This window comes from Nomascus leucogenys, chromosome 19 (assembly GCF_006542625.1).
Source record: "Nomascus leucogenys isolate Asia chromosome 19, Asia_NLE_v1, whole genome shotgun sequence".
NCBI classification, from domain to species: Eukaryota; Metazoa; Chordata; class Mammalia; order Primates; family Hylobatidae; genus Nomascus; species Nomascus leucogenys.
Genome location: NC_044399.1, coordinates 7,432,040 through 7,576,218, shown reverse-complemented (window position 1 = coordinate 7,576,218; position 144,179 = coordinate 7,432,040). Strand labels below are relative to the sequence as shown.

The 144,179-nt window shown below is 43.8% G+C and overlaps 1 long non-coding RNA gene across 1 annotated transcript; it reads left to right on the top strand.

The window, feature by feature from the left end:
* The first annotated feature begins 53,017 nt into the window (after positions 1-53,017).
* Positions 53,018-107,782, top strand: LOC115831520. The gene is made up of 3 exons (XR_004027014.1): positions 53,018-53,122; positions 61,522-61,655; positions 105,863-107,782. It is a non-coding gene; the product is annotated as an uncharacterized LOC115831520 (long non-coding RNA).
* The last annotated feature ends 36,397 nt before the right edge of the window (positions 107,783-144,179 follow it).

Sequence of the window (144,179 nt, the reverse complement as noted above, 5' to 3'; positions counted from 1 at the left end):
GAGGCTTCGGGCTGATCAAGCCAGTGGTTCACGTTAGCATTCTGACAGAATTCCGTATCCTCAGTGTGTCCTCATGACTCCCCTCAGAGACAGATGAGGGGTGTCTTTAAGAACTCAGACCTTCTTGTCAGCCTTAGACTTGCCACCTGGGTCCCCAGAGAGTAGAGATGGTTATTGTTCCTGATTTGAATAAGGATGCTGAGATTCAGGCAGGTTAAGCAAAATCTCCAAATTCAAGCACCCTGTTAGCACTGGGGCTGGAAACTGTAAATGTTTAGGGCTTTATGGAATAGGCCATGCTGCCTCTACCCAGAGCCAATCCTCTGAATGTAGAATATTCTTTTAAGGTACTTAAACCCTTTTCATTCACAATAAAAGGGGTTTGGATGTGAGAGTTAGGGAAGAGGTGCCAGTCTGAATCAGTAAGAAGTTTTTATCACAAAACACTTCCTAATTGACAAAATACAACTGTATAGCACTTAGGCAGGTAGATAGGATATTGAGAAATTAGCAACAAAGAACTATATGTTCCAAACTGATATGAGACAGCAATGACCACATAATAAATGAGTTCACACGCAAATAGGTGCTTCTGCAGGGCCTGAGCCACTGAGACATTTGCCAGTTTAATCCACACAGAAACTACACTTGGTTATGCTTTTAGCTTTCTTGTGACAGGCTAGGAGCAAAGTAGATTCTTCATAAATAATCACTGGGTGGACATGATTAAGAATGATCATCTCCAGACATCTCTGACCTGGACAGGTTCTGCCTTTAGTTCCTCCAGTGACAACTGGCTACCCCCAGGCTAATCCCCCAAAGCTTTATTTACAGTGAGATTCAAGCCTCTTGCAAAGCAGCCACAGATGCCTTTTCCAGCCTCTTCTTCCTGTTCTCGAGGATCCTCATCCTATTGTCTAGCCACGCTCACAGCTGCTCCTCACCCTGGGCCACGCCTTCTCTGCTGCTGTGGCTCGGACCACGTCACAGCTCCTTTTGCCTTGCTTGACCTTGGCCAGGGAGGCAGGGAAGGGCAGTGAAGCCCCCAAAGTTAAGTCTCTTCAGAGGAAGAGCTGGGGCCATGGGCTGCTCCAGCACCCTTGTGAAGGGTCGAGGGGAACAGGTGATCCTGGGTCTATGAGGCAGTTTTCAAGGGAAGTGGCCCAGTTCCAGCCTTTTAGCGCAGGGTTCACCCTCAGGCCATCAGAGTGATTAAATCCAAAAGGCTGTGAGGTGGGGCCGAAGTCACCGAGCAGGCTCCTAGCCAGCTGGAGGGATGAGTCTCTTCCCCGAGCTCTGCATATCAGAGGGGGCAGCTGGGACAGGCCAGGGGGAGCCAGGGCTGTGCTGTCTGGGGTTCAGTGGCTTCTGGCTTAGTGGCTCTCTGCTGTGTCGTGACCGAGTCACGTGGAGTCCATGTTTCTTGGATCCACCTGAGCTCAGATTCTCATGGGTAGGAACCAGGCTTAGGATTTGTCTGTGAGACAGGAGACCCTGGAGGCGGTAGAGGAAACCAAAGTCCTGCTCACTGCCCGGTCTCAGCCCTCCCTCTGTCCCCTGGAGCCAGCTCCTGCAGCTGTGGCAGAGAAGCTGGACCTCAATGTGCCTCCCTGGGTTTTGGCTCCAGCAATAATCAGGGACAAGCCCGGCCAGCCCAGAGTGTGACGGTGTGGCTGGGGGACCCAGCCCAGAGTGTGACAGCGCCCAGAGTGTGACGGCACAGCCGGGGGACCCAGCCCAGAGTGTGACAGCGCCCGGAGTGTGACGGCGCAGCCGGGGGACCCAGCCCAGAGTGTGATGGTGCAGCTGGGTAATCCCACTAGAGTGTGACGGTGCAGCCAGGGGACCCAGTCCAGAGTATGATGATGCCGCTGGGGGACCCAGCCCAGAGTGTGATGGCACAGCCAGGGACCCAGCCCAGAGTGTGATGGCGTAGCCAGGGGACCCAGCCCAGAGTGTGATGGCGCAGCCGGGGGACCCGGCTAGAGTGTGATGGTGCCACTGGGGGACCCGGCTAGAGTGTGATGGCGCCGCCAGGGAACCCAGCGGGCAGGAGGAATCCTAGACTTCCTGTCAATCTCAGCACAGGAGCACTGGAGAGCCACAACTGGGGACACATTTCCAGATCATAAAGTGGGACACCCAGTTACATCCATACCATTTCTTGATACGTGGGCAGTAGTTATCTCAGGCTGTCTAACCTATTACCCTAGCACCCAGTGCCTGAAAGCATCGAACACTTGTTGCCTCGCAGTTTGTGTGGCCAGGGGTTGGGGAGACTCGAGCTTTGGTTCAGGCTGTGGAGGACCAGGTGCACCCTCGTGGTTGACAGGCCTCGGGTCCTCAGGGATGTTGTCAGAGGCGGCGGTTCAGTGTTACATGGGTGTCTCCGGAGGGCTGCTCACAACGTGGCAGTTTGCTTCTCCTGGAGGGAGGTTTGAGGGGGAAGGAGAGAGACAGAATGAGAGTGCCACTTCCAAGCAGAGTCATAATCTGCTTATAACCTTATCTTTGAAGTGACGTCCCATCACTTTGCCATGGTGATAGTCACCAGAAGCTGGTCATGAAGCTCTCCTAGACTCAAGGGGAGCAGGTCATGGGAAGGCATGAAAGCAGGAGGTGGGCATCGCGGGGGCTTCTGCAACAGCAAGCATTGACTGAGCAGGGATCCTGCTCCAGGGAGGACATCTATTTCTGAGGATAAGACATGAAAAGGCCTCGTCTCTGCTGACAAGGGGTGCTCAGTGTGGACAGGAAAGAGGTGTGAACACACTCTCAGGGTATGCCAAGGCTGGCTTTGATGAGGGCCTGTCTTGAGTACAATGAAGGCAACAGAAGCATTTGGGTCTGCACTGGTGGAGGGTAAGGGCTGGACTCCAGAGAAAGCAGCCCCTAAGAGGAGGCTTGGCGACCCCACGACTTTAACCCAGTGGATTACTGAAGCATCTGGGTCTGCACTGGTGGATGGTCAGGGATGGACTCTGGAGAAAGCAGCCGCTAAGAGGAGCCTTGGCCTCCACACAACCTTAACCCAGTGGATTACTGTTGCCTGGAAGAATAGATGAAGATACACAGCTCCACTTTTCACCAGCCTCCACCTGAAAAGCTTTACCTGAAATACTCTGCCTTTGGAACAAAGGGGTGATGATTCACGGGGAGGGTCTCTAGAATTGAATAGTCTCTGATTTGTGGCTGGAAGAGGGACCCACAGTAGCACAGACCACCTTGGCTATGGCTCCCCAAGGCCATGTGTGTCCCCCACGGTGTACTCTAGGGGTTCTGATCCCACTCTATCTTCACAGCTGCCTCCAACTCCAAAGCAGTGGGTTTACAAACACAGCAAACTGCACACATGGCTGGTCTGTGCTTGGCTGAGAGCTGACACTTGAAGTCCTGGTCTTCTTAGTAACTGCTTCCATCTGGGCTCACTTTCCATCCTCACCCTGCATGCAGAGCTGTGCATTCCAGGGTACCTAGAGAGGAGGGCCTTGGCGAAGGTGTCCAGCACACGTGGTGAAACTCCTTGGACTCACAGTGACTATTCCGCTCATCATTGCCAGGGGGCGAATCTCAGGTGCAGTTCTCTGGAGGCAGTTGAAAGTTACGGGAAATTGCAAAGTGGCTCAAAATAGAATTGGGGATGTAGATGGTGAGAGCGTGGGGTGTGGTTTCCAAGTGGGGCCGGATTGTAACCCTGCTCCACCACAAGCTAGCCTTGTGCCCACCCTCTGCTCCTCCATGTGCTGTGTAAGGGCAGGATCAGGAAGCTCCACAGACCTGCTGTGGAAGCAGCTGAGGCCACGTGCGCTGATGACCAGGATGTAGCTGATGCTTTAATAACATTATTCCTCCCACCTGGAAGACAGGATTGGTTTTAAATCTGCATTTTGATTCTACTCTTACTTGCAGATCCCTTCCAGGTATCAGAACACAGCTGGGCAAAGGGAGGTCTTCAGTCTGCCATCACCACACTGCCCAAATTTCCTGAAAGTTCCAAATAGTGTGTGGTTTGCTCATTGCACCAAAAGCTAGAGGGGTAAACAAATTTTTATCTTCATAGTTCTAGATTTGCAAAGTTGTTTTTTTCTTTTTCTTTTTTTTTTTTTTTTAAAGAAACATTTATTCTAACAACGAACTCTCCTTGGAGGCCATTCTGTCAGATAATTCTCCCTCCACTCATTATAAAATATATGTTCAGTGAAATTCTAAAATTGTACCTATTATCATGGTTTATTTGGGGGGAGTATTCTGTTTGTTTTAGCGTCAGCTGACATGCAGCTTTCTTAATTGTGGCTCATATGTATATTATTGAGAAAACCACCACAGGCATTTCTGTCTGGTCTAACTTTTGCAAAATCATGGTACACAGGACATCACTATCCTCCTTTACTTGGACAAGGACTCTTTTGATCTGGAAGATCTTGTTTTAAGTTGTATTAAGTATGCAACAAAAATGGTCATGAATCCATTGATATTAATATAATCATGGATAATCAACTCAGATGACTTCAGAGCACAGACAGTGGCAGGATTGCAGGAAGTTGCTGCAGGTAGCATGGTGGGGACAGGAACCACAGAGTGCAAATCCTACCTAGAAACATCCAGGTTTGCATGAAAATAAAATACGACACTGGTGAAAACATCTGCAAGCCAGGAGACGGAGGCTTCCGGTTTGTAAAAATTGGTTGGAATGTATCACATGGGGGAGGCTGTTTCTTGCCTTGTGTTACTGCCGATTTGGAGTGACCCAAATCCACAGACAAGGATACCTCTGCAGACCTGCACACATGCATCTAGGTAATGGATCTGACCTTAGAGGCACAGCCATGCAGCCAGTTATGAAACCTCAATGAAGTACCTGAAAGGCTACAACGGAGGGCTCCTTTCAAAGCCTCGAGAACAAACTGAGTAGCATGCAGAGTGTTTATGAAGGTTGGAGTTGGACTCTGGAACAAATTAGGTCTCATTTCTGTGCCTCTGTTAACTGGGACCCCAGTGAAATTTCTGAATCTTGGGTAGCCTCAGCTCCCTCACTGGAAAGCAGGGATACCATCAGTAGCTCCCTGGGGGACTTGTCGAGGGGGTTCAGCTGGGTGATGCAGCCCGTGGTCAGCGCTCAGCAAAAGGACGCCTCTGTGACTGGGGTTCTTCCTTCTGTGCTTCCAGGAGACCTGAGAGGCCAGTGGAGAGTGGAGGTGGTGGGAAGGCATGGAGAGGATACCCAGGGTTTCACTGGACATCAAAGGGCGTCCACTATTCTCTAGATGGCTCAAACCCTCTTCCTGGCTGCCTGGGTTTTCTTTCTCGGGGTTGCCCAACCCCTTTGCCTCTCTGCTGTGTCACTCATTGTTGGTTTCCTGGCTCTGGTCCTCACCCACATTAGCTGCACCCAGCATGGGACTGGCATGGTATTTGCTGGATGATTCCATGAGCCAAATACAGTCTTCCTGGGGGCCCTTTCTCTCTGCAGTTGCCCAAGATGTGACATTTCTCCCCGTCTTGTGAGGCACTCTCAGCCTGGGTGCTGTGTCCTTCCTGCTTTTCCCTGGTGTCCTGAACCTCAGACTTCAGGCAGCTTTGGGCTTACATTGCCAGTGCCTCTATTTACCCCTCTGTGCCTGACCGTCACCTCCCATAACTTCTGAATTTAAGTGGCTCAACCAAGTCACATGCATCTGTCCTCACTTCCACTCAGCCCTTCATTCTGTCTCTGGGAGACACACTGCCCAACCTGTCCTCACTCCTCAAGGTCATCTGGTCACCCTCTCTGAGCTTTCCTCAAGTGTCAACACTTGCTACCATTGCCCTTTATTTCCAGAGCCATCTGGTGACCCTCTCTGAGCTTTCCAGGCTACCTGAACCGGGACCTCTGCATATGGCCATTCTGCCCCAAACTCTCCCAGCCAACTGGCCTCATTGCTTCCCACCCCACCTGCACCCCTATCTCATCTGCATCCCCTCTCAACTGTCCACAGTCTGCCTCTCACCAGGGAGCTGCACGCGCACTGTCCCTGCAAGACCCTTGCAATTACAGAAAACACGCTGCGTGACTTCATAGAGAGTCAAATTTACTTTAATTTGGGGGAAATGCAATGCCACTAATTTTAAATTAAGATATATATACATATATCTTAATTATATATATATACACACACACACACACACACACACACACCCCTACCCACACACGTATATATAGAATACACCGATCTAGACTTTTTTTTAAATAAGAAAAGATTTGAAGTAATGTCATGCTTGTAGTTTCCAGTTTAGGCTGTGCACCCCGATTCTTAGAGCTGGACATTTACTCTGCTATGCTGCTGGCGGGGAGCTTCAGATGCACAAAGTATGGGGTGACTCATCTTGAAAACTAATGTCAAAAATCAAAATAGTGATTTCCTGCCTGTGAGGGAGCTTCCCCATCACCTCTAAGGAACTTCCTGCCTTGTGGTTCACTCTCCCACATGCAAGCCCCTTGGACACACTTCCTCTTTTCTGTCCCTAATGTATGACAAAGTTAACTATGAGCTATCACCTCATAGCTCGAGGATTTGACTACTTATTTTTCACTTCCCAAACTGCCTAAGTTCAGGCCCTTAGAATCTCACTGTGTTAGTCTGTTTTCATCTGCTGATAAAGACATACCTGAGACTGGGCAATTTACAAATGAAAGAGATTTATTGGACTCAGAGTTCCAAGTGGCTGGGGAGGTCTCACAATCATGGTGGAAGGTGAAAGGCATGTCTCACATGGCAGCAGACCAGGGAAGAGGGCTTGTTCAGGGAAACTCCCCTTTTTAAAACCATCAGATCTCGTGAGGCTTATTCCCTATCATGAGAACAGCAGAGGAGAGACCTGCCCCCATGATTCAGTTACCTCCCACTGGGTCTCTCTTACAACACGCGGGAATTGAAGATGAGATTTGGGTGGGGACACAGCCAAACCATATCATGCACGCACGGGTCTCTTCAGCTTCATACTTGCCAGTGTCTCTGCTCCTTCTCAATTCATGTCACCCTAAAGCTTGTTTTATGTTCTGTTCTAGGTTGAAACCAAAAGACATAAAACAAGCAGATATGTGTATTTTTAGATTTCTTGAGGAAAGGGTTAATGAGTTCCCTAACCCCCACCAAGGTTTTACAATCATACAGATGAAGCTCAGCTTCTAATATAACAAGATTGTAGATTGTAGCAAAGCTGAGAATATTCTGCTCTCCCAGAGCTTCTGATCAAATTCTAGGCTCCCAACAGAGGAGGAGAGCTAACTGGAATTTGTGTAAGGGCTGAGAAAGCAATGGTGGTTAAGGTAATTCCTGTCTTCGTGAAGCATCTATGGTTATTATCTTCTCTCTCTCAATGACACTCTATGATAACTGATGTCTGATACCATCCAAAAACTGAGGCCCAGAGAGCTTGAGTCACGTGTCCCTGGTCACAAAAACTGTTCAAGCTCCAAGCCCATTATCTTTCCTTGGAATCATGCCCTCTCTCCTGTGTGACTAGGATAGTTGCCTTAGCACCTAGTCCAGTGTCTATCCCATGTGAGTTGCCAATATTTGTTTACTGAGTGGATAATTTAGTTCACATAAAGTCCTACATGCACATGGGTATGTATACTGACATATTTCAATCTTTTAAGAATTTTTCTTAACAGACTTGGAAAATTAAGTCAGTTCAAAACTATGGTAACTTGAGAAGCCTAAATGTTTTTCTTTGTTTCATTTTCCTGTAACTGGAAGGATATGAACATGACCATAGGAACACATTTTTTATAGAATTGTTCATGTTATTCTTTGCTTTGACATTTGCCAAATACTTAAAAAAAATCTAAGGTTATTATGCGTGTGGACCATTCTGTCTTAATCAAGATCTGCTCATCACTGTTGTGATGGAAAAGAAAATCCAGCCAAAGAAAAGATTACTGAGTTTTGATAAATGGCTTGTGACTGTCAGCAACATTGATTCCAACAGATCTCAGACAATAATTTGAGGGTGTTTTATCTTTGTTGGGTATTGGAAACTTTTTAAAATTATTTGACCAGGACACTTACATGGCACACCCTACTGGATTTAATATATCTCTAATTTGGCAGGAAGTAGTCAAGTTTCCAAAACTTTGGAAAGTAAAATCTGTGCTACGAAATGTATATTTCACTTAATCTGCAATTTTTGGAGGTCTTTGGGGCTGAGAAAGCACTCATGAAGCACATACTGTCAAGACAGACAGGACCTCACCTTTCTGGGTCACTGCTTTGCTAAGGAGACGCTCCCCAATGTCTTGCAGGTGGATTGTGGGGTGAACAGGCAGAGGCTGCCTGGGTTACACATGTTTCTAATACTAAGTTCTATCCCTGACTTTAAACTGGTTCCCACATTTTAAAATCACAAGCAGGTTTAGCAGACATGTTCCTACAGTAGGGAGAAAAAAATTAGTTTTCTCCCTACTGCAGACGTTATGGTGGCTCACCTGGCTCCATATTCATTTTTTTCAGAGAGCAGTGAATTGATAAAGTGTGATGAGTTTTTCTTGGGCAACCGCATGGCAAGGTCCGAGCCATCCTGAATCTCCGAAATGTAGCCCAGATGATGCCCAGGAGCACCAGTGTGGTCTTCTTGTCTCCTTGTTCCTCACTCAGCAGTGTATCCAAATGTTGCTGAGTTTCAAACGCATGGGCAGGTGCATAAGTGCCCCTCTCCATGGAGTTATGGTGACTTCCACGCTGCATTAAGATCCTCCTGACAGCCTCTCAGGCTCCCTCGTTCCTTCAGCTCTTATTTCACTTTCTTGTCTCAGCTTCTGCTCTTTGGTGCTGCCTGGTTTGAAGGGTACATTCCTTTGGCCCAGGTAAGACAGTCCCCTATTCTGGGCCCTGTGTTTTAGAGAATCCCACTCCAGCTTCTCCTGCTATGCCCCTCTTCACCTGATAAGGCAAACATGTGAGCCTGGGCCCACTGGGAGCCCACTCCATCTTCTCCACTTTCTAGACAACGCTCTGAGTCCCCGTGACTCCAGAATTCCCTAACCAACCAGCCCTAAGTCTCCTCTGAGGCGTGCATCAGCTCATCCCAAGGAGGAGCCATGGCACTGGTGTCACCCCACGGTAGTGTCTTTCTAAAATTCTACATGCCAGGCTGCACACCCCTCATCACAGGGCAGGGGTGGCCGCAGGGGTGGTTATCAGGAAGGGGAGGCTGCAGCTTGACTCTCAGGCTGTGGGCTCCCCACTCAGTCTCAGGGGGGCCCCTGCACTGTGGAAATGAGCAGAAGCTGGTGGGGAGAAGGCGTACGTCCGGGGGCTGAGAGCCTCCAGTTCTCCTCTGGTCCCACAGTGTCAGAGCTGGGCCTGGGCTGGAGAACTCCTGGAGGCCTCAGCATCCTCACAGGTCACATCTTCAGCCCCTGGTGCTTCCCTCCTGGCAGATGAGAAGCGCCTGGCCCTCTGGTCTTTGTGCCAGTCACACCCGAGGAGTTCCCCCATGGCCTGGCCCCTCCCTACAAGGGCACCAGAAAAGTGGAGCCTCTGGGCAAGGTCTTCCCTCTGGGATCAAGGCCACGCTAACTCAGGATTCTCCCATAGTCTCAGACTGTGCTGCAGTGGGTAGTGTGATATCCCATTCTTCTTCCATACGTGGCTTATCACTGAGGAACATCTGCCGAGGGCTGGCAATAAGGTCACTCCTGGCATCTCCCCACTCCGTAACCACGTCTCCCTTCATTCCACACTCCCATTGATTCCACAGGGATGACATAGTTGAGAAAGCTGGGCCATGCTCCTGACTGGCCAGGCCCCTATCAGCAGAGAACGGGCAGGACAGAGAAGAAGGACGTAAGGAGGCTTGCTAAGCACCGGGAGCCCTCTGCAGACATTGCTGCACTCGCTCTGCACAGCACTTGCAGGGCAGGGCTTTCCTGCCATTTTACATGTAGGTAAGTGAAGGCCCAGGTAGCTGTCCAGACTTCTCTAGGGACCCGCTGCTTGGGAGCAGTTGGGATTGAAGGCAGCTCTGTTTTGTTCCATATCTCTGTTCTTCCTATTGTTTCAAACATCTGCACGTGACATTGTCTTTCTAAAATTCTACGTGTCCCAGGAGACAGACACTCATCTTTCTTTCTTTAGACCCCGCCATGGGCCACACAAACATTGGGTTGGGTGGCCCACTCATAGGATAAAGCAATTTAAGCGAAACAACAGTATATTGTGTTTATGGGGTAAGGCACAATAACGCAGAGATGGCACACAGCATGGGCATATACACATGTACACACAAACATGCACTTACACACATGCACACACATACACACATATACACACATGCACATACACATACACCCTCACGCACATACAGGCACACACACACACTCACAAACCTGCTTGATTGGCAGTGTGGTTATTGGCTCTGAGGTCAGAAATGTTGGTGTATATTTGTCCTAATCAACCAATTTGCAGAAATCCCAGATTTTCTGACCAAACGAGGCAGTAAGATCAGGTTTCACCAAATTTTTACTGGATTCCACTTATTAAGATCCAGAATGGATCTTTGATGTTTCCAGAAAGAATCAGGGTTAAGATGTTAGCCTTCTCTGCCCATGTTCTGGCATTTTCCAGCCACATAGGAGCCAGTGTGCTCCATTGATGTGACCACGATTTTAGAGAATATTGAACACATTACCGAGCTACATCACCATGGGTGAATGTATGGCACGCATTTGGGTGGCCCTATTGGAACACAATTGGAGTCCTCCACTCCCGCCAAGGCAGGTTCCACCCATCCCTGTGGCCTGGTTCTAAATTGCATTCCTGAAGCTATAATCATCTTACGCTTGTCAGGACATATGGCGGCTGCCCTTGACTTCCATTTGGGATTTCTGAAAGGTCACCATTGTGAGGAGCCATCAGGAATGTGGTTCCTCTCTCTAGCCACACTTCTCCCAAGCCCTGGGGTTTGAGCTGCATGCCCTCAGCCTCCTTTATGTCCTGCCTTAGCAAAGTCCTTTTTCTTCTCCCACAGATCTTTTGAGTTCAACAAAGTGGAAATTCAAATTCTTCTCTCTCCACTTTTCAATTGCCAATTCCCAAGCCAACTCTTACCTCATTTGAATAACAGAGTCCTTGGAACCTCTACTTACTCCTCAGTCAGACTTCAGTGCCTCCTTCCTCAAGCAGTGTCTCAATTGCAGGGTGGCACCCTTTGGCCCTAAACTCCTCTCCCAAGTCCAACCCTCTTCCTGGGAGGTGCACACAAGCTGAATAAACTTCAAATAATAAATTATTATATTTGGTAGGGATCTTATTGACAATCTAAACAACTCTTCCCTTTTTACCCTTGGTGAAACTGGGTTCATGGGAGATGAGATAATCAGTTCAATGCTGCAGGCATCCGGTCACTCAACTGGGAAGAGGACAAAAGTGTCTTGGCACCCCATGCTCTCCTTCTCATGCCCTATTTTTGGGTTCCAGTTGCATTTAGAAGACTCATTAATGCTTTTTTATCTTCAAATCTTGCTGGCCTACATGATATATTCCTGCCTTGCTTTGTTCCAAAAATTTTTTGATGCAGCTTGTGAGACTATAATACAATAAAATAGCAATATGTAGATGGATGTTTTAAGTCAATATGCAAGAAAATATAGATAAAATGGTATGATAAAACCAGAGGGAATTTATAGTAATTTATTCCATAAGGTGTTACTTGCTTAGTGAAGTTGAATTGGAAATCACAGCTTGGGCTCCCTGGCAACCAAAGCAAAAAGGGAAAGCCTACAGTTGAAGATTCACACTGTCCATAAAAGAAATATCAATTACTCAGAAGCTTTTCCTGGCCACATTTTGTCTTATTTCTGGCTCTTATTCTTTTGTCTGAGGACATACATGTCATATCTGTCATTCAACAAAAGGTACATTTATTTTCCTTCCATTCACTCCATCCAGGCTGCTGAACCATTCCCTGGCATTATTCCAAACCGAGGTCACTCTCCATGGGACAATGGCTGGCAGCTCCTCTTTGGTAACACAGCCTCCTGAGCTTTCCTTGCTGTTCTCCCTCCTTGTTTCTGCCCAGGGTTGTGTTCCTTCCTCAGAGACTGGCCAAGGGTGAACTGAGGGATGGCAGCTGCCACATGACATGTTTGCTGTGGTGCATTTACGTTTGCCTTGATGCCTGAACAGCAGGACACACAGGCAAGAAACTCCCTTTACTTGTGTTCATATGCCGTTCCCTGCTCCCTGGCAGCTGCAGAGGAAGACAAGGCAGGGAATCAAGGGCTCCTGTCATATTCAACCCCTGCCGCCATCACTGTCTGCAGACAAGGCAGCAGGAAAGCCCTGTCTCCCTGTCCGTCACCAGGAGCCAAGAAAAAACACTCCAGGTGCAAGTGGCAGCTCAGGGGACTTGAGGCAGGGTGCATCCTGTCCCCTGCAGAAACCAGCTGTTTCTTCCCAGTTTTTATATAGCATCTATTTTTATTATCTTTCTATCTCTTTGCCTGTTTGTCATCCATCCATCCATTCATCCATCCCTTGCCTGTTTCCATAAATTACTTGAAGTGACATAGAATTTCAGATAACACAAAAGGATAGAGTAAGGCAGTCAGGGCCAAGCCTACTTGCCTGTAACCAGGGCCTAGTGGGTAGGATAACAGAGCCTTTGAATGCCATTACCCTCTAATGATGAGAAGCTACTGTTCTTTCTCTAACGACTTCAACTTTGAACTTCCTTTTCTCTTGGGCATCTTGTAGATTGACAAGCCATCTCTTAGGACTATCCAGGTTCCTATTAACATGCTCAGCCAGCACAAGCCAGATGATTGTCCAATAATAGTACAACATTTGTGTAATGCTTTACAACAGTCACTAATTGATTCTCAGGAGGAAAGGATTCCTACTGTGCTTAGGGATTTTGGTGTTCTGTTTTGTTTTCAGACTTCTGCTGAAGTCACTCAGGAAGAGCTAAAGGACTTCAAAGGTCAAACATCACAGGTCACAGCTCTGCCCTTTTCTCAGACCTTCTCATAGCTTGATCAAGGATGGAGTGGGTGGGAGTAATGTTTTAGAAACACAGTTGAGGCAGGTGGAGGGAGAGACTGTAGTACTGGGGAAAGAACACAGAGCTGGAGGTGGGCTTAGACGTGAATCCTTGCTCAGCAACTGGCTTGCTGGGTGATCACAGGTAGGCCTCTTTGCCTCTCTGCACCTCTGTTTCACCAGCTGAGAAGGATGGCATTGAATTAAGTGAATCTCAGACGTTTCTTTAAGGGAAGCATTGGGAGTCTGTGCACTTGCTAACAAAGGCTTTTCCTGAAGAAACAGCGCGTGGTGCCCAGCTTGTAAATCTCAGGACTCTGCCACATGTCAGGTTCTCAGTTCCCCTCTGCCTCACACTCCTTTATAGCCCATTACAAAAGCTAAAAGGACAAAAATGAAGATAATGAAACACAATGCAAAGAGCAAATCAGTCACTAAATCCCTCACTCCACACACAGAAAATTATCACCAGCTGTTGCCCAATTAAATGCAACAATCCAGTAGTGCACAAGCAGTTCACAGGAGATTTCAGTGCATGCTGTGTGCCCAGCCGAAACACTTCCACGAAAACCCGGAGGATTTCAACATAAAAGCACATTTTTCCATAAACTACATTTGTGTTTTCACTAGAAGCATTCCAACACAAAGACTTGGTGAACAGCAGTGGACTCTGTTAGCAAACTTTGCTCTGGATTTTTGTACACATTCTGCCTTTTGCATCATGTAGAAGGGAGTCTGAAAGGAGAACTTCTCATTATAAGTGCAGGAAGACTATCTTAAACTCTTAGTAATGCCCTGTAAGATGAGCAGATAAATGCAACGTCATCACTAGGTGCACTCTTGCATTTAACAACTCATCATCCATTTATTGTGCATCCTCCGGGTGGCAGGCAGTTTGCTAAGTTTCAGAGGATAAAGACCAATAAGATAGAGTTTCTGCTATGAGGAAACTCAAAGTTCAGTGTAATCGACAGGTGTGAAAATTATAAGACAACGTTACAACGTTATAAGGGTGGTATTAGGATCTTGGATCAAAACAGCAAGCATTAAGATACTCAGAGGAGTCAGAGGAAGCTTTAGAAGGAGCTGTGTTAGAGATGGGACAAAGCATGGCTAGCTCCTAAATTTAATATAAGCCATTTTTTCCCTATAATATAGGGGTTGTTTAAGAAATGGTTTTCTGTTGGCGTGGATGTGGTGAAAAGGGAACACTTTTACACTGCTGGTGGGATCGTAAACTAGCACAAACACTATGAAAAGCAGTGTGGAGATTACTTAAAGAACTAAAAGTAGATCTACTGTTGGATCCAGCAATCCCATTACTGAGTATCTACCCAGAAGAAAAGAAGTCATTATACAAAAAAGACACACGCATGTTTACAGCAGCACAAATCACAATTGCAAAAATATAAAACCATCCCAAATGCCCATCAATCAATGAGTGGATAAAAAAATTGTGATATATATGTCATATAAAAATATATATGCATATATTATATGTAATATATATGATCTATAAATGATATATGATTTATATGATATATGATATATATGATATATACTTATAAATGAGGGCTAAGTTATATTTTTATATCATATATGTTTGTATATACAATGTATAATGTATAATATAGAGATATTCATATATCATATATATGAGAGATATTACATACATATATTTATATTACATATATCATATATGATATATTATGTATATTATATATAAGATATATATTATATATGATATACATATATGCATGTGTGTGTGTGTGTGTGTGTGTGTACACATCATGGAACACTACTCAGCCATACAAAGGAATGAAATAATGCTATTTGCAGCAATCTGGATGGAATTGGAGGCCATTATTCTGAGTGAAGTAACTCAGGAAAAGAAAACAAAACATTACATGTTCTCACTCATAAGTGGGAGCTAAGCTATGATATTTTTCTTTTTAAACATATATATTTAGAAAAGATCCCACAAATTCTTATATGTATTTTTTAACATTTCATTTAAAAATATTTTCTAATTTCCATTATGAGTTATGATTTCTCCATAGGCTCATGGATTATTTATAAATGGAATTCTTAATTTTAAAACATATATGTATTTTATAATTATCTTTTCTTTGTTCATTTTGACTTCTATCATAATTGCATTGCCATCAGAGGGCACACTCACTATAAATTCACTCTTTTAAAAACTGGTCATTATTTGTTTATGATCCAGTATATAGTTAATTTTTGTTACTGTCTTTGGTGTGCTTTAAAAGTCTCTGTATTCTGTAGTTTGGGAGATAACATTCTATGTACTTGTAAGTCAAGTTTATTGATCAAGTTCTTTAAATCTCTATATTCCACTTCGTTTGTTTGTTGTTGTTGTTTTGGTCTGCTTGAATCAATCAATAATGAGAGAGTTGTGCCAAAAGTTTTAATATGATGGTGAATTTTTCTATTTTTCCTTGTAGTGGTAGCCATTTTTGTCTTACGTATTTTGTGACTATATTATTGACTGCATATAAATTTAGAATAGCTTTTTATCTTCTGGGTGAGTTTAATGTTCCATTGTTGTGATTTGATCCTCCTTATGAGTGAGTTTTGCTCAAAATGTATTATATCTAATATACTAGGTTTCTTTTGGTTAATGTTTGCATGGTCTGTGCTTTTCTTTCTTTTTACTTTTGACAGTTCTGTACATTTTGTTTAAGATATGGTTTATATGTATAGATTATATTTGATTTTTTTTTCACTCGGTGGCATTTTTTATCTTTCTGCTGGGTCATTTAGTTCATTTATATTAAATGAAATTACAGATATATTTATATTATTTTGTGCTTTCTATCTATCTATGTTTCTTTTCCCTTTCTTTCCTGCATTCGTTTAGTGGCTACCCTAAGAATTATAACACTACTACTTAATTGATCTATATTAACAAATGTTTTTCTCCTCCTCTTGAACAATGCAATATCACATAAACTAACTCCATCTCTTTGCCTCCTGACTCACTGGCTGCCCATCTCTCTTGCCCTCGGGAATGTCAGGTTCAGCATCTCCACAGCTAACTGTGGGACAGGGTCCCTGGATGCCACTCTGCCAATCATTACGATCATTGCACCTACCTTCCTTTTAATGATCAAGCATTGCCACCTGGCTTTTGATTTTGGGGAATCCTATTGTGTTATGGATATCAGGGGACACAGTTCTGTATCAGCATTCCCTACTGTCAGTCTTGACTTGTAGAAAGCAGCTGCACTGAGCTTTCCTGTGAAACTGATGCTCTATTCAACAGGACATTCCTTCTTGCTTTGGAAAACAGCCTCCAGCCCCTCTTGTGATGCTTAATTGGCTGGTATTCCACTCCTCCCTGTTAAAATCAAGTGGTCTTCTATAGCACATTCAAGCCAGAAACCCCATTTCTCTGAGACTTGATTTCTTTTTTCATGTCTGAGCTGTTCGGAGATTTCTGCCTCACTTAGTATAGGCTGGTGCTTTCTCCTGGCTTCCCAGTGCCTCCACAGTGTGTAGCATCCTCCCCCATGGCCCTAGCCTGTGTGCTCAACCCTTGATCATTGGAGATTTTGCCCTTGTCCTCCTACGTCTCACCTTCACCTTGATCCCAGGCCTTCAGGCTCCACTCTCCCAGCTCCTGCTGATACATGTTGGTAAGGGCCTGCAGCTCTTTTGGGCAACAGTCCTTCTCCTTTTCAGCAGGCCCAATGTGTTCCCAACCGTATTGTGCTGAGACTTAAGTATTGACCTGGTAGCTAGGAGAGCTGGTGGGATAGGTCTTAAGCAGGGGTGAGGGATAGGGAGGAAGTGGTTCTGGCTCTCATTGTCTTGTAAGGCAGTGGTCACCTGATCTTAGCAGGGAGGAATGGGTTACTTCTGCTCACCCAGAGGTTTGGACAGATGAAGGGGCTTGAAATTTTCAAAAGCATTGATGTCCACGCTCCAGCCCCAAATCCAAGCACCCAACTTCCCAAATAGGGATCTAACCTTGGCGTGGTAGTTACTTTGCTGAAGTTGAGATTCTACTTCCACTGGAGCTCTGCCACACTGACAATGAACTTCTGGACCTAAATCTCAAATTTTCTGCCCCAAAGTATCAATAACATTCAGCAATGGTCACGGAGTCTCACGTCCTCAGAATTATCCTATCCCTTGAATTTCTCAAGTGTGTGGGGTCTGGTGCCCTGTGCATGCCCTGCTGTGTGTCCCTTCCTAGTTCATGACTGTGAAACAGACAATTGCGGTGCAGCATGCTGGGGCTCTTCATGCTTCTGTCCCTGGCTCCCAGTGATGGGGTCTTCACTGCCTGTTGGCCAGAAGGCTGCTCAGTTCCAGAATTCCATTTTAGAGTCAAATTCCTGAGACCAGGCCTGGCAGCAGCTGCTCTAAGTCAGGTTCCTCAGGCAGCAGATACAGATACAAATCTGAGTCAGGAAGTTGATGGCAGTGGGCCTCTATGGAGGAGTGAAACGAGGACAATTGAACAAATGAAAGAGTTTAACTGAAATGTAGTTAATGCAAAAGCCTCACAGATCCCACAGGGAGTTCTGAACTCAGTGTTGTTCTGTCTGGAGGCCAGGAGGCCAGACCTTTCCGCTCTCTGCACAGGATGGAGGCTGTCCCTGGGGAAGGGGAAAGGGTCTCCTGCAGAGGCAGCTATGTTGCATTGCAGGCAATTGGGATAATTCCTGGAGAATAAGTTAGCCCTGAGCTGTCAGTGTTGGTGGAGCTCCTCTGGGGAGGACCATGGAGTGACTTTCCAAAACGTCGTGCTTGCCACTGGCTTTCTTAGTTTGAGGGGCTTGGGCTGCTTGAGGGCAGGTTCAGAAGAGTTATTATGGACTAATTTGTTTTTAAACTGGTGAGGGCATTTGATCTGCATGGACCAGGAGGTTCCACATTCCAGAGATTCTGCTAGAGAGATGTACACCAAACAGGTTGAGACTTTAAATAAGAAAGAGTCTCTCTGTTCTCCCTCATATACTCATTATTCTTGTGAATGATCAGGATGAAAAAAGCGGGCATTGAATTTCCATCGAAGAGAAACCAAGCTCATATCCAAGAATATCATCCAAGTATATTCTTACGGGGAATGTGAAAAATCAGAGAAGCTCCCCAAAGAAATTCTGAGTCTTGAGTTCTGAAAAATGCGGCCAGGGTGGCGGAGGGTGAGCAAATGTGCCAGGCGGTTCTTCTGTGTCTCAAGGGCGGTGATTTCACGAAACATTGTTTCACGTTTGCTTATTTATAAATCAGCAAGATTGTGGAGGGCAGAAAAGATGACTAACATGACACTGTGGACTGAATTGTGTCCCTCCAAATTCGGATGCTGAAGCCCAAATCCCCAACACGACAGTTTTTAGAGATGGTTCCTGTAATGAGATCACAAAGGTGGGACTTTAACCCCACTAGTGTCCTTATGGGAAGGGGAAGGAACAGGGATGCAGGTGCACAGAGAAAAGGACATGCAAGGACACAGCCAGAAGGTGCCATATAACAGCCAAGGAGAAAAGACTCAGGAATCCAACCTTGTGGGTACCTCGATCTCAGCCTTCCAGCCTCCAGAGCTGTGAGAAAATAACATCTCTTGTTGACATTCCCAGTCCATGGCACTTTGTTATGGAGCCCTTGGCTGACTAAGGCGCTTGGCAGCTTGTAAGGCATTCCAGGCACACCAGTGCGCCTCAGGACAGTGGTTAGAAAGCTCTCCAATACAGAAATATGGAAATATAGCTTAGGAGCACATGCATGTGTAGGAAAAGTCGAGGAAACAAATAAGAAAAGAAACAAAGAAAACCATGGAAATGATAAAAATCCAGTTCAAGCCAGTGGTCACCTCTGGGAGCTTATCCCTGGGGAAGGTGGAAGAGAGAGGTGAGGGAAGAATTGGTTGAAAGTGGGCTTCGACTATGTTTGCAATATTTTGTTTCTTCAGCTGGTTTTAGGTGCATTGTTATTGTTTATATTTTTCTTTATTTCTTTATATCATTTTGTATGCATTTTCTCATTCGTATAATATTAGAAAAAAAGAATAGTAAAATATTTCCAAGAGACACTGATTAATTTAATGAATATTTACTTAACCTGCTTTTCATGGTACTGATAGAATAGACAGAAAGAAGTAATCCAACGCATGCTTGGCTTTATTTTTCAATGAAACTGTGTTGCCATTGACCAAGCCATCCTTTCTGGTCTGGTTCTGGACCCAACTTACAATTGGATTTTTGCTTTTGCAAGGTGAACGGAGTTATGGCTGCAGGGCTTGCATATTTAAGAATCATACCTCCACCGTGTGATGTCTTTAGTTAAAAGATGCACATTTAACATGAAGGTTTGATTTCTGCCATGAGGCCAGCCATCACTAAGATTTGCTGCAGGTTCCATTCGGTTGGGCTTGCAGAAGTTTTTATGCCCCATCATGTTCAAAATAACGTGAATTGCTATGGTCTGAATAAAAGAGGCTCAGCGAGATCCCTCACCCCTTCTACCATACGAGATCACATCAAGAAAGTACCATCTAAGGATCCGAAAGCAGGCCCTCACTAGACACTGAATCACAAAGCACCTTGATTTTGGGCCTCCCAGCCTTTAGAAGTGTAGGAAATAAATTTCTGTTATTTATCAGCCACTCAGTCTATGCTATTTTGTATAGCAGCTCGAATGGTCTAAGACACTAATTATACCTGACATTTGTTATTTACTTCACCAGTATCAAAGTGCTCCCAAAGACCTTAATATAATAACTCACTAGACCCTACTATTATGAGACGGAGACTATTCCATCCATCAAAGTTCTCCTGAAGGCAGGGCAGGCTGCGTGGGCTGCCTGCTGGCCTGGGAAAAGCCCCAGCCTGAAGAATTGGACATCACTGCCTAGAAGACTCGACTGCAGGAAGACTTAGAGGAAAGGGGTGCAATTAACCAAATAGCAGAGACTATATGATATAGGATGTGATGCTTCCAAACAGCACCCACACCTTTAGTAAAATTATGAGGCTGAAATGCCAAAGGTCGTTAGATTAAAAGATGCAGCTGAATAGAATGAATGAGCAAAGAACTGGGGGCAGAGGCTTCGAGGTGGGGGCACTTGCAGAAATCATGGAAATGGCGTGAAGCTCTCACTCCAGATTCTAACCCGATTTCACAAGCGGAGAAAGTCCCATCCAACATCTGATTCCACAAACAACACAGATGGGAGTTTAAGTATGGCAGATGCTGGGACTGTCCCATTGCTGGGGTGCAGAGGCAGAAACCAGAGCCCACGGAGGTGAAGGAACAGATGGTGCCAGCAAGTGGCAATGCCAGAGGTTAAGACTAAGTCTTCTCTCTCCATATCGTTTCTCTTCATGAACCCAAGCTGCCCCCAAACCCCAGGGACCAAGCATGGCCTGTGAGCGTTGTCCTCCAGGGTACAGGTACCATTCTGTCACCAGCAAGGAGGGCTGACAGGAAGGAGGTGAGAGCCATAGATCAGGAGGACGTTTCGGTGGTATCACAGGGTATAAGCGGATGGTGCTACAAGGTAGGTTTCCGCTCCCATTCTGTGGGTGTCAGTGACATTTCCTGAGGCTTTACATTATTTCTGACAATCAGTCCTAATGACAGCCTTTGTGATGGGTGGCCTGGCCAGGCCTGACTCAGCTCCAGCCCTGCGCTGAGGCAGCAGGAAGTGATCTCATCAACTCTGTGGGAAGTTCCTACATTATACTGGAGAGAACAGAATCCAAATAAATTAGATAGAAAAGAAAGCCCTCATCAGCAAGAATGGGAGTTTGAAACATGAGAAATAACTACGGTAGGATGTTGGGGGCATTTTAAATGGGAAATATTATTAACTTTGATTTAGGAGCAGATAACTTGGTGTAAAACAAAATAAAGACAGGCAGTCAGTTCAAAGTCTCTTATTTTGCTCCACTTGCTATGTATATTACTCAAAACTTATAAAATAATATAATTTTCTCTCAAATAAGGTTTAAAAACTCTCTGATTAAGGAAGGTGTAAATGCTCCTTAATGAAATAGGTAACTACCAGGCCTGGATTTGATTTTTTTTTTTTTTTTTGTCTTCTCTTTAGCTTCCTGTTTCCAAGGGGATTTTTTCCCAAGGAAATATATTGCTTATTGGATGTTGCCTCTCTAATTTTGGAGACCATATATTCTAGGTATTCCGGGAAAAATCTGCATTTCAAATCCTGGATCCATTGTTCCCAAAAGCCATGTAAGAATCCCAACAGAGATAGGTCCCTTTCATGGATATGTCCTATGTCCCAGGGACACCGCTCAAAGCATTTTGTGGCTGAAGACATTTAATCTTTCATAGAAACTCCTGAAGATGTTATTGTTATTATAATAATATATATTTGGAAATGAAGACTTTGAAAGTTTCTAACTTATTCAACATTTCTCAACCAGCACGTGGCAAAGTTCTGAAAGTCTGTTATTCTAACCAACTTCCTACCTTGAGGAGCAATGATGTTCACCTGTCTGGTTGCCACAACTCGCATCCTTCTGTGGGCAGCAGAGTTCCAAGACGTTCCCCAAGACCTCATTTTCTGGAGGTGCATACCTCCCATGACCCCCTCTTTGGATTGCCCACAGAGCCTGTGAAGATGGTGTTATCACTGCTGTGATAACTCTACTGATCAGGTGACTTTGAGTCAATCAAAAGGCAGATTATCCAGTGTGCCTGATTTGATCAGGTGGTCCCTTAAGGAGGCTTAAAATGACCCTTTCAGAAGTAGAGTAATTGGAAAAGTAAGAGAGTCTACGTGTGGGGTCACCTGGCAAGGACCTGAACTCAGCCTCCATGAGCTCTGGCGACCAGCTGACCTTTAGCAAATCTTTCCTTGGTCAGTCTCCACAACAGGATGAAGCTGGCTGAGCCCTTGCCTTTGGCCCTGTGAGACGCTGACCCGAGTATCCAGCGAATACGTGCCAGAGTCCTGACCCATGGAAACTGAGATGATGAGTCTGTGTTGCTTTAAGCCACTGTGTCTACAGTAATTGGTTAGAGAGAAATAGGAAACTAATAAACCTCCCTCTTTTTCATTTACCATCTTTCTTTCCTTCTGTCCACAAATATTATTGAGCATTTATTCACATATTGGAACATGTGCTAGCTACAATGGCCAGCAAAGCCAGATAAGGTCTCTGCCCTCACGTAGTTTATAATATGACGAGGGAGACAGACATAAATCAAATAACATGGATACATGAAAAGCTGCACCTTAGATGACTGAGGAGACCCCATAGCACCATGACCAAGTATAGTAGTTGCCTTGGTCTAGCCAGAGAGCATAGGAAACATGTTCCTCATGGCATTAGCAATTAAGCAAGAACTGACAGATGAGCAGTAATTGCCAAGGCCAAATTGAAAGGAAGGACAATGCAGGCAGAGGGAACAGCATGAACAAAATCTCTGTGGAGGCAAAATCATACAAGTGCAAGGGACAAAAAGAAGGTCCTCTGAATGCAGCTTGGCCATTGGGACAGGAGATGAGGCTGGGCTGGTGCATACAAAGCCTAAAAGCCATATGAAGTGCATTTCCCTTGTAGGAAGAACAATGATGTCTTAGTCAGTTTGGGCTGCTATAATGAATTACCATAGATTGGGTGGCTTGAATGACAGACATTGATTTCTCACAGCTTTGGAGGCTGGGAAGGCTAAGATCAAAGTCCTCAAAGATTCAACGTGTGGTGGGTCTGCTTCCTGGTTTGAAGATGGCCTTCTTTTCTTTGTATCCTCACATGGTAGAGGCAGTAAAGAGAAAGGAAGCAAGCTCTCTCCTGTCTCTCCTTATGAGGGCACACATCCACCACGAGGTCCCCAACCTCAGAACCCATCGCTTCTCAGTGCCCCCACCTTCTAATACCATCCCATTAGAGCTTAGGGTTTTGACATATGAATTTGTGGGGGACACACACATATGCCATCCCTAACAAATGGAAAGTCAATTACAGGAGAATATCAAGCAAAAGGAACGCAGAAAGGCAGGAAATGGGCAGAACAGGTGTAGTATGGACCCCAGGAGAACAGTGAGCCTCCACCTGAGTGATGGCACAGGGAAGGAGAAAGGTGGGCCAGGGGACAGAGAGGAGGCAGAGTGTGTGGTTTCTAAACTGATTAGATGAGTGGAGCAAGAGAGAAGAGTAGCCAGCTTTGGCTTTGCTGTCCTTAGAGAATTCAGAGGAGGAGAAGGAGGGGGAGGAGAGGGAAGAGGAAAAGAAGGATGCGGGAGAAGACAGGAGGACAAGGGGAAGCAGGAGGAGGAGGAGAGGAAGGAGTGAGGGTCATTGGAAGGAAGGGGCAGAACCTGGTTTGTCCCTCCTGGGGTGAAGGGTGGAACTGTCACACATATCTACAGCCAAAGGCGCAATCAGGAACATTTACTAGATAGCAGAGGCGGCTGAAATGATGACAGTGAATGGAATCTTGGATGATGCGAAAGCAGAGAAAAAAGGCTGAGGACGGAACCATCTGGACAGCCTCCATATCTTTCTCACCTCTTCGGGTGACTCAAATTTTCTGTTTCATAAATAAAGGAAAAGTGGGTAGCATGCACTTCCTTTCGTTAAGTATCCAATCAATAAAAAAATTTGAATAATAAATAATTATAATATATGTATAGACTATAAAATAATAAAATTTAAATAATTTGAATTTTAGAGACTCTGATGTAATATAATAAGAAATGAGGCTGTATTATAATGACCTTGAGATAAAAGAAAGACTCAGATATATTATTACAGATTTAAATTGGGTGCTTTTATGAAGTTTAAGTCAATGATGTAGCCAGCTGTGGTCAGAGGACCTATGACTGTACTGAATCTATGAGATACTATTGATTTTGTTTGTTTTTAGCTGAGATTCAACGTATTGTTAATTTTTCATTCAAGCAAATCTGGCAGACATAGTTTTATTTTTGATCTGAAAATGAATGGAAATATTTTATAATTTATGGACTCATCAAATTAAATGAGAAAGCTTACATTTAGAAATACAGGGTGTGTTGGCTTACACCTGTAATCCCAGCATTTTGGGAGGCTGAGACAGGAGGATCACTTGAGGCCAGGAGTTGAAGACCAGCCTGGGCAACATAGCGAGATCTTGTCTCCACACACACACATGCACACACAATTAAAAAAAAAAAAAAAGTTTTAAAAGGCACAGTGGCTCACACTTGCAATCCCAGCTACTGGGTAGGCTGAGCTGGGAGGACTGTTTGAGCCCAGGAGTTGGAGGCTGCAGTGAGCTATGATTGTACCACTGCACTCCTAGGAAACAGAACAACAAGCAACAACCTGTCTCAAAAAAAAAAAAAAAAAAAAAAAAGAAAGAAAAGAAAAGAAAAGAAAAGAATGCATTTTCATCCAGAAGATGGCGTGGTCAGTATCACTGGAGCCTCTCATTCCACGCAGATCCTTTCCCCAGCATATATTAGATTTCCACTTGGATTCAGGCAAAATGAGTTCAAATCCCAGCTCTGTACGGACCATCTCTGTGACTCTGTGGAAATTGTTTATTCTATAATATACTTAACTTCTTGGGCTGCTTGTGAAAATTAGAGGGGATAAAGTAAGCGAAGTGTCTGGAAAGTGGTGGTTAATTGGTCAGTAGTAATTGCCTTCCCTGGTTGTCAGCGGTCATCCTTTTTTTTTAATCTAAAGGGGATGATCTAGACTCCAGTTCTGGGTCTATTTTCCCCCCAAATAAAATCCTATCCTCTCAAGAAGTAAAGTAAGAGAACAGTGAAAGTGTCGATGTCTATAATATTACCTAAATGTCTCCTGGGATACTGTGAATGGAGTGAGGGAGTTCATAAAAAATTCTAGCATTTCATTCATTTTCAGCCGCTGTCTCTGATACATAGAAGGCTGTAATTTCACAAGGAAGTGAAACCTTACCTCCTACCAGGTGTCAGTATATTTTAAGCAAAGAGATATTACAACTCGGGAATTATTGAAAACCTATGTTCTTTCCCTGCAATTGCTCGAGGCAGATTTTGAAAGCCACATTTTGAAATCAGCCTATGACGTCATCAGAACTAGCTGTAATCGAGGTGACATAGTTGATGACTCTCTGGGTAGGGCTGATGTGGGAGATAGTGATAAACATTTGGCCTGAAGAAAGCTGGAGGACAGATCTATTTTTAGATTTTTATTATGCAGTTTTATCTTGAGTCTCTTTAAAATTGTGCAACTCTCAACTCTCTAAACAAATGAACATTTCATTGCTCTGTATTCTAAAACAATTTCTTAAAAATTTGCTTTCTGTCTATTTCTCAGCTCTCCATCTCTCAAAAGGTTAAAAATCGGAAGGTAAATTGCTTGTGTCCTTTCCATGCACCCAATTTCAGCTCATTTTAAGTGTTTGATTTACTTAAATAGCCTTCAATTCATCTTGGAACTATTTCGACTTAGCAAGAAAATATAAGAACATATACGATTTACTGCCATAATAGCGTCTTGGAGAGGTCTGTAGTGTGTGTGTGCACGTGTGTGTGTGTGTGAGTGTGTGTTTGTCTTCCCCAAGGAGCAGCAGCAGTGCCTGGTATTCACTCTGTTCCTATTTTTGTCTTTTGTCATCACTGCTGTAACGGAGCCCACTGTCATCTGGTAGGAATATTTACCCGCTGGATCTGACTTGGCCGGGTAGCAGTGAACACACATCTGGAGTCTAGACTTGGCGGCTCTGTGGGCAGGCTCGCAGCCCAGGGCTCTATCAGCCCCAGGGCTCCAACACTCCGGCGCCCTGCTCTGTTGACATAGCTGGTGGGCTGCCTCATCAGTTTCAGCTGCCTGACCCCCTGGTCCCCCCAGCCTCCCCCATCCCTGCCATATCCCAGCTCTGTGCACTTTGGAGAGCCACCAGAGGAGTCCCTCTTGTGCTTCCTTCAGCGAGCCCCCTCTACTCAGGATGCTTTGCTGGAGAAGAAGGGAAGGAGGAATCCATGTTAATGTGAAACCTGCAGACAACGATTCTGCTTCAGAGATGAGGGGTTGCTTTGAATTGGAGAGAAGAGCTCTGATAAAAGCACTAAGCATAAGAGAGAAAAGATCTGATGGGGTAAAACAGATATGTACCTTGGAAGATATGATTTGGGTTTAAATCTTACACCCAGCTGTTACACCAGATGTGTGGCCTGGAGAGTCTTTGAGGCTCAAATTCATTATCTATAAATTCAGGGGAAGAGTGATGACCGCATTAAGTTGTTGGGCAGGATACAAACCTGAATAAAGACAAAAGGTCTAGTTCAATGTCTGCCTTAAAGCGACAAATAAAAATCAGTTCCCTTTTTCCTAGTCTATGTTTCATTTACGCAAGTCAGAGTGGTTCTTTGACCCAAGGCAAGCGAAACATGCTTGAGATTTGCTGAAAATAGAGGGTGCTTGTGGGGAAACCTTCATGTGAGATGAGAAGGTTTTGAAAAAGGTCCCACAGCAGTACCTGCCTTTAGATAGAAGGTAATAGAGACAGAGGCGACCACATTCTTGTGGCGGCAACATTTCCCATGTGGGATCTTGTTTTCTCTTGTCTATTTGTATCAAATGATACTAGCGTGAGGCTTTGATAATGGGTTGGTGACTTCTACAGAATGAGGCTGAGCCCCCCCAGGAGTTGAGGCTCCCCTGAAATGTCAAGTTTGAGATTTGAGAGATTCTTAATACACATGCATTGGTCTATGCTTTAACAGCAATGGGTTCTTAGTATTTCCCTCACAAGGAGGCTAAAACACACTGTTTATGGTTATTTGCATATGTGTCTAATCAGTTATATCTGCAATAAAATGATACCTAAATCAATTTCTTGCAAAAAGAATAATTTGGATGTCTACCCAGCAAACAAAAGTGTTTGAGAAATTATAAGTTTCTTTTGGAAAGTCTATTTTATTATATTGTGGTTGGTAAACCACGGCCTGCAGCCCACAGACAGAAACTGTGGATCTGCATCCAAGCCTGAAATATGTAATCTCTGGTTCTTTACATAAATGTTTGTTGATGCTTGTAATTGTATAAATATATAAATTAAAAAGTGTAGTTTTCTCTTTTAAAATTGGGAATACCTGTTGGTACTGTGTGACCATGATATTTTCTGGTTTACAATCCATCCTGCATGTTCATTAACTACAGTGTTGTGAGTGTGTGGGGGCTGCTGTGACAGAACACCAATGGACTGCCTGATGGCTTAAACAGCAAACATGTATTTCTCACAGTTCTGGAGGCTGGAAAGTCCAAGTTCAAGGCCAATTTGACTCCTGGTGAGGGCCTTCTTCCTGGCTTACAGATGGCTGCCTTCTCATGGTGTCCTCACATAGAGAGAGGAAGGACCTCTGGTCTCTGTTTCTTTTCTTTTTTCTCTTTTTGAAATAGAGTTTCACTTTTGTTGCCTAGGCTGGAGTGCAATGGAATGATCTCGGCTCACTGCAACCTCCACCTCCCAGGTTCAAGCGATTCTCCTGCCTCAGCCTGCAGAGTAGCTGAGATTACAGGCACTCCCCACCATACCTGGCTAATTTTTGTATCTTCAGTAGAGATGGGGTTTCACCTTGTTGACCAGGCTGGTCTTGAACTCTTGACCTCAGGTGTTCGCCTGCCTCAGCCTCCCAAAGTGTTGGGATTACAGGCGTGAGCACCGCACATGGCCTGTTTTTCTTATAGATCCTAATCTCATCAAGGAGCCTCGCCCTCATGACCTCCTCTGAATCTCATTTCCTCCCAAGGGCCCTGTCTTCAAATCCCATCACATTGGAGGTTAGGGCTTCAACATATACATTTTAGGAAGAAGGGGAATACAAACATTCAGGCTGTAACAATTACACAGTAAGTTATTTACCATGGTGTAGAAAGCCCTTCCTTTTCTGATCTTAACATAGCAACTTCATTCCACGGCACTCACTTCTACCTGCTTTACGTTCCAGACAAATGATGAGTACTCACAATAGTCTATGGGAACATAAATGGGGAAACAGATAATTCTGTCTGAGGCCACCAGAGACATTTAAGTGAAAAAGAGTATATATGACTTGGGCTTTGAAGAATAGCAGATAAGTAGGCCATGGGTGTTCTAACCAGTGAAAGCAGCACAGCCCAGGCCTGGCTAGAGGCATGAAATGCTATGATGTGCTCCAGGGAACCGAGTCATGCCCAAGAACAAGAGATGGGGCATGTGAGGCAAAGCTGGATTCACAGATCCACTCTATTACTGACCAGACTAGTGTCTTTGGGAAAGTACTTAGGTTCCTAGGTTTCAATATTTTCACCTGTGAAATGGGAACAATAACGGCATCTGCCTTCTATAGGCTTCTGTCTGCCTTCTAAGGCTGCTGTCCTTGTCATTACTGATGGTATCTCCACCATGATCCTCCCTCATTTAAGCAAACTCAACTCAGAGAAACATAAACCAAACAAGTCACCAACCCAAACAGAAAGCCATCTCCATGCTTGTTGCCGCCTGCTGGTCAAGGCCAAACTCAAGGAGGTCTCCTTGCACTTTGGAATCCTGTTGATAATACTGCGTAGTGCAGTTTGTCGTAAAAGAATTATGCCACCTAAAGTGCCTGAAATCACGGTCAGCAAGCTCTCTGCCTGCTGCTTCAATACAGATGTATGCTTGTTGCTATAAGGAGACATTTGACCTTCAACGGTGACCAGGAATCAAAGAGTTTTGATTTATGTTTGGTTTGGGTTTGGTTTAACCACCTATCATGTTCCAGTTTGTTGACTAGTAGCAAAAATCTAGCAGGTTAACCAGACTAGCATTTCAGTTTTAGCAACATGAAAGTATATGAAAATATAATCATTTAAAGGGCTAACTTAGTCTTTATTATGTTTTAACATCATTGACTTGTACAATTAGTTGTATAAATAGATTTTAAAAATCAGGTGCCTTCAATATGAGCCCATCAATCTTTAGGATTCGATTTTAGATTTATAATATTTTAGCTCTGGGGACAAATATATTCTTTAACATTTAAAGTGAAAATTTCTAGCACCAAGATATGTACTTATTTTTGTTTTTTCTGTTTCATATAAGTGAAAAATTGAGCCCGAATAAAGAATAAGTTACCTAGTAGATCTTCTTTGTGTAGTCACCAGTCACCAGAATTCATCAATGTATAAGTCAAAGACTGTAGGATGAAGGACTTGGTGTGTCATCAATCAGTCCAGAGACAATAGCTAGCATTGTTCAGTGAGTGTGGGCGTATGTGTGTGTATGCATGAGTGTGTGTATATGTGTGCACATGCCTGAGTGTGTGTGTGCATGCATGAGTGTGTGTATGCATGCATGAACATGTGTGCGTGCAGGAGTGTGTGCATGTGTTTACATGTCTGAGCATGTGTGTGCTTGCATGAACATGCACAAGCCAATAGGCTTAAGCATGATATAAGCATGATGTTTGCAGATGAGGAAACATTTGTGCCTTAAATAATAGGCAGCATTGGCGCCACTGAAAATTTCTCAAGGGATAGAAATCATGTGGAAATCTTTTCCCTATTGACTAAGACAAGCTCCAGGGTCCCCTAATGACACTCTTGCCTTTGGATGGAGGTCTTGCTGCATTAGCAGCAGGACGTGATTTTGAGTCATGAGCTGCGCTCTCCAGTAGCTGGGCTCCTTCTGAGCCGATGGGCAGGAGCCAGAAGTCTATGGAGAAGCTGGCTCACACCACGCTCTATCTGTGACAAGCTGGTTTGGCACATGAAGTGGGAACATCTTCATTGTCACCAGCAGGACCAGTGGCAGAAGCAGATTCTGCTTTCCTGTGGCATGCCCCTCCCTGCATTGGGTTTTTTGTTGTTGTTTTTGTTTTTTCTCCTTTTTTCTTTCAAGGAGCTGAAAACCAAACCCCTCTTTTCAGGAGCTAGTTTCAGAGAAGGTCAGCCCCGGGGGTGGGGGGGGGGGTCTTTTTTTTTTTTTTAGGATTATTGTAGTTTTTTTTTCTTCTTTTTCTTTTATTATACTTTAAGTTCTGGGATACATGTGCAGAATGTGCAGGTTTGTTACATACGTATACATGTGCCATGTTGGTGTGCTGCACCCATTAACTCGTCATTTACGTTAGGTATATCTCCTAATGCTATCCATTGGGGGGGTCTTAAAGTGAGTTTATCAGGTCTCATTGTTTTATAAATGAAGGATTCAAGGCCCAGAAAAGGGTCTTTCCCAATACCAACCAGGCCACATCGTCACTGATACAGCCAGAAACAGAAATGGCATCTCCAGACTTCCATCCATCCACGGTTCTTTCTACCACCAAATTCTTTCTTGTCTTTTTACACTTCAATGGTCTAGAGAAAGCATCAAGAGGGAGGGAACTGTTCATGCTATTTTTCTGTAAGAAGAGATCATTTTGTTATTACACTGAACACGTTTCCCTGGCACATGGTACTCAATGAATTCTAGCTAAAGACCTCATTATTGAGATAGGCTCTCTTGTTCTTTTCTGGGGCAGTGCTGTTCTGCCTATATCTAGCTTTGCTGCTGATATTAGACTAAGAAGATTCTGAATGAATTCAGTAAAATAATCCAGTTGAAATAAGCCCTAGAATTCTTCCCAAGGTAGACACTCAGCTTCTGAAGCTTTAGAGAAGGTTCAGCATCCTGCACATAGCCGTGGGCTCTGCCCTTTACAAGGGTGGGTGAACTCTCTGGGTTCCACTGTACCATCACCTACAAAGGACCTGAAGACATCTGCTGCTAGTAAGGCCAATGCCACTGAAGACCCACTGGTATTGGGGAGGTGCTCTCATCAGAAGGTTTCAGCCCTGACATCTCTTCTTTGCCATTGCCATCGGCAAACTGCTTCCATCCTGGAGAATTTGACCAATTGTATTTCAGTTAGTAAAATCCTAAAATCTCCATGCAGATTTAGAAAATACTTAATGGATTTCCAGAGCCTACATTTGTGTAATAATATGTAAAAATAATGGAAGTGAATAGGTGACTTTCTCTATAGTTAAAAAAATGCTTTTATGCATATCATCTCCTTGATTCTTCACAAATCTTAAGAGATATAACAATCTCATTGTACAAATTAAACACTGAGTCTCCAAGAGGTTGTGTGTAGCCAAGAGTAGAACCCAGGCAATTTGGCTTTGTTTGTTTTTGATTCTTATTTAGTACATTGTCACAGTGAGCTTGGTTTCCAATCACGCACAGGCCATTGCTGGATGAGATCTGGGCTAATGGTACCCAGGGAACCATGGTGTTATTTCCCCAGACCCCCACTGTTTCACACACAGCTACCCTCTGCTACATGAATCGCAATACGGGCTTTGTCCATTCACATCGTCTTTGGTTAAAATGAGGAAGAAAATGGCAGCTTTTGGAGAATATAGATGAAAGAGAAAATATTTATTTTTTTTTTATTTTTTGAGATGGTGTCTCGCTCTGTCGCCCAGGCTGAAGTGCAGTGGCACGATCTCGGCTCACTGCAAGCTCCACCTCCCGGGTTCATGCCATTCTCCTGCCTCAGCCTCCCAAGTAGCTGGGACTACAGGTGCACACCACTGCGCCCAGCTAATTTTTGTATTTTTAGTAGAGGTGGGGTTTCCCGGGTTAGCCAGGATGGTCTGGATATCCTGACCTTGTGATCCACCCACCTCAGCCTCCCAAAGTGCTGAGATTACAGGCATGAGCCACCACACCCAGCTGAAAGAAAAAATATTAATCATATATATTCAGAATAGTTGGTAGACAAAAAGTCGACCCTAACCCCAGCTCTGTCAGTTTATGAAGTGTGCACAAGGTGCATCCATTTCTAGAGGAGTCTTCTCATCTACACCTTGCAGAAATTGTACTTTATAATCACTCAGGTTAGTTAGCTCTAAAAGCCCATCTTTACAGATGCTGCCCCTTCTATAAAGAATTGGGTCCTATTAAAGTCTTTCTACAGTAATCTCAGGTTATGCCTTCACATCTTCTATCTAGTTTGGGTCTCTCAAAAGCCAAACTATGAGAATCAGCATTTCTAAAAAGTCTGTATTGGCACTTCCTTCCATAAAAGTGAATGAATGTATACAGCGAGACCAGGTGGCACGTGGTGGCCTGGGTTTCAGTTCCAGCTCCACCACTCTTTAGCTGTGTGGCTTTGGACACATTGTCTAACCTATCTCTGTTTCCTGATCCCTGAATTGGGGATTAAAATAAAATAACACTTCAGAGAGATGTTGAATGAATTAAAAAACTGGTAAATGCAAATGTTTGTAATTACTTCTAACTTGTAATAAGTACCATATGCACTTTAATTGGAACTTTTCCTCCTCTGCGTGGTATATTATCATTTTCCTGCCAGACGGTCACTCACTCCTTAGCCCAGGGGATGAGTTATGGTTGGACTAAGGCAGTCCTGGCTGTCTTACTCTTTCCCATCCATTCTCATGGTGTGATGGGATTTGGGCCCATGGGATGTGAGAAGAGCTCTTCTTAGGGACTTTGGGGAAAGATTTTGCTCCCTGATAACTGAGGGAGGCACTGGAGGAGAAGGCGCTATGGCTGCAGCCCTTCTGCATCTCACTTGGAGCTGCTCAGTGAGAATAAGGTATTAGAAGCTGCAACAGCTGTGACTTTGAGAGGAGACATTCCTGACAGTACTGGGACAAAGGAGCAGGAAGGAGAAACAACCTGGGTCAAGTCTGTTGAGCTTCGGAACCAACTCTGCTACCAACTCTACCCGGTCCTTATTTCCCATGAAATAATCAAATGTCTTTGTGCTTAAGTCACAGCTGGTCAGTTATTTTGTTATATGCTTCCCAAAGCATTCTTAAGATGGTCTAAACATGCAGTAACCTTGTCCCTTAATCAAATCAGACCATAGCAAGGAGGAAAGACACAACGAATACTAAATGGTCCTAGCATAGTTGCTGCAAACAAACATGAGATTTAGTTCTGGGCTTCCTGGCTGCCAGGGAGAAACACACACACACACACACACACACGCACACACACACATACACAATTTTGCATGGCATGCAAGATCAGAAAAAAGAAAACAACCAACCTGAGTAGCCAAAATTGTTTTGGCAATACATTTGAAAAGCCGTTTCTCACATTCAGCATCATAGAAGTGAAACTGAAAGGCTGAATGTGCACCTTCTTGACAATTTTACATCAAACTGCATTTGTTTTTATAAATGGCTGGTTTTTTTTTTGTAAGGAATCCGTCACTTAAAGCACAAACAAAGCAAGGACAGCATGCTAAAGTGAAACCCTTGCTGTTTTCTGTGTGGCTTCCTGCTCTTTTTCTTTTTTCTAATTTTCTACCCCTACTTCATTAAAACTTTGTCTCCACCTGACTTTGTTCCTTTGATGAAATTGCTTCACATCCTTTCAGGACCAGAGAGAAAATTTATTTAGTGGTATGAAAACATCCTAAGTTGAATTACATGGATTCATGCCAGCATGTGTAGTTGTCAATGTGTATCATGATCTTCTAAGATCTGGACAAAAATAAAGTGAGACCTGCCCTCAACCAGGTCCCCTCCCTGCTGACAGCAGGAGCTCGGACAGGGGTTTGGCAGCATCCGTGGGGCTGTCCTGGGTAAAGGCAGCCTCAGTAAGCTCCAGGATAAAGGCAGTGGAAGGGGGTGGGTTGCCAGCATGGATAGAGCACGCATCCTAGGAATCACATTCTGTCCTGAGAGGAGGGTATTGGCAGGAAATGCATATTGATTATTGATGACCAGTTGCTTGAGTAGTGATTGCCTGGTACCATTATGCTTATGCTTTCTTTTCAAATAATCTCCAGCTTCTAGCTGAGACTAATTAGTGTCTGTTACACATGCAGCAACAATCTCTGTTCCTGCCTGGATAAGATTAGAAATGACCAAGGCACAGGAGGGATTTCAATGTTTCTGAACTTTAGCTTTTCTAGTACCTGCTGGGGGAAAAGTGTAACTTTTATCCCAGAACACGTGAACATTTTCAGAGAGATTAGGAGACAGAGACAAGATGTTACTTGTAAAATAGGCCCCAGGACTTGGAGCGAGAAAACAAACTCTGAGGAAAAGGGACCTTTGGGCACTGTGGCCTTGGTGTTACAGAACCGGGGCAGGCAGGGGCAGGCCCATTGCTGACAGGAGGACTCTTAGGATTTTGGTGAGTTTGGAAGGGAATAAGAGGCCTCCACTGGATTTTGAATTAGAAAATGCTTCAAAATAATCAGCCAGATGAAAGAGCTGAGGAAGTGGATGTTTGCAGGCCTGAAGCAGACAGATGGTCAGCCCCCACAAGGCTGCGTGTGTTAGGATGTGCACTGGCCAGGACAAGCTTGGGGGCTGCTGTGGGAGAGACCTGCTGCCCGGGCAACCCCAGGGGTCATTCCATGAGGTAGATCACAGGGAAGGTGGAAGAAGGCACACTCATTCTGGAAAAACCTTGCTCGTCCAAAAGAAACCAACATCTGGCTCAATCGTGTTCTGCACGATTAAAAAGCGGCATATAAATTCTTGCTGTTGTTTATTCAACTGCAGTTAGGACTTAAAGTATCATGAGAAAATGGGAATGAGGATAAACTCTGGGAGAGGGGGTAGAGGTGGTATCTGACAACATCTGACTAAGAGGGAATGTGGAGGGGTCCCAGGGAAGGCGTGTGACTGTCCCCCAAAGGTTACCTGTGGAAACTGCTGCTGTGTCTCTGTGCTACCAGTGAGAAATGCTTTGCTGGCAGAAAGCTGACCCTCACACCCTAGCAGGGTGTCCTTGACTAGAAGCTCCCCTGTCTGAATCCCTTTCTCTCCATTGCTGAGGTCAGGATAACCACAGTCGCCCAGCTGAGCTGTGGGGAGGATTAGCAATAGTTCCTGTGTAATCACAGCACGGTGCCTATGCATACAAAGTTCCCAGGAAAGGAGCACAGATGCGTGACGGCTGTGGCTGAAGTCTCTGCGGTTGGCACATGGCCAAGCAGATAAGTGCTCTGTCCCAGGTGGCATGGCTCTGCCAGGGCGGGACGGGGCTGAGATATCTGTATTGTGGCCTGTCCTGGGTTCCTCTCCATGCTTCATGCATCAGGTCAGCCTGGACAGGGCCAGCACAGCTTTAAAGCTGATGCCCTGTGGTTCAGTAGAAAATAAGTATTTGGTTTTTTTCCCTGGTTCCTGACACAGAGGTCCTAAAATCCTTGGAATTTACTGTCTTGGAGATTCTGGTGAGAGGTCTTTTAGAGAAATAAAAGGGGGTCAGATAGCTTCAGGATGAGAAATTGAATTCAGTCACCAGTGGCAATGGAACCTTCATAAAACCCCTAAACAACAGGCTTCAGGGACCTTCCAGATTGGGGAGCACACTGAGGTACCAGGCAGGTGGCACCCCTGCAGAGAACTGGAAACTCTGTGCCCTCTGCCAACCTTGTCCTGTGAGGCTCTTCTGCCTGGCTGTTTGTCTCTGGGTGGTATCCTTTACAATCAACCGATAAACATAAGTAAAGCTATTTTTCTGAGTTCTGCAAGTCATTCTAGAAAGTTATCAAACCTAAAGAGGGGGTTATGGGCAACCCTGAATTTGTAGTTGGCCGGCAGAGGGTGGGTGACCTGGACATCCCATTTGTGGCTGGTGTCTCTCGTGAGGGCAGTCTCGTGGAACTCGGAGCCTAACTTTGGGTATTTAGTATCAGGATGGAATTGAACTGTAGGATACCCAGTTAGTCAGTGAGTTGGTTGGCACTGGAAGGAGAAGCTGCACAAGTGCCCATGATAGAAGGAGCCCCTCGTTATCCAGGGCAGAAGACCTGGGAGTGAGATGAAGTCAGGGAAGGCAAGGATTAAATGGCTGTTTGTTTAATCTCCTATGCCTAATGGATTTTTGTAACACAATCTTCACTTGGGTGAAAGCAGAATGTCCCTTGGGCACTAGCATTGGATCATTTAGAGTTTATAATAACTCCCTAGCCATAAAGTCTGAAGTTAATATGAAGCATTTTAATCTCAAAAAAGTAAATCCACATTGTTTGTTTTAATAAAGAAAACAAAAATCACAGACAACATTTATTGGGCACTTTCTAAGTTTTGGGTACAATTCAAAGAGTTTCACATGGATAAACTCAAGTTGTACTCCCAAAAATCACCATGGGGGAGCTACTATTATTGTTTCCATCTTACAGTTGATGGAACAGAAGTTTAAGGAGATGAAGTGACATGGCTCCATCACAAGGCCAGGAAGGGGTGGTTAGAATTGGAGCCAGGAAGAAGGACTTCTGTGACTCACCAACAGTATCCTCACTGAGAACTGCTGAATATCGAAACGATGAAAGAATATGCAAAATGTGGAAAAACATATATATAGGGAGTAAAAGCAATTCTTCAGCTTTCGGTGTGTTTTAGCTTGTTTCACTTGGGATCTGGGATATGTAATATTTCAATATCATAAATACCCAATGAGAAAAGAATTAATGCAACTAAAGTGACTAACGTGAGCAGCACGGAGATTCCAAAGGTCTATGGTTTATTAAATGTAATTTTCAGGAACATGAAAAGAAGCCAGAGGCAGGAATCCAGTGATCTGGTTTTAGCATTGACATAAACTGAGCCTAAGAAAACTGAACATGCAGCTAATTAGTTATCTGAGCATCCTGCCCATCACCATATCACTATAGAGACATTTGGGAAATCTGGTTTCAGGATGTTAGTTTGCTGGGTTGATATGATTTCAGTGAGTCTATGCCTTTTATCTTGCCTTTCATGCCTTTATTCACTTGTACATCCTGTCAACTCATGTTTGTCCAGGGAGTCTCAGTCCAAGTCTGGCCACCTTCATGTATTACTTCTTGACACCTCTGAGCACATTAGCTGTGTTCCAGTAACCCTGTTAAGTACTTCCATCAGTGGAGTGACATATTGCATTGCAATCATTAGTTACAAGCCATGTCCGCTGGGTCTTCCTTGAGGGTTCTATCTTTGCATCTCTGGTACCTGGCACGCTGTGCAAATTTTAGCAATTGCTTAGTAAATATTCGTGGAAAGAATGAGTGACTTTAATTCTCAAAATGTGGAGAGCATACAATAAGAAGCATGACAATTAGGAATATAATGTCTTGGACACATTTCTTGGCTTCTGTTGTGTATTTCAAAACCCAGTACATAGAAGACCCTTCTTCCATGCACTGGGTTTTGTATTTATGTTTTTTAAATTTTTAGTATTTTGAGTCTAATGCTGCAAATATGGCAAACTCTGGAACACACATGAGATCATCAACTTGAGAGAACGATCATTTATTAGCTACAGGAATGTATTTTGAGTGAATTGGATCTCGACGAAGAAAAGAAAGAACATTTCTCCTCCTCATCTCTTACCCAGCTCAACAAAGAAATGAGACCATCCCACAGGTGCATGTCAAATGATAAAAGGAACCACAAAATCCTTAGTAACTGGGTAAGAGAATATGAAGAAAAAGGCAAAATAATAAAATCAGAAAGTTGCACATCCAAGAACACAGAGTTGGTGGTGAACACTGTTTTACTAGCTTATTTGCAAAAATGAACTTGACTGCAGGGAGCAGGTGGAAATTCGTAGAACATGCAGGCATTACCAGGTCTGAAAGGTAGAGTGGGAAAAGACTGGGGATGAGTGACTAACTCCAAATGTGCCTAACACATAAACATTGAAGTAGGTGCTCTTGATTGGTTTGGATAAACATAGGATTTTCTGTGGCTGGGATAAAGGGAGAAGAAAACCAAGAGTGATAGGATAAAATCTGAGGAATCATTAACTGAGAATTTTGTGGGAAAGTGAGCTTGGGGAGAATGACAAAATCTATCTCATTCAAATGGAAGTGAAGGGGACTGAAGGCAATGCTGAAATACCTTCAAAGGAAAGGAAAGCATGAGCTTTTGGAAGCAGTGAATGGAAGACCCTATATTTATTCCTATAAAGATCTGAGAGGGGAGGATGGGAGGGACACAATCCCCCTGCCTATCTTTCCAAATAACTGTTGGAAACCCTCTCCTTCTGTATGTGAAGAAGATGCTATATCCTTTTACATAAAAGATTCAAGAAATGGACACAAACTTATTGGTGAGAATAAAAGTACTGCTGGAGTTGAAGAAATATGTACATAAACATGGCAGCCAAAGCCAAGAGAATAGTAAGAGTCCATATTTACTATGAAATTAGTTGAGTTGGGCCGGGCACGGTGGCTCACGCTTGTAATCCCAGCACTTTGGGAGGCCAAGACGGGCGGATCACGAGGTCAGGAGATCGAGACCATGGTGAAACCCCGTCTCTACTAAAAAATACAAAAAATTAGCCAGGCTTGGTGGCAGATGCCTGTAATCCTATCTACTCGGAGAGGCTGAGGCAGGAGAATGGCATGAACCCAGGAGGCGGAGCTTGCAGTGAGCCAAGATTGCGCCACTGCACTCCAGCCTGGGTGACAGAGCGAGACTCCGTCTCAAAAAAAAAAAAAAAAAAAAAAATTAGTTGAGTTGGAGAGAAATTATTATCTTGATTTACCAGCTTCCTACTCTTAAGGATTATATTACATGTTCTGAAAGGTCTAAGAAATGTAAGTTGGATGCAAAGGGATTTGAAGAAATGGAGTAGATCTCCTCTAACTTTTCCATTAGAGTTATAAAAAAATTTAATCCAAACAAGAATTGGTACATGCTTGCTTGTGCAAATTAATGAAAACTTCTCCAGCTCAGACGTTTTGGTGTACTAGCTGAAGGGTTTTCCAATTTTAGGTTAGGGAAAACTGTATGTCATACAAATTATATGTTCAAAGTTTTGGTTGCATGGGAGAAAGCTCATTTAACAGATAAATATTATTAATTGTTCCATGTGTTTTTGCTTAGGGCTTAAAACCAAATAAAATTATTAAGAGTTAAACAGTCTTTGAAAAAGAAATAACAGCAAAGAGCTGCTTGTAATTATTCTATTCTGTTAAGGAGAACTTTCTTTAGCAACTAAATACAAACCATCCCAATTTTAGGTAATCTTCAGCTTTTTACTGCAATCCACAGAAACTACAACCAATTTTTAAAACCCAATCACCGAGTAGATACAGAGAACATAGGCTAGTAATACATGACACATGGTTTGGCCACTTCGATGTCTGAATTCTTCATAATTTTGTATTTGAAATACTACCAGGTATTTCTGAAGCAGAAACAGAATGTACTGAACTTGCCATGGCTCTTCTTAGTTGCAATTAGAGCTGAACCAGATAAGCAATCTGTTGGAGGACAAAAAATGAAGCATTTACATATTAGAGTTTCTGGGTCAAAGCCCCAGGAAGTGAACTGCAGAGAAATATGGAGAGGGATGGCGCGAGTCACCAGCAGACATCTTTGGGAAGACGATCCCATACTGGGGAGTAGAGCACAGGAAACCAGAGCTGAAGCTGCCTCGTACACCATCCAGGTGGCTTTCACCTTTGATAGATGGAGAGATGGGCCCACAAAGGTTGAATGATTCTCCCCAAATACACAGGAAGTTGATGGCAGGCCCAGCCATAGACCCAGAATCTTCCCTCATCGCTCCTCTTCTTTCCCTCCACAATTAATGGGAATATTTTCATTGTTCACTCTGTAACATAGACTTGCACACCTGAAAGTTGTGCTGTTCTCTCAAGCATCTCATAGGAGGTGAAGAGGTGGACTTGAGAACACTGGACGTTCTTCACATCTGCCTTGAAGGGGGGCGAAGTAGAAGGGGCCCCTCTGAAACTGGGAGAGGTAAGCTTTTCCTCCTGGCTTCTGAAACTGCAAGCCCTGGAGCCTTCCATGCCCTCAGAGCAGGCCTGCCTTTCTTGGGAGGAGCAGATCACACTCTCACAACTGTGGATGCCCTCTGCTCAGGGCTCTGGGACGGGGTAAGCCCTGCAGTGAGCCAGGGTGGCATCTGTCCAAGAGTAACCTCTACTCTCAGGTAGCTGCTTGAGACTCTGGGAAGAAAACCTGCCCAGCTCTGCCTGGACAGGCCAGTTGCCTCCCAAGTCCCAGAGCTCTACTCGGCCCCTGGCATCTGGCATCGCTTGTCCCTTAGGCATTTACCAGACACCTGCCACATGTCAGATGTTCTACAGGACTCACATTCTGGGCCTCCGATGGATACAGCACCAGCTCTTGGGAGGCTCCCCATCCAAGGAGACTGTGACCCATGACAGCACGCTGTGTAACACGTGCCCTGCTGAGGCCTTGACTGCTGACACCGTGGTGGCTCTTGATGTTTTCTGGTCCCCGTTTCTTGGCTGATATAGCATCTCAGAAAGAAACAAAACAAAACAAAACAAATCCCTTTTGTTCCCTAGGTTGAGACAACACCTATCTCGAGGAGGGAAGCCAGAGAGAAGAGCTGGTCTGCGGACTCCTGCAGCGCGCTTCTCCCATTTTCTATCCCCCACCCCACACACAAGCCAGCTATGTTTTATATGAGTGGAAATGGGAACTAAATGCCATTATTGACAAAGACAATAAAGTGCATTTGAGCTGGAAATGACCCAGAGACGTCAGTAGCACATCCTCTTTATTAAAAAGTAACACATACGCAAAACATGTTCATGATAAAACATTCAGACAGCAGAAAGGGTTCCACATTGAGGGCCCCTAATGCCTGCTGGACATTCTGGAAGCATGGACACAGATGAGTTTAGAGGTGAGGAAGCACAGGTCATCTGAGGCTGTGAATTAGTGGGACCACCCTGAGGCCTGTTCGCAGATGCCCTACACTCAGGTCAACTCTTGTGATAATATTGGGCTCAGTTGCATCTCATGTCCTTATAGAAACCTTTTGCTTTCATTAGGTTGGTACAAAAGTAATTGTGATTTTTGCCATTTACTTTTGTACCAGCCTACTTTTTGTCATCATGTTTGCCTGAGCACAATTATACCTTTAGTGGGATATCATATGCCATGTATCCCTCCAAGGGGCCTTCCGACTCCTTCTCCAGAAACTGTCCTACCTGCTATTTTAATTTTAATCCATTCAATCCTCATAACAATTCCGTACTACACTGTTGTTATTGTTATTATTATCGATATCTTGATTGTATGGATTTGAAAACTGAGGCTCAGAAAGTTAAGTAAATTGCCCCAGGTTAAAGAGGTAGTAAAGAATAAAGCTGTTTGTTCCTCCCATAATTATAAGCTCTTTTACTGGTAGAATGATGGTTTCAATCTTTTCTTGGGGACCATAGTCACTGGCACATAGAAAATGCTCAATTAATGTTCACTGATTGAATTAATAAATTCCTAAGGAGAGGAGGTCTTTCTATATTATTCTAGTGCTTTGTCACATACTGTTTGCTAGAAGTGACTCATTCATTAAATTGACTGAATGCTCCACAGTCCCCAGTTTCTGCAGATCCAGGATGAAGAGCAGGCAGTCCCAGACTTGATTTCTCTGTGTTTGTTCTCCTGTTGCCAAGATGCGTGGGAGATAGGATTTAAGAAAGGAACACCACTTTCACCTTGGAGGAAAATATTAGTTCAGTAATTTTCTGATTATTGTACCTCAGAAATAAGAGCTATGGGAATCAGCTGGGAATGGGAAAAAAGATTTCAGAAAAAAATACTCATTTCCAATTTCCTGGCATAGGAAAGTTGGCCACAGGCTTTGAAATTAGGTAGGGATCAGGGATATAGGAACACCCTCTTTCTCACCTTCTGTCTTCCAACCATTTCAAAGCCCCTCACCAACCTGAGCATTCCAAGTGTGCAGCAACCTTGTGCCAAGGCAAATATAGGCTTTGGATTAGCATTTGAACTCATGGGCACTCCTCTGGCCAGTGTTGATAAGGTTATACAGCTGTGTTCTCCCAGCACAATGGGCCCCATGGTGAATGAGGCCATGAATTGGTATTTAGACAAATTGGGCAGTATTTTCTAAACTTTCTGTGCCATATGTCCATTCAAGAATGGGATAATGAGTGCATGTGCAGAGGCAGCAGCACTAGACTTCAACAAAAATAACATTTCCAAACCAGCAAAACTGCAAACACATGAAAGGCAAACGTTTCTAAACCAAATCTTATCCCCCAAATCAGTTGAACTATAATAATAAGAACAACCATTATTCTCATTATTACATAGATTTCTCATTTGTCTTTCATTACTGAGAAACAAGGAAGCCCTTATAAAGTACTTTTTCTGATAAATGAGGCTTTCCATTCCAAATGTCAATGAAGATCGTTATAAATAACCTACTGTCTTCTCTGCCTTCTTAAACAAAGTCTCTGAAGAAGAAAAGCTAGTGGAGCTCACCAACACCACTGCGCGGACTAATGTCTCCCAAAATGCATGTTCACTGGTGTATTTTTCACGGTTCTCTAGAGGGACTGAATAGGATAGATGTATATAGAAAGGGGAGTTTATTAAGGAGTATTGACTCATCCGATCACAAGGTGAGGTCCCACAATAAGCCATCTGCAAGCTGAGGAGCAAGGAAGCCAGTCTGAGTCCCAAAGCTGAAGAACCTGGAGTCCAATGTTCTAGGGCAGCAAGCATCCAGCATGGGAGAAAGATGTATTTTGGGAGGCTAAGCCAGTCTAGCCTTTTCACATTCTTCTGCCTGCTTTTATTCTGGCCATGCTAGCAATTGATTAGATGGTGCCCACCTAGACTGAGGGTAAGTCTGCCTTTCAGTCTGCTGAGTCAAACGTTAACCTCCTTTGGCAACACCCTCACAGACACACCCAGGAACAATACTTTGCATCCTTCAGTCCAATCAAGTTGACACTCAGTATTAACTATGACAACTGGGAATCTCAGAATGTGATTGTATTAGTTTGTTCTGGCTGCATAACAAAATGCCACAAACTAGGTGACTTAAACAACAGATACTTACTTCTCATAGTTCTGGATACTGGAAGTACAGTACCAGGCTTGGGTTCTGGTGAAGGCTCTCTCCTAGGGCTGCAGATGGCCGCCTTCTTGCTGTGTCCTCACATGGCAGAGAGAAAGAGCTCTGGCATTTCTTTTTCTTCTAAGGGCACCAGCACTACAGGGTCAAAGCTCCATGTTTACAATCTCATTAAATCTTAATAACCTCCTTGGGCCTTGTCTCTAAATACAGTCACAACAGGGTTAGGGATGACTTTTGGGAGGACACAATTCAGTCCATAGCAGTGATCTTATTTGGAAGTACAGTAGTGATTTTGCAGATGTGTTTAGTTAAGGTGAAGTCATATTGGATTAGGGTGGGTCCTAATCTAATCACCTGTGTCCTTATAAGAAGTGAAAACAGAGACAGGCAGAGAGAGTGAGAATACCAAGTGAAGATAGAGGCAGAGACTGAGCTGATGCCACTACATGCCAAGGCATGCCAAGAATTGCTGGCAACCACTGGAAGCCAGAAGAGATGAGGAACGGATTCTCCCCCAAGTTCTTAGCCAACACCCTGATTTCAGACTTCTGGCCTCCAGAACTGTGAGAGAATGCATTTCTGTTGTTTTGAGCCACTAGTTTGTGATAATTTGTTATGGCAGCTCCAGGAATCTAATCCACTGCTGTTCCATTACCATAATGACCATCACTGATCTTCAACATGGCGACTTAGCGAGGTGTCTGCTGGGCTGTTTTTGTATTGGCTTCCTGCCATGCAAGTGTGGGTCTATGAAAACTTGAGCTCTTCCCATCAGTTTTCTTCCTCCACACTGCTGTAGACATGAAGACACCTCATTAGCCTGGGGTGGTTGGAAGGAAGAGGAGGCTGGAGGAGGCACATGCTAAGTGTTAGCTATTATTCCATAGAGTGGGAGCTGCTGATATTGTTTTCTCTTTTTATTTCTCTAACCAATATATATCTATCTTTTTAAAGCATTTTGAAATTTATAATGCTTTCTCACATTATCTCAATAGATCCCCCTTGCATCACTAAGAGGTAGACAGGGTGAGTATTATTACCCCCATTTTACAGACAAAGAAACAGAGGCTTAAGAAGTTATTTAATTAAAGTCACTTGGCTTGAATATGATGCTGCTGAGACTCAATCCGAGATGACAGGCTCCTTTCTTTCACCCAAACTTACAAGACTATTGAATGAGGAGTCTGAAGAGAAGGGCTCTGATTCTAGCTCCATCCCAAATTCCCTGGGGTTGCTGGTGGTGTACCTTCAAGTTAGATAGCACATCGCATTTTTATGAATGGTATTATGCATTTAAAATCCATTTGTTCCTACAGGTAGATGTAGTACGCTGATGGTGAGAAAGCCACAGAGCCTTGTCTCATGGAGTTTTTGGGTCTGTGGGGAAGACAAGCAACCAAACAAGCAATGGCCATCATACGAGGCAGATGCTGTGACAGAGAAGATCCACAGTGTCTCACCTCACTAGAGGAGGGGACAGGGAAGGCTCCCCAGAGAAGGACACCTCGAGTCCAGAGCTTGGAAGCTGCATCTCAGCTGGCTAGGTCTTTAGGAGGCATGGCTAATCCAGGCTGAAGGAAAAGGCAAGAGACACATTCTGCTCTGACAAAAATTGAAGGAAGGAAGGATGAAGGAAGAGAGAGGAAGGGAGGGAATGAAGAGAAGGAGAAAGGGAGAAAAGAAGGAAGGAAGCTCATTCTGGCTAACACTCAGAGGGTGGGGTAGTGTGCAGCGAGAGACGAAGTTTGCAAGGGAGGTAGAGGCTAGGTGAGAAAGAACCTGGGGGCCCTTCTCATGGATGCAACATGACCTAAGAGCAAGGGGAAGCCGCTAAACAGTTTCCTGCAGGGGCAGTGTGTCCAGATGTGTTTTACAAGGCTCGCTTATGCTGCTACAGGGAGTCTGGATTGGAGTGGAAGCAGAGTCTATCAACTGGCTACACGGGAATTCAAGTGGGGATTGGGGTAGTGACAGCAGAGAGAAGTGGACTCTTGTAGAGGAGTACAATCGACAGGTCTGGTATTTAATTCAAAGTAGAATGAAGGGGAAGGAATGTCAAAGACAACTTCTCTTTCTGGCTCAGGAAGCAGCCCCAAGATACACTTTACAATAAATCATGTCTCTTAGTAACAACAGGAGCAAAGTGAAAATGAGTTAGTTTAGAAGTGAGAATGATGTTCTGTTGGGTTTTAAGTGAAGTAGTGTTTATATTTGAATCATATTTTCCATTTTAATTTTTTCACTTGTTTCATTCACACAATGCATTTCTAATGGTTCTGAATGGGCTTTTTAGTTGGGATGTTGATTTGAGATTATGATGAAAATAATTCTCTTACATATAATAATTGGTTATATAATACCTTATTCAATGAATTTTCTCAGATGCATGTAGCATGCTGAGGGCTGATGTAAATACATCTGAATGAAAAGTATATTAAAGACAGGCAAGATGGTGCCCAATAATTTACTGGGAAAAGAACAGTGTCCCTGGGAAGAATCTTGACTACTTCACAGTGTCTACTAGAGCTAACTGAAAATATTCATTAGGAAATACATGAGGGGGAAAAAAAAGGAAAACATGATGTTAGCATGTGTGTGCATGAGGGACAGAAGAGTGATGAATTTAAGTGGGAAGAACTCCTTTTGTTCTGTTTTTCAGTTTTATTGAGGTTTAATTGGCAATTAAAATTGTATATATTTAAGGTGTACAGTGTGATGTTTTGATATAAGTATATGTTGTGAAATGATTGCCAAAATCTAGCTAATAAACATATGTATAACCTCCCATAGTTACCATTTGTTTGCAGTGAGAATACTTGAAATCTACTCTGTTAACAAATTTCAAGTACATAACACATTATTATTTACTGTAGTTACCTGCTGTACATTAGAACTCTAGGTAATGCTAATCTTTTATTTATTTATTTATTTATTTTGAGACAAGGTTTCTCTCTATTGACCAGGCTGGAGTGCAGTGGCATGATCGCAGCACACTGCAGACTCAAACTCCTGAACTGAAGTGATCCTCCTCCCTCAGCCTCCAGAGCAGCTGAGACTATAGGTGCATACCACCATGACCAGCTAATTAAAAAAAAAACTTGTAGAGATGGGATCTCACTATGTTGCCCAGGCTTGTCTTGAACTCCTGGACTCAAGAGGTCCTCTCATATCAGCTTCCCAAAGTGTTGGGATTACAGGCAGGCATTGCCATGCCCGACCCTTATTCATCTTATAACATAAAGTGTGTGCCCTTTTGATAAATATCTCCCCATTTCTCCTGTCCCCTAACCCCTGGTAACCATCCTACTTTCTGTTTCCAAGAAGTCAAGTTGTTCAGGTTCCACATAGAAGTGATATGATGCAGTATTTGTCTTTCTGTGTCTGGCTTATTTCACTTAGTACAACATCTTCCAGGTTCAACAGTGTTGTTGCAAAACGTCAGGATTTCCTTCTTTTCTAAGGTTCAATAATATTCCATGACATACATGTATGTGTGTGTGTGTGTGTGTATCACATTTTTAATCTATTCATCTGTTCACAGATACTTAGATTTTCTCCATATTTTGGCTATTGTCAATCATGCTGTAATGAACATGGAGCTGCAGACATCTTCTCTAGCTACTGATTTCATTTCCTTTGAATGCATACTCAAAAGTGGAATTGATGGATCATGGGGTAGTCCTATTTTTAATTTTTTGAGGAATGTCCATACTGTTTTCCATAATGTCTGTATCAATTTACATTCTTACAAACAATATATAAGGGTTCCTATGACTCCACACCCTCTCTAACATTTATTACCTTTTCATTTTTTGATAACACCCATCCCAACAGGTGTGAGGTGACACATCACTGTGGCTTTGATTTACATTTCCTGGTGAATAGTGGTATGGAGTACCTTTCCATATAACTGCTGGCCATTTGTATGTATTGTGTGGAAAAAGGTGTATTCGTGTCCTTTGCCTATGTTTTAATCAGGTTGTTTTTCTTGCTGTTGAGTTGTATGAGTTCCTTACATATTTTGAATATTAACGCCTTGTTAGATATATTGCTTGCAAATATTTTCTCCCATTCTGTGGGTTGCCTTTCCATTTCGCTGATTGTTTCCTTGGCTGTGCAGAAACTTTTTAGTTTGATGGAGTCCCACTTGTTTATTTTTGCTATTGTTACTTGTGCTTTTGGTGCCATATACAAAAAGTCACTGCCAAGACCACTGTCAGGAAGCTTTTTCCTTATTTTTTCTTCTAAAAATTTTGCAATTTCAGATCTTACATACGACTCTTTCTTTTTCCTTTCAGTACCAATCAGCCTTTTTTCATTGTATTTTCCCAGGGAAAGGAAAAGGGAAGAGAAAAGAGTCAGCATGCCTTACAAAATGATTAGAAAATGGGAAAGGAGTTTCCAGGTACAGCAAAATCAACCATCAAATAAACACACCCAGTGATGAGGTCACAAAAGCATGGAGGGGCTCAGTTTCCTTCAGTTCAGGAATGAGGGGAGGGTATCAGGAAAAGAAAAGACAGGTAAGTTTTTAACTCATTTTATGTTTATTTTTGTGTATGGTATGAAAATGCAACTTTATTCTTTTTCATGTGGATATCTAGCTTCCCAACATTATTTGCTGAAAGATGATCCTTTCTCTATTGTTTATTCTTGGTGTCTTTGTGGAAGATTGGTGCATGGATTTATTTCTGAGCTTTCTATTCTGTTCCATTAGTCTATGTGCCTGTCATTATGCAAATACCACACTGTTTGATTACAATAGCTTTGTAATATAATTTGAAAGCAGAAAGTGTGATACCTTCAGCTTTGTTCTTCCTTCTCAAGATTGTTTTACCTACTTGGGGTCTTTTGTGGTTCCATATTAATTTTAGGATTATTTTTTTCCATTTAAAAATGCCATTGAAATTTTGATAGAGATTATTTATGTATAGATTCCATTGCATAGTATGGATATTTTTACAATATTGATTCTTCTGATCCATGAATACAGAATATCTTTCCATTTATTCATTTTTTTCAATTTATTTTATTGTTTTATAGCTTTCAGTGCACAGATGTTTCACCGTCTTGGTTAAATGTATTCCTAAGTACTTTATTATTATTTTTTTGATGCTATCTTCAATGGGCTTGTTTTCTTAATTTATTTTTTGGATAGTTTGTTTTAGTGTGTATAGGACTAATTGATTTTTGTATGGTGATTCTGTATGCTGAAACTACTGAATTCATTTATTAACTCTAACAGTTTTTTGGTGTATTCATTAAAAGGACATGGGGTATGAAGTAGAAATGTTTCGGTTTTATCTTTGCCTCAATTATGGTATGATCTAACATGTTATAAAATTTATCTGAATCTCAGTTCCTACATCTATAAAATAGAGATAATAACGTTAGAGTTAAAATATTTTAATTATGTATGACCTGGTGCCTGGCATACAATAAACTATTCAGTGCCTAATAAATAACTCTCATTATGATTCATTTCTCTAAATTTTTGGATGCCAGCGGCATCTCCAATTTGAGGCAATGGAATCCCCCGTGTAATGGCTTTTACCAAATGCCTTCTAACATTCACCAAGCAAAGAAACAAATCAAAACTCTTCCTAAGGGGTGGAAACTTCTCAAACGTAACCCAAGCCAAGAACATTGACTTATTTTGGAAAGTTTCTTTAAAAATTCATCAGGCTATTGTTTCTGGGTTTGAGTTTGATTTGGTTTGAATTATGTTAGTACAAAATAAATATTGTAAATAAATAACAGAGATACCCTTTAATTTCAGAGCTGAGGAAGAAAAGTACACTTTGTGCTGAATTTGCAGCCAGCCAGTTTCCAGACAGAGTTTCTGAAAATCAGGCCTCTTCCAATAGTCTGATTGTGTGTCAACCAGCCAGCATAGGAATATCTCTATAGCCAGCACCTGGCCAAGCAGTGGTCAAAGAACAAATCATTGCAAGTCTCCATGTGGAGAAGTCATAGTGTCACAAACCTCTTAAGGAATTTTACAAGTCATCACCAATGTGCATTTGGGTCCATCAGCTGATAAAACTGTAAGAAATGGGCTTAGTAACCGTCAGATATGGACCTCTCATTGATATTGAAACAGTGAAAGTTCCCTTGTCCCCCAGGCAGGGTGTGTGACAGGGGGAGTGGCTAGCTTCCTCAGTGCCTCACTGCACAAACCTCTACGGGAGCACACAGATGGGCAGGCTGTGGGGCTGACCCCACAGCAGTGTCTAGTGATGAATGTTTCCATCTCCTGAACCCCCAGTGGGTGTGTGTGTGTTACAGGGTGCTCTTTCAGCTTAGTCATCCGCAGGTGGCTTGTGTTTAACCGTTCAATCCCAAGGACAGGGGGCTTTCTGTATCCCGGGGTTTCTTGCCTTGGTGTACCAGAAGAATTGGATCATACATGGGCTTGGAGAATGAGTGCAAGGTTTCATTGAATGGAAGTAGCTCTCAGCAGATGGGGGAGCCAGAAGGGAGATGGCGTGGGAAGGTGAAGGTGGTTTTCCCCTGGAGTCAGCTGCTCAGCTGCCCAGGTTTTCCCCCGCCTGCCCCGGCCAAACTCCACGTTGTTCTACCAGTCAATGGCCTGCCGGCGTCTGTCGGTGTGCTCTTCCACTGGTGTCCTTGTGATGTCCAGCCACTTGCGTCTCTGCCTGCTAGGGTCTTGGGGTTTTTTTAGGCACAGGATGGGGGTGTGGCGGGCCACGGTGGTCTTGGGAAATGTGACATTTGCGCTCGAAAACAGGAGTGCCTGTCCTCACCTAGCTCAATGGGCATAGGCCCAGGGGTGGAGCCCTAGCCAGGGACCATGCCCTGCCCTTACCAGCACTTCCCTGCCCCACTTCCGTATCAATACCGTAAGGTATCAAATGACTTAGCAGAGTTGTCACGCTGCCTGTTGCTTGTATAGCACTTTGCAGTGTGTAAAAGTTTCCCACTTACAGGATCTCGCTTGAACTTCAGAGAGATTAAGTCACCTGCTCACATGAAATAGGCTCTCATTGTCCAACCAAATTTAGCTTATATATTTTTTGAACACTGATATGGTTTAGATTTGTGACCCCACCCAAATCTCATGTCGAATTACAATCATCAGTGTTGGAGGAGGGGCCTGGTGGGAAGCCACTGGATCACAGGGGCAGATTTCCCCCTTGCTGTTCTCATGATAGTGAGTGAGTTCTCATGAGCTCTGCCTGTTTGAAAGTGTGTCGCACCTCCCCCTGCTCTCTCTTCCTCACCTCCCCCTGCTCTCTCTTCCTCACCTCCCCTGTTCTCTCTTCCTCTCTCTTCCTCCTGCTCCAGCGGGTAGGACGTGCTTGCCTTCCCTTTGCCTTCTTCCATGATTGTCACTTTCCTGAGGCCTCCACAGCCAGGCCTTTTCTAGAGCTTGGGGAACCATGAGCCAATTAAACTTTTTTCGTTACAGATTATCTAGTCTCAGGTAGTTCTTTATAGTAATGCAAGAATGGATTAATACAAACACTTTCTATGTGCCAGGCATGTAATAACCATGCTCATATATGTGCCCTCATTTGATCTATTTGACCATTCCTATTTTACAGACAAGAAAATGGAGGCAGAGAACATTGGAGTCACTTGCCGGCTACACACGCTGAGGCGATTACCAAGGCAAGACTTGAACACCACACTCTTTCTGATTGCAAACCTGGTTTTTTTCTTATTATAATGTTATAGTAAATAGCAACTGTCGCAAATTGTTATTTACTTACTTTCATGCTGCTCCCACTGGGCAAAAAGAACAAAGGAGAAATAAAAGGAGGAGGAGAGCAAGAGATAGAGGCAAGGAACTGTACTGGAAATCTACAATAACTCATGGAGGGAGGAAACGTCTTATAGAAGAGGCATTAGATTGAACATCCGGTGGTGTTTTCTCCCCTTCAGTTTCTGGAAAACCATATACTTTCATTTATTAACTCTATGCCCAGATCCCAAAGTAGGAATCAGCAGCTGCTTTGAGGACATGCAACCCTTCTCAGAAGTGACTCACATAACAGGATGAGGTAAGATGAAGGCGGCACTGCGGGTCCAGCCCTGGCTGAGGATCAGGGTCTGGCACCCTTTGATTTCTCCAGCGAAGATTCAGGTAGGATAGGGGAGGAAGAGGGGGACGAGGTGCTCTCTGCTACCTGGGAGACCCACTGCTTGGTCAAGCCTGCCTGGGCCCTACCTGAAGTCAGCCACAGCCCAGCAACACAGAGATCCTGGAGAACTGAGGATGCCTGGCTTGATTGACAGGAAGGTGGTGGGCTCTAGTAACATTACTGAGGAGCCCAAAGGCAAGACTTGGGGCACCACAGTATCCTGGCTCATCAAGGAGCATCTGGCCAGAACCCAGATCAAGGTAGCCAGGGAGCTGCACTTCCTGTGCCTTGAGGGTCTTTTGATAACCAGCCTTTTGTGTGAAGCTGGTTTCTCTAAAGGAACTGAAAGCATGTGAGTATGGTGAGCTGCAGTATGGAAGGAAACATCTTGTTTACAAATGTCAGGCGGTAATTAGCCTATTTTAAAGAGAGGAGCCACCACTGATGGCTTTTGTTAGCTGAAAACCTCAGTGCTTTCTTGTGGCTGTGCTTGAAGAGGCCGGGTAGACACGGAGACTCTGAACTCAGTTCATAAATAGTTGATTTCATATTCTAAAATCTTGCACTAAAACTGTCACCCCCTCTCGTGGATCACAGATGGTGAAGAACTAATTTGTTACTGTTTGATAACTGCTTTTATGTATCAAAGCTCTTATTTACTACTCTGTGGGGGAAATGACAGACTAAGAGCAATTGTGTGTTTTCTTTCCGTTTTTCTTGAACCACTAGGCTTCTTGTTTTTGCCCTGACGTGTTTCTTCTTTGAAAGATAAAATGGTGAAGCTTTTGCATATGCCAATGTGGCTGAACTCAGTTTTGTGGGGATTGGAAGCTGCCTCTCCCAGCACAGACCAGCAGCCTTTATTTTTTGGATCCTTTTTAATGTCCCCATGCCCCATAATAACATTCAGGCCAGCCTCTCTTCCCTCTTAAGTCACAAAATGTTTCTAATTATCTAGGCAAAGTGAGGCTTTTCTTGTAAAAACTGTCCGGCAAATGTAAGTGCAAGAAGATGGGTAAGGTGATTCCAGTTCATCTGATCCTAGGACGCAGGCAGACTTTCTTTCCTGTAACCACTCACTTCATTCATTCATTCAGTTCATATTTGATTCACTTTTGCATTCAATTAGCCAGTTGTTAATTCTTTCGGACTTTTTGGCTAGATCAGAGCTTAGATTGCGGGCACAGTGGAAGCTGGCACTAGTATGTACTCACCCCTACCACTCCTACCTATGTCCTTGGCGTGTCTTGGACATAACATGAAATGCCTAGAGAAAAAAATCCAACAATTAGTTAGCTCAGTTTAGCAAACTATAGACTGTGAGCTAAGAATAATTTTTATATTTTCAAATGGTTGGGAAAAGTCAAGAGAAGAACAGTAATTCTTGACATGTGAAAATTATCAGAAATTCAAGGTTCAGCTTTTTGGAACACTGCCCCACCCACCTGTTGATGTATCATTTGTGGTTGCTTCATGCTACAATGGCAGAGTTGAATAGTTGTGACCGGGACCATTGTCTGCAAAACCTAAAATATGTATTACCTGGCCATGTGCAGAAAAACCTTACCAATCCTTGAGCTAGCTCATTCCCTGCTTTCTTTAACGCAGCAGGAATGTACTTGAACCATGCCCATGGTTGTGATTCAGGCATATGCAGCCTCGTCATTTGCTACTTACCCTTTGTTCACTGTGCCCCAGTCATCCTGCCCAAGGTCACCTCCTGCCCTGCATCTTTGTACCTCCTATTCTGCTTGCATGCAGAGCTATTCATATTCTTTCTCCACATCAACTTTATTAGTTCTTTTATTTCTGATTTTATATCAAATACAACTTCATCAGAGAAGACTTCATAACTCCCCAGACCAAATTAGCTCTTTGTCATCTGTTCCTTTATGGACCCCCATTTTTTCTTTTTTCCTTCGATAAGAGTATTTGTGAAAGTTTTCACTTATATTTTTCTTAGTGCCATTATTTAATTAATATCCTTACACTAGCCTTTAAGATTTCTGACAGCAAAAGCAATGACTGTTCATTTTGTCATTGCACCGAGGTGCTCAAAAAGGGCCGGTGTGCAGCAGTGAGTGCCAGTTTGAATGAAGGAAGCATGCGTGGCCTGAAGCCTCACCGTGTTCCAGGCATCCAGTTAAGTGCTCTGCACATAATACGCCCATTGCGCTCCACGATAAGGTATTCATCTCATTTTACAGATGGAGAAAATAAGGATACTTTCTAGAATTTGGCAGAGTTCTGTCTGGCAGATAGAAACTAGTTCTATTTGACTCCAAATCTCTCATCTCATTCTTATGACTATTTTACAGATAAGGAAATTGTGTGTAAGGCATCATGATTCAAATCAATTCTCACTGGGAAAGAAAAATGCCATAGAAAACATTTTATTCTATACACAAAAAGGTTTTCTCAGCATGTTTTATCAACATAATCATCGTCACATTATCATCATTAAGACATGAAAGAGGAGCGTACAATGGAGAGGCTCTCCTTCCCTCCTCAGTCACTCAAGAACGTGATGGTAAATGGGGTTTTAAGCTGTGTTTTGCTCTACGTTTAATCGTGTTTCCTTTCTTGAATAATCACAAGATGCTAGAGTGTTAGAAAGAATATTAGAGATAATCTAGCTCAGCCAGTTTCCTCGTCACACCCAGAAGTCTGAGATCACTTCCCTTGGTCGTAAAGTGTGGGTTGACATAGATTCCCGGCACAGACCTCCTCCTGCAGTGTTTGTTCCCAGGACCTCCACTCCACTATTCTAAAAGCACAAAAGAAAATCTCTCCAACGCTTTCTATAATTGAGAATAAATTGCCCATTTACAACTTCGTCATGTCGTATTTTGAGATTTGAGATTGTAAATGCACTTTCATGCATGTTTGTTCAATGATGCCCCCACACTTACCCTGTTGCCATGTTAGATTTTGGAGCGCTGAACATATAAAATCAAGAAAACAAATTTTCCCATGTCACTCTTTGGAAAATGTTCATGCCTCATAAATATTGGAATGTGGATTTCATCATAAGTCAGTCTATGTTGGGTGCCCACTCTTTTCTGAACTCACACCTCCCTGTTACCCTTTGTTCAAGTGAAGTTAAAAGGGTTAAATGTTATATTATCAACAATTTGATGACATTAAAAATGAATTTGAACAGAGATCAATAATTCAGCATGTAGTTTCAGAGTGTCCCTTAGCTTTCGTTAGAGTAGAAGCTGATAATGATGACAGTTATGATGACTAAAACAATAGACGTTTAGGAGCTATTTTACATTTGGCAAAGCCCCTTCATCATGAATTTTCTCATGAAATATTCACAACTTTTCTTGTTAGTATCATTCAGTATTATTACTGCCTTATGCAATGAAGAAATAGAGCTACAGAAAGTTTATAGGAATTTCCACAAATCATATAATAAATACATGATAGAGCTAGGGAAATTATTCTTTTGTCTTCTAAGGAGTAGAGGGAATTTCTATGTCACCAAAGATATCTTTTCATCTTTTCTCTAATTCCTAAAATTGCAGTAATATGAAGAAAATCTATACAAGAAAAATTCCAGTGAAAGATTAAAATACTGGAGTCAACTCATGTTGGAGCAAAAATCAGTGGCTGCGTATTTGCCTGATAAGGTCCAGCTCCTGCTGCGGTCTCACGTCATAGTTCATCACGCCTCCCTTGCTGTCCCTAGAAGGTCCCAGTTTGGACAACAATCGTGTACTCATGTGATCACCCCAGAGACAAAGGACTGAGCAGGCTTGCATAGGGGTCAAGGAAGGAAAGGACAGGAGAGGAGACCAAGAGCAGAGGCCCAGGGTCACCTTCTCCCCAAAAGCTGGCTCTGAAGTGGTGAAGGCACAAGATGCATTCCGCAGCAGCTACTGACTTGATGATGTGTATCTTGACAGGACTTGGGGTTTACACAGCATCCAGGAGCTCCCCATCTAAGCCCCCTTTCACAGCCTCCATGTGAGAGTCTCCCATCTCCCCAGTACCCTGCCAGCCCCTCCACACTGCCCTGTCCATCTCTAGCCATTCTCGGCTTTGCTAATATTTCATGAAAAAAACACCTTCTTTCTCTTTGTGCCATGGTCTTTTTCCTTAATTATACCAGAACACCTCTCAGGTCAACTAGTCTAAGCATGTCCTACAGACATCCCAGCCTTCTTTCAGCATCACTTGTGGAGAATCTGCAGCCAAAGTCAGTGTCCAGCAGAGGCCCCTATGTCTGGCCCTGTCAAGCAAGATCACATTCCTTCCCGACTCTCAGGAAAGGCCCACATGGATCCTACAGAATCCCCAGCCCTCATTTCCTGGATTCCAAAGACCCACCATCCCAATCTCCCAAACTTTTCTCTGCAGCTTTGCGCATGCAGCTCAGGTGTGTGTTTCTGTGTGTGTGTGTGTGTATGCATGCATGCCCGTGCACGTGTGTATAGGAGTTGGGGAATAAAATAGAAACCTCAGATAACACATTCTGAAGTCATCCCTTCACCATCATCTCTCATATGTTTTTGTTTTTCGGCTAAAAGTGACAACATGTTTACTATTACTCTGAGCCCCAAATGGCAAGAGAAAGGCTCATTTCATACATTCCTCCTTGCACATTCTTCTTAGGAAACACTAATGTGCGTACTTTTCACCAAAAAAGAATCAACTGTGCCTTCCTAAAGTACACTTGGTGCCTGCAACTGAATGCATTCAAATCTTAAATACATGGAAGTGTAGAAAAGGATTTCTGTATACTTCTAGAATATGTTTATATTCTAACATGGGAAACAGATGTGAATATAAAGAGAGGGGATGTGTTTCCACAAAGCCAAAAGTATGTGAGAAATGTTTAAAATGGTCACAAAACTGCTCGTATAATCCCCGACAGAGGAGTTCAGGCCGGCACTTCTCTTTGGCCCACTTTCTGTATTACTCTGGCGGCGGTATTGATTTGATTTTTCGAGTCTTCATGCCCTGACCAAGGTCCTGCCTTCTGAATGGGCATCATTAGGGCTTCTTGGTTTGTTTCTCTTGAGGCAGAGGTTTTATGACCTTGAAGGTATCAGTTTTCATTTAAGTGGAAGATTTAGAGATGCCAGGCTAAGGCATTATTTGCCTGAATTTTAACTTAATACACAAATAAGTTCTGAATTTCTGCTTGGAAACAGGAAAAGGGTCATTTAAACAATTTAAATATTATTAACTTGCTTAGGAAAAGGAGAAAAAAACCCCTCAAGCTATAATGGCATCTACAGCTGACAGGATAGATTTATGGAAGTTTTTATTCCATGGTAGAAATATATCTACAGATGCCCCATGGTAAAATTAGGTAGGCTTATGGCACTTAGAAAACTGAAATCTAGAAACACATGGAATGAGTAAGATGATATTTCCAGCAATCAATGCATTCTATAAAGTGATTGGAGAGAGCTTCCTCTACACAACAATTTTGGACTTGAGGTTCCAATTCAGTGTTTCTTGCCCTAAATTATAGTAAAGGCTAAATCTCATTATAACAAACCGTAATAGATAATCAAAATTCTTGAGTTAGACCTAGAAATCTGTTGTGTTATGCGCCTTGATCTAAATGTGACTGGGACTTGGAAACCTTGTTATACTGAAAAGTCTGGCTATACAGATATTTGGCTGATGTATTCAGTGATTCTCATTCCTAGAACAGGAACGGGAATGAAGTATAAAAGTTTCAGATTGTTTGGTGAGCTGGATCAGATCACAAAGTTGGTCATGAGTCCAGGATGGGAGCACTGGCAGCTTCTAGGAAGCTGCTGTAACACCTGTTTACTGCTCATCTAGCAAGCAAACAAGCTTCGAGAACTCTTAGAACTCCCTGGGTGGATTTGGTCCCTGAGTCTGGCTTTGTTTCTCATGGAAGTGGGATCAGGACTGGATGATCTCAGCCTAGCCTGAGCAGAGCATAGATCCTGCTAGGTTGCCAGAACTGTGGACTGACAAACTTCCCCCAGGCGGGGCAGGTGCAGGTGTCCATTCAGCACCCGGCCGGCCACTCCTTGTCATACAAAAGAGTTCTTCATGCATGGCCATTATATAGGTCTACTTAAGATTTCAGTGCAGGAGGACTATCTACAAATGAAACTGCTAAAATAGTCTCCTGAAATAAAAGATTATGCTGATACCTGATGTATTAGTCTGTTTTCTCACTGCTGGAAAGAACTACCTGAGACTGGATAATTTATAAAGGAAAGGTTTAATTGACTCACAGTTCCACATGGCTGGGGAGGCCTCAGGAAACTTACAATTATGGCAGAAGGTGAAGGGGAAGCAAGACATGTCCTATATGGTGGCAGGAGACAGAGAAAGCAAGCGGGGGATGTGCCACACTTTTAAACCATCTTGTGAGAACTCACTCACTATCACGAGAACAGCAAGGGGGAAATCTGCCCCCAAGATTCAATCTCCTTCCACCAGGTTCCTCCCCTGACACATGGGGATTACAATTCAACATGAGATTTGGATGAGGACACACAGCCAAACCATATCACCTGTGTTTGAGAAAACACTCTCCTCTGAAGGGTAAGATAGTAAAACAACTTTATTTAACAAAATAAAAAAAGAAACAGAAGCTAGCATTTTAGAACCCAATACTTTCTTCCTTTATGATGATAGACTGCCAAATTCCTTTGGGCAAGCTCAGAAAGAGAAAACAAAAATATATGAATAGGGCAATTTCCTCTAGATGTGTAGCTTAGCGTACTCATCTTATATGGAAAAAATATCAGCGTTACTCTTCATCCACTAGAGAACTAGCAAAAGAATGCATTCCTATGGGAGTTTGTACTCTAAGAAGTCTTTCCATATGCGACAGAAGGGGAAGAAATATCCTTTCACACACGTGCCACTGAGCAGTCTGTTCTTTTAATTTGGCCAAATGTTGTCTAGGCTCTTCTTGGAGTCTCATTCACTGAGACATTTATTCCCTCATCTTACCCTTATTTTAAGGTATATTGAGAAATTAATAGGATCCATGAACTGTCTTTTGTAGTTCATGTTAATATAGTTCTGCCTGAGAATCCTAAGAGGAGCTGTCTGAGAACTTTCTAATATCAGAAAAGTTATCTGAAGTTAGGAAATAGGCAAAGAAGATTAGTAAGTATTTTCCCAGTGCAGAGCTGGTTTTGCGTCTTTGATTGACTTTTTGTTGACTGAGCTATTTTACAGCTTCGTTAGGGGCAAAGTTACAGATTTTCATCTGGTAGAGATGCAAATAATTACCATCCACTGGGGAAAACCTCCTCCCAAATACGGTTTATGACCTCACAAAATATCAATCAATTGTGTCTCTCACTTAAGCAATCTTTTCCTAATATCCTCATATTAAACTGTCCATAAATATCCAGCTCCTCAAATTCTCCTTTGAACCCCTATTAACATCTTAGTGGCTTCCTCACTAATTCATGAGCTGAATAGAACTTGGACATTATGTTCATATTTGTGTGAGAGTTGTGTTTTTGAACCTTTTGAAAATTAGACAATAGCTCTAGGAAATAACACGGTCCGGGGCCTGGAAATTTTCTTTGAACATTTTACATACTTCTCTGACTAGCATTCCATTTTTGTACCTATTCTCTACCCATGGAGCTTTTCTGAGAAGGATTCAATAACTATCACTCTTCCCAAGAAAAATGTACAACTCTATCTGCACATGCCAGTGCCATCTGGAAGGATATCAGACTCCACAGCAAACAGGATGAGGCAAAGGAAGTCCAGTGGATATTCCTTCGTTTAGAAACTCTGACAGCAGGATGTGGAGGTGCCAATCAGAGTCAGATGCTGCTCATGACTGTGCTAACAGCTGCCACTCAGAAGTCTTGCGCCCCACCCTGTGGTCCTCTCAGTCCCTCTAATCAGATCCATCTGCCTAGAATGACTTGTGTCTGCTTCATTCACAGGGGCAAGTAAAGTCTCTGCTGAGGTTTTACCTACCTGCCCCTTTCGCACTGGGAGCTTTGCCCTCCCTGTCCAGGTGCTGTCTTGGCTCCAGCCTCGTATCTGTCCCCAAGAGACCTGCTTTGTCTCAGAATGCCACAGGGCTATTAGCACAACTCTTTCTGATGGTTATTCATGGCAATTTGTACCTCTGGCTTCACCACTATCTACAAAAATGCTCTTGATGACTCATTATCTGTTCCTGTCTTCTCTGGTTTTCCTTTTCCGGGCATTGTACTCCCTCTTTGGGTACCAAGACTACTTGGAATCCTCTCTTTTTGTATTGTTGAGTAATTCATCCTTTCTTTTCCAGTGCAAGTCTTGGGGATTTCAACTTAGAAAATAGGCCACTAAGGTATTTTGCTAAGCAAAAGAATTATAGACTCCAAGAAATACCAGTTCTCTAGGAATTCGAAATAGCCATAATCAGTGTTTCTATCAGTCTGAAAAGCGTGATTTTTAATGTTCACCCTACACCAGCAAAGGAGGCTGGATGGGAGGTGGCACCAGCCACTGAGGAAGTATCCTGGAGAAAAAATGGGTTTAGAGGGACAGTGGGAAATTTGGTTTTGAAACAGTTCCAAGGGAATTTCCCACGGAACATCCATGGTATCATGTGATGACTTCCAAAGCTTGGAGAAGTTTGCTTCCACGCTGAAACTTTCTGTCCTTCTGCAGAGGTGAGGAAAGCCTTTTCCTCATTTTGACTGTTAGTCACTGGGAAGCACTTGTTTCCTTCTCTCCGATCCCCTCCCATGAGGCTCCACCATTCTGAATTACAGAGAGGTAGCTCCTTTTGATGCTCAGGGTCCTGTAAAACAAGCAGAAGTTACAGACTTGGAGTGTGACCCATGCAGCAGAGCCTGGCCCCCACCCACAGCAGCCCTCCCCAGGTTTGCACATATGCCCGTCCCAGTTCTGTGTGGGCTTGGCTGCAGTGGCCGAACATAAAGCCCCAGCTGCTGTTTCACAGCTTGGATTTTAAAGAGCTCATAAGGAGAGATTGAAAGCTGAGTATCTAATGCTGTCTTCAGATGCAACATCTATCACCCAGTCTGTGTACAGCATTAGTTGCTAGAAAACTGTCCCACACATGCTTTTTATATCTCACCCTCAACCAAAATGAACCCCTAAAATGTACTAATCAACCAACCGGAGTGTCCAGATCTCTGTTAGGCCAGAGAAAAGCAAAATTGTTCAAGTTCTAAACTTACATGTATGGGAAGTGAAATTAACCTAAACTCTTACCTTTTGTCTTATAAAAACAATGTCCTGGAGGACCTTAGAAATTTCCTGGGAAATATTTAATTACCTCTTGTAAGTCTGATAGTTAAATGTAGCTGTTATGGAACACACTTGATACCATTTTGACCAGCCATAGTCCAACCTGCCCAGGAATCTATATTGTGCCAGGAATCTTTCAGAGGTAATTTAGAGAGTGTACATTTTTGTGAAAAACTAATTAGTAGAAAGATAACTGGATGGAAAGCTGGAGATTTAGGTTCTAATTTGGGTTTGCCTCCTAACCAGCCATGCATCCCTGGAAATACAACCCTAGCCTTTCAAGGCGCCGGTTTGATCTGTAAGGCCAAGTAGTTGGATAAAATACTTTCCAAGTGTTTTAGAAAGGTTCTTATAATAAATACTTTCTAAAGGTTCATCAACAACCTTTGCTTACTTCTATGTGCATTTCTAGTTAAGTTCCTTTTAAAGAAAAGGAGAAAGATAGAGCCTCCTACATTCTCCCTGTTCACTTTTTTCCCCCAATCTAAGGGATTATGGAGGTCTTGTCATCAGGCAGACACTGGCCTAGGCTATTGCTAAGAGCTTCCTCCAAACTTCCTGCTTTTTCAACAAGGTATTTATCATAATGAATCCATCTCATATTTTTGGCTGCCAGCACCTGAGCATATCTTCTCTGTTTCAAGATCTTTGCTACTTTTACGGGGGCCCTGGGAGCCTTGATGCGACAGAGAAGCCACCTCCCATCACTGAAATTTCAAATGCCAGGTACTTGGCTTTGACAACCTCCCATGCACCTTGGATACAGACTTGGAACTCACCACCAGACAAATATGCCATGGGCTGTAAGTCCTCAGTGGGGCAAGGACCACAGAGATTCCGTGGTGTGGCCATCGTGTGGCTGTGGTGGTTGTAGCCCAGTTGCTTACTTGGGCAGTGGTGCTGGTGCCAGCATACAGGGACCAGGTAAGTGGAATTGAGGTGCAAGATGCAGCCTGCTGCTGGGTCACAGGGCTGTCTTCAGCAGACCAGTTCTGTGGCCTGATTTAGGGGAACTGTTCCCAGTGAACCACCTGTAAATCTGCTGCTCAAACCCTCTCAGTGATTTTGCAAGCTAATCTGCAACATTTTAATACGATCCCTTTGTGTCTAACTCAGCCACACTCAGTTCATTTGTCTTGCAACTGAGTACTCTGACTTACATAATTGGACAAAAAATGGAGGTTTTCTTATTTCAACTGTTTCCAGAGACCAAAGCTAGATAAAATCATAAATCTAAATTTCTGTCTCCTCCACTAATCTGTTGGTTCTTTGAGATCAGGGATGGTGCCTTGTTTATTTCTACTGCTTTAGAACTCAATGCCCTATGACATCTTTCACAGAACAAGTTCTCACATGGGAACCTGAGCAAACTGTAATGGATGTTCCTAAGATCTGCCTATGGGATTCAAGAAAAGCATATGAGAGGAGTAACATTTGGGCTGGAAGCGAAAATACAAGTAAACATGTCAAATAGGTAAGTATGGATGTGCATTCCAATAGAAAAAAATAAATGTAAAAATACAGAGTAAGCCATTTAGAGCATAGCAATTAATTTGGTGCTTGAGGACTACAGCAAGGTGTTTCTTTCCCCACCCAAAAGTCTAGCAGTGGAATTACAGTCATGAGTCACTTAATGACAGGGATACATTCTGAAAAATGCCTCTCTATGATTTTATCGTAGCGTGCACTTACATAAACTTAAATGGTATAGCCTAGTATATACCTAGGCTGTGTGGCATAGCTCCTGGGCTATAAACCTGGGCTATAAACCTGTTGCTCCTGGGCTATAAACCTGTTCAGCATGTTACTGTACTGAATACTGTCAGCAATTATAGCACAATGGAAAGTATTTGTGTATCTAAACGTAGAAAAGGTATGGTAAAGGTGCAGCACTATGGACCACTGTCCCATAAGATTATATGTGATGCATTATTGACCAAAGCGTGATACGTGTGGTGCGTGACTCTGTGGTACTGTCTCATGAAATCAACACAGGTCAGGAGCAGCAGACAGTCAAGAGCACGTTCACAGATCAGAATAGCTCCCGCTTTGCCAATCTTAGCTTGAACTTCAGTGAATTCATTAATTGACTGCATTAACATATCCAGAGGCAGAATTGGCACATAAAAGGTGGGTGGATCAGCCATGGATTGGCATCTAGTTTATAAATCAGTCTTGCTTGCTTGGTTAATGTGAGACTGTCACGAAAGATACAACCTTTCTATTTTGATGATGATAAATTAAGGTTTCAAACCGGTAAGGAGCAAACTAAGGGTAGAGGATAATTTACAAAGAAAATGCCACCTTGTAAGAAATGACCAGCTAGCTATTCCCTTATGCCATGGTTTGGCTATTTGCAAAATATCCATTTACTTTGAGTTTTTCTATTTGGTGTGTCTAAAAAGTAGGATTTCTTGCATGTGGGCATGGCATGTATGAATAGTAGGGCCAGAAGAAGAGTGTGGAAGCTAGATGTTTGAGGAAAAGCAGCCCCAATTTTGCATGCTTTATATACTGGGCAGGAGTAAAGCTTCCACGCCGTGAGTGGGGATGAAAGACAAATTAGAAAAATCACTTTTCTTCAAAAACGTTATTTGAGTGGACTATGGAGAAGTGGGCTTAGCAAGATGACAACAGCTTTACCATGTTCTCCAGGAGGTCACTATATAGTGGGAAACAGATGAGGGTCCCAGAATTGCCGGACAAGTCCAACAACAGGTACCAGCATGAGACATGGCAATCTGACTGATCATCCACATAAGAAGAGATTGGGAGGCCAACTGAACCCACTCTGACAGCTTCTCCCTGGCAGGCTGGGTGAGGAAGTGGGCTCTGTAGTTAATATCCAGTTCCACTTCTCATGCCCCTCTTGGTCCTGTGGACCCTCAGCCCAGCACCTCCAAGAGGATGTTCTGGGAGGATGAGGTTGCATCCCACCATCTCCCTGTGGGTATTCTCCACATCAGTTTCCTCTGATGGTTCAATTGTCAACGGGTGTCCAGCCGTGTCATCTTTCAGAAGTTGACTGAAGTTCTACACTGGCTGACAGTCAATCCCTCCTCCTTCCCTTTTGGGACAATTTTGGTTTATGGATTTTTTTTGAGTGTGAGTTCAATAGTTCTTAAGGCAGAGGAGAGGTAACAGGGTTTGTCCAGTCTGTCATATTTTGGCATTGCTCATTTCACCCTCACTCCATCCTGGAAAGGCAGGTAATATTATTAATCTAATTTAAAAGATAAGTGTGCCTCTGTGAGTTAGGAAGCTTGCCAAGGCGGCACAGCTATAAAAGGCAGAGCCAGGCTGGATCCCCCAGCAGCCCCCACTGTGCTTCCTTGTGCAAAGTGGGCTAAGGCCAGGGGGTGTGCAGCAGGGTGCAGCCAGTGTGAGCTCAAGAAGGTTGGTGTGGTTGGTGGACTACTAGAAGAACTTTGCAGGGTGAAGGTGTGTCTGTGTCTTAAAGCAGTGGTTCCCATACTTTGCTGAATATTAGAGCTTTTAAAAATCCCCATGCATAGCCACATGCCAGGCCAATTAAATGCGGATTTCTGGCAGTGGGATTCAGACATCCAAAATTTCTAAAGCTCCCCAGGCGATTCCAGTGCAGCCAGGGTAAAATGCAGATTCAGATTCAGTAGTTGTGAGCTGGGACCTGAGAGTCCACATTTCTTTCTCTCCTGTTTTCTTTTTTTCCCTGAGACAAAGACTGGCTCTGTCACCCAGGCTAGAGTACAGTGGTGCGATCTCGGCTCACCGCAACCTCCACCTCCTGGGTTGAAGCGTTTCTCCTGCCTCAGCCTCCTGAGTAGCTGGGATTACAGGCTCCTGCCACCACATCTAGCAAATTTTTGTATTTTTAGTGGAGACAGCGTCTTGCCATGTTGGCCAGGCTGGTCTCGAAATCCTGACCTGAGATAATCCAATCTCCTTGGCCTCCCAAAGTGCTGAGATTACAGGCGTGAGCCGCCGTGCCCGGTGGAGTCTACATTTGTAACGAGCTGCAGTGGATGTGGATGCAGCCGGCCCCCAGCCCACTCCCCTGCTGGGGAGTAAAACCTTAGACATGTGCAAGACCCTTTATTTCAGAGTTAATTTTCGGAAAAACAAGCCTGGTTTCCTTGGAGAAGTCCTTGCTGGGAACGAGTCCGTCCTCAGGTGATGCTGCCTTGCCAGGCCACATCCCTGGTGTCACAGCCACTCGGCCAGATCGGTGGCAGTTGGAGCAGCACCTTCTTCCTGCCCCACCGTTGCTGCCAGGCTCAGCTGAAGTTTTGCCCTACAGTTGGGGGAAGTATCAGATGTGTGTGCGGTAAGGAAAAATCATTTTATGGGGAAATCTACTTTGACTGAGAGTTAACAAAATCAAGTTGGAAGAGAGGCATTTCAGTTGGAAACTAGGGAACATTTTTCCCCGTGGCACTTTATTAGACAGCGGAATGAGTTTCCCGGGCAGTAGCGGCCACTTGTTTCATTTAAAAAGACCAATATACAAGAGGTGCTGGCAGAGGGATAGATGAAGTGACCTAAGAGGGTTTCTATTGCTCCAGCTTCTGTCGCCAAATGAAACTCAAACAGCTTTTTCATATCTTAAACAGACCTACATAGAGCAACTACGAAAATTCCATCCATTATAAATACCTCTTTTAGCAGCAGTTTAGAAATATGCCTCTTGGGTCCCATTCATCCTCAGTAGATGGGATTTGGATGATCAGGTGGGAGAGGACTCGTGGCTGGGGAGAAGGAAGGTAAGGTCTCCCTGCCGCATCTCCAGATCCCAGCCCAAGGAAGTGGGCCTGGAGCAGCAGAGGTAGGGCGGGCAATCACTCCTTCATCTTTTCTTACAGCGTTTTACAAAATGACGCTGCCCAAGTAAACAATGCAAAGCAGGTGACCATTTGCAAACAGGTTTTCCAGGGGCAGCTGAATTCCTCACAAGGCTTCGAGTTGATCACATCCATTTTGTGTCTGGTGACCCCTGGCCACGCGGGAGGAGCAGGCAGGTGTTCTCTCTCTGGCTAATCCATGGAACAGGCCGCTTGGAGACAGGCATGTGTGAAATTGCTTTTCACACTGTTAGGGAGATGGGATGAACTCTCAACAGTGTAACTGCGTGTGAACACTGGCTGGAATATTTTCATTTTAGAAAGGATCTGAGCAAAGTTCTCATTTTTCATCAGAGATACACTGGAGTAGGCAGAAGTCTTTCTGTTCCCTTTAACAAGGTGAGGGAAGAATGCAGGAACAGTGCAAGAAACAGATTAGACTTAAGAAGTAAAGCAACTTCCCTGACCGACTCAGATTTATGGCTTTAATTAGGAAGGCCAACCAGGGCCATAGGAAAAGCAGAGGAATGACAGACCTGGGTTCAAATCTCATTTCTACAGCTTGTTAATTGTGAGATTTGGGGCAAGAACCTTGAACAGACTTCGTTTCCAGTGGGAACAGTCATACCATCAAAACCAGTTGGAGTTCATTGTAGCAGAACTTGTAATGAAGCCTGTTTACTCTGTACAAATGATTCATTATTCCTCACTGACATGGCCTGGATCTTGTCCCTGCCCAAATCTCGTGTGGAATTGTAATCCCCATTGTTAAAGTTGGGGCCTGGTGGGAGGCGAGTAGATCATGCGGGTGGATTTTCCTCTCGGTGCTGTTCCGGTCATAGTGAGTTCTCATGAGATCTGGGTGTTTAAAAGCTTGTGGCCCCTCCCTGCTCTCTCTTGCTCCTGCTTCTCCATGTAAGACACCTGCTCCTGCTTTGCCTTCCAGCACAATTGGAAGCTCCCTGAGGCCACCCCAGAAGCAGAAGCCTCTATGCTTCCTGTACAGCCTGCAGAACCATGAGCCAATTAAACTTCTTTATAAATTACCCAGTCTCAGGTATGTCTTTATAGCAGTGTGAGAATGGATTAATACATTCACTAAATATCCTTTCTTAGCTGAATTCCTAGGGAAAACACCACTGATGAATTATAAAGCTTACCACAAGTTTTGATTCCGTGATTAATGCTCATTCTATAATAGCTAGAGAAATAGTTTAAGATACCGACAAGGCACCCCAAGGTGCCATCAAATTAAGCCTCAGTGAAAATAGTTAAGATGAAGAATAAGAAATATTAGTTATTATCATTTAATGACTTACTATGTAACATAAGTTCTGAATTAAAGGGTTCTTGGTGGATGTGTTTGTGAAGACAAAGCTGCTTTGATTCTGTGGGAGTTTTAATATTTACATCCATTTCATTACGTAAGATAAAAATCACTTTAAATTATTACCAAGAAAAATAAATTATGAAGTAATGTATGCAGCAGAAATCCTCACCTCGTCCTTGACCTTTAACCTCTGGTTAATGGGGTGAGGGTGGGCCTTTAGGAATGGCCAAGAATGACATGATAATGAGAGACTGGGGCAGGAAACAATTTAAAAACAATTGAATTTACATATAGTTAATGAGTATACCTTTTAGAATATCCAAGGAACATCTGTTACTATACTCATGGTATATATACACTGGAAAATTAATTTAAAAATAAATCGGAATGGTTTGTTTCTGGATTTAAAACAGATAAACTTGTCCCAATGCCCACCGTGTTAAACATCCAACAGTCTTTTGGGATGCCATGTGATCTCAGCAGGACCACAGAGATGATTCACACATGAAGTCTACCTTCAGCTCCTTCCAGACCACTGAGGTTGAGACAATGGGAGTGTGAGTCCACTGTGATGTTAGACACGCAGTGACCAGGGCCACAGACAGGCTGAGCCCATTTCTGTGGAAGGGAAGCACAGAACGGCCCATTTAGAACTGCAGAGGAAAGCTAAGGTTCAAGGAGAAGAGGCATTTGAACTGTGTCTTCATCTTTTATTAGGATTCAGATCCAGAATGAAAAGAAAGGAAATGGTTAGCCTGAGCTAAGGACTGGGGCAAGAGTGTAAGCTGCCAGAAGGGGAAATAAGAGGAGCTTTAGATAGGATGAGTTGTGAACAGGTGTTGGCTTTCAATGCCTAGCTGGAGAGCTAGGCTGTTACTTCCTGGGTCCTGGGGAGCAGGTGAACTACACGAGGGTAAAGATGGTGTTGACAGAAATCTGAGTTCGTTAGCATTTAGTGGGGCACAATGGAGCATCCCGCAGCAGGGAGGCTGGGAGAAGTATTGTGACTGTCCCCATGGAGTAACAGCTCTCTACCCTGACTCAGACAACAGATGCTGAATGACAAGGGTAATGGGTGGGCTTCTTCCACAGAAGTGGAGGAGACCTTCTAGAACCAGATCCTGTTATTGGTGTGGGTCATTCAGCACATGCAGAGCCAATCCTAGAAAGGGCCTCAGACAGTTCTCCACATTGAAAGGGACACATTTTACCCCCTGAAACTGAACAGGCCATGCTTTCTGTAATAGCGTCATCAAAAAGATATTCGATAAAAAATGTGCTCATCAGGTTTAGGTGAATTTGTCAATTCTGGAGTTTTTCAGGCGCAACACAATCTAAGAATAAAAGCACCATCAATAAATCCAGTAAGAATGCTTCTTTAAGGTCTCAGGAGGTGAATGATGAGACTAGGTTTGAGTCTTCAGGAAATTCAGAAAACATGAGAAAGAAGGAGACTAGTGATTATCAATCTACCTACACATCAATGCATTGAATATATTATCTCTAATTTTCATAAAAATGCAAAATCAGTTATGACTCATTCTACGGTTGTGGAAACTGTAATTTAGAGTAAACAATTAGTCAAAGGCCACAGGACTCACAAATGTTGAAACTGAAGCTTGACTTTTGGTCAGACTGACTCTTAAGATCTCTCCACTAGAACCCCTTATTTCAAGAAGATTAGAATGTTCCTCAACTTCTATTTATGGAGATCATTAGAACACGCAAAAATATAAAATTCATGACAGTGCAGTCTCCACAAGAGCATCGGGGGTAGTATTCGAAATAAAATTCTGCGATTTTAAAATTCCTTCTTTCCATGTTTCTCCCCTGCTCCTACTAGCAGTGTTCTTATTAGAGAAAGTCAGAGAGAAAAGCATTAGTCATAGCTTAGTTTTGCATTTCAAAATTTAGCTGTGATTATCAGGAGCCAAAATCTGGAGAAATTAGCATCCAGTCTATCTCCAAATTATAGGACTTCATAGACCGTGAGCCGAACTGGTCCCCTTTGTCTTCTATATACCAATTCTATCCCAGGGAAGGGAAATCAAAAGTCTTCACGGATTAGTTGTACATGTAAGATTTGTTCCAAAGAGTTGGAGAGAAGCAAGTGTTAGACGTGGGTGTGGGTTTCCTGATCCCCATGCTAACTTCCAACTCCTCCTAGAAAGGGAGAAGTTGGAGAAGTTAGGGATAGAAACTTCCTTAATGTGAAGGAGTCCAAGAGCAGGAGAACTTATGCTAGCTTTTTAAGCACCTAGCCTAGGGATTATCAGGGACTACTTGAAATCTTGTTGAGATTAACATCTGCCTTCCCTTTCTCTTAATGCTAGGAGAAATATTTTGATTTCACAGATTCAACCTCTAAATGGATACAATGAGAAATAAGAGAATAGGGCTGGGGGTTTCATGTAGCTCTTTACAAAGTCTAATTGTTGGTTAGGTACATTTTCTGGGAGGAAGAAACATTTGCATGTGTTATAAAGAAAATTGTCCTAGCCGACTTGGGTTATTGGATTTCTTTTTTTGTTTCCTTTTTTTTTCTTTTTAAATTGAGATAGAATCTCACACTGTCGCCCTGGCTGGAGTGCAGTGGTGTGATCTCGGCTCACTGCATCCTCCACCTCCCGGGTTCAAAGGATTCTCCTGCCTCAGCCTCCCAAGTAGCTGGGATTACAGGCACCTGCCACCATACCTAGTTAATTATTTTTGTATTTTTAGTAGAGACGGGGTTTCCCCACATTGGCCAGGCTGGTCTCGAACTCCTGACCTCGTGATTTGCCTGCCTCGGCCTCTCAAAGTGCTGGGATTACAGGCATGAGCCACTGCTCCTGGCCAGTTATTAGATTTCTTAGACAAACAATCTTGACTTCTCTGGGTCTCAGGTGACTTACCTATGTGCTGCTGGGCAGCTATGTGAAGATAGGAGTCTTGTTCCAAGTTTTGTCTGAAGTTATTTCCCTATCTAGGATCCTGTGAGAAGGGTCTAAAAGAAATATGAATATGTACCAGAGTGGAGAGTGAGTATCCCTCTATTATGGTTTTTTTTTTTCAGTTTACCTGAAAGGAGAATGGTAAGGTCAATCAAGGGATGATCGAAGGAAAACCTGCACGGTAGTTCCCTAAAAAACTCCACATCCTTCAGTAGCATCCTCCCTCACCTGGGGCAGTGGGCTGTAACCATGGACCTTAACAGATCCACCTTGAACCTCAGGCCTGTGTTCTCACGCCTTGAGTCTCTCCCCTGCTTTAAATGGCCTCCATGTCCATCTCTTTTCTGCCCCAAGGCCTCCCCCGGCTGCTTTCTTTCCTCCTTCCCCTGGGGCTGACACATTGCTGGAAGGTCACTTCCCAGTGTGTCCAAGGTCCCAGCTCTGGTCATCCTTGTTCAGCCTTCACAGTGAGGCCTCAGGCCTGGTTCTGACCAAAGTGGCAGGTTCTCATGGCGTCAGAAATTTAGCTCCAAAGGATAGAGACGAAATTTGGATTTCTATAGTCCAGATATTAGAATGACTTTGTGATTACCTCAGGGAGGTTGTTGGACCTGACCGGAAACAGTCATTTCTCACCTCACCGTGAGCTACTCCGCTTGCTAAGCCCTCAATGGCAGACCCTCTTCTGGTTCAGTCCCAGGCTGCGTGCCCTGCGTGTGGGCTGTCATGCTGCCTGACACTTAACGTTCTGCCCGACCTGCTGTTCCTTGTGAGGTCTAGCTTGATTATTTCAGTGCAGGCAGTGCTGAAATTCCTCTTTGAAATTCCTGATCCTCGTCACATGATCACTGAATGCAGAGCTCCTGTGAGTCTACCCAGAGAGGACAAGCCAGGAAAGGACAAACCAGCACCTACTCCTGTGCGAGACAGCACTGACCTCTGATGGGTGGGGGGAGAAGGAGGGCGGGTGAGCAAACGTGCACAGCAGAGCTCCAGGATCCTTTGAGAAAGCAGGAACTGAAAGCCCAACCTTACTCCCAAGGCTCGGTTACTAAAACTTACTGATTGTCTTAGCATGGTGCTTGGTGCAGTGAAAGTCAGCCCAGGGTGGCTCTGACCAAGGCTTCCTGGAAGAAGAGTCTGATGAGCCTCCTGAAATAAAAGCATCATGGGATATAGAGAGACAACCAGTGGGCCAATCCCATGGAGAATCTGCCATTACAAGGACAATATAGATTGCCATCTAGGAGGAGGTAAGTGCCCAAACCTTCTCAGAAGCAGCTCTCCTGGGAGCCCAGGCTGATGTCGGTGTGGTATGCATGTGGAGGTAGCTTCTGTGGGCAAGATTGTTCTCTGTCTCTAATTGAAGAGAACCACAGTGTCTGGTCCAATAAAGTATGGCTTAGAGCAGGAGTTTGGGGTTCAGATGCATCCCCCCGGGATGCCTTGGAAGGAACTGGCTTTGGAGGTCATGACGATTCCTCTACTGCAAGGTGTATTTCTGGTTTCCAGCCCCAACAATGAGATGGGAGCTTCCAGAGCGAACTTTGAACACTAAAAATCACCCACGAGCTTCTGGAGATTTTGCTAGGCAAGGTGGCCCTGCAGAAGCAGGGTGTCCTAGAGTCTCAGGTTATTTAATAAGAATGTTCAAAGTGGCTGTGATTTATTTCCATGCTGGTTTAGAGCCAGCAGGACACATTGTTTACACGCATGTTGTTCTTGAGCTTCTGAAGTATCTTCGGGGACAGCCTCATTGCCCTCCCGTGAAGAGGAGGCCTGCAAACACGGGGACTAAGCCATTATCATTTTCCCACCTCCGCATTCTAGAACATATCTGATGATCAGAAACACAAATTTCATCCTGCTTGCTCCATAAACCCCTGCCTGTTATCTTTTTCCTTCTGGCATCTTTGGAAAAAGCTCATCTGAGATCATCTACACTTTGCCCCTTGATGTCCCAGGCTTTCAGAGACCACCCGGATTTTCTGTATATCATGTTCTATTCACATGATTATCAGTGTACATCTCAGATAATCTGCCTTAATTTTCATTTTCACACCCCACAACTTTCTGTGTACAATCTGTAATCAATGTGGCACCTCCCCAAGACCTTTGTGCTAAAGTACATTTGCAGGTGTTACTCGATCAAGAGGTTATATACATTTACATGATATATTTTACTGTACATGTTCACATATATATTTTTTTTTATTGTAAAGATTTCAAACATGCCCATTAAACATAGTCACCATAGATCTTCATTTCAGAAATATCATCTCTGGCCTAAAAGTAAAAATTTAAGGTATACTGATTTAAAGAACATAGTTCTTTTTATATATAGTGGCTTTGAACCTACCGTATTTAGTGAATTGCGTGATGATCAAATTTTTTAAATAGGGAAACTGAGGCCTAAAGCAATGAAGTGACTGGGTCAAGGTCATACCCCTAATGCAGTACAGAGCCTGAATTTGAACGCAGCTCTCAGGTTTCTTCATTAGACTATTTCCAAGAAATAACACTTATAACCTAATAAGTGAACATTTAGGTGGTAGGCAGCACTTCCCAGTTTACTTGACATTTCTGAAATCCTCCTTTAAGCTTAACAACAAAGTGAACAGCGCTGTTCTTAATCCTGACCAGGAGGAAACTTTTGCTGAAGGCCACACAACCAGGAACCAGGACAGCCAAGACTAGCATCCATTTATTTTGACCATATGCACTTTGGTTTGGTTTTATGTTTGTTTATTGCTTCGTCTTTATTATTTTCCTCACGGTCTCTCTCTTCCCTCCTCACGCCCTTCCTCTCTCGGACGTCACTTGTTTACCTCATCCCAGCATCCTCCAGAAAATGAGGAGGAGATACACATCTTCAACTCCATGTTCACAGGGGCATCTTTCCCGATAGCATAACAATTATGCCTTAATTCTTTCTTTCCTCATTGTAAAAGTAATATGTGCTCATTTTGTAGGAAATTTAGAAAATACCAAAAACTCTAAAGAAGAAAATACAAATCCCATTATCTCATCATCCCCAAATAACTACTAGTAATCTCTATACATTCACTTATTTATATATGTCTGTGTCTCTTGTCATCTATGTTTCTATCTATCTAGCCATCCTGTCCTCTATTTATGTATCTTTTATTCATGTTTCTATATCTCTATAATTGTTTTTACAAATTTCAGATCATAATAAATATGTGTTTTATTCATAAATGTGTAATGAATAGTGGTCTGTGTAAAAAATCGTTTTCAGAATAGCTACTGACATGATTTACTTAATCAGTTCTTTCGTTGGCTGTGTCGGTTGTGTCCATTTTTTTTCTTCTGTGATAAATGACATTGCAGTGAACAACCTTACAAGATGCCCTTTCTACTCGCTCAAGACTCAGGTGTCTTCTCAGCTGGCTTATGAGTTAGTTTTTCTTTCTAACACAGGGGAAGTGTGGGTGGTACTGGGGCTTTGGTGAGTGCTTCAAGGACAGTGTTGGCAGCAGAGAGACCATTGGATGCCCTGCGGCCCACAGCTTTGCTGGTTTCGATGAGCTCTTGCCCCCGTCAACTTCCTAAAAGCAGTTACCAAAGTCCCTGTTAGAATACCAAATGGTCAAGGGCTTGGAATTACGGAATGAGTTCCTCTGCTTTTGACTCCGGTTAGATAAAAGGGTAGGTCCTGATTCCTCCAGGGCCATAAGCGTCAGAAGCTGAAAGCTGGAGACCAGAATCCAGAGCCTTTCGGACAGTATCGATTCACCCTTGGGAAGGCAATATAACTGACACTTCAAGTTTCTTTGTTGTGTGCTTACCCTCGTGTGATAAGTCTTGTTTCCTCATTTGACAAATATTTCCAAGTACCTGCCCCTGCGAGGCATGCAGTCGGTTGCCTGGCAGTATACTAAGCCCTCCTTGACTTTCATTATGTCCTCTATCCTTCACAGCAATTCTGAGAGGGAAGTTCTCTAACACTCAGTGTTTTCAGGGTAAGAAAACGGAGGCTTAGCAATGTCAAGGAATGTGCTCCCCTGATGACACAGCTCATAAGGAGTAAAGCTGGGATATGAACCAGGCTTATCTTCCTAGGGGCTTCTCAAGTTAGCACTGTTCATTTTGGGCTGGATGATTCTTTGGGGGGTGTGTGCGCGTGCATGCGTGTGTGTGTGTGTGAGAGAGAGAGAGATAAAAAGAGAGGGAGCTGCTCTGTGTCTTGTAGGGTATGTAACAGTCTTCTTGGACTCTATTCACTGGATATCTGCAGGAGCTTGTCCCCATCCCCAGTTGTGCCAGTTGTGACAACCAAAAACATCCCTGGGGGCTGAACCACCTCAGTTGAGAACCACAGGTCCAACTCTTTATCCCTGCTTTAACCACCATGCAATGTTTCATCTCATGGGAAAACAAATTTTATCTAATAAATGCAGTTTGGTAGAAGATAGTTTCTCGTTGTCTTCTGGGAGGAGGAGCAGCAGAAGGTGAAAACACGTTTACTGGCCTACCTCACCCACAGCAGGGAAGGCAGTTTTTCTTCTCATTGTGGTAATTTTATTCCATTTTTCAGAGAAAGAACTTTTTTTTTTCTCCCATCAAGTAACATGCTCGTCAAAATAAGAATCTTTTTATTAACATTCTGATCATCAGATAATTGTATGTGTGCCCACCTCTATGCAACAGATTGCCCCCTTTTCCTTTCCCAAGCTGCCTCCGTGTTTCCCAATCACTTCCTACCTGGCACTAGGGGAAGACAGCAGTGTGTGAAAATGCCGATTCTTGCTTCCAAGTTAGTGTAAAGAAGAAGGAAAGTTTACAAGAGTTGAAAAAGTCAATCCCTGAAATTAAATGGCAATTGCTTCTCCTTAGTTGTCCAGAGAAGAACCAGAAGTTGCCAAGATTTCTGTCCAAATTGGTCATTAAGGAGGTCTGATGCCACTCGAATATTACCACCAGCAACTGCAAATTTCATTGCTACGTGGGCCTGAAAGCCCCTGTTCTGCATTCAAATATAGCTGCAAGCAGCTGTGATAGAAAATTGGTCATTTACCAGTGCTTAATGACTAATGCCCTACCCAATCTGAATTAGCAAGATTTATGACAGAATTGCATTGTGCATCTGAACTCTCTGCTGTTCTCAAAGAAATCATAAGCATCTGACATGAGGGAGAGAGATAGTGTTGTCTGTGCCTGTTGGTCGAGGACAAGCATTTATTCTCTACCTTACAGGGACAGGGCCTGGGCAACCTTCCATCTCCTGACCCGTTTTAGAATCAAGCTGCACATCTCCAGCATTGACCCAAGCAATCATTCCTGAGGGTCATCCTGAACAATCCTGGTTGAAAGGGATCTGTGGTCAACTCCAACTTGAGCTTGCCAAGTCAAAGAGATTCACTTTCCTTATTTAGGCCAGATTCCAGCTCCTTTCCAGCCACCATCATCATCAGCATCTTCATCTTCCATAAATGAAAGATGTATTTTTAAAGGATAATAGTCTTTTAAACATGTAGACCTGAATGTTTTATTGATTCACTTGTATGTTTCTTTGTCTACTCTTTTAATCATCCATTGACATAGTCACTTAGTCTTTATTCCTTATTTGTCAATGAATATGTACCCCACACTGAATTAGGCTCTGCAGAAACAGAGATAAGAAAGAGACATTGCCTTCGCGTCGCTCAGGGACTGGTGGGAAAATCAGCCTGAGCCAGGTGGGCTGCAGTGCATTGTGTGAGGAGCCGATGTGAAGGCGTGTGTGGCCCTCCCTGAACAGTCAGTTTGGGAGGGTGGCAGTGCTTTATGGCAACACTGGCGGAAACACTCTTTGGCACCAGAAAATTAAGCTATGTTATTTAACCCATAGTAACACACCTGTGAAGTACATTTTATTATCTCAATTTTACTGAGGAGGAAGGTGAGGCTCAAAGTCTACATGCCACCTACTAGTGGTAGAGCTATGGTCAAACCTAGACTTGGCTCCAAGCCAAGGACAGTCCAGCTCACTGTAACTCTGGATGAATGGGGAGGAGTAGAAATTCAACACAGAGTTCCCCAAATCAGAGACTCATATTCCCTTTGCTTCGTAATCTCATTTTAATGAGCCAAGCATCCATGCCATCATCTAGTAATAATTTTCAATATGCACATTATATTATACTGGAAACAAAGAATACAGATTGTGTAGGGAAGAGCGTAGAGGACCACCATCAGCAACCCTCTTGATTCCCTTCTCTACCAAGGATCGACCTCTGCTCGCAGTGCATTCTGTGTTCTTTTAGGTCTTTTTTGTGCACTTACAAAACAGACATGAATATACTTATATATACACACTTCATCTATGTCTTCTTTAATCACACAATAGACCTTTGAGGGCTTATAAATGGACAGACAAAGCAATGTTTCTCTCCATTTTTTAAACCAACTTAACTTTCCCACATAGCCAAAAATTATTTCTATATTTCTAGGGCAAAAGCTTCCTCCATCAAAAGAGCAGGAGACTATCCTAACCCGAGGATCCATGGCCAGGGTTAGCTGTGAGTGAGGGGAGGCCACATTGTTGCCCCATGAGACAGGTTCATCCATCTTGAGCTCACATCTCCTGGGAGCAAAGGATGCTCCCTGTGCAAGTGTCTGCTCTTGTGGAATCGGTGAATAATGAATGCATTGCTTCTTTTTGATGCCATAAACCCCAGAGCCAGGTGGCAAGCTCATGACAGGCAGTTTTTTGCTCCTGGAATGCTTTGGTCCCAAGCCACAGGAGGTGCTCCACTGGGGGACCTACACTTGTCAGATTGCAGGCATTGTCATTGATTAGACCACTCCTCCAGGCTGGCTGGAGCCATACGTGCATCTCAGAGAGGAACGGACAAAGGCTTCCCGGAACAGATGTTGCTGCTGGAAGCAAGGAAATTTCCCTCACTGCCTAGCGCTGCTGGGACCCAGCTGGGCATAAGAGCCAGGCTTCAGCCACACACACACCCTGAGCTCCAGGCCCCTTGCAGGTAGCCAGACGTGCAGAGGCTGACAGATGAAAGGCTGCTCTCCAGATGTCCCCTGCCGAGGGTGAGGTGGCCTGTCCAGAAATGTCATGTTTGGCAGCTGCTGAAAGCCCCCTCTCCCTGCTGTTGGCTCATGGCTCCTGCAGGGATAGGAGACAGGGTAGCATTAAAGTCTAAAGAGACAGTGTTAAAGAGAATTTAAAGGGAATTTTTGCCCTCACTCATATCAACACAAAGCTGACAATGGGTTGCACCTTCTTGGCATCTCATTAATGACGTTTTGTAACATAATGAGAGCCACAGGATTCTGCTAACATGTACCTCTGATAATGCCACCCATCCACGGCTTCTCAGTGATGCCAAGACAGAATTCAACTTGTTCAGATGGCTTCAGCTTCAAGATGGACAATTCCACACACCCTCAGCTCACATGTGTAGATAGAACGTGGTTTTTTGATTTTCTGTTGCTTCCATAACCTACTTTATGAGTGCTCACCCTTCTGGGCAGCAGAAAAATGTGGAGTTCCCAGATGAGGAGTTTGTAGCCTCTTTTAGTTTGAATGCATACTTTTACCTCGAATATTGACTATGAACAAAATTCAACTCTTTCTCATTATTTCAGTGGCTGCTTTTGGCTATTGTAATATCTTGTAAATGCTAAGTGACTGTGCATCCCTGGGGTCACCCACCCACACCGTGCTGGCGTTGTCTGTGTAACATCCCTATTGGCTGCATGGATAACTTAGCTTGTTGCTTCTGCATTGCCACGTCTGGGATGTGGTGACCTGGGAAGAGATGGATAAATAAACAAAAGAAGAAATGAAAGTGCTGTTGTGAGCCAGGGATATGTGGCAGCGAGGGGTCGCTGGGCTGTGTGAGTGGCTTGACTTCAGTGGAGATTCATCAGGAGCCTGGAGGGGCGCCGAGGAAATGAGGATCCCAGGCTCTCGCTGGGGTTACAGCCTGAAGACCTTGAACAACTGCATTCTCGGCGTTTTGATATCATTTTGTCCTTCTTGTTTTCTTTTTTACCCCCCATTTTTTGTTTGTTTCTAGAAATGTGGCCAGGAAGTATGCAGTCACTGTTGGCCACCTCACCCCGCCTGGGCTGAGCCTCACAGGGCACTCAGCCACGGCAGTGGAGGCTCCTCTGAGAAGCCTGCACAGGGCTGAAATCTGGCGGGGAGCAGGGAAGGGGTGGGAGGTACAAGCCGATGTCGTGATTTCGCAGTGCACGGAGTTGGAAAGTTCAGGACTCTTATCTCCTGTTTTGTGAATCCACACAGCCGGCTTTGACCAAGGTCCACCTAGACAATTGTTTCTGCAAAATGTAATTTGGAATAATAAGATCGGTGTCCACTATTTCCATAGCAATGGGCAACAGGAAGGAGGCTGGGCTGCCTTCTCCTTACTACATTATCCCATGTTGTCATAATGCTTTTCTTAATAAAATGCGCTCATATCAACTTGATAAGAAAGAAAAACCTCAATCCAGGGTTATTTCTCCCTGCAGTTTTCTCTGAAATTAAATAAATAAACATACTAATAGCCAACATTCGCTTTATGTTATTCGCTCTCCTAAGTACCTTACATTCATTCATTTGCTTAATTTCCATAACAACCCTATGAGACAGATCTTATTATGCCATTTACAGAGGAGGACACAGAGGCACAGAGAGGTTAAGCTACTTCCCTGAGGTCACACAGCTAGTAAATGGCAAAATCATGCTTCCAACCTGTTGTTCTGGCTCAGAGTCCATGCTCCTAACAGCTTTGCTATATTGTCTTTCAAGAGAAAATGGAGTTACGCCATTTCCAGGACAGTGACCATGATGGCAGGTGGCTTTGTTGGCGGTGAGCTGAAGGAGGAACAAGGTGGCCCTCTCTCCCTGTCCTGGGAGGGAAGTAGCTCTACCTTGTGGGATTTGCAGGAAACCTGGAGGCTCTTGGAAGCAGCCCCTAGGAGAAGCTTTATAAACTGATTTTCACCAGTCCCATGAAGGCCTGGCTTCCCTAAAAACAGCTCCAGAGAAGGCCTTCCTTGTCTTTTGGGCACAAGCCACTGCTGGTGACCAGGAAGGATGCTCTACAGAGGGACAGAGGCCCTGCCAATCAGGTCAGCCCAACCAGAGTCAACTCTGAAGTGTGGACGAAGGCACATATGGTACAGGCCCCACGGCGGGGGCTGGGCCCGCTGCACCAGCTGAGCAGGGCTCTCTGTGAATGGTGTCCACCTGCTCACAGGCCCTGTGGCTCTCTGAGGGCATCTGTTCTGTCCAGCTATGGCACCCCCTCCTATAATAAGAGGTCTAAACAGAAAGCAGTCAGCATTCCTGATGGGCACAGGGCCCACATGTATACCAAGACGTGCCTGTGTATTCCACTACTTCTCACATACGTGGAGAAAAGGGTAAGGAACATAGTATGTGTTCAGTTCCACCCTTACCAGGTGTCACATGGCCCGGGAGATGCTCTCACATGGGTGTCCGCGTTTGTTCTCATCACCACCCTGGGAGGTGGCGTCCTCAGCTTCATTGCCTCCAGGAAAGGATCTTCAAGACCTAGGATCTCCTCTGAGTGACCCAGCTGATAGATATGGGAACCAGGGTAAGATTTCAGGTACCACAGACCCCAAGGCCCTGGCTTCTCCCCACTATCACACTGATGCCCTTCCCTCCCTCCATCACTCTTTCTCACGCTGCCTGTTGAGCTATGTGCTTTACCAAGGGTGGAGTGGGGGGCGGCACGCAGAGGGCTGGCGCCCAGGGAAATTGGATTAGGGCTCCATTAAGTAGAAAAAAAAAAGAGAGAGAAAGAAAGGAAAGACCTCAAAATATGTATAAATTTAAAAATGTTCCATTGAGTCAAGAAATAATTTAAAACCCCTGAGTACAGACGGTGATTTAGAGAGGTTTTCCCTTCCTCTTTCAGTGGGACACCAGAGCTTCCCAAAGCAGAACAATAAGGCTAATAAGGCTCCTTCTCCCTTGGGGGGAAAAAAAAAGAAACTTGATTTCCACTGGGCCAATTAATTTTCCACCTCTGCTTTATAGAGAAATATGACACAATGGGAGAAAAATTTAAAAGAAAATAAGTGCTCACACCCTCTGTGGCTGACTCAAAAATGTCTCCGAGTGCCCAGTATTTATAGCTGGAAAGAGCGGAGAGGAGCAGCTGCTTGCTGTTATTTCGAAGAACTTCAGGCTTCTGACCAAAATAGTCTCTGAACTTTTGAAACTCATTCTAATAGTCTCAAGGAGGAGTGAACCAATATCCTAGAATTTGAGAAGATATTTTTAGTCTTGAAATGAACGGTGCCCTTCCCTCCCTCCATCACTCTTTCTCACGCTGCCTGTTGAGCTATGTGCTTTACCAAGGGTGGAGTGGGGGGCAGCACGCAGAGGGCTGGCGCCCAGGGACATTGGATTAGGGCTCCATTAAGTAGAAAAAAAAAGAGAGAGAGAAAGAAAGAAAAGATCTCGAAATATGTATAAATTAAAAAATGTTCCATTGAGTCAAGAAATAATTTAAAATATGTTCATCAAACTAAAAAAATACATAAGAAGGCTGTTTTTAAGCTTAATAAAAGTGCTTATTAAAATAGATTTGCAGATGCTATAGCCCATATGCATCGTGCATATCTGTGTTCCCTATATGCATATATTAAGCTCAGCATGTTCTATGCCATATGCATCTATTCTTTCCTGTAATAAGGCACTCCTGGTGATCGATGAGGATGAATCACAGATCATCCAGCCCATTGAGTGCCATCCTCAACCTGAAAGCTTCATTCTTCCCCTCTTCTTAACCCCGACACGGAGCCCATCAGCAAGTGCTGCTGGTTCTACATCTAAACTCGATTTCAGGCCTCTCCTCATGTCCTTCCCTGCACTGCTGTGTCTGGTCCAGGCCACCTTTGGTTCCTGCCTGGGTCGCTGCAGCCATTTCCAACTAATCTCATCTCTTCCACTCTTGATGCCCCCAAACCAGTAACTGTGGTGGAGCTGGAGTTGCTTTTTATGCCCTTTGAGGATCGAAGTCCTGATTTTGGTGAAGACAAAATCATCGTCCCTTGAGAACAGTTTTTCCTCCATTGCATTAGCCTTGGTGGGGCTATAGGTTGAGGATCCACCCCTGATCCCACACTTCTGCCAAGGGGTTGGTGTGTGATCCAAGCTAAGCACTCAGATGCTGACTCCCAAATTGGAATCTTGAACAAGGGTGACAAGAATTGGGACTACTGGGGGCTGAGGATCAGCTTCTTCCTGCTGTTGAGGTGCTTAGAGAGCCTTTCTAAGAGCAGGTTTTTCGGAGGTTTTATCCTTTCAGATTTCTTCATTTAGCCAGAATTAAATCCTTTTGTTTTTAATCAGAAAGACTTAACCAATCCAGCAGTCTATTGAGAATGTAGTGAAGAAACATTATTTTTCTGCTTATGAGTTCAGTGGTGTCCCAGTGTGCTAAGAATAAAATCCAAGCATTGCAGGGTGCTGGACAATCTGGCCCTGTCTATGTATCCAATGTGAGATTTGATGAACACCTAGTAGGCTCATTTTATAGACCAGGAAGGAAATTGTGGCTCAGCTGGGTTAAATAATTTACATTAAATAACAAAATTATAAGCAATGTAGCAGAGACTGAAATCTTTCTGACTACATAAATCTTTGCTCTTTCCTTCACTTCATAGGATATATGGTTTCTTTTCTCACTAACTTATCTACAATCAGAGCACAGAAACCCATACATACAATTTTTCTTAAGGCAAGATCATTTTCAGAGACCCTGGAAGACTGTATATATCTTTCTTCCATCTAATTCAATGGGTGTCAAATGACCCCAAACTCCAAATTCCTTGAAAACTTACCTTAATATCAAGTTAATTGTTTAGTTTGTGTAACATCTTTGAAGATGCTGTGCAAGTCTTTTTAATTACATGGAAAATTATGTTTGTAACAGAGCAATTAGGGAGGAATTAGTTCAATATGGTAGCATTTGGGGGCATGTAATAGGCATGGCGGGATCTTGTAGATCATCAAATATTTGTCCCTTTGGGTGAAAGGGCATTGTGAAATTCTCCCACACTTATAATCCCCAGTTTTCCTTTCTCTGTTACATTATTTGCATAAAATGGAAAGAAGACTTTACAGGAACCAGGGCTGAGAACAAAATGGGCCATGTCTCACTCTTTTAGCTCCTGCCAAATAATCTGTAAATTATAGTCCATTGCCGTTTTTTCATTAATTGCACATATTCTTTTTCATTTGGCTGCAAATTCCATCACTTTGGCCAAAAATGTGTACTTCTGTGACAGCACAAAGTAAGCACTTTGAAAGGACAGGCAGTTCAGAAAGAGTAAGTAATTATACCAAGAAAACCAAATGCAAGAGGACAATAAAGCCCCAAGATTGAAATGAGAGAAAAAGATGAAATAAAATGAAGTCACCTTATCGTGTTTTATGTGAATAGATTGATAAACGGTGCAAGCATTAAAGGCCAGATGTTCTGGCTAGCTGTTCTTCCCCCCTCTTCCGTCACGTGTCCATGTCTGAGTGGTCGGATTCTTTCCTTTCATCCTCCTTTCCAGATGCAATGGAGGCATTCAGATTTGAGGATGCAGGATTCAGTCCACCCCTGGTAAACACTGGACTCACCAGGGATAAGTCTTGAGTGCCAGAGGTACCACTGACTCCGTGCCTTCTATGTGTGAAACACCTCACTCTGCATTTACTGCTCTCAGTAGCACTGTGTCATACGTGTCATTGTCCCCATCATGTTTTTCAGAAGAGAAAACTAAGAATTAGTAACTCCAGTGGATTTTCCCAAGAACTCACTGGGCAATTTGGTATGATCAGGTGTAGACCCTGGCCTGTGTGACTCCAGGGCTGGGCAGACACACCTGCTGGAATTCCGAATGTCATCCATTTGTCTTCCTTCATTGGAAACCTTGAGAGACTGCTGGATGGGATGGGGAAGTGCCTCAGCACACTCTTCCAAAGATGGCTTTGGATTTATGTTTCAGATCCACCTATTAAAGTCCTTGGGTTTATTTGCAAGGGTGAGGAGGCCAAGTATGGTGTAGCTACTGTCTTGATTGTTCTGTACTGTCCAAATGTACAAACTCTACATTGGAAGGGGGAATTTCACTATACATAAATTATAAAAATAGAAACAAGTATCTCATAATTTCTATGTCTGGAGAAACAAAAACAAGAGATTGTGATGATTGACCTCATGGCTTAGCAGAGTTCTGGTTCCCATCAGTGGAAGGTGAATCATCATTAGAGGGACAGGATCATCAGTTGCTCTGTCTCATCCCCTGAGCTGGGTACCTTTGAAAACCCAATCTTATCGGGAAAAAGTCAGACTTAGAGTTGATCAAAAACAAACAAAAATCCTCTGATCTATGATCTTAGTCCATCCTAGAGAGGAGGACTATGTTTGTGTGTTTGCTTTTTTAAACAATTTGCTTATGGTTAGTAGACTGTAAATATTTTGCAGGACATTACTTCCCCATATTTAATCACTTAATTATATGTATTTTAATGGGAATCTAATTTGTAATTTTGAAATAATCAACATCCTGCTGTGTCAGGGCTTTGAGAATAGTGGAACAGTTTCCTTGACATGGTATACGTTCCCAGTTTGTCTCAGAGCCCATTCCAGAGCTTGAACAGTACCATTAGAGGGAGTGAAGAGCAATTTTTTCGTTTGTTTCTACTTAACATCTCACCTGTTTTCAGAATGATCAGAGTAATAAAGGCCAACAATATCTGAACTTTTCAAGCTTGTTGGATCTTTACAGCTGACAAGAACAGAAAACTTGTGTGGTGGGTGGAAACGTGTACACAAACTTACAAATGTCCAATGCTAGTAGACCTGCTATAATGAGGGATTTTCCCAGAATTATTTTCTAAGGCAATATTGTTTTACATCTCACTGGTATTGACCTCTTTGACTATGTGGAGGCCCTTCCCTCCTTAAGACTTTCCCATGCCATGTCAACGTGAGTTTGTATAGGAAAATTGAGTTATGGTAAGTATTCTGGGAAAACGGGGCTTACTATGAGCATTAGGCTTTCATGAACACTGGGAGAACGTGGGAGAAAAGGTCAGGTGCACTCCAGTTGAAAGACTAGAACAGACACTGGGACCTTAGCCTGAAACGCCAGTGGTGGTTGTTTCCACAGGCTTGCCAGGAAACCGCTACAATTTTCAAGAGCGCCTTTGAAAGCTCTCACCAACTGCCACAGTCTGCATCAGCCAGGCATGTGTACCCACACAGCCTGCCCAGTACCCTGTGTGAAGCCCTTCTCCACTTCCAGGTCTGGCTGTGTCCAGCTCTAGAGAGCTGTGGAGTCAGCGCCACTTCTGCTTCAAGATCCGTGTAGGTTTCTCTTGTTAGCAAACCGGGAACCTCATGGGAAAAAGGATCCTAAGATATAGCATCATTCCCAGCTTCTGCTCCCACTGTAGACAGTGGGGAGTGGGGCAGTGCCTTGACAACAGAGTATTATCGCACACCTGCTGTTCCTTCCTCTGGGAACACTGTTCCTCTCACTCTATCCTTCAGGTCTTACCGTAAGTGTCATAGACTTGGTGCAGTCTTCCTGGACAACCAAATCTAAAGTTTGAGCTTCCTAATTAATCTTTTGTAATACTCCAATTTTTCCTTCATAGAACTCATTATGATTCATGGCATGTATTTGTTGGTTTTATTGTTTATTGTCTAGCTTCATCCTAGAAAGTAAGTTTCCATGAGGGCAGGTACCAGATCTGCTCAGTTTGCTACTATAGGTCTAATTTCTAGCATAGTACTTAAAAACAAGTATATTTTGATTACATTTCTGAATTTTAATTTTTTTCTCAGATATTCTGAATTGTAAATTTTTTCTCAGACATTTCTCAGATATTCTGAATTTAATTTTTTTTCTCAGATATTCTGCCATTCTTTATCATACACAAGGTACATATGCTGATCTAAATAATAAAATAAGAAAAACCACAGAACATCAGTTATTTGTAAGGCAGTTTTCTAGAGTCTTAAGGAGGGGCCTACAGATATTAAACAGAATGAGGTTCATGGTTCTGCTTTGAAATAATTTAGTCTTGAACACATGGGTTCCAGCATCACTAAAAATCTCACCTGAAGAGAGCCTTTTACTTGTTTCTACTTAAGTTTGATATGACCTCTATGTCTCATAAAAAAATACAAGCCTCTTATTTATGTAGTTCATGCAGTGGTTTAGAGTAGAGGAGCTTATATTAGCTTTCAAGGTTGTGAACAGGATATATGAGCTGAGAAATCTGGAATTAGTCTGCATAGCCAGGGTTTCTGACCAACACAAATACTATTGCCCCAAAACAACAGAAAAACAGCTTATGACAAGCAGCCTGTGGTGCCAGCGCTGTGGGACATGAAGCTCTATATTACTATTTCAAACAGTTTCAGGCAAGTTTAGGGCAAAAATAAAAGTAGGTAAAGCTCCTTTGGCTTTGGATGACACAGAAATACTATAACTTCAAGATCTCTATTTTTTTTTCTGTAGGAGGGAGAAGATTCTTTAAAAAAAATTGTCTTCATTTAGATGTAGTATTACGGCATCTACCCACCAGGTTAGATGTCTATCTAGTTAAGAGGGGGATTTTAATTAAAGAACATAAAATTTAAATGGTTTGGAAAATGTCAACATGGTTTCCTATTTTGAGCCCAACACAGATGATAGAACAAGAGGGTATAAATGAAAATTAAAGAAAAACAAATTCAGAACAGATGTCAGGAAGTGTTTCTTCTTCTTCTTCTTCTATTTTTTTTTCCCCATGCAGAGAATCATGAATATGTGGAATAGCTTACCAGGCAATAGTTAAGGCAAAAAGAGAGAGGTCATTAAATCTACAATTAGATTTCAAAAACAATGCGATGTGGTGAAGTGAATGGTCTTTCTCTTTCCTCCTGTTTATATTGTTTCAGGATGAATGCCATCTCTGGACATCCCTCAAGCCTTCACTATGTAGACCATGCAGAGAGAACTTGCAGATATTGTAATGTCTGTATTCCTACACTTCAAATGTGAGCTTGTGGAGTGTCATCTTGGAGATTTTCATGTTGGAAATCTTCCACTCAAACACATGTGCTTCAGGAGAAACACGAAGTGTGAAAATGTTAAGTTCCAAGAAAGCACAGACGTGAGTCTAATGAATAGATTTGGAAATGATGGGTAGACACGGACAAGGATCTCATCTACTGCATTTGCTAAATAATCAGACCTAATCTTAACATTTTAGCTCATTCTACTCGTGGTTGTCCATGTGGCAAGGAGTCATGAAGTAATAATATATCCTCTGTAGTCAGTGCCTATGAAGGGGTGACAGACATCTGCATGTACAGGATATGCCGTGAATTTAATGAGTTTTGTCTTGTGTCCTATATTGACTTTATCAGGAAGCCCTAAATGTCCCAGACTCAGCCTTTACCAATAAATTAGAAAAACTGGCACATACAGCTATTTTTCTGCCATGGTAATTGGTGCTTCAGTCATTTACTTAGCTGACAATCATACCTCTACATACAAAAATCTGGACAACCTCTTCTGGCCTTTCCCATAGGGTCAGCTGAGGGAAGACCAAAAGAGGGGACTGAGAAGAATTAAAAGTACATCTTTTCACCTTCAAGAAAGGAAAAGATCACTCTCTGGCCTGAGTCCCAAGGAGTGAACAAGTGCTCAGCATTAATGAGAGATAACTTCGCATCAGTGCACATGTTCTGAAAATCAGCCAATCCCTGATAGCCTCACTTGTGTTGTGCTTCTGAAAAGGGGCCAGTCAGCAACAGCCTCGCTCCAGTAACTATGCTTCTGAAGATCAGCCAATCAATGACAGCTCCAGCTCCTGAAAGTCAGCCTGTCAGTGACAGCCCCTCACTTATAGACAACAGCCAATCTGCCGGTCTTCACCCCGGTGACAGTGCTTCTGAAAGTCAGCTAACTCCAGTGACCAGGGGCACAGCTCACGTCCTGAGTCGCCCACACTCTCACCTCTGGAACCCACCAGCCTCTCCAGGCTGGGCTTCTTCAAACCTCATCCAAGATCAGCTCAGGCTTGATTTGGGAGAGACTGTTCCTCCCTTACAATTTCAACTCTTCCTTGGAGGAAAATGAGAAGTTTTCCTCCGTAACAGATATTGAGTGTAATTTATCATTAGCTTACATATTTGCAACCATTGTGACAGTTCATTCAGCCCCTGTTCACAGTTCAGACTTGCCAAAGATGGACATTAAGATGCTCAAATTTAATTTTTTCCATTTTTGTGACGGTTGCTATTATCCATTTTTATTTGTGTATTTTTGAGTGCCCAAAATGCTAAAAGGCAAGTGTGAATATCATGATAAATTTAATGAGCAGTGGATATTTACCAAACAAGTATATGTCTTTTTGAAGCTCTTTGTGTAGTATTCAATTGTGCATTCAATACTAAAAATGGTGGAAAGTAAGATACAAGTCAGCAAATACTAAGAGCTGAGCATGGGAGATGTGTGATATCCTTTACCAGTGCCAATGAAAACAATAATACATTTTTTTGTGTAAGAGAAATTCAAATGAAACTGATATATGAGTGGCAGCAGACCTTGTGATGGCCTTCCACATTGTCTGTCAATCATCCATCTTTCAGCTTAAACCACTTTGTGTCCTTCTACCATTCAGAAGCACTGTCTAATTCCAAATTTGCAAATAAATGTTTTAAGTGCCAGGTAAAAATTTACTTGCATAATTTAAAATGTAATAGTTCCACTAACTATTACAGAGATTATCAAAGATATAAATGCCTCACCTTTTATGGCAACTGCGGGTACAAGTAATCAAAATGCAGAACAAATTTCCCTTTGCTTTTGTAATATTTTTTTTCTCATGTGAACACCCTTCCAAAGGCGATTTCAGAAACAAAAGCAAATTTTAGGAAACTCATATGTAGGGTTGAAGAAGGTGATAAAATTTGATGACAACATGGTTTTTTGTTTGTTTGTTAGTTTGCTTGTTTTGGCCGGAAAATAATATTTCAAGAAGTTGATCAGGAAATTCAATATAATCCTGAAGTGTGGAAAAAATAAGTTATACCATGAAACATGATATTTTGTGCTTGAACAAATCAAATTTGAAGAGCAATTCTCAGAGTGCCAATGTATAGTCAATAAACTTGTCTATGATGCTAATATTAAGCATAATTTTCAATTAACAAAGAACAGAATAAGTTAGATGTGCAGAAGCTATGTTTCGAGGTAAAGAAACAGAGACTTTAACTGTAAGGAATTGTGTAAGGAAGTTCTGTAAAGTAAGGAACTATTAAGAAGAGCCAAATCACATATAATAAATACAGTTAAACAAGTATAAAATATAATTATTTCAGATTAGCCACAATTAATGTTTTAATATTCATATGTCTCATGCATCATTTTCTTTTATTTCAGTGTACATATGTGCAGGCAATTAGAAATAACTCAAATTTAACTGAGTGTTCTATATTTTTATTTGCTAACTCTGGCAACTCTACCTCACTGATACTTAAGGCCTATAAATTTTACTGACATAAAGGACATGTTATCTGATTTCTTTTCTCTATTAGCCATGAAAGAACATGTCATACTGCTTCTGACAACCCAATTCAGTGCAAAACATGCAACTTTAATGGCTAGAGAAGTGGAGAGGAGGGATGGTTGACTCTTTTGAATTCTAAGCTTTCCTGGTAATGAACGAGTTGACTGGGAGGAAGTTAGTTCTCCTTTCTAAGTTTAGAAATACTACAATGAAAACAATGTATTTTTAATACTTCACTGCTTCAAACAACAACCACAAAAAGTGGCTGTCTGAGCTGTATGGGGAAAGGAAGGAAAGAAAGAAGGAAGGGAGGGAGGGAGGGAGGGAGGGAGGGAGGGAAGAGAGGGAAAGAGGCAGCAAAGCTCTGCATTCTCAGATCTCATATCTAGTTTTTTGTTTGTGTCTTTCTTTTATGTTATTAATTTCAAATACATAAAGTTACTTAAACTGACATAAGAAACCATATTCTAGTAGATGTTACCAGGTTAATAATTAAATCAGAGTAATTTTAGTAAAATACATCATTTTTAGTTATATGAGTATTTAAATGCACTTCAAGCTGCCAATTAAAATATAATATGCTCTTATAGGACTTCAAATGTTTTTCAATCAATATAGTTCTAATAAGTGAGTCTGAAACAATTGTAAATTTCAGCCAGCCCACTTTAGTATTGGTTCCAGTATCATACTGCCTTACATAGAGAAGTCCCAACTGATGATTCTAAAATCATAGACTATATTTTATCTTTGGTACCAATAAGCATTTTTTCTTGCCATATGAATATATTCATTATCTGACAATGGTGCTAATTTTTGTTTTTATTTGTTGTGGAGGAATGTCAAATTAATGAACCGGTTACCCTTCTCAAAGACTCTCAACACATGTTCCTTACAATTGTCAAAGTCAGAAAAGGTTCTTTAGATGTCACATGCAAACACTTCCTAGATTTCTTTTGTGTATGTGAGATTATCCCCTTGCTTTAACCTGCCTGTCATCTTTGATGACATTGAGCATGAGCTGTTTTCCCTGGATAGAGTAGTTTTCTGTTTATCTTGTAGAGCTTCGGTCTCTATTGGGACCACTAAGGACTTATAATAGCCTGGCTTTCAGGCACAGAGGGACAGACTAAAACATAATTCTGTCGAATAAAAACAAATCCGCATTTAGGTAAGAAAAGATATTTTTCAGAAGGATTTTTGCAATAAGTGGGGAAGAGACTACTGCTGTAGAGAGAATGCTCCAACTGTAATATCTATAAGTCAGAAATGGATTTTCTTTTATAGCGGAATGTAAGTAAGGCTAGAAAGAACCAGGTACAGGGTATAGGTGTGAGCAGGTGGCATGGTGGTTCCAGCACTTGGGGGTGGGCCAAATTTAGGGTCCTGTAGGGGAGGAGGGAAGCTTAAATAGTTTGATTAAGGCAAGTTAGCAGGTGTCTTGTCCAGATTGGTCAATGGGTACAAATAATTCAGTCAATCATTTATGGGGCAATGAATGGAATTTGGAGGTTCTATGTCTGGCTGTGTCACAGGCAAATAAACAGGCACCTATGAGTCTTCTCTAAGTCACAGGAGGAGGAGTGTTTCTTTGCAAAAAGCCTTTCCCAGAAGACAAAACGTGAGGAGATTTCTTTACTCTTTCCTGTTTTCTAGTATCACAGGGCTTGGGTAAATTGTCAATCTCATCTTGCAGTAAAATAACTAGGCAATAACTAATCAAGTAATCAATACATCCATGTGAGCTAGAATGCAGAAATATAATATACTTCCTGTAAAAATGAAGCTAAGCTATTTAATGACCAATACAATCAGGAGAGTAACTGGAATGATCCAAACTTCAAATATGGAACAGGGCGCTTCTGCTGAATTGCCTCTAAGGCAGTATTTTGTCCATCTCCACGTCTCCAAGCCTTAGCATACTGACTTGCACAGTCCTGCTCATAAGAGGTTGAGTAAGCTGTAACCTCACTCCCTGGCCTTCCAAGCACACTCTGTACTCCGGCCACATGGACACAATCGTAAGACCTTTCTCTACCTCAATATTTGTCTTCATCCTGTTCTCCATGAACAGCCCTCTCCTATTTCTCTGACTATCCAAATTCCACCCATTCTTCAATAACCAGCCCAAATGACACTTTTCCCCCTAAATTTTCTTGGTAGCTCAGTTTCTCCCTCCTTCCTTAATCTGACCATCTAGCACACTTTTGTATTGAGCACCTACCATGTAGAGGGGCCAATGCTAGTTGGGCTTTCTTTTTATGCCCATTGTTTTACTCGTCATTTGAGTATTACTCACAGTTCATGATTTATGATTCAACTTTTGTTGTCACACAACCAGTGGCATGCTGGTTAATGTTTAGTGATAGCCTCTGTGGGGCGTGTGTGTGTGTGTCTTCTGATTTGTAGCATTTTCTAATTTCAGTGGTGTAAGCTACTCTAAATTTGGAAAGGAATACATAGAATTGGTTCTCAGGAGCCTGTATGAGCCAGCCCCAGCATACCACTATACTTGACTGTGTAAACAATGTTTAAATAAGAATGTGAATGCCTTGTTTACCTCACCAGATGACAAGACTCTGTAGGGCAGGAAGTAGTTTACCAATTAACAATAGTAATAAGGACACTACTATTTACTGCATGGATATTCATTGAGTAAATGAATGAAAAAATAAGTGAATTGAAACATGTTTGATATAATGTATAATTGATCATGTTTTCCCCAGCAGCTTGCTGAGAGTCTTGGATTCCATAGGTACTGAAGAATATCTATCTGCTCATTTGCTGAATGAGGCACTGCTTTTATGGGGTTAATTTCTGTTCACTGGCTTTAGGCTTCATCATGAAATACAAACGTAGTATGATTCTGTTAAAGCCGATATGTAGCATCTGGATCCACTCCCTTGCCCTTCTGCCTTTCTTGTAGAGGCTACCTGTGTTTGATGTCCTCCATTTTAGCCACGTGCTTCAGGAGAGTGCCCAGTCTCATGTGTGTCATGATTGGTCCAAGCCCATCACGGTAAATGTTTTGCCCTCACTGCTGATTGATTGGCTGAGGCATGCCCACATATTGGCAATATGGCCAATGACACGGAAAGAATGCAAGCCAGGGGGCTTGTGGGAATTTTCTCTCATTTAAAAATTGAAGTGAACTTGCCTCTGACTTTATTTGCTGTATAGGGATGTGTGCTGCAGGGGTCTGTCCTGTGATCACAAAGGAAGTGAGCTTGAGGACAAAAATCAGCACATTAAGTATGGGGAGCAGAGAGGAGGAATGAACCTGAGTTCTTGGCAATGCAGCTGAGCAGGAGAATGGACTAGTCAAGGAATTCTCCTCTCCCTGAGTATCTTATGCAGATAATGAATGCTTTTATTGCTCAAGCTACTTTTACCTACAATGTATCCTGGACATATTAGTATTGCTATGATGATGATGATGATGATCAACACTATTGTTATTATTTTGTTAAAAGCTGGTCTTGTTGCCTTCTTAGGAGCAAGGAATGCAGATGCTTGGGTAGGTGAGAGCTGGTAGTGCGTCCTCAACATGGTTTACAAGTGAGGTGGGAGTATTACTGACTGATAGTTGGATTTGAAACGGACTGTCTCAGCATCGTTAATGGACTCCTAAGTGCAGAATCTTCGGGGCTGTATTTGAAATACTTATCTAAGCAGTCTGATTAAGAGAGAGAGAGCAGATATGCAGATATGTAAACAGGAAGGCAGAGCTGCCCCTTATAAAATTCTGCCCAGGTGATATCAAGTCCAGTGCAGTTTGAGAAACAGATGAAGAACACAATCATAAGATATCTAGTAATTCCGCTCTTGGAGGGTTTTGCACCAGAAGGTAAGAAATATCCCACTAGTGTAATGCCAAGTGTAAGAATATTTCTGTACCCAAATCAGCATGCCCACTATATTACTCAGAATTCTCTAGAGGGACATAGCTAATAGGATAGATAGATAGATAGATAGATAGATAGATAGATGATAGATGATAGATAGATAGATAGATAGATAGATAGATAGATAGATGATAGATAGATAGATAGATAAATAGATGATAGAAAGATAGAGGAGCATATTAAGTATTAACTCACAAGGTCCCACAATAGGCCATCTGCAAGCTGAGGAGCAAGGAGAGCCAGTCCGAGTCCCAAAACTGAAGAACCTGGAGTCTGGTATTCAAGAACAGGAAGCATCCAGCAGGGGAGAATAATGTAGGCTGGACCCACAAACCCCTGAACGGTCACCAGAATTGGTGGGTGGAGAAGTAGTAAGGACTTCTTTTGCACAATCAAAGCATGGATGTGAGACTCAAATCATCCATCCTTTGTAAAGTCACCTTGCAATTCTGTCCCACCATGTCAAGCACAGATTTAGCACCATCATTTGTGGCAGCTCCTGGTTTCTAGATCAGTATTATAAAATTACAGGTTATCCAGGAACATAAAAGATATATTTTTAAGAAGTTGTAAAAGAGCTTACCACTCATATTTAAAGTCAATTAACTTTATCTAGAGATCTTTATGAGCCAGACCAGGAACAATTAGGAAATGAAAGATTTAAATAAGATGAAGGTAGTTGTTCATTCCTGCTCATATCTTCCAAATATTTCAGCATTTCTGAGATTATTTAAAACAAATTTTTTTTGAGAGTTGGTTTTTAGGGGAATGTTTTAAACATTGCTTCTCATGTTATCATTCTCCTGATGCAGTCTGCCAGGATGTTCCATTCAGCTGCCACAATCTGCTCATCCCTGTCTTATAAAGGAAAACTATTCTCAAATGAAAATCTCTCTCTCTTTTTTGCACCAGTATATTTCACAAAAGAATAAAGGTGTCAAATTTCAGAATTTTAAAAAATTTTAAAAGATGGGCATTTCCTGAAACCTGTCTTTAGATGATCACATTCAAGGTGTTCACTTACGTATTTGCTACTCTTTCTTGGGTATCACTGAGCTTCACCACATACTGTTTATTAATTCTGCTTATTAATTTATTTAAAGATACAGGGCATTCACTGAATGCGCAGCAAAGGTAATATCTAAACACTGGGAGCTGAGATCTACAGAACATATATTCCCTGTCTCATAGAACTCAGGGTCAAGTGGGAAAATATTTATTTTGTGTATTCTCATAAGAAAATGAGTCCAGTGAGACAGAAATTCAGAAGAGCAGTTTAGTACCAGAGCATGCAAAAACACAACCTTCTCCCACCTCAGTGCTCACCAAGACTAAGCAGAAGGGGTTTTTGAAACATATATGGATTTGAACCCTTCTGCAACTTATTAGGCAGCCACATCCTCATAGTCACATATTTGATTTCTTGCAGCCCAGGATTCTGCAACCATAATTTAGCCACCTTGCTGTATTGTTATAAGAGATAAGAGAGATGTCACACAGCTGTTACCATGTTAGGTGATCAATACATGCCAGTGGCCTTTCTCCTCCCGTCTTCTCTGAGAACTCCAAGCCTATCTCTGTATGCTATTTTATCCTTTTCATACTTCTAATTTGGCCTATCAGCACAATAATTTTGTCATGGTATTAAGTGGGTAAATAACTTCAAAATATTGATAATCAAAATGGGGAGCAAGAAATATATCAATGGAATATTTAAGCAATTCAATAGGGTATAAATTAATGTCAGTGTGCATTCATATGACTAAAAGAACCATAGGATGCCGTGTTTTTTCTACCATTAGCAAGTTTTGATCTTCTTGAGAACAGAGTACATGCACAGGAGATGTTTCCACTCATGAAAATATCTTCATTTATTCATTTGTCCATTCAACACATACTCACAGAAAGCTTATTTTGATATATTTAAAAATATGTTATGAAACTTTACTGGTCTAGATATATTTGATAAGTGCTTGAAAAGAGAAGCAGCAATGAATCCTCCCATTCCCCTTTGAGAGGGAGGTGCTAGATTTATCCTTCTTGGGCTAAATCCCTCCACCTCCCCTTAAAGAGGAAGGTGCTAGATTTATCCTTGTTGGGCCAAATACACCTGGGCTCAGCTGGCACAGCCGCTGCAGCCTCCACTCCATGTAGTCTGAGCAGGGAGAAGCTGATGGATGTTGAAGAGGCTGCACGTGGTAGCCTTGGCCATGATATGGAGCTTCCCCTGGGCTATGCAGATGCTGAAGAAAGTAGCCAAACTTGGGATGCTTTGAAGAGACCAAGACCAAGAGAGCAGCCAGCATCACAAGGCTGTGGGGTGGAGTCGCAGGTGCAGGAGCCGGTAATGAGAGGGAGGGCACCAAAAGGGGATTGACAAGTTCACCATGTGTTTCTGGGAAGCATGCAGTATTCATGTTGCCCATGGCTTCTGAAAAATTTGTACATCTGCCTCCAAGGAAAACTCCAGTATTGGAATGTCAGTCACTAGAAGGACTTCAGTGAACATCTCATAACAAAAGCAATCCAGTTAAGACTTCTGTATATTTTCTTAGGTCATCTTCTACTTTACTCTGACCTTTGTGGTGCTAGTCTCAGGAGTAAGAGCAGGCAACTAAACCAGACAAGAGCATGAATATCACAGCACTATTCACAATAACAAGGACATGGAATCAATCTAGATGCTCATCAATGGTGGACTGGATAAAGAAAATATGGTACAAATACACCGTGGAACACTATACAGCCACGAAAGAGAGTATCATGCCCTTTGCAGCAACATGGATGGAGCCGGAGGACATTATTCTAAGTGAACTAATGAAGAAAGAGAAAATTGAATGGTCACGTGATCTCACTTATATGTGGGAGCTATACATTGAGCACCCATGGAAGGGAATGACAGACACCAGGACCTAATTGAGGATGGAAGTTGGGAAGAGAGTGAAGATAGAGAAACTACCATCAGGTACCATGCTTATTACCTGGGTGATGAAATAATCCATACACCCAACCCCCACAGCATGTAATTCATCTGTAGAACACATTCTGCACATTTACCCCTGGAATTAAAAGTTAAAAAAAAAAAAAGAACAGACCAAATCCCCTTCTGCACTGAAGGCCCTCTAGCTAGGCCAGATGGCTGCAGGCTGTTGCACCCCTGGCTCTGCCCAGGGACACCCCTCTCCTGGTTCTAACGCTCAGACCCAGGAGGCCAGAGTCTGCAGCCTGAGGGAGCTTCAAGGCTGAGGGGTAGGACTTACACGGCCCACACCACCCTTCTGATGGAGAGCTTTGCACGTGCATTCACGCATACATGCCTGGCGGGATCGCTGAGGATGGGTTTCGTGGCAGGAGTGGGCAGAATGGGGTGCATTTTACAGAAGAGTCACAGAGAGGCTCGCCCTCGGCGGAGGACACACAGCTGGGTGGGCGTGTGAAAGAGAGTGCAGGTGTGCTGACTTCGAACCAGGGGAGAGCTCTCCATCCTGAGCTCGCCGCCCCTCACAATGCACACGGCTGATGGCTGGGTCGGGCCTGAACTGGGAATGGGGTGAAGGTTTGAATCAGGTGAAATAGACTTTTCTAAACCTTAAAGTAAGTCCTAATTACCAAATTAGAAGATCATAAAAGAGACTGGCCAGAAATTAGTGTAAACATGAACAGGAAGAGTACTGCTCCAAAGCGTGTTTGAAAGCAGTAATTGGAGGAAAAATAAAGCCCTTTTCCTATTGCACCCAACCAAGTTCCAGCCCCCTCCGTACACTGCTTAGACAGCCACTGAACTCTGAGCATTCATCACATGGGGCCCAATCTGCAGATGCTACTGGATGGGGCCTGATCAAGAGTAAGAAAAGTCATGCTCCAAACTCAGTTCACACATTCACTACCTATATAGTCCTGGACCAGTCTTTGAAAATCTCTGACAGGAATGCAAAGCTCATTGCTTTCTTCAAAGATAATCAGACTTGTATTATTTTTCCACTTCACTTTAGCCCAGACTTGAACTCGCACAAATTGAGTAATGAGAGCCTACTTAATTGAATATACACTTATTATTAAAAAGATGAAGGGGGTAGGAGAAACCAACCGTATCTCCTCGCTCCTTCCATTCACTATACTCATGGAGCCTCAGATGCCTCTTGAAGGTGCTTTGGGGGCTATGTGCTGATATCTGTAATTCAAAGGACCCATTCCCTCCAAGTAGTGACCATAAACATGGATCCATTAATACTCATTTATGTGCAAGTAAAGAATATCTCAGGGAATAGCTTGGACCCAGAGGTGGTAGAAATCTGGGATGAGACTGATAAAATCACTAATTGTATGACCCTACAACATGGGCCTTCACTCAACTCTTTTGGATGAGGGGCTCCGGGAATACCAATTGCATATTATAGCTTTAGGCTCTAGAGGCAACAAATGTGGGTTAGTAGTAATGTATTTTTAAATAATTCACAAACATACTTTATAAAGGAGTAAAATAGAGGGTAAAAATATTTCTGGTAATAAAACACAGAGAAAAATACTTTTCCATTTTATTATCATAAGCATAGTAATTACTATGTCCAAAACAAACATAGACCTTGCACTTTGCAAGCCTGATTTCACTTCACAAGTATTATGCCCAGGAAGAAGACTCTAAAATGTAGTGTCCTTTAGTTAGTCAGTGGTAAAGACTGGATTCTGTCCCAACCATGGCTGTTTCCAAAGTGAATGCTCTTAACTACTGTACTGGATTATACTGCCCTTCCTTCACATTTGAGTGGAGTTTGGGACAAGACTTCTTCAATTAAACCTCAGAATGATGCCTCGTCATTATTTCTCAGAACAGTTTGACTTCAATTGACAAACATTTATTGGACACTTACTATTGTAATAATTCACCATCCCTTGCAATCCATTTCCTTAGTAAGAAAAAGTATTGAAACTCCTTTTTATCCACTGAAAGAATGTTGGCTCCTGGTGCCTAGAGTTGCAGATTATCTGTATTGGGAATAATTGCAAAAAAAGAGGGACAAAGACGTCATCAACAGAAAAAACAAACAGAATGGAGGACGTTGAAAAATGTGACTTGTGCAATGAGGTCTTGAGAGAGAGAAGGAAGGAAAGATGGAGTGATGGCAGCCTAGATGTGGCACTGCATGGCTGGGTTCCTCAAAGCTGGGCGCCCCACAGGGATCTCATGACTCACACTCTAACATGGGCTTACAAGGAGAAAGCTAGTAAAATCTAGGAAAATGGTGAAAAATACTTACAAACCTTTTTATGTCTCACAAATCCACAAAACTTTGCTTGTTATGGCATAACCTAGGGTGCAAAAGGGAGGACATTTTCATACATAAGACCATTTATGGAGTGTTTTGATGAAGGACCAGATGAAGGCAAAATAAATCACCTCTAGTCTGTTTATAATCTACAACGAAGTCAGACGAATTCACAACCATCTTAATGACACCACAAAAATGATTATTGAGACTGCCTAAAGAGTGATAAAAGGCAATTCATTTGCAAAACACATTATTACTCAGCTAGCATTCTTAGTATGACAGTATTGATCTGTTTGTTATAGGTAGCTTTAATATTTTATTTATTTTTTATTCTGGTAAAATATAGATGTCATATAATTTGTCATTTTAACAATTTTTAAGTGTCCAGTTCATTGCTATTACTGTGTAACCATCACCACCATCCAGATTTAGAATTTTCCATCTTCTCAAAGTGAAATTCTGTACCCATTAAACACTAACTCCTCATTTCCACTCCCTTCAACCCCTGGTAACCTCTGTTTTGCTTTCTGTCTTTATGAATTTGACTATTCTGGATACCTCACATATAATGTTTATCCTTTTGTGTCTGGCCTTGTTTCACTTAGCATAATGTCAAGGGTCATTCATGTGGTAGCACACATCAGATTTTCATTCCTTTTTAAGGCTGAATAATATCCCATTATATGTATTTACCACATTTTGTTTATCCATTCATCCGTCAATGGACATTTGGATTGTTTTCACATTTTGGCTATTGTAAGTAAAGCTACTAAGAACATTGGAGTACAAATATTGTTCAAGTCCTCAGTTTGCATTCTTTTGAGTAAAACTTAGAACAGGAATTGCTGGGTTTTATTGTAACTCTGTGGTTAAAATTTTGAGGAACGGCCACACTGTTTGTACAGAACCTGAACCATTTTACATGTCTACCAGCAAAGCACAAGGGTTACTATATTATATTCTATTGAGTGTGAAAACACTTCCTAAGAGTTTGCACACCCCCTCCCCACTACATTTTCTCCACATAGATTCAGTTCTAGCCTTTTTTATTGGTCCATTCTCAAGCTGCCAATAAAGACATACCCAAGACTGGGTAATTTATAAAGGAAAGGTTTAATTGACTCACAGTTCCACAGGGCTGGGGAGGCCTCAGGAAACTTACAATCAGGAAGGAGAAGCAAACACATCCTTCTGCACATGGTGGCAGGAAGGAGAAGTGCTGAGTGAAGCGGGGAAAAGCCCGTAATAAAACCATCAGATCTTGTGAGAACTCACTTACTATCACAAGAACAGTACCAGGGTAACCACCCCCATGATTAAATTACCTCCCACTGAGTCCCTCCCACAACATGTGGGGATCATGGGAAATACAATTCAAGATGAGAAGTGGGTAGGGACACAGCCAAACTGTATCACCTTTAAACCACAAATTCACCTTGGCAGGTTGCAGAGTGGAGGCATATTCTAAATGGGATTTCTGTGAGACAGTAGAAAATAACAGAGCATCTACACTTTTCCAAACATGTTTTTACAAATATTATTTCATTTAATCATCACAATACTGTGAAGCAGGCATCACTATCATCACGATTCTCAATTGACAGATAGGTTATTGGAGGCTGATTGGCTTACGTGACTTCCAATGTGCTATGGAGGTGCCCGGGGTGTGAAGTTCAACAGATCTATCTGGCTTTGCCACTCTGAGCAGGCCTTCAGCAAATACTGTGATAATTTGCTAAGGTAAGTACCTGCTTGTCCCCTGCAGCTGGGGTCCATGGCTGAGGCCCCTACTGTGACAGCTGACTCACTCCTGGGTGGCTCGGAGTGTCTCTGTTTGCTGTATATGCAGCTATTCGTATTCAATTATTTAAAATTTAGTTTTTTTGTGAAATAATTGTCCATCTCTCCCCCCAAAAAAGGCCAACTGCTAGTGCAGATGATGAAAATGAAGAAAAAGTGAGACAAGCTAAGGCACGTAGGTTTCTTCGCCAGAATATAAAAGTGAGTAAACTAAAGAGAGAAATAAATTCAGCAGTGGCTCAGATCTGAGGAATGAACAAGTTCACCAATTTCTCTCTACAGAAATGAGAAAAAGACATTTGTGAAACTGTTGCAAATGATCCAGCCAGTGAAAAAATTGCTCATCAAGTGAGAGATAAGACTTAAGTGAAAACTGAAAAGGGGGTTAATGTGTGGAGTGAGAACATGCACAGGAAACACACGACTTATGATGGAAATGGGGCTCGGCAGGAAGCCCAGATCCTGTACAAACATTTCCACGAAGCAGCAGATGGGAAGCCTCCAGAGTGGCTCCTCAACCAACCTTTGCTGTGAGTGCAATTGATTGGAAAACTTGAAGAAGCATTTCTTTTTCTTGGATGATGCAAAGTAACGAGGAGAAATGGCACCCGTTAACCTCTCGGTCAATGTCCAGTTTTCTTCTGCACTCAGAAGGATCCTCGAGAGGAACGTGGTAGACCAGAAGAAGAGTCAGACACTGCTTTAGACACCTCTGTTGGGGCCAAAGTGTCTTCTGAACACAGGTATCCAGGAGGAAAGTGAACTCTAAGATTAAAGGCAGCCAAAGACAGAGTCTTCTAGACTTTGGGGACACGGTGGGCTTTAAGGTTGAGCCACGTTTGCTGAACCATTCCTTAAACCCCCAGACATTTAGGAGCAAGGCTGAAAATTTCATAGCCATGTAGTAACAATGTAGGAAAACAATGCTGGGATCATGGCACATTTCCTTTTGCCCAGGATAACTATGTCATCCGAGTGGAATTTGGATTTCTATAGGTCTCAAGACCCTTGTCTCCCGCTGTAGCTGGGGCTGTGGATCCTAAAAACACCCTGTTGAGGTGGGTGGGCCATGCTTCAAACACAGATAAACTTGACTCCAAAGTCTAGGCCCTTACGACTCTTCTCTACCAACTTTCAGAAGTTGGTCAGGCAAACTTATTCCCCAAAACCATGGAATTGGGGCTAAGATTTATGCAAAGGTCTAGAGTTCTTTTCTGGTCCCTCAGCCCTTCCTTCCCTCTATTCTACTGCTGGGGAGTTGTGGGCAGTTTGCTAACTGGCACCTCCATCTAGGCACATCATATATAATAGAGCAAACTCCCATAATGTGATAAGCTCCGTTTTGATTTTATATGTTTTAAAGATATTTTTCTATCAATACCGTTCACAATTTAATTACAATAATTAACATAGTTTTCCAATATTATTTTTGCATTTGATTATATGCCTAAAAATGTTGCAGCTGTGTTTACCTATATGCCTTTTGTCTTAGGCTTCATTTAAAATGAGAAGTAAATATCATTTTTATATATAGCTTTCCACTTGCTTTGTGAACTATTTTCATAATACCCCAATTTAGCCACAAACATCCTCTGGTGTGCTCAGATCTCTCCAATTAGGGTGAAAGGGGGACAGAAATCAGGGGACAACATCGGTTCCCTGGCCCTAGCAAGCAACGATTCCAAGTGCTAGGAAAATAAATATATTTTTCTTCATAAAAACAATGTAGATAATTTGTAGTCCTATTTGGCTATCCATATCGTTGCAGGCAAAATGGAACAAAACAAAATCCTTTTTGGCGACTCTACCTTAGAGGAGGGAAAGAAAGCGAGTTGCTGACCAGAAGCCAATTTCATCTTGACTGTTTGGAGAAAAAGAAAAAGACAAAGCCTTTTAAAGACCACATGGCACAATTCAACAGCAGATCAGAGCATTAGGCTGCTTCTCCATGTGGAGTCTGGGTTAGGGCCGGAGCACACTGTGGATGCCGCAGGGAGGAAGCGAGGTCGAATTGTCAACTCAGCGTCCTGCCTAGATCTAGACCATGGCAATTAGTACCTGGAACTTCAGACAGATTCTGGAGTCCAGAATGCAGAGGGTGCAAGTGGATAATTCAGATATATGTAGGCAGGTCTGAGCACATTAATTGCTGACAGGGATTGATGATTTCAGTGAAGATTGAAGAGATTATTGAAACTTAACTGCAGAAAACTCAATCATATACTTGGGAAAGATATCTAAATCATGCATCTGCCAGGAAGGCCGGACATTAGAGTGGTTTGTTTGTTTGTTTGTTTGAGGCAGAGTCTTGCTCTGTCACGCAGGCTGGAGTGCAGTGGCATGACCTTGGCACACTGCAACCTCCACCTCCTGGGTTCAAGCAATTCTCCTGCCTCAGCCTCCTGAGGAGCTGGGATTACAGGTGGGCACCACCATGCCTGGCTAATTTTTAGTAGAGACGGGGTTTCGCCACGTTGGCTAGGCTGGTCTCGAACTCCTGACCTTGTGATCTGCCCGCCTTGGCCTCCCAAAGTGCTGGGATTACAGATGTGAGCCACCGTGCCCAGCCCTTGAATGTTTTTGTTCTTAATCTTGTTTAGTCTTTCGGAAAGTATAATGTGTTTACCATGGCAATCTCAGGGTGATTTTCCACTGAACTGGGATGCAAGAAGAGACAGAGCTAGGGTTGGATTGCCTGTATGGGTGTGCAGGTTGGGAATTGAGATGAAGAAAGGGATGGGAAAGGAAAACAGGAGGTAGGAAGGGCAGCTCCTCATGGGTGACTTCTGTGCCTCCAGGCTTCTGATGTTGACATTTAACTAGCTCACACACACACACACACACACACACACACACACACACACACACACATGCTTGGCCTCACAGGCACCCTGCTGGCCCCGGCCAACAGCTCACTTAAGGTATGACTGTGGCACTTTCAACAATGGTGCCAGGTAGCCCCTTGCCTGCACATTCTAGGGGCCCTGGTGCCTGAGTAGGGATTCTCCCTTCCCCAGGATAAGGCCCATGGTGGGGACATGAGACTGCTTGTGCTGAGGACATCGGGGTGTGTAGCTGCAGCCTCTGATTCCAATTTAGAAGTTAAGAGGACATTCTGGAATTCAACATTCTTGAGGTTCGTGTTTTGATTTTTATCATTACACTGCCATGTGATCCCAGGCAAGGCATTTTACCTCTTTGAACCTCTAATTCCTAACTGTACAATGGGAATTCCAGTTATGTAAAAGATTGTGATAATTATATGAGATAATGTGTGCATGCTATTTTATAGGATGTCTCATGGCCAGCAATTATTTTAATTGTTCATCACACAAATGCACTCAGATCCTGGGAGTGAGTCTTCTGATGAAATTCACTCATTCAGTCAAATACCTAAAACACTATTGTTTACCAACCTGGTTATAAACTCATATAAAGTAGCTGAAACAATTTGGAACATCATGAAAAGACAATAGAGACTTAATACATGGTATCCACGGGTGTTTCTCCAAGTCAGGTGGCAACAGTGACTGGTAGACATTGCTATTCCTCTTCTTTAGGGATATTGCCCTGCAAACACATAAACAAACATATTCAGCAGAAGAAGTGACTCTGTAGAGTGTTTCAGAAGTAACAGTTTATTAGGTAACTCAATTATTTCAGAATAACAATTAAATCTCAGTATTTAACAGTATCAGAGAAGATAATTTACCATTTTCAACCCAGGTAAGTTAATTTGGTGCTAACTAGCTGAAACTAACGAAACTAAATTGTCGTATGGATATAGACTCCCAAGTATCCAGCTACATATATCTTTTATATGACTGACCAGAAACATCTCTCTGTTCTTCATTGAGAAATCTATTTTCAGGTATTCATTTTTTTAAAAGTTTGGATTTATTATGTTTGCATTACATAATGTATCGCAGTATTTAATCATACAATTTTCTTGTAAACTGAATAACTTTTTTGCATCTAATAGTGTATTTATCTTTCATTTATGTGATGGCATAAATGTTTACCAGTAAATTTATTTGAGAATAAAAGTGAATCAATTTAAAAAATATGTCAATATTAGTATGAATAAATATTGCAAACTCGAGAATGACTAGATTTGGGAACAGTGTTCCAGGATGTACATATGCAATTGATTGAATAGAATGCTCTACATATAGTCTCGTTTTAATAAATTTAAGAATGCGTATAGCCTAGAATTTAAAGAGCCACTTTGTATCCTTAGCGGTAACATGTGATCTCATACATGTATCCTTTCTTTTTATATAAAAAAATTGCTCTGTGCTCATTTTCTTTTTCATTTATACTATATATGAGACATTCTTCCATGTCACTAAACATGTCTTAATAATTTATTTTTAATACATAATTGATGTTCTTTAATATGGATGTAATATAATTTATTTTATTATTCATTTAATGACATTGTATTTCTAATTGTGGATTATTACAAACAATGTTACAAAAAACAGTATTCAAATATTCATAAACATGGGTAAATATTTCCCTGGGAGAGGTTGCTAGAGATAGAACTGGTGAGCCAAAGTATTTTTTAAATCAACATATGCAATTAAAATGTCCTTTAAAAGCCTATTCTACTTACAGAAAGCAACACTTCATGATACGGTCTGATCTTTCACATTCTGTCTTTATATATTATAATTCTTTGAAAATTTTTACCAATTTAAAGAATGAAAATAATATCTTACTCATTTTCATTTGTTTTTGTCATCTGTAATATGTCAATTTATATCCTTTATTTATTATTATTTAAAATTTACTAGGTGATTCTTTGTTCTTAATTGATACACAGAATTTCTTTTTAAATAGTTTGGATACACATCATATTGTGCGTGTGCGTTTGTGTGTATGCACAGGTGTATAACAAAGGTGTTTCTACAACTGAAAAATTGTTTTTTAAATCTTGAATTTGTTTTTCTTCATAAGAAACATTTACATTTTTATGTGGCATGTTTGTCTTTTTTTTCTTTAATGTCTGTATTTTATACCTTGCATAAAAATGCCTGTCTTACCAAAATGCTACCTAAAATAGGCTCCATATTTTCTTATACTTTTTTCTTATAGTGAGTCATTTGTATCCTTGGGTTCCACATCTGCAGATTCAACCAAATATACACAAAATTATTTTTTTAATTTACAAAATAAAAATAATGATACAACAATTAAACATACAAATAAAAATACAGTATAATATCTATTGACATAGCATTTACATTGTGTTAGGTACTGTATGTAATACATGACTTCAAGTATACAGGAGAATGTCCCTGGGTTATATGCAAATACTATGCCACTTCATTTCAGCAACTTGAGCATCTGTGGGTCTTGTATCTTTGATGGTCTGGAAAGAAATTCTCCACAGATATAGAGGGACAACTCTAATTTCATTAGGGCATTATTTTTGCATTATATGAAACAAGTCTAACTTTATCTTTCTTTAAGTATAATGACAATTTTTTCAACACTACTTAGTTTACTCTTACTTGAGATGTAATAAATGATTGCTGTGCTGGTCTGGATAGGTTAGGATACACTATGGCAATACATTAACTGCAAAATCTCAGTGGTTCCACATGGCAATGCTCTTTCTTCTTACGCATACCAATGTCCTTTGAAGGTAGCATGGGCTCAGCTCAGCACAGCTGCTTGGGAAGCCAGAGTAATGAAGGTCCCACCATCCTGAGGCTGCTCCAAAGGCAACATGTGTTTTTCCCGGGCACAGCATTACAATATCGGTGAGGCTGAAGGATTACCAGGTTCTCTGAAGCTCAGCCTGGGAAGGGCTATCCTGGGTCCTTTCTGCTTACATTGCCTTGGCCAAAGCTAGTATGAGGGCCTTGCCTAATGTAGTAAAGACATAGAGAATAGGATGGAATGCATATTTTTCTCCAAATTCAATCTATTCCATTTCTAAAGCTGGAGAGTGAGAATTCGATAGCAAGTTCAGATAGTGCGGAAAAAACTGTTCTCCAAATCTCTTTGATCCTGAGTTTTGAATAGCAAGTAGGGAGAATTCATATAACATGGGGTAATCCAAAAATTGGTTAAATCTATTCAGTGTCTGAATTTAGAAAGCAAGAATTGGAAGAGCAAAGGATACCTGTATTTGGTGAGTGTTGCTTTTTCTGCCAGAGCTATCTATAAAAATAAGTAAATGTATGCAATGAAAACCAAATAGAGTGATTTGCAAATATAATCAACTGTGTCCACACTTGATAAACTCTTTTTATTTAAAAACTTTAATTATGAATTTAAATTTCCAATAGTTTTCAATTATCTATTTGCAAATTCTTAAATTGTACTTGAACCTGCATCTTTTATTCAATTGATAAAGAACTTTAACTGTATGGCAATGTGAAAATTGTTAAACTTCTTTGTGTGTTGGTTGCTTCATCTATAAAATGAGGATAATAATAATATGTCTACATTGGAGGAATGTTGTGCATATTCAATGAGTAAATATATATGTATATATGGACTTGGCATATAGTAAGTTCTATTTAACTAGGAGCTATTATAATAGTCTCATAGTTGGTTATTTAAAAAGCTCTAGGTGGAAAATGATAGTTTTCAAAATTAAGCACCCCCTCTTCTTAACTTATATTTTATGCCTGATTGGATTTCCTAGAAGCTGAGCCTGAGACAGGATTCGTGGGTCAGTGGTTTCCAGGAAAATGTGTTCTCAGGTGAAACCTGTCAGAGACTGAGGACAGCAGGCCAGGGAAGGGGGAAAGCTGTGCAGGTGTGGCCTCAGCTGTGGCCCAACCTCAGCCTAACCCCACAGGGCCTTCTGGCTTGCAAATAGCATCATAGAGTTATGCTACTTTGAAGCAAGAGGGCTGCCTTCAATATCAGTCAGTCATTGCCCTGTATCAGTCAGTCATTGGCTACAGGCTGTATTAGGTGATATAAGTAATATAGAGATGATTTCAAGTATGTGGGAGAATGTGCCTGGGTTATATGCAAATACCATGCCATTTTATAGCAGGAACTTTAGCATCTGTGGATCTTGTATCTTCGAGGGTCTGGAGAGCAATCTCCTACAGAAAGAAAGCAGAATCTTCTGGGCATTTCTGAGCAAGCGGACTTCCTTCAGCTGAGCACAGTCCTCAGGAGAAGGGGACAGGTGCAAAGTGTTGGAAGCCAACACTCACAGCAGTTGGGGGTTGGAGTGCTCTGGCTTCCAGTAGCATTGAAACCAACAGCATTAACTACAGCGAGTTTCTCCATCTTCAGGACACATCCCAGCCTCCCTGGGGGCTGCTAACGCACAGATTGCCATTTCCCACTCCAAGTTTCTGATTCCAGCGGTCTGGGGTAGGGCTTGATAATTTGTTCTTCTAACTACCTAATGCTGTTGGTCCAGCGACCACACTTTGAGAAATGCTGTACTATGTCTTTTCATATATTTAAAAATTCTCACCTCATTTATGGTTTAAAACTTCTAGAACAATTCTGAATAGTTTTTGTAATAGTGAGCCTCACTTTCCTGTCTCTGCCCTTAATAGGAACGTCTCTAATGATTCACCTTTCATATGGGGACTTGTGGTTTACTGGGCAATTCCTTTTGGGAGGTTAAAAAATTCCCTGTTTCAAGCTAAAGCCATTTACCAGGAAGAGATGCTAAGTTTTATCAGAGGGTTTTTCCAGTAACTTTTGTGATAATCATGTTTTTTTTTCCTATTTATTAAGATCTCAAATATGAAACTTATTTGAAGTCCTGGATTAAACGCTGCTTGTTTTCTATAATGTTTTGTTCCTTAAATGTACTGAAAAATTTAATTAATTTTTTTTTTTAGGATTTGAGGTACAAGTTCGTACGTGATAATGACTTACTGTTTTGTTTTCATTATTTCCTCCTTCCATCCTTTCTTGATATCCTTTTTATCTCTTGGTTTCAAAATTACACTAGCGTCTTAGAATGAGTTGGAAATTAGCCCATTATTCTCCATGCCATGGAGTGTTTTGCGAAACATAAGAATGATCAGTTCCTTGCATATTCGGTAGAATTTACCTTATAAAACACAGTAGGTTTGGTGTCTCTTCTGGGGTCCAGATACTGCTATGGACTGAATGTTTGTATCCCTCTAAGATCCCTTATGTTGAAATCCTAGCCTCAAGGTGGTAGTATTAGGAGGTGGGACCTTTGGGAGGTGATCAGGCCATGAGGGTGGAGCCCTCACGAATGGGATTAGTGCCCTTATCAAATAAGGCAAAAGGAGCTTTTTAACCTCTCCCACCATGTGAGGACAAAGTGAAAAGACACCATCTATGAACCAGGAAGCAGGGCCTCACCAGATGCCAAACCTGACAGCACCTGGCCCTTGGACTTCCAGCCACTAGAACTGTGGAGAATAAATTTCTGTTGCTTATAAACAACCAGTTTACGGCATTCTGTTATAGAAGTGCCTAATAGGCTAAGGCAGAATGTTATATGGTATTTAGGATTGCTTCTGTATATTTTTAAGACTTTTTGATTTTGGAATAATAATAATTTACAGAAAATTTCCAAACAGAGAAAGTCTCCACATGCCCCTCACCCCACTTCCCCTAATATTAACATAACTGTGGTCCATTTGTCAAAACTAAGAAATGAGGATTGGTACGATACTATTGACTGAATTACAGGCATTACTTAGATTTTGTCAATTGTTTTACTAATATTCTATTTCTGTGTCAGGTTCCAATCTGGGTACCACATTGCATTTGTTCATCACATCTCCTTTGTTTTTCCTGGGCTGTGACAGTTTCTTATTCTTTTCTTGTATTGTCTGGCTTTGAACTTTTGAGGAATCCTGGTTAAGTGTTTTGTAAACTGTCGCTAAATTTTGCTTGTCTGATGTTTTCTCCTGGTTAGACTGGGCTTACAGGTTTTGGGGAAGAACTCTACAAAAAGGAAATGTCTTTCTCATTTCATCTAATCAATGGATATAGGATATCAACTTAACTTATTGCTGGCGATGTTAATCTTGACATCATGGTTAAGGGAGTACCTGCCAAATTACCACAAGGAAAGTTTCTATTTTTTCATTCTTATACTCAATTCTTTGGAAGCAAGTCACGAAGTCCAGCTCACACTCAAGAATAGGGAAATTAAACCTTACCTTTTTGCATAGGGGATATGAACTTTAAAAAAACATTCTTCTGAAAGGAGACTTGTCTCTTGTAGTTCCATGTTTAATGCTTTCATGTATTCGTTTTTATAAATATGAACTCATAAATACTCATTTTATTGGAATAATCCATTATTATATATTTTGTTGCTCAGAGTATTCCAGCTTTGACCACTGGGCTTTTTCAGGTTGACTTCTGTGTCCTTTTGACATGCCCCCATCTATCATTATTATTATTTAATTTTTTGAGCAGTTTCTTACTTTTGTCACTTCAAGATGTTCCAGGCTTAGTTTGTATTTTTCTTACTCCATCTTTAGAATCAGCCATTTCTTTAAGGAGCTTTGGGTTCTTTTATTGGAGAGTGGTATTTGGAAACCAAGATCTGGGCATTAGGTATGCTCATTGCTACCAGGATGTCACTGCTTCTAGGCCCTCTCAGCTGGACAGAGGTATGACGTATATGTGTGTAAATTAATCTACATATATCGACATATCTATAATTAGCTCTGTCCTATTCACTATTTAATTTACAACCTCTTTCTTTGGTAGATGTTTGCAGTCCATATTTTACTGACTGATTAACAGTTTTAATTTTTGGTAACAATTAATAAAATAGAAAGTTGCAGTTTTAATAGAGCTTTTCCAAATCTGGAATTATACAGTCTCTATGAAGTGTACATTATTCATCAATGTCGTTTCTTCTTATATGTTCATTGGATTTACCAAAGGCTTATGTATTTAATCTAATTGTTTCAAATATAGTTTGGTTTTACTGATATAGCCTAATCTTTGTTTTTATATATTTAGAATGTATCCTGCTACTTTTCCGAAACAACCATTAGTTCTAGTAATTGTTATATTCCTTGGGATTTTCTACATACATAATTGTGCCATCTAAAGAAAAAGGAATTTTACTTCTTTCTAAACTTCATAATTTTTGTTTCTTTTCATTTGTTTGTTTTAGTGCACTGGCTAGAATCTCCAGTATAATGTTTAAAAAGAAGTAATGAGAGTAAGCATCTTTGTCTTGACTCCAACATATTGATTAATTTTTGAATACCATAAAAAACTTCTTACTCCAAAACTAAACCTCACTTGGTCATAATGTACTCATTTTATATATGTATGTGTGTGTATGTGTATGTATATTTATATGTATATGTGTGTATATATGACTATACATGTATATGTGAATATGTATATAGTATGTGTATGTATAGTCATATACATACACATACATAGGTGTATAAATATATACATGTACATATACATATATACACACATACATATACCTGTATACATATACGTATACATATGTGTGACTACATTATATACATGCACGCATATGTATACATACGCATCTGTGTGTGTGTGTGTGTGTATTTGGATTTAATTTGCCAATATTTTGTTGAAGAACTTTGAGTTGATGTTTCTATGGGATATTTGTCTGTAATGTCTTTTGTAACACCACAGTCAGGTTTTGACATCACATTTACTTACCTCATCTGTTTGTTATTTCTCAGTCTGGATTCTAAAGCACTCATTGGCCTTGAGCACTGAGGAATTTCTTTGCTGCTTGCCTCCCCAGATGGAGACTTTCAGCTGACTCTGATGTTAGTGTTCAGCTCCGTCATTCCATGTGAGTCCTGAAGTACTCTCTAAGCTCCTACTGTGCGTCAGGCACTGTTCCTGGGCACTGGATAGGAAGAGCAGAAAAGTTGTCAAAATGAACATCAAACCCAAGCACCGCTCAAGTTTAAATTTCAATGATATTTTCAAAGGTTCTTGGCCAGAATACTTGGTGCTCCCCTAACTCACGCATTTGTTGTTCTGCTGAATCTTTGTAATCCTTATTCATGTGACCTGTGTTATTCCACATCTCCAGTTCCATTTGAACCTCCAGCTTGGAAACAAGTATGACTTTATGGCCACTCAGGACTGTGTGTATTCACCCCTGTTGCCTGCACTACTTCCACACCTCTCTCATCCCAGGACTCAGTGTTAAGGCATTATCCAATCATTATACCTAGAGAGAACGCATAAAAGCACTCAGTTGAGTTAGGAAAGGATTTCCCCAACCCTGACAGCTGTGTAATTCATAATGATTTATTGATTGACTTAATAAATATTTATTGAGTGCCAACCACGTGCTAAATACAATATAAGTATATATTGTATTAGATCCTGTGGAACCGATGATAAGTAAGGAAGAAAATATTCATGTTCTCCTAAAATCTATATCCCATGGGACAAATTGCAGCTTCTAGTACTGCCCAGTGTCATGAAGAAAGTACACAGACTGGTTGTGCTGGAGAGTGCTAGGTACTGGGGCCCACATATGTAGATTCTCATGGAAAACCTCTAGGAGATACTTTATTTGAGACCTGAACAATCAAGAGCATATAAAATTACTCAAGTACCCGGGGAGAGATTCCAGATGAAGTGGAAAAGCTTTGATGTGGGAACAAGCATGGCGTGCAGGAGGGTGGGAAAGAAGGCCAGTGGGCCAGGGCACAGTGAGCACAGCGGGGAGTCTGTGATGTCAGGACAGTGGAGCAGAGGGTGGGGCCATCACACAGAGCTCCCAGTCAAGGGGCGGGGCTTGGAATGTATTCTGATTGAAAACCACTGGAGAAGATCAAGCAAGGTTCTCAGCTGAGCTTCTCCTTAGACATTTTAAAAGATCATTCTGGCCGGGCGTGGTGGCTCACGCCTGCAATCCCAGCACTTTGGGAGGCCAAGGCAGGCAGATCATGAGGTCAGGAATTCAAGACCAGCCTTCTTGATGAACCCTGTCTCTACAAACATACAAAAAAATTAGCTGAGCGTGGTGGCATGCACCTGTAATCCCAGCTACTCGGGAGGCTGAGGCAGAAGAATTGCCTGAACCCAGGAGGCGGAGGTTTCAGTGAGCCAGAGTCATTCCACTGCACTCCAGCTTGGGTGACAGAGCAAGACTCCGTCTCAAAAAAAAAAAAAAAAAAAAAAAAGATCATTCTGATTACGGTACAGAGTGAATTAAAGGAGAATTCCAGAATTGAAATCAGAGAAACCAGTTAGTAGCAACAATAGCAGTCCAGGTGAGACAGCAACATGGCTTGGTCTACATTTATTTCAGTGACTACAAAGGTGAACACCCTCTATTTTGGACGTAGAACCAGTTGAATCAAATGATGAATCTACTTGAAGTACGGACAATAGTAAATAATTAAAAATGACTCCTAAGTTGTTAGTTTGAGCAACTACATTGATGGTGGTACCATTTATTGCAATGTGGAAAACTCCAGAAGAAACAGATTTGGTGGTGGTGGGAGGCAGAAATTAGGAGTTCTGCTGTGAAAATGTTAAGTTTTAAGACCGATTAGACACTCAAGTGCATAGTGTATGTCAAGTAGGCAATTATATGTAAAAATCTCGACTTCAGGGGACAAGTCAGAGCTGGGATGTAATTTTGAGTTATCCAGGAAGATAATATTAATTACTAGAATTGGCCTTGCACTCCCAAAGTCTAATCAAAATTGCTCTTGAAATTCATTTTGAAAAATGCCTTGCATGGGACTGACATACCATCTCTAACTAGTCCAGCACAGCCGTATTCTCCTCCGATGTTCGAACATTTAACCATTTTTTAATCAGTTTCTTTGATGAGGCCACACTGGCTTGTACTTAGCAGTCATATTGAAGGGAGTATACATTTTAAGGCATTATAATCACATCCAGCATAAAAGTGTAATAGACATTTCAAACTAAAGATTTCCAAAACAGATGTCATGGTTTCTTTCTGAAAACTCTATCAAATTTATTTCTACCCAGTAACCCCATCTCACTACATGGTATCCTTGTTCACCTTGTTACTCAAACAACCTAAGAATAATTGTCTCTGTGAGAGGTTCACAAAATGGTAAGATTGAAGGAGTGAATGATTTTATTTCCTCTCCCATTTGTTTGGCGAGTGTGGTATCTGGCCTGCAATGTGCGTCCTGATGCCTCCATCCCAGTCATTCACACCCTCGTGCTGTCCTTTCTGACGCTGTACCAGGGTTGGTCTGTAGGACAAAGAGGACATGGAGAGCTGATGGTGTGTTACAAGATTAGATGTGAAAGGCCTGAGCTTCCATCTAGGGTTCTTTCTCTTGGATCACCTGCTCTGAGGGAACCTGGCTGCCATGTCTTGAAGACACCCAGGAGGCTTCATATGGAGAGGCCCACATGAGGAGAAACTGAGACCCCCACCCCCCCTCCACAAAGAAACAGCCAGGAAGAACTGAGGACTGTAGCCACGAGCCGTGTGAGTGTGCCATTTTGGAAATGGATCCTCGGCCCTTCCAGGATGTTCATGATACAGATCTGACTGACAGCCTGACTGCAGCCTCATGGGAGACCCCAAGCCAGAGCCACCCAGCTAAGCCAGGCTTCTGACCCTCAGAAGCTGTGTGAGATCATAAATGCTTGTGGTTTTAAACCACTGAGTTTTAGAGCAATTTGCTATGCAGCGATATATAACTAATAGGGCAAGAGAATATGTCCATTCTACGTGAGCTGTGATCTCCAGCTCTGAAGGCGGCTTGATCTCCTTCCTCCTTCTCTCTCTCCCTCTCCCTCTTCATTAACAGTGAATTCACCACATTTCCACTAGTGCCACTGCTCCACTCTAACAGTACCTCTCTCTACATGCATCCTTTTAAATCTGCAAAAGAGATAAGTGTGTTACCGAGCTTCAGCTGAAAGGCACCACACTTGGGCTAGAAAGCAAACCACTCATCATGTTTACTCACCAGGCTCAATACCTAAGTTGCTTTCTATCCTTTTGATAAAAGGGAGAGTGATAAATGAATTCTGTTGACTTTTAAAATTAAAGACTATATGGGTTCCTTGAAGTTTTTGGTAATTTCTGAAAATTAGCCCTTTACTTCCAAAAGAAAGCATAGAATACACCAATTGGAAAGGAAATTGGAGATTATTTACTCCAGCATGCTGATTTCGTTCTTCAGGGAGAACTGCTGTGGTCCACGGTGAGGGAGTCAGAGACCAACATGTCTTCACCGATTCAGTGACAACTTGGATGAGACCTCAGGTGTTTCAATTCAGTGCCTTCACTATACCTCCCTGTGTACTGAGCACCATGGCAATGACCCATTGTCACTCACGACAGAGCTGACACTCCCAGAGCTCACTATGGGCCAGCACCTTTCTACATTTGTTATATTCACAAATTCCCTCTCTTCTCATAGGCCGGTTAGGTCAGTACTAGTATTATTCCCATTTTGCAGGCAAGATAATGAGATACAGCGAGGTTAAGGGGCTTGCCAGCATTTGCTCTTAGTTATTGGCAAGCCTGGGATTTGAATTCAGGCAGTCTGATTCCAAAGTCTGTCTTACTGTATTTATTTTGTTACCTATGTACTTTCAGATAACTTCCTTTTCTTCTCCACATTCATACTACAGCAATATATTACAATCTATTCTCAAATACTCATCGGCAGTAAAGTCCTGAGTCCAGGCCAACTTTGCTCTTCATCATTAATACTATGATATTATTTGAAGTTGGAAACTGCCAAATTTTGCCTCAAACTTTTTTCCAGTGAGAATGAGACATTTATACATTTTTTATTGCAGGAAAAATAGTAAATGTTATAGAAATACTATTAAAATATCTTATGGGAATTATTTTTAACTTCTTTCATATAGATGGGAATAGCTCCTGTTTTTTGGTTTTTGATGAGTCCATCTCGAAGTGTGCAGAAATGCTTGTGGAGCCAGATTAATGCCAATTATAAAACACCTCTTAGGGCTGGTTCTTAAGCCAAAATCTGGATGTGATTTCATTACTACACCTTCATCTCCACTTAAAACTCTGCACTCACCCATCGAAACACATTTTCGATACCAAGTGCTAATTATAATATGGTACTAATGGCCTTAAAAGAGGCTGAAATGATGTAAGTAAACTTGCTTCACTTTAAATTCAGGTCCAGGGGGCTCTGAGGCTAGTCTATAAATTCACAAGCCATCTGGACAGGGTGATCATTTTATTTTTACCTTCAGCTCCTTTGTGTCTCATTTAGTAATGAGCTTGGAGATTACTTTTTAATATTGGCTGAAGAACCATCTAGTTTGTAGTCCAGAGAGAATAAAGATGATTTCAGATTGCCTGAAGAACAGGAGTTAATGGAAAGAGGCAACTCAGTTTAACTTTTGAACACATGGGAAAGATTAAGCCCTTTCTCTTCAAGAGGACTTGGTGTTGTTCCATGACTCCAGCCTGATAAGCCAGGCTCCCAGGGACTTAAAGATACTGTTGCCTGAATATGCCTTTGAAAGAAAGCTTGGATTGAGTGGAGCTTTTCTTATGGAACTAATGTTTATGGAGAGTATCTCTGAGCCAGGTAACTTGCCAGCCACCAGGGAAACAACCATGAAAACAAACCATTTCCTATATCCTCGAAGAGTTCACAGGGTAATCTCAGAAACTGCCATGGTACTCACTCCCCGGACCTTCCAGGACACTGTCTATAGGCGGGAATCCCAGCTGCGTTTCATATGCATAAAAGATGTGGTCCCTGCTCTTAGGCAGCTTACAATCTTGCTGAGGAAATGAGCAAATGCAACCAAGTTAAATCCAACAAGAACTTAATTGTCTACATTGTGTGGAAGTAAAACTGGTCAATTTCATCTTCACACGGGTGTATGGGGTATTGAGCACTACATGGCGGACCTATGCAAGGCACTGCAGGGAATTAGAGAGGGGATGCAGCTGATGCATGCTGGAACAAGGCTGCAAAGGAGTTCTCAGTAAAGCGGAGGTGGGGAGTGGAGGAAGGAGGATGGGCTTTATCTGGGAAATTAGAGAAAGGTTTGCACCAGGCTCAACAGTTGCCTGAAGAGTAATCACAAATAAGCAGGATTTGAGGAAAGGATTAGCTAGTGAGCTAACAAGCCGAATTTCTAATTTGCCAAATTTTGCCTCAAACTTTTTCCAGTTAGAATAAGACATTTATGTATTTTTTTTGGCCAGGCGTGGTGGCTCAAGCTTGTAATCCCAACACTTTGGAGGCCAAGGTGGGTGGATCACCTGAGGTCAGGTGTTCGAGACCAGCCTGGCCAACATGGTGAAACCCCATTTCTACCAAAAATACAAAAATTAGCCAGATATGGTGGCACACACCTGTAATCCTGGCTACTCGGGAGGCAGAGGCAAGAGAATCCCTTGAACCTGGGAAGTGGATGTCCTGGTGAAGCGAGATCACGCCACTGTACCCCAGTCTGGGTAACAGAGTGAGACCCTGTTTCAGAAAAAAAAAAATAATGTGACATTTATACATTTTTTATTGCAGGAAAAATAGTAACTGTCTCTGTTCATTTGATAGAAGGGTAATATATCACTTCTCAAATATATCTCTTTAAAATCTCATGTTTATTTATAAAATTGAAAACTGCTATTCTTATGTCCTCAATAGTTTTATATGAGGCATTTCTGTTTTGACATCCTTAAATTATAACATTTGTGTGCATATATCTGCTAACTATAATAATAGCATAACAAAATATCTCCTACTTGTTTACTACAAATCATAATTTCCTTGAAGTTAAGGACAATATTTTATACGTTATCATTTTTAATGGTGCCCTGGTATTAAATATATATCAAATTGAAATGACAATGGAAATAATAAGAATAATGACGATGAAAATAGCAGCTGGTAAATATTAGCCTGAAACAGCTGGATGAGATTATTTCCACTAAAAACTTGAGTAGATATTAACCTCCCTAAAAGTTTGATAGCCTCTAGAGTGACATGTGCAAGTCCAGGAGCAAGCTCCTAGAAGTATTGTTCTTGATAATATTATAAGTTTTTTGCACGGATGTGAGAATCCACCAAGGGAAGCAGAGTGGGGAACCCGGTGGGGAAGGAAAGGGGTCCAAGGCGTGAGATACGGGAAGCAGGCAGTGGTTCCTTCGGATTCTCTAAGGAGCACTGCGCTAACAAGACTAGACAAGATTAATGATCCCTAAGCAGAGGTTAAGTGTGCCGCTGCAGGCTCTGTCAGAAAAGCTGAGGGTCAGCTGGAGCGGGGATGTTGGAATGCATGTTCCATGCACTCTGATGACACTAAAGGAATTATGGTCGAACATGCAACATTGCTGAGGCCTGTTGACTAGGACCTGGATTATGACCCAGACAATTAGAGTTCAGTAGCTGGGCAAAGGAAGGGAGAACACCAGAAAAGATTCAGAAGAGATAGACTTCAAAATTAACAAAGTGCATTCTTTCTTTGAAATACCTTTAACAAGAACTACATCAATAATGCTATGAATGAGGGGAAGGCATACCATGTTTTTTGGTAGTCACTAATTTTATAGTTTATCCGCTTTTCTTTACTGACCAGTTTGCATGGCTAAACAGTCTGTGTTTTTCTTTTCTGAATTGAATGAATGGCTGGCTGGCTGAGCAAACCAACAAGAGTTAGTGTAATTTCTTCCATTGTCTTTACTGAGCACCAGACCATGCCAGTCTGCAGTGCTAGGTTTGGCAAAAAATAGATTCACAATAAACACAGTTATATCACTATTCATGTTTATCACTATTAATTTTTTAATACATGAGTTTGTAACTTATACTACTACAAGTATGTTTACTGTGAAGCATTTTGAAAATGAATAAAAGTAAAACATAAATAAAAGCAGAAAGGAAAAGAAATACAAATTCTCTATAATCCATCAGCCCAGAGATATCACTGCTCCTACTTGGAGGATCTTTTTGTAGGCATGTGTGTGTCTTTTCTCTTTCTTTGATAAAAAACACATAAAACAGATTTCAGGTTATATTATTTATTTATTTATTTTGAGATGTAGTCTTGCTCATCACCCAGGCTGGAGTGCAGTGGTGCGATCTCGGCTCACTGCAAGCTCCACCTCCCAGGTTCACGCCATTCTCCTGCCTCAGCCTCCCGAGTAGCTGGGACTACAGGTGCCCGCCACCACGCCCAGCTAATTTTTTGCATTTTTAGTAGAGATGGGGTTTCACCTTGTTAACCAGGATGGTCTCGATCTCCCAACCTCATGATCTGCCTGCCTCAGCCTCCCAAACTGCTGGGATTACAGGCATGAGCCACCGCGCCAGACGTAGGTTATATTATTTATTTAGATGGCTTCAAAATCTGCTTTTATAGTCTTACTTTATAAATTCTGTTTTAGAATCTTGTCAGGTTCAGCAGAACAACTGCCATCCCAAGAAAAATAGAGAATTGACCTCTCAGGGACTCAAGACAAACGTTTTGAGAAGCAAAGGCCTAGAGTCCCAGGGAGGCGGGAAGAGCCAAATAAAATACTAGATTTAGGGAAAGAGTTTTCTTGTTAAATGAAAAGTATTTTCTTTGCTAAGAATGGTCCTACTTCCTTACCTATTTGGGTTTTCCCATTTCCTCTGGGCTTAGCTTAAATTCTATCATCTCAGAGAAAACTTAGCAGACAAGTCATTTCTGAACTGAGTTCTCTCCTTTAAACTCATAGCGCCATGCCCAGCAGGCAGCTCAGCAGATCTCATCCATGTTTACTGGTGAAGAAGAGGGAAGGCACTGAAATTGATGTCTGCTGTGGTCGGAGGCTGCACTGCCTATTTCACATACGCTTGCTGTGGCCTGAATCTTTTTGTTCCCCGAAAATTTACATGTTGAAACCTAATCCCCAATGTGATGGTTTTCAGAGGTGGGGTTTCCTGAGGGAAGTGATTAGGTCATAATCGGGGAGCCCTCAGGAATGGGATAAGTGCCCTTATCAAACAGGCTCAAGGAAGCTCCTCTGTCCTTCAGCCACATGAGGATGCAGTGAGAAGGTGCAGTCTATGGTGCAGCCAACGGACCCTTGCCAGACACTGAAACTGCTGGAGCCTCGACCTTAGACTTCTCAGCCTCCAGAACTGTAAAAAATACATTTCTGTTGTCCACCCAGTTTATGGTATTTTGTTCCAGCAAACTGAGCAGACTAAGACAACCCTAATGATATATCTGTGGGAAATAGTTCATAAATAGGAAAATGAAAATTTAGCAATTATATCAGGAAGTAGCTACATTTTTTGTGCCTTCTCTTAACTGGACAAATCACTTATTCAAATAAATTATTTGATTGTTATCCCTTGTATTATCGTTTTTCAATGGAATCCTTATGCCAGTTCTTATCTTCTCGAGTCTCATGCCTTTGTGTCGATTTCACCATGAGCTGTTTGAGGGGAAGGTCCACATCTAATTCCCATCTGCATTGCCCCTAATGGGTTGAAAAGAAATGGTAGGTGTGACTATCGGGCTGCAGTTCAGGTGTTCCAATTATCCTTTAATGTTGTATAACAAGTTGGCCTTTGAGTTTCTGCCTAGCTGTCGGAAAACATAACTTCATCATCCTAGGAGTTCCTTTCTTTCTTGATAGTCCCACATCTTGGGTATAGGTCACAATTTTAGGATCTTAAGAGGTGATAAATATCGGCTGCTCCTCTGGTCTTTCTCCGTATGGCAGAAATCGCCATTGTCCTTATCTGCATGGTTCCTATGGGGCCCTTAGATTTGGTGGCCAGGGCTGGATACGAAACTTGCAGAGCCCTATGCAAAATAAAAATGTGGGCCCCTTGTTCAAAAAGCAGAAAACATGGGGCCACTAAGGGTCCTAAAATATAAAGCTTCTTTCTTCTGGTGTCTCCCTTTCATCATGTTGTGGTGTTTTTTATTTGCCATTCAATATCTTTCTAAGTAAAGAAAAATAAAAAATCTAAACAAATAGTGTGCATTCTACCACTCATCTTTATATTGCGCAATACCAGTTTTAAATACAAACATAATAGCATTTAATTTGTATGTAGAATCACCAAAATTATACAATATGTATTTTGTAGTTTGTAGGTGCGTATATATTTTGTTCTTACCAAAACAGTGAAAGCTCCACACAAAACTCACTCAAATGTTTTTATATCACTCTTGATGCATCCACCTCTACCAATATCCTCTCCCTTTGGCTTACTGGAGGAAGAAGGAAAGGAAGTGTGGGTTGCCTTATTTTTCCCTTTACTTGTATGTCATTATTTTCTGTAAAAGTGGATGTAAGGGAAGTAATCTGAGTAAGAAAGGAAATAATTGGGTTCTTTAATTGTTTGTGTTTCTTAGTACACTATTGCCTCTTTTTTTGTTTTTAAAACAAACTCTGGTTCAGTCAGAAAGTATAATCCCAGCACTTTGGGAGGCCGAGGTGGGCGGATCACGAGGTCAGGAGATCGAGACCATCCTGGTTAACATGGTGAAACCCCGTCTTTACTAAAAATACAAAAAAATTAGCTGGGTGTGGTGGCGGGCACCTGTAGTCCCAGCTACTTGGGAGGCTGAGGCAGGAGAATGGCATGAACCCGGGACGCGGAGCTTGCAGTGAGCCAAGATCGCACCACTGCACTCCAGCCTGGGCGAAAGAGCAAGACTCCGTCTCAAAAAAAAAGAAAGTATGATATCTCTGGGCCACAGGCCTCCTGCCGACTCAGCAGTGGGCCTAACAGGCTTACCTGGTATCACCTTGAGTCTCCCTGACCTCCCAGGCATTGTGGAGTCCCCAGCATTCTGTCTTTATGGGGCATTATGGGCTCTGTATGTAAATGGGTGGCCAGGAAGCACCTTGTGGACAGGCACATGGTGGCTATCATTGTGGGACAGGCACATCTCCACTGTCCCATCAGATTTTACTTACAAAGCACAGATTCAAAGATAAAAACATTAAGAGTTCCAAGATGGCACCACTGGAGCATCAGCCAAGCGTGGCCCCTTCCGAGTACAGAGCTCGTGTGACTGCACAGACCACACGCCCTCCGAGCTGGCCCTGCCAGCAGCTTTCTGCCATGCTAGGGTATAGAAATTTTTGTGAAACTTCCCTTGATCCTGTCTTGCCCTGGGTAAGCTGTGCTGGCAGAAACAGCATCAGAATGCCCCTGCTCTGGGATCCACAGATGTCTCTTTTTTTCTCCCTATGGTGGCCATGAGAAAGGCCTCTCAGACAGCGTGATTGACCGGGGGCTTTGCTGCTGCTATAGTTGGAGACCCTGCAGCCCTGCCTCCCATGGGCAGCTCCTGGGCAATGATGCAGCAGGAATACCGCAGGAGACCTGCTCCTGGGGCTTGAGATTCACTGACACTGTCACCAGGCACTGTGGCCTCCTTGTGCCAAGAAGTGTCAACAGATGGCAGGTAGAATTGACCTGGACCAGCAGGATAGGGTAGGATTGTTTTTATACATTGTGAGCAGGGAGGAAACTTAGACCCATGTAACTGTGAGCAGACATGCGCAGCAACTCTAAATGAAAATGGGTGTGATGGCTAAGGGCTCAACGTTTTGGGTGGCACTGATAGGCAGGTAAGCCAATGAGACCTTGTGAGCTGAGAGCTGAGTGGGAGAGGAATTTGGAATGAATAGAGAAGGGCGAGGAGGAGTCCCAGTGTGGAGTTGAGACCACCTGCAGTGACAGAGGCTGGAGTTTGTCCCACTCACCTCCCTCTTCCTAGTTTGCCCTCAGAGGCCTTCCTCTTCTGAGTCCCTGTTTGATCCTCCTTTTCTTATCTCTGGATAAGGGGCATGGCCAAGACACGTGTGGCAAGCCCCAGGATATGGTTTGGCTGTGTCCCCACCCAAATCTCATGTCGAATTGTAATTTCCAGTGTTGGAGGAGGGGCCTGGTGGATCATGGGGGTGGATTTCCCTCTTGCTGTTCTCATGCTAGTGAATGAGTTCTCTTGAGATCAGGTTGTTTAAAAAACGTGTAGCAACTCCCCCTTCTATCTCTCTTTCTCTCTCTCTCCTGTCACCACGTGCAGAAGGCACTTGCCTCCCCTTTGCCTTCCACCATGACTGTACGTTTCCTGAGGCCTCCCCAGCCATGCCCTCTGTGTAGCCTGCAGAACCGTGAGTCAATTAAACCTCTTTTCTTTATAAACTACCCAGTCTCAGGTAGATCTTTATAGCCATGTAAGAATGGACAAATACGCCCTGCTAGCTCCAAAGTCCAAGACCCAGTAGGAGGAACGGGTAGGCTCATTAGCACTTCGGCCGCTAAACCTTCCTTTAAACTTTCCATCTTGGAGGTTGACCCTGGATGCTAGTCTGTGAGGAAGAAAGAAAGGGAGAATGGTCCCCTCTCTGAAATCCAAAACAATTTTGCTGAGTGTGGTGCTCTGAGAGCCTGTGGAGGGCACTGGCGAGATGGGCTCCTCCACTTTCTGCCTGACCTTCACAATTAGGCTCAGCACCTAGTGGGCCAGGCTGGGGCTCTGCACACTGGGGTGCCCCCCAAGACATCTTTCAGAAACAGGTATTCAACCTGCTTTGTCTTGAGTAACAGTGGTGCCCCAAGTGTCAGATCCTCCCACAGGAAAGGATTACGTTTATTTACATTCTGGCCTTGAAATTCTCTGGCTGCAGTTGTGCTGTGGAAGAAGTTTTTGCTGTACCTCACTCAGTCACCTCCTCCTTCCTCACTGGAGTTCTGTTCTTTTTGGGTTTCGCTTGTTGGGATGACATAGCCTCTTGTTCAGAAGATTAAAACTGCAGATAAGTAAATGAGGTGTATTTGTCTATCTACCTTTTTCTTCCTTTCTACTTTCTCCTGTCTCCATCTAAGCTACAGTCTTCATTGCCCACACCCTCAGAGCTGTCTGATGACACCTTCCATTCCTGTAATTTCAAGTACTCTCTCTATGTCTCATGCTCAGCAGTGTCTAAATATGGGCAATATGTCCTGCACCTTATAAAACCCTTGCTCGGCCTCATCCTATTCCAGCTACTACCCTTGTGCTTACCTTCCCTTCATGTTCAAACCTCTAAAAGCATTGTCCATACTCCCTTCTCTCTCTCACTCTACATACACATGCAGGCACATAGACACACACACACACACACACGAATAAGTAAACCATATATATGTAACACAAAAGGTTCAAATGGTGCACAGGAATCCAGTGAAAAATGAGTGCTTCCTCCAGTATAGGCCACTAGCCACTCAGCTGCCCTCCTAAGTGAAACCACCAATATGAATTTTCTTTGTATATTTCCCAATATATACAAGTATGTATATATAGTGTGTGTGTGTGTGTGTATATAGTTTCTTTCTATATATACTATATTATATATTGTTTTTATTTTAGGATATGTTTAAGAGAACCTGTTTCATTTCTGTGTGAATAGAACTTCTCCATTCTTTTTCATGACTGCATATTATTCCATTATAGAAATGAGCTACAATATACTTCACAAGTTAAGTATTGAGAGGCATTTCATTTATCTCTAGTCTTGTTTTATTATGATAATACTGCAATTTATCTCCGTGTGTGTGCATTTGTGTGTATGTGTGTGCAATTATATATCAAGGATAAATTAGGAGGAATAAAGTTGCTGGATCGAAGAATACATGCATATAGAGTTGACGCATATTATCAAGTTGCCAGTTTCTTCTGTTTCTTTTGTTACTGCAATAGAGAAAGCGATTGTTTTCCCTGTACCATTACTAGTAAAAGTTCACCTTTTTGAACTTTTGCTAATCTGACAAGCAAAAAATTGTATCATATTTTGTTGTTAATTTGTCTCTTACTATAAATAACATTGAATATCTTTTAAAATGTTTAACAGCCATTTGTGCTTGTGCGAGTGTGTGTGTGCAAGTCTGTGTGTGTACCTGCCTCTCTTGTTCTTTGCCCATTTTTATTGAGTTTTTTTACTTTTTTGACTATTTTAAAGTGTCTTTATAGTTTAAGAAAATCAGTACTTTATTTAATTTTCCAATCGTGTATTTTATCTTTTGATTTTGTTTAGTGTGGTTTTGTCCACAGAAATATTTTTATACGACCTACTTTATCAAACTTTTCTTTATGGTTTCTGTTTCTGTTCCTGTTCTAAACTTTGAGATGTCATTCTCATTATTTTAATGGATATTTGATCTAATCAGATTTCATCTTGAAAAGATTATTCTAGTTACAGTTTAAAAATTAGATGAGGTGATAACAATTAGAAGGCAATTGTAGAAGTTCATGTGAGTGAAATTAACAGCCAAGCTTATGATGATGGCAGTGAAAGTGGAAAAACAGGGATGAATTCAAGATCCATTTAGGAGGCAAAATAGACAGGCAATAGATTGGATGTGGGAGAAGGTTTTTTTGTTGTTGTTTGAGCAAGTATTTCGAGGATATCATTTACTGAGCTAATATTACCTTTTGTGTGGGGGATCATGAGTGTGGTGTAACACACATTATCTTCAGGTGGATTTGAGATTTCCTAAGGGAGCCATTGAGTGCAGCATCTCAGACTGTGTACCAGGGGATGCATGCATGAGGAGTGGTGAAATAGTCATGGGTATTTGATGGCATGGGCCGAAGATGAGATTTCTTATGAAGACAGCATGAAGAGAGCTGGGAGCCAGGAAGGCCTTTGAAGAAGTCCAGCCTTTCCTTGCTGAGTGTAAGAAGGTGATGCTGCTGAAGGCATGGCTCGTGAGCAAGCCCTGGATGCTGCCTGGCTTCTGGATGCACGAGACGGGATGGACCTCGAGCAGAGGGGGGCTGCGGGGTCACCCGGCCCGCTGGGAGCAGGCGAGTATCTCCGAGGGTCACTGTGGAGAATTCACTGGGCTGGGCTGCTTTGTCTACCAGGGAACTCTGGGACCCCCATATTTTGCCTTGTATGGTTTTCTTTCTGCCTTTTTTACCATTTCCACATTATGAGAGGAGATTCAAGAAACAGATTACTCTAACTGTGCCCCAACATTGACACCAAGTGTTTTCTCTCCACGTTGACTCATTAGTGATGCAAAAAGATTTCTTCAGGAGAAATATGCTACATTCTTTCCAGGCAAGATGGCAGAATAGATTAAAGAAACCACATTTGTACCTCAAAATCAGGAGATGAAAAACATGGGAAAAGGGTTTTTCAACAGTTCTACCTAAATGCCTGTTACCATCTGCCTTATTATTAGTGTGGTGTCATAGAAACAGCTTGGATTTTAAAAGTATATGGACCTTGGTTCAAATCCCAGCACTGTCTCCTGCTGCAGCTGTGGCTCTGAACGAATGGCTTAACCTTTTTAAACTTCAGTTTTCTCATCTACGAGGTGAGGATAATTGCGTTATTTCCCAGAATTGAATCAAATGAGATGGCACGGACGAGGGCCAGGCAGAGGCTCTGTCACACAGCAGGTGCTTAATGATCTCTGGTGAGTCCCTTTCTTCTCCATCCACAGCCTGGATCTTTAGCAAGCTCATTCAGTTCTGTGCAAGTATAGTGCGTTTTTCCTCCTGTCGAAAGAAAAAAAAAACAAAAACAGCAAAATCCTCTGAATTTCATTCTAAGCAACAAAGGATTTCTCAGGTAAAAAGGTCCATTTGTATTCTAACATTGCCACTGGCTTCTGGGTAACTGTAGTTGGTGAACAAAATAGTTACAGAGATGGTAGAGGACAGGATCCGTGGTCTTGAAAATTCATCTGTTCAGAGCAAGAAGACAGCCAGTGAGAAGTGTGGTGGCAAAGAGATATGATGATTAGACAAAAGTGTAGCCTAATTTTAAGCCTAGAGGCTGGAACTAGGGCTTCTTATGGCATTACAGTCAATCTATTCGTCTTTTGAGAGGCTTAAAAAAATCCCTTGTTGACATCCCCTAAGCCGCCCCATACAGGAAAGATTGTGACATTTCTGAACCAAAGACTAATTTATGTACATCTCATTTTAAAGCACCTGGGCACGATATTCCACCTGATGCAAACATTCGAAGCTTACCATGTTTTGAGAGACAAGAGCACACCTGTGTCGACAGGTGGAACTGTCCTGGCACCGGGCCAGTGTGCTCGCACCGTGTCCAAATCTCTGGCACTTGTTTGCTGTTGCATCGGGCTGTACAAGGTATTTGCCTTCTCTGGCCCTCAGAATCCTCACCTTTAAAATGACAATATGATGTGCCCTTTGACCTCTATGATCCTTTGCAGTCTGACAAACTATGACACAAAAGGCCTGGAGATCTTTGTAACTTCACTGGGGCTGATATTGGTATCACAATTCCAGGAAGGACTCCATCTCTCCTATGAGCAAATTTTACACTTTTATTATTTGCATCTCATTGTGCAGCAAAGCATGTATCATTGGTTAATTAATGCTGCCAGCATGGCACTCTGCTAAACGATTGTTTAGCCTGGAGTGGAATAAAATGCTACAATGACCAGTACTGTATCATTATGTAACAGAAAATTAAAAATCTGATAATTTGATTGGAAGTCTCAGGTGAGTTTTTTGTATAAAAATGTTAACCTCAAGTAGCTATAAGCAGGTAAATGTTTTATTCATCCCACTGATATGAAATAAATGCTTGTGATATAAATTATGTATAATTAATGCTCCTGGGATAAAAAATGTATGCTAATAGGTTGTCAGTTAATTAAGAAAGGAATATGAGGTAAACAAAGGTGATTATAATTTATCTTGGGACCATAAACAGAAATCGTGCCTTACATAATCTCTTTGAAAAAATACATTATACAGCAAATCCTTCATTTTTCTCCAGAGCGGCCGCCTGATGGTATAGAGCAAGTGTTCAGTGGAGATGTTCAATGAGGAAGAAGCTCAGGAGAGCAGAGCAGGCTGCGGGCTTACCAACAACAGCTCAGCTGAGGTGGTCTTGTATGAGCAGTCCTGTTCTCCTCAGGAACATTTTCTGAAATATACAGTTTTTTGGAAGCTAGACGCTACATTACAAGAGAGGAGAAAATACATCAACTGATGACAACTTGAAAAAGTGTACCTATACTAAAGGCAGTCTTTGGCAGTCTGGCTAATTTCATCTGCTTTGAAACTGCCTAGCAGATACATTACACTTTTCCCTGTATGTGGCTGGGGAAAGTCACAGCGATGGCAGATAGGGACCAGTAAAAAGTATCCTCTGAGTATTTCTGAGCTCACTTGGCTATACATGTATTCATTCACTCATTCATTCATTCAACAGACATTTCTTAACTACACAGCGTGCTCAGCATGGAGGATAGAAACGTGCTGTGGGTACTGCCATCTTGTCTCTTTTCTCCTCTCACATGGTGGTCTTCACTGATCTGTGGGATCTGGGTATTCAGGCGAAAATATCCAGCTAAGAGATGGATATAGAAGCTTAAAGGTCTGCAGGAAAAATAAAGGCTTAGGTTCTGTGAACTGTGTGAGCAGGAGACAGAGGGGAGTGTCCAGGGATGATGAGCATTCAGGGGCAGGAAGTGGCGAAGTCCAGCAGGGAAGGGCACTCCACTCCAATCATCTGGTCAGAAGGGCATTTGGAGGACCCTCTGGGAGGGCAGAGTCACCCACTATGTCACTGCAGCAGAGAGGGTGAGCCAGGAAAAAAAAACCGGAAGTTTCAGGTAGATTTTGAAATTATGTAAGTTTGGTGGAAGCAGCTACAGCAAAGTGGAGGGTGCAGGCTCCATCACACCCACTCAGAAGGGTATCCAGAAGCAGGCAGAAGATCATGGCGGCCTTGCTGGAGACCAGTTTAGATGAGAGGTGAGTAGGGGAGAAGTTTTGGATGGTAAGCCAACATAGGAGGAGTCAGTTTGGAGGGTAATTCAGGTTCAAGAGTGAGACATGAAAGAGTGGCTCAGTTTGGGGGATTGAAGAGACGCACTTTTTTGTAAACTGCTTGAAAGAGTCCTTAAAGGAAGACAGGAGGATTGAGGGCATGGGGGAATGGTTCTGTGTGAAGAGTCCAAGGCCATCCTCCACCCCTGAGGCAGGAGAAAAGGGATGAGGATGGCGAGGGCCTCTCTGCAGGCACATGGGCAGAAGGGCTGGGGTGGCATATTGGCTTCAGGTTCTTCTAAAGTAGAAGTTCAAGATCAAATGCTGGAACAGACGAAGGAGGTCCAGTGATAAACTACAATCATGGTGAATACTGAGAATTGTTATCCAGAGAAACAAGAGAGGAAATTCACCAGGGACAAGAAAAAGCCTAATTGCCTCCTTCAAAGTGCCGTTTCCTTCCATCTGCAGTGCATTCTTTCTGTTATGCAGAGGAGAGGGGGGACTACCAGGAGATGGAGGACTCTGTGAGATGGGGGACTCTGAGAGATGGGAGACTCTAGGAGATGGGGGACTCTGTGAGATGGGATACTCTGTGAGGAGATGGAGGACTGTGTGAGCAGATAAAGGACTCTGTGAGATGGGGGACTCTGAGGAGATGGAGGACTCTGTGAGATGGGGGACTATGAGGAGATGGGGGACTCTGTGAGATGGGGGACTCTGTGAGATGGAGGACTCTGTGAGAAGATGGAGGACTGTGAGATGGAGGACTCTGTGGGATGGTGAACTCTGTGAGACGGAGGAATCTGTGAGTTGGAGGACTCTGTGAGGAGATGGAGGATTGTGAGATGGAGGACTCTGTGAGATGGGAGACTCTGTGAGATGGAGGACTCTGTGAGAAGGAGGACTCTGGGAGATGGGGGACTCTGTGAGATGGGGGACTGTGAGATGGAGGACTCTGTGAGGAGATGGAGGACTCTGTGAGATGGAGGACTTTGTGAGATGGGGGACTCTGTGAGATGGAGGAATCTGTGAGATGGAGGACTCTGTGAGATGGGGGACTCTGTGAGATGGGAGACTCTGTGAGGAGATGGAGGACTCTGTGAGGAGATGGGGGACTCTGTGAAATGGGAGACGGAGGACTCTGTGAGGTGATGGAGGACTCAGTGAGATGGGGGACTCTGGGAGGAGATGGAGGACTCTGTGAGATGGGGGACTCTCTGAGATGGAGGACTCTGTGAGAAGATGCAGCAATGTGAGATGGAGGATTCTGTGGGATGGGGAACTCTGTGAGATGGAGGACTCTGTGAGATGGGGGACTCTGTGAGATGGGGGACACTGTGAGGAGATGGAGGACTGAGATGGAGGACTCTGTGAGATGCAGGACTCTGTGAAATGGGGAACTCTGTGAGGAGATGGAGGACTCTGTGAGATGGAGGACTCTGTGAGATGGGGGACTCTGAGATGGAGGACTCTGTGAAATGGGGAACTCTGTGAGATGGGGGACTCTGTGAGATGGGGGACACTGTGAGGAGATGGGGGACTCTGTGAGATGGGAGACTCTGTGAGGAGATGGAGGACTCTGTGAGGAGATGGAGGAATCAGTGAGATGGGGGACTCTGTGAGGAGATGGAGGACTCTGTGAGATGGGAGACTCTGTGAGGAGAAGGGGGACTCTGTGAAATGGGAGACTCTGTGAGGAGATGGAGGACTCTGTGAGGAGATGGAGGAATCAGTGAGATGGGGGACTCTGTGAGGAGATGGAGGACCCTGTGAGGAGATGGAGGATTCTGTGTGATGTAAGACACTGTGAGGAGATGGAGGACTGTGTGATGAGATGGGAGGACTCTGTGAGGAGATAGAGGACTCTGTGAGATGGGGGACTCTGAGGAGATGGAGGACTCTGTGAGATGGGGGACTATGAGGAGATGGGGGAATATGTGAGATGGGGGACTCTGTGAAGACATGGAGGACTCTGTGAGATTGGGGACTCTGTGAGATGGAGGACTCTGTGAGAAGATGGAGGAATTTGAGATGGAGGACTCTGTGGGATGGGGAACTCTGTGAGATGGAGGACTCTGTGAGATGGGGGACTCTGTGAGATGGAGGACTCTGTGAGAAGATGGAGGAAAGTGAGATGGAGGATGCTGTGGGATGGGGAACTCTGTGAGATGGAGGACTCTGTGAGATGGGGGACTCTGTGAGATGGGGGACTCTGTGAGTTGATGGAGGACTCTGTAAGATGGAGGACTCTGTGGGATGGGGAACTCTGTGAGATGGAGGACTCTGTGAGATGGGGGACTCTGTGAGGAGATGGAGGACTGTGAGATGGAGGACTCTGTGAGATGGGGGACTCTGTGAGATGGAGGACTCTGTGAGATGGGGGACTCCGTGAGATGGGGGACACTGTGAGGAGATGGAGGACTGAGATTGAGGACTCTGTGAGATGGAGGACTCTGTGAAATGGGGAACTCTGTGAGGAGATGGAGGACTCTGTGAGATGGAGGACTCTGTGAGATGGGGGACTCTGTGAGATGGAGGACTCTGTGAAATGGGGAACTCTGTGAGATGGGGGACTCTGTGAGATGGGGGACACTGTGAGGAGATGGGGGACTCTGTGAGTTGGGAGACTCTGTGAGGAGATGGAGGACTCTGTGAGGAGATGGAGGAATCAGTGAGATGGGGGACTCTGTGAGGAGATGGAGGACCCTGTGAGGAGATGGAGGATTCTGTGGGATGTAAGACTCTGTGAGGAGATGGAGGACTGTGTGAGGAGATGGGAGGACTCTGTGAGATGGGGGACTCTGAGGAGATGGAGGACTCTGTGAGATGGGGGACTATGAGGAGATGAGGGAATATGTGAGATGGGGGACTCTGTGAAGAGGTGGAGGACTCTGTGAGATTGGGGACACTGTGAGATGGAGGACTCTGTGAGAAGATGGAGGAATGTGAGATGGAGGACTCTGTGGGATGGGGAACTCTGTGAGATGGAGGACTCTGTGAGATGGGGGACTCTGTGAGATGGAGGACTCTGTGAGAAGATGGAGGAATGTGAGATGGAGGACGCTGTGGGATGGGGAACTTTGTGAGATGGAGGACTCTGTGAGATGGGGGACTCTGTGAGATGGGGGACTCTGTGAGGAGATGGAGGACTCTGTGAGATGGAGGACTCTGTGGGATGGGGAACTCTGTGAGATGGAGGACTCTGTGAGATGGGGGACTCTGTGAGATGGGGGACTCTGTGAGGAGATGGAGGACTGTGAGATGGAGGACTCTGTGAGATGGGGGACTCTGTGAGATGGAGGATTCTGTGAGATGGGGGACTCTGTGAGATGGGGGACTCTGTGAGATGGAGGATTCTGTGAGATGGAGGACTCTGAGATGGCGGACTCTGTGAAATGGGGGACACGGTGAGGAGATGGAGGACTGAGATGGAGGATTGTGAGATGGAGGACTCTGTGAAATGGGGGACTCTGTGAGGAGATGGAGGACTCTGTGAGACGGAGGACTCTGTGAGATGGGGGACTCTGTGAGGAGATGGGTGGCTCTGTGAGATGTGAGACTCTGTGAAGAGAAGGGGGACTCTGTGAAATGGGAGACTCTGTGAGGAGATGGAGGACTCTGTGAGATGGGGACTCTGTGAGGAGATGGAGGACTCTGTGAGATGGGAGACTCTGTGAGGAGATGGAGGACTCTGTGATATGGGGGACTCTGTGAGATGGGGGAGTCTGTGAGGTGATGCGGGATTCTATGAGATGGGAGACTCTGTGAGGAGATGGAGGACTCTGTGAGGAGATGGAGGACTCTGTGAGATGGGAGACTCTGTGAGATGGGGGACTCTGTGAGGAGATGGAGGACTCTGTGAGATGGGGGACTCTGTGAGATGCGGGACTCTGTGAGGAGATGGGGGACTCTGTGAGATGGGAGACTCTGTGAGGAGATGGAGGACCCTGTGAGGAGATGGAGGATTCTGTGGGATGGAAGACTCTGTGAGGAGATGGAGGACTGTGTGAGGAGATGGGAGGACTCTTTGTGGAGATAGAGGACTGTGTGAGATGGGGGACTCTGAGGAGATGGAGGACTCTGTGAGATGGGGGACTATGAGGAAATGGGGGACTCTGTGAGCAGATGGAAGACTCTGTGGGATGGGGAACTCTGTGAGATGGGGGACTCTGTGAGACGGGGGACTCTGTGAGGAGATGGAGGACTGAGTTGGAGGACTCTGTGAGATGGAGGACTCTGTGAGATGGGGGACTCTGTGAGGAGATGGAGGACTCTGTGAGATGGAGGACTCTGTGAGATGGACTCTGTGAGGAGATGGAAGACTCTGTGAGATAGGGCACTCTGTTAGGAGATGGAGGACTCTGTGAGATGGGAGACTCTGTGAGGAGAAGGAGGACTCTGTGAGATGGAGGACTCTGTGGGATGGGGAACTCTGTGAGATGGAGGACTCTGTGAGATGGAGGACTCTGAAATGGGGGACTCTGTAAGGAGATGGAGGACTCTGTGAGATGGAGGACTCTGTGAGATGGGAGACTCTGTGAGGAAATGGAGGATTGAGATGGAGGACTCTGTGAGATGGGGACTCTGTGAGGAGATGGAGGACTCTGTGAGATGGAGGACTCTGTGAGATGGGGGACACTGTGAGATGGAGGAATCTGTGAGATGGAGGACTCTGTGAGATGGGGGACTCTGTGAGATGGAGGAATCTGTGAGATGGAGGACTCTGTGAGATGGGGGACTCTGTGAGATGGGAGACTCTGTGAGATGGGGAACTCTGTGAGCAGATGGGGGACTCTGTGAGATGGGAAACTCTGTGAGGAGATGGAGGACTGTGATGGAGGACTCTGAGATGGAGGACTCTGTGAGATGGGGGACTCTGAGGAGATGGAGGACTGTGTGAGATGGAGGACTCTGTGAGAAGGGGGACTCTGTGAGATGGAGGACTCTGTGAGATGGAGGACTCTGTGAGCTGTGGGACTCTGTGAGATGGGAGACTCTGTGAGATGGGGACTCTGTGAGTAGATGGGGGACTCTGTGACATGGGAGAATCTGTGAGGAGATGGAGAACCCTGTGAGAAGATGGAGGACTCTGTGGGATGAGAGACTCCGTGAGAAGATCGAGGAATGTGTGAGTAGATGGGAGGACTCTGTGGAGATAGAGGACTATGTCCGATGGGGGACTCTGAGGAGATGGAGGACTCTGTGAGATGGGGGACTATGAGGAGATGGGCTACTCTGTGAGGAGATGGAATACTCTGTGAGATGGGGGACTCCGTAAGATGGAGGACTCTGTGAGAAGGTGGAGGACTGTGAGATGGAGGACTCTGTGGGATGGGGAACTCTGTGAGATTGAGGAGTCTGTGAGATGTGGGACTCTGTCAGATGGGGGACTCTGTGAGATGGGGGACTCTGTGAGGAGATAGAGGACTCTGTGAGATGGAGGTCTCTGTGAGATGGGGGACTCTGTGAGATGGAAGACTCTGTGAGATCGAAGACTCTGTGAGATGGGTGACTGTTTGGAAGATGGAGGACTGAGATGGAGGACTCTGAGATGGAGGACTCTGTGAGATGGGTGACTCTGTGAGGAGATGGAGGACTCTGTGAGATGGAGGACTCTGTGCGATGGGGGACTCTGCGCGATGGGGGACTCTGCGAGATGGGGCACTCTGTGAGATGGGAGACTCTGTGAGATGGGGGACTCTGTGAGGAGATGGGAGACTCTGTCAGATGGGAGACACTATGAGGAGATGGAGGACTCTGTGAGAAGGAGGACTCTGTGGGATGGGGAACTCTGTGAGGAGATGGGGGACTCTGTGAGATGGGAGACTCTGTGAGGAGATGGAGGACTCTTTGAAATGGGACACTCTGTGAGATGGGGACTCTGTGAGGAGATGGAGGACTCTTTGAAATGCGACACTCTATGAGATGGGGGACTCTGTGAGGAGATGGAGGACTCTTTGAAATGGGACACTCTGTGAGATGGGGGACTCTATGAGGAGATGGAGGACTCTGTGAGATGGGGGACTCTGTGAGATGGGGGACTCTGTGAGGAGATGGGGGTATCTGTGAGACGGGAGACTCTGTGAGGAGATGGAGGACCCTGTGAGGAGATGGAGGACTCTGTGGGATGGCAGACTCTGTGAGGAGATGGAGGACCGTGTGAGGAGATGGGAAGCTCTGTTAGGAGATAGAGGACTCTGTGAGATGGGGGACTCTGAGAAGATGGAGGACTCTGTTAGATGGAGAACTATGAGGAGATGGGGGACTCTGTGAGATGGGGGACTCTGTGAGGAGATGGGGGACTCTGTGAGGAGATGGGGGACTCTGTGAGGAGATGGAGGACTCTGTGAGATGGGGGACTCTGTGAGATGGAGGACTCTGTGAGAAAATGGAGGAATGTGAGATGGAGGACTCTGTGGGAGGGGGAATTCTTTGAGATTGAGGAGTGTGTGAGATGGTGGACTCTGTGAGGAGATGGAGGACTCTGTGAGATGGAGGACTCTGGGAAATGCGGGACTCTGTGAGGAGATGGCGGACTGTGATGGAGGACTGTGTGAGATGGAGGACTCTGTGAGATGGAGGACTGTGAGATGGAGGACTCTGTGAGATGGGGGACTCTGTTAGATGGAGGACTCTGTGAGATGGCAAACTCTGTGAGACGGGGGACTCTGTGAGGAGTTTGAGGACAGAGATGGAGGACTCCGTGAGATGGAGGACTCTGTGAGATGGGGGAATCTGTGAGGCGATGGAGGACTCTGTGAGATGGAGGACTCTGTGAGATGGGAGACTCTGTGAGGCGATGGAGGACTCTGTGAGATGGAGGACTCTGTGAGGCGATGGAGGACTCTGTGAGATGGAGGACTCTGTGAGATGGGGGACTCTGTGAGATGGAGGACTCTGTGAGATGGGGGACTCTGTGAGATGGGGGACTCTGTGAGATGGGGGAATCTGTGAGATGGGAGACTCTGTGAAATGGGGGACTCTGTGAGGAGATGGGGGACTCTGTGAGATGGGACACTCTGTGAGGAGATGGTGGACTCTGTGAGGAAATGGGGGACTCTGTGAAATGGGAGACTCTGTGAGGAGATGGAGGACTCTGTGAGGAGATGGAGGATTCTGCGAGATGGGGAACTCTGTGAGGAGATGGAGGACTCTGTGAGGTGGGAGACTCTGTGCGGAGATGGAGGACTCTGTGAGATGGAGGACTCTATGGGTTGGGGAACTCTGTGAGATGGAGGACTCTGTGAGATGGGGGACTCTGTGAGATGGGGGACTCTATGAGGAGATGGAGGACTATGTGAGATGGAGGACTGTGAGATGGAGGACTCTGTGAGATGGGGGACTCTGTTAGATGGAGGACTCTGTGAGATGGGGAACTCTGTGAGATGGCGGACTCTGTGAGTAGTTGGAGGACTGAGATGGAGGACTCTGTGAGATGGAGGACTCTGTGAGATGGGGGAGTCTGTGAGGCGATGGAGGACTCTGTGAGATGGAGGGCTCTGTGAGATGGGGGACTCTGTGAGATGGGAGACTCTGTGAGGAGGTAGGGGACTCTGTGAGATGGGAGACTCTGTGAGGAGATGGAGGACTCTGTGAGGAGATGGGGGACTCTGTGAAATGGGAGACGCTGTGAGGAGATGGAGGACTCTGTGAGGAGATGGAGGACTCTGTGAGATGGGGGACTCTGTGAGGAGATGGAGGACTCTGTGAGATGGGAGACTGAGATGGGGGACTCTGTGAGGTGATGGAGGACTCTGTAAGATGGGAGATTCTGTGAGATGGGGGACTCTGTGAGGAGATGGGGGACTCTGTGAAATGGGAGACTCTTTGAGGAGATGGAGGACCCTATGAGGAGATGGGGGACTCTGTGGGATGGGAGACTCTTTGAGGAGATGCAGGACTGTGTGAGAACATGGGAGGGCCCTGTGAGGAGATAGAGGACTCTGTGAGATGGGGGACTCTGAAGAGATGGGGGACTCTGAGGAGATGGAGGACTCTGTGAGATGGTGGACTATGAGGAGATGGGGGACTCTGTGAGATGGGGGACTCTGTGAGTAGATGGAGGAGTCTGTGGGATGAGGTATTCTGTGAGATGGAGGACTCTGTGGGAAGATGCAGGACTGTCAGATGGAGGACTCTGTGGGATGGAGAACTCTGTGAGATGGAGGGCTCTGTGAGATGGGGGACTCTGTGAGATGGGGGACTCCATGAGGAGATGGAGGAATGAGATGGAGGACTCTGTGAGATGGAGGACTTGTGAGATGGAGGACTCTGTGAGTTTGGGGACTCTGTGTGATGGGGGAATCTGTGAGATGGGAGACTCTGTGAAATGGGGGACACTGTGAGGTGATGGGGGACTCTGTGAGATGGGAGACTCTGTGAAGAGATGGTGGACTCTGTCAGTAAATGGGGGACTCTGTGAAATGGGAGTCTGTGTGAGGAGATGGAGGACTCTGTGAGGAGATGGAGGACTCTGTGTGATGGGGAACTCTGTGAGGAGATGGAGGACTCTGTGAGATGGGAGACTCTGTGAGGAGATGGAGGATTCTGGGGGATGGGGAACTCTGTGAGATGGAGGACTCTGTCAGATGAGGGACTCTGTGAGATTGGGGACTCTGTTAGGAGATGGAGGACTCTGTGAGATGGAGGACTCTGAGATGGTGGATTCTGTGAGATTGAGGACTCTGTGAGATAGAGGACTCTGTGAGATGGGGGACTCTGTGAGATGGGGGAATCTGTGAGGACATGGAGGACTGAGATGAAGGACTCTGAGATGGAGGACTCTGTGAGATGGGGGACTCTGTGAGGAGATGGGGGACTCTGTGAGGTGGGAGACTCTGTGAGGAGATGGAGGACTCTGTCAGGAGATGGGGGACTCTGTGAAATGAAAGACTCTGAGAAGATGGAGGACTCTGTGAGGAGATGGAGGACTCTGTGAGATGGGGGACTCTGTGAGGAGATGGAGGACTTTGTGAGATGGGGGACTCTGTGAGATGGGGGACTCTGTGAGATGGGAGACTCTGAGATGGGGGACTCTGTGAGGAGATGGAGGACTCTGTGAGGAGATAGAGGACTCTGTGAGATGAAGACTCTGTGAGGAGATGGAGGACTCTATGAGATGGAGGACTCTTTGGGATGGGGAACTCTGTGAGATGGAGGACTCTGTGAGATGGGGGACTCTGTGAGATGGGGGACTCTGTGAGGAGATGGAGGACTCTGTGAGATGGGAGACTCTGTGAGATGGAGGACTCTGTGAGATAGAGGACTCTGTGAGATGGGGACTCTGTGAAGAGATGGAGGACTCTGTGAGATGGGGGACTCTGTGAGGAGATGGAGGACTCTGTGAGATGGGAGACTCTGTGAGGAGATGGAGGACTCTGTGAGACGGGGGACTCTGTGAGATGGGGGACTCTGTGAGGAGATGGGGGACTCTGTGAGATGGGAGACTCTGTGAGGAGATGGAGGACTCTGTTAGTTGGGACACTCTGTGAGGAGATGGGGGACTCTGTGAGATGGGATACTCTGTGAGGAGATGGAGGACTGTGAGGAGATGGGAGGACTCTGTGAGGAGATAAAGGACTCTGTGAGATGGGGGACTCTGAGGAGATGGAGGACTCTGTGAGATGGGGGACTATGGGGAGATGGGCACTCTGTGAGATGGGGGACTCTGTGAGATGGAGGACTCTGTGAGAAGATGGAGGACTGTGAGATGGAAGACTCTGTGGGATGGTGACCTCTGTGAGACGGAGCAATCTGTGAGTTGGAGGACTCTGTGAGGAGATGGAGGATTGTGAGATGGAGGACTCTGTGAGATGGGGGACTCTGTGAGATGGAGGACTCTGTGAGAATGAGGACTCTGGGAGATGGGGGACTCTGTGAGATGGGGGACTCTGTGAGGAGATGGAGGATTGAGATGGAGGACTCTGTGAGATGGAGGACTCTGTGAGATGGAGGACTCTGTGAGGAGATGGAGGACTCTGTGAGTTGGAGGACTTTGTGAGATGGGGGACTCTGTGAGATGGAGGAATCTGTGAGATGGAGGACTCTGTGACATGGGGGACTCTGTGAGATGGGAGACTCTGTGAGGAGATGGAGGACTCTGTGAGGAGATGGGGGACTCTGTGAAATGGGAGACGGAGGACTCTGTGAGGAGATGGAGGACTCAGTGAGATGGGGGACTCTGTGAGGAGATGGAGCACTGTGTGAGATGGCGGACTCTGTGAGATGGAGGACTCTGTGAGAAGATGCAGCACTGTGAGATGGAGGATTCTGTGAGATGGGGAACTCTGTGAGATGGAGGACTCTGTGAGATGGGGATTCTGTGAGATGGGGGACACTGTGAGGAGATGGAGGACTCTGTGAGATGGGGGACTCTGTGAGATGGGGGACTCTGTAAGGTGATGCGGGATTCTATGAGATGGGAGACTCTGCGAGGAAATGGAGGACTCTGTGAGGAGATAGAGGACTCTGTGAGATGGGGGACTCTGTGAGGAGATAGAGGACTCTGTGAGATGGGGGACTCTGTGAGGAGATGGAGCATTCTGTGAGATGGGAGACTCTGTGAGATGGGGGACTCTGTGAGGAGATGGAGGATTCTGTCAGATGGGAGACTCTGTGAGATGGGGGACTCTGTGAGGAGATGGAGGACTCTGTGAGATGGGGGCTCTGTGAGATGCGGGACTCTGTGAGGAGATGGAGGACCCTGTGAAGAGATGGAGGATTCTGTGGGATGGAAGATTCTGTGAGGAGATGGAGGACTGTGTGAGGAGATGGGAGGACTCTTTGTGGAGATAGAGGACTCTGTGAGATGGGGGACTCTGAGGAGATGGAGGACTCTGTGAGATGGGGGACTATGAGGAGATGGGGGACTCTGTGAGATGGGGGACTCTGTGAGCAGATGGAAGACTCTGTGGGATGGGGAACTCTGTGAGATGGAGGATTCTGTGAGATGGGGGAGTCTGTGAGATGGGGGACTCTGTGAGGAGATGGAGGACTGAGTTGGAGGACTCTGTGAGATGGAGGACTCTGAGATGGGGGACTCTGTGAGGAGATGGAGGACTCTGTGAGATGGAGGACTCTGTGAGATTGGGGACTCTGTGAGGAGATGGAAGGCTCTGTGAGATGGGGCACTCTGTTAGGAGATGGAAGACTCTGTGAGATGGGAGACTCTGTGAGGAGATGGAGGACTCTGTGAGATGGAGGACTCTGTGGGATTGGGAACTCTGTGAGATGGAGGACTCTGTGAAATGGAATACTCTGTGAAATGGGGGACTCTGTAAGGAGATGGAGGACTCTGTGAGATGGAGGACTCTGTGAGATGGGGGACTCTGTGAGGAGATGGAGGATTGAGATGGAGGACTCTGTGAGATGGGGACTCTGTGAGGAGATGGAGGACTCTGTGAGATGGAGGACTCTGTGAGATGGGGGACTCTGTGAGATGGAGGAATCTGTGAGATGGGGGACTCTGTGCGATGGGGGACTCTGTGAGATGGGAGACTCTGTGAGATGGGGAACTCTGTGAGCAGATGGGGGACTCTGTGAGATGGGAGACTCTGTGAGGAGATGGAGGACTGTGATGGAGGACTCTGAGATGGAGGACTCTGTGAGATGGGGGACTCTGAGGAGATGGAGGACTGTGTGAGATGGAGGACTCTGTGAGATGGGGAACTCTGTGAGATGGAGGACTCTGTGAGATGGAGGACTCTGTGAGCTGTGGGACTCTGTGAGATGGGAGACTCTGTGAGGAGATGGAGGACTGTGATGGAGGACTCTGAGATGGAGGACTCTGTGAGATGGGGGACTCTGAGGAGATGGAGGACTGTGTGAGATGGAGGACTCTGTGAGATGGGGAACTCTGTGAGATGGAGGACTCTGTGAGATGGAGGACTCTGTGAGCTGTGGGACTCTGTGAGATGGGAGACTCTGTGAGATGGGGACTCTGTGAGTAGATGGGGGACTCTGTGACATGGGCGACTCTGTGAGGAGATGGAGAACCCTGTGAGAAGATGGAGGACTCTGTGGGATGAGAGACTCCGTGAGGAGATCGAGGAATGTGTGAGTAGATGCAAGGACTCTGTGTGGAGATAGAGGACTATGTCCGATGGGGGACTCTGAGGAGATGGAGGACTCTGTGAGATGGGGGACTATGAGGAGATGGGCTACTCTGTGAGGAGATGGAGGACTCTGTGAGATGGGGGACTCTGTAAGATGGAGGACTCTGTGAGAAGGTGGAGGACTGTGAGATGGAGGACTCTGTGGGATGGGGAACTCTGTGAGATTGAGGAGTATGTGAGAAGTGGGACTCTGTCAGATGGGGGACTCTGTGAGATGGGGGACTCTGTGAGGAGATAGAGGACTCTGTGAGATGGAGGTCTCTGTGAGATGGGGGACTCTGTGAGATGGAGGACTCTGTGAGATGGGAGACTCTGTGAGATCGAAGACTCTGTGAGATGGGTGACTGTGTGAGGAGATGGAGGACTGAGATGGAGGACTCTGAGATGGAGGACTCTGTGAGATGGGTGACTCTGTGAGGAGATGGAGGACTCTGTGAGATGGAGGACTCTGTGCGATGGGGGACTCTGTGAGATGGAGGACTCTGTGAGATGGTGGACTCTGTGAGATGGGGCAATCTGTGAGATGGGAGACTCTGTGAGATGGGGGACTCTGTGAGGAGATGGGGGACTCTGTCAGATGGGAGACTCTGTGAGGAGATGGAGGACTCTGTGAGATGGAGGACTCTGTGGGATGGGGAACTCTGTGAGGAGATGGGGGACTCTGTGAGATGGGAGACTCTGTGAGGAGATGGAGGACTCATTGAGGAGATAGAGGACTCTGTGAGATGGGGGACTCTCCGAGGAGATGGAGGACTCTTTGAAATGGGACACTCTGTGAGATGGGGGACTCTGTGAGGAGATGGGGGTATCTGTGAGACGGGAGACTCTGTGAGGAGATGGAGGACTGTGTGAGGAGATGGGAAGGCTCTGTTAGGAGATAGAGGACTCCGTGAGATGGGGGACTCTGAGAAGATGGAGGACTCTGTTAGATGGAGAACTATGAGGAGATTGGGGACTCTGTGAGATGGGGGACTTTGTGAGGAGATGGGGGACTCTGTGAGGAGATGGAGGACTCTGTGAGATGGGGGACTCTGTGAGATGGAGGACTCTGTGAGAAAATGGAGGAATGTGAGATGGAGGACTCTGTGGGAGGGGGAATTCTTTGAGATTGAGGACTGTGTGAGATGGGGGACTCTGTGAGGAGATGGAGGACTCTGTGAGATGGAGGACTCTGGGAAATGCGGGACTCTGCGATGGAGGACTCTGTGAGATGGGGGACTCTGTGAGATGGGGGACTCTGTGAGGAGATGGCGGACTGAGATGGAGGACTGTGTGAGATGGAGGACTCTGTGAGATGGAGGACTGTGAGATGGAGGACTTTGTGAGATGGGGGACTCTGTTAGATGGAGGACTCTGTGAGATGGCGAACTCTGTGAGATGGGGAACTCTGTGAGGAGTTGGAGGACTGAGATGGAGGACTCCGTGAGATGGAGGACTCTGTGAGATGGGGGACTCTGTGAGGCGTTGGAGGACTCTGTGAGATGGAGGACTCTGTGAGATGGGGGACTCTGAGAAGATGGAGGACTCTGTTAGATGGAGAACTATGAGGAGATGGGGGACTCTGTGAGATGGGGGACTCTGTGAGGAGATGGGGGACTCTGTGAAATGGGAGACTGTGAGGAGATGGAGGACTCTGTGAGGAGATGGGGGACTCTGTGAAATGGGAGACTCTGTGAGGAGATGGAGGACTCTGTGAGGAGATGGAGGACTCTGTGAGATGGGGGACTCTGTGAGGAGATGGAGGACTCTGTGAGATGGGAGACTCTGTGAGATGGGTGACTCTGTGAGGTGATGGAGGACTCTGTAAGATGGGAGACTCTGTGAGATGGGGGACTCTGTCAAGAGATGGGGGACTCTGTGAGATGGGAGACTCTTTGAGGAGGTGGAGGACCCTGTGAGGAGATGGAGGACTCTGTGGGATGGGAGACTCTGTGAGGAGATGCAGGACTGTGTGAGGAGATGGGAGGACTCTGTGAGGAGATAGAGGACTCTGTTTGATGGGGGACTATGAGGACATGGAGGACTCTGTGAGATGGGGGACTATGAGGAGATGGGGGACTCTTTGAGGTGGAGGACTCTGTGAGAAGATGGAGGACTGTCAGTTGGAGGACTCTGTGGGCTGGGGAACTCTGTGAGGTGGAGGACTCTGTGAGAAGATGGAGGACTGTCAGTTGGAGGACTCTGTGGGATGGGGAGCTCTGTGTGATGGAAGACTCTGTGAGATGGGGGACTCTGTGAGATGGGGTCTCTGTGAGATGGGGGACTCTGTGAAGAGATGGGGGACTCTGTGAGATGGGAGACTCTGTGACAAGATGGAGGACTCTGTGTGGAGATGGGGGACTCTGTGAAATGAGAGACTCTGAGGAGATGGAGGACTCTGTGAGGAGATGGAGGACTCTGTGAGATGGGAGACTCTGTGAGATGGGTGACTCTGTGAGGTGATGGAGGACTCTGTAAGATGGGAGACTCTGTGAGATGGGGGACTCTGTGAAGAGATGGGGGACTCTGTGAGATGGGAGACTCTTTGAGGAGATGGAGGACCCTGTGAGGAGATGGAGGACTCTGTGGGATGGGAGACTCTGTGAGGAGATGCAGGACTGTGTGAGGAGATGGGAGGACTCTGTGAGGAGATAGAGGACTCTGTGTGATGGGGACTCTGAGGACATGGAGGACTCTGTGAGATGGGGGACTATGAGGAGATGGGGGAATCTGTGAGGTGGAGGACTCTGTGAGAGGATGGAGGACTGTCAGATGGAGGACTCTGTGGGATGGGGAACTCTGTGTGATGGAGGACTCTGTGAGATGGGGGACTCTGTGAGGAGATGGAGGACTATGTGAGATGGGGTACTCTGTGAGATGGAGGACTCTGTGAGATGGGGGACTCTGTGAGATGGGGGACTCTGTGAGATGGGGGAATCTGTGAGATGGGAGACTCTGTGAAATGGGGGACTCTCTGAGGAGATGGGGAACTCTGTGACATGGGAGACTCTGTGAGGAGATGGTGGACTCTGTGAGGAAATGGGGGACTCTGAAATGGGAGACTCTGTGAGGAGATGGAGGACTCTGTGAGGAGATGGAGGACTCTGTGAGGAGATGGAGGATTCTGCGAGATGGGGAACTCTGTGAGGAGATGGAGGACTCTGTGAGATGGGAGACTGTGAGGAGATTGAGGACTTTGTGAGATGGAGGAGTCTGTGGGTTGGGGAACTCTGTGAGATGGAGGACTCTGTGAGATGGGCGACACTGTGAGATGGGGGACTCTGTGAGGAGATGGAGGACTATGTGAGATGGAGGACTGTGAGATGGAGGACTCTGTGAGATGGGGGACTCTGTTAGATGGAGGACTCTGTGAGATGGGGAACTCTGTGAGATGGCGGACTCTGTGAGTAGTTGGAGGACTGAGATGGAGGACTCTGTGAGATGGAGGACTCTGTGAGATGGGGTCTCTGTGAGATGGGAGACTCTGTGAGGAGATGGAGGACGCTGTGAGGAGATGGGGGACTCTGTGAGGAGATGGAGGACTCTGTGAGGAGATGGGGGACTCTGTGAGGAGATGGAGGACTCTGTGAGGAGAGGGAGGACTCTGTGAGATGGAGGACTCTGTGGGTTGGGGAACTCTGTGAGATGGAGGACTCTGTGAGATGGGCGCCTCTGTGAGATGGGGGACTCTGTGAGGAGATGAAGGACTATGTGAGATGGAGGACTGTGAGATGGAGGACTCTGTGAGATGGGGGACTCTGTGAGATGGTGGACTCTGTGAGTAGTTGGAGGACTGAGATGGAGGACTCTGTGAGTAGTTGGAGGACTGAGATGGAGGACTCTGTGAGATGGAGGACTCTGTGAGATGGGGGACTCTGTGAGGCAATGGAGGACTCTGTGAGATGGAGGACTCTGTCAGATGGGGGACTCTGTGAGATGGGGGACTCTGTGAGATGGGAGACTCTGTGAGGAGGTGGGGGACTCTGTGAGATGGGAGACTCTGTGAGGAGATGGAGGACTCTGTGAGGAGATGGGGGACTCTGTGAGGAGATGGAGGACTCTGTGAGATGGGGGACTCTGTGAGGAGATGGAGGACTCTGTGAGATGGAGGACTCTGTCAGATGGGGGACTCTGTGAGATGGGGGACTCTGTGAGATGGGAGACTCTGTGAGGAGGTGGAGGACTCTGTGAGATGGGAGACTCTGTGAGGAGATGGAGGACTCTGTGAGGAGATGGGGGACTCTGTGAGGAGATGGAGGACTCTGTGAGATGGGGGACTCTTTGAGGAGATGGAGGACTCTGTGAGATGGGAGACTCTGTGAGACGGGGGACTCTGTGAGGTGATGGAGGACTCTGTAAGATGGGAGACTCTGTGAGATGGGGGACTCTGTGAGGAGATGGGGGACTCTGTGAAATGGGAGACTCTTTGAGGAGATGTAGGACCCTATGAGGAGATGGGGGACTCTGTGGGATGGGAGACTCTGTGAGGAGATGCAGGACTGTGTGAGGAGATGGGAGGACCCTGTGAGGAGATAGAGGACTCTGTGAGATGGGGGACTCTGAGGAGATGGAGGACTCTGTGAGATGGTGGACTATGAGGAGATGGGGGACTCTGTGAGATGGTGGACTCTGTGAGGAGATGGAGGACTCTGTGGGATGAGGGATTCTGTGAGATAGAGGACTCTGTGAGAAGATGGAGGACTGTCAGATGGAGGACTCTGTGGGATGGGGAACTTTGTGAGGTGGAGGGCTCTGTGAGATGAGGGATTCTGTGATATAGAGGACTCTGTGAGAAGATGGAGGACTGTCAGATGGAGGACTCTGTGGGATGGGGAACTGTGAGATGGAGGGCTCTGTGAGATGGGGGCTCTGTGAGGAGATGGAGGACTGAGATGGAGGCTCTGTGAGATGGAGGACTCTGTGAGATGTAGGAATCTGTGAGTTGGGGGACTCTGTGAGATGGGGGAATCTGTGAGATGGGAGACTGTGAAATGGGGGACTCTGTGAGGTGATGGGGGACTCTGTGAGATGGGAGACTCTGTGAAGAGATGGTGGACTCTGTCAGTAAATGGGGGACTCTGTGAAATGGGAGTCTCTGTGAGGAGATGGAGTACTCTGTGAGGAGATGGAGGACTCTGTGTGATGGGGAACTCTGTGAGGAGATGGAGGACTCTGTGAGATGGGAGACTCTGTGAGGAGATGGAGGACTCTGTGGGATGGGGAACTCTGTGAGATGGGGGACTCTGTGCGATGGAGGACTCTGTTAGGAGATGGAGGACTCTGTGAGATGGAGGACTCTGAGATGGTGGATTCTGTGAGATTGAGGAATTTGTGAGATAGAGGACTCTGTGAGATGGGGGACTCTGTGAGATGGGGGACTCTGTGAGATGGAGGACTCTGTGAGGAGATGGAGGACTGAGATGAAGGACTCTGAAATGGAGGACTCTGTGAGATGGGGGACTCTGTGAGGAGATGGAGGACTCTGTGAGATGGAGGACTCTGTGAGATGGGCGACTCTGTTAGATGGGGGACTCTGTGAGATGGGAGACTCTGTGAGATGGGGGACTCTCTGAGG